Source organism: Eutrigla gurnardus, assembly GCF_963514095.1.
Source record: "Eutrigla gurnardus genome assembly, chromosome: 7".
Lineage (NCBI taxonomy): Eukaryota > Metazoa > Chordata > Actinopteri > Perciformes > Triglidae > Eutrigla > Eutrigla gurnardus.
Window position 1 is genome coordinate 13420289 of NC_139921.1, and position 143848 is coordinate 13564136.

General features: G+C 41.2%; 8 protein-coding genes and 1 long non-coding RNA gene across 18 annotated transcripts; 3 read left to right on the forward strand and 6 right to left on the reverse strand.

Annotated features, from left to right (window-relative positions):
• Positions 1-5054: 5054 nt before the first annotated feature.
• Positions 5055-10003, reverse strand: kop (askopos). The gene is made up of 6 exons (XM_084013451.1): positions 9985-10003; positions 8408-8832; positions 8116-8273; positions 5989-6071; positions 5784-5883; positions 5055-5663 (listed from the first exon to the last, which is right to left on the reverse strand). The coding sequence occupies exons 2-6, from the start codon at positions 8828-8830 to the stop codon at positions 5546-5548; spliced, it is 882 nt and encodes a 293-aa protein (XP_083869577.1). The 5' UTR covers positions 8831-8832; positions 9985-10003; the 3' UTR covers positions 5055-5545.
• A 3994-nt stretch (positions 10004-13997) lies between these two features.
• Positions 13998-69435, reverse strand: ldlrap1b (low density lipoprotein receptor adaptor protein 1b). Of its 2 annotated transcripts, XM_084014056.1 has the most exons (10): positions 69057-69435; positions 39263-39405; positions 38258-38370; positions 35376-35490; positions 33970-34042; positions 20917-21012; positions 19167-19300; positions 18798-18832; positions 17040-17071; positions 13998-15393 (listed from the first exon to the last, which is right to left on the reverse strand). In XM_084014056.1, exons 1-10 carry the CDS (start codon positions 69139-69141, stop codon positions 15347-15349), a joined length of 873 nt encoding a protein of 290 aa, XP_083870182.1. In that variant the 5' UTR covers positions 69142-69435; the 3' UTR covers positions 13998-15346. The 2 variants fall into 2 exon arrangements, with proteins under 2 accessions (XP_083870182.1, XP_083870181.1); XM_084014055.1 differs by lacking the exon at positions 17040-17071 and having other exon boundaries at positions 69057-69432.
• Positions 69436-70270: 835 nt separating this feature from the next.
• LOC311016421 lies at positions 70271-74364 on the forward strand. The gene is made up of 2 exons (XR_014597488.1): positions 70271-72100; positions 72148-74364. It is a non-coding gene; the product is annotated as an uncharacterized lncRNA (long non-coding RNA).
• On the reverse strand, positions 71947-92380 carry maco1b (macoilin 1b). Of its 3 annotated transcripts, none has more exons than XM_084014037.1 (11): positions 91984-92380; positions 90483-90624; positions 89539-89665; positions 83327-83450; positions 82029-82207; positions 81227-81779; positions 78986-79144; positions 77190-77372; positions 76966-77086; positions 74941-75115; positions 71947-74802 (listed from the first exon to the last, which is right to left on the reverse strand). In XM_084014037.1, exons 1-11 carry the CDS (start codon positions 92061-92063, stop codon positions 74600-74602), a joined length of 2046 nt encoding a protein of 681 aa, XP_083870163.1. In that variant the 5' UTR covers positions 92064-92380; the 3' UTR covers positions 71947-74599. The 3 variants fall into 3 exon arrangements, with proteins under 3 accessions (XP_083870163.1, XP_083870161.1, XP_083870162.1); XM_084014035.1 differs by having other exon boundaries at positions 81227-81791; XM_084014036.1 differs by having other exon boundaries at positions 81227-81782; positions 91984-92379.
• A 771-nt stretch (positions 92381-93151) lies between these two features.
• On the forward strand, positions 93152-96854 carry rhd (Rh blood group, D antigen). Of its 2 annotated transcripts, none has more exons than XM_084012941.1 (10): positions 93152-93355; positions 93647-93833; positions 94043-94193; positions 94311-94458; positions 94603-94775; positions 94913-95050; positions 95129-95256; positions 95331-95410; positions 95659-95736; positions 95900-96854. In XM_084012941.1, the coding sequence occupies exons 1-10, from the start codon at positions 93205-93207 to the stop codon at positions 96016-96018; spliced, it is 1353 nt and encodes a 450-aa protein (XP_083869067.1). In that variant the 5' UTR covers positions 93152-93204; the 3' UTR covers positions 96019-96854. The 2 variants fall into 2 exon arrangements, with proteins under 2 accessions (XP_083869067.1, XP_083869068.1); XM_084012942.1 differs by having other exon boundaries at positions 93153-93355; positions 95659-95732.
• tmem50a (transmembrane protein 50A) lies at positions 96085-99182 on the reverse strand. Its single transcript, XM_084012946.1, has 7 exons — positions 99083-99182; positions 98370-98473; positions 98033-98145; positions 97653-97720; positions 97292-97384; positions 96962-97022; positions 96085-96850 (listed from the first exon to the last, which is right to left on the reverse strand). The coding sequence occupies exons 2-7, from the start codon at positions 98469-98471 to the stop codon at positions 96805-96807; spliced, it is 483 nt and encodes a 160-aa protein (XP_083869072.1). The 5' UTR covers positions 98472-98473; positions 99083-99182; the 3' UTR covers positions 96085-96804.
• A 717-nt stretch (positions 99183-99899) lies between these two features.
• Positions 99900-101803, reverse strand: mgst3b (microsomal glutathione S-transferase 3b). Its single transcript, XM_084014082.1, has 4 exons — positions 101577-101803; positions 101371-101493; positions 101013-101085; positions 99900-100481 (listed from the first exon to the last, which is right to left on the reverse strand). The coding sequence occupies exons 1-4, from the start codon at positions 101700-101702 to the stop codon at positions 100381-100383; spliced, it is 423 nt and encodes a 140-aa protein (XP_083870208.1). The 5' UTR covers positions 101703-101803; the 3' UTR covers positions 99900-100380.
• A 2230-nt stretch (positions 101804-104033) lies between these two features.
• On the forward strand, positions 104034-107499 carry rsrp1 (arginine/serine-rich protein 1). Of its 6 annotated transcripts, none has more exons than XR_014597504.1 (5): positions 104034-104264; positions 105060-105591; positions 105682-105839; positions 106176-106294; positions 106513-107019. XR_014597504.1 is itself a non-coding variant. In XM_084014378.1 (5 exons), the coding sequence occupies exons 2-5, from the start codon at positions 105075-105077 to the stop codon at positions 107335-107337; spliced, it is 912 nt and encodes a 303-aa protein (XP_083870504.1). In that variant the 5' UTR covers positions 104034-104264; positions 105060-105074; the 3' UTR covers positions 107338-107499. The 6 variants fall into 6 exon arrangements, 4 of the variants coding, with proteins under 4 accessions (XP_083870504.1, XP_083870507.1, XP_083870506.1 ...); XR_014597505.1 differs by having other exon boundaries at positions 106516-107019; XM_084014378.1 differs by lacking the exon at positions 106176-106294 and adding an exon at positions 107179-107499 and having other exon boundaries at positions 106985-107062.
• A 5887-nt stretch (positions 107500-113386) lies between these two features.
• syf2 (SYF2 pre-mRNA-splicing factor) lies at positions 113387-124340 on the reverse strand. Its single transcript, XM_084014078.1, has 7 exons — positions 124283-124340; positions 123817-123915; positions 123542-123667; positions 121563-121680; positions 117989-118079; positions 117304-117402; positions 113387-113833 (listed from the first exon to the last, which is right to left on the reverse strand). Exons 1-7 carry the CDS (start codon positions 124316-124318, stop codon positions 113668-113670), a joined length of 735 nt encoding a protein of 244 aa, XP_083870204.1. The 5' UTR covers positions 124319-124340; the 3' UTR covers positions 113387-113667.
• Between the last annotated feature and the right edge of the window lie 19508 nt (positions 124341-143848).

Here is a 143848-nt window from a genome sequence, read left to right on the forward strand (position 1 = left end):
CGGTGTCTGCGTGACTGTGGCGAGAGTGCAGAGGCTGCACGGTGTTAATTAGCTCCTATACCATGGGGCAGTGGAGATTAGGGGCCAAAGGGCTCCGATGGTGGAGAAACTGCAGATAAATCAACCCCAGGGACCAATGCAGAGCCAGCAAACTTTTCATCCCCCCCCTCTCACCATCTTTCAGCGCATTATCAACAACCACAGACATTTCCCATTACGGGATGGCTGAGATGCATCCACTCTTTCGAGGACAGAGAACATGTACGTGACATGTACTTTAATCTAATCATCTATTACTTAGTTTTCCTCCTAAAATTCTGATTCCCACGCATTCTGAATTAAAGATATACACTGTAGATCATTCATGTGTATTATGTAGTTTTACTTTTAACAACGTACCACCAGAGCACATTTTTTGTTTTTTTTGTAGATCCCTCCTCAGGCAAAACTCCTGTGGGAAATGTTTTCTTTCTAGCGAGCTCATTTTCCCCCCTGAGGGAATCCAGACTCCACCTGGCTAATTTAGAAGACATTTCTGAGATGTGCTGCAATGACGCCAGAGCAGTTTTAGAGGTATAACTTGGCTCACCGCCAGAGCTGAATCACCCTGTCAGAAAAGACAAAACTCATTAACTGGTATTAAAAATCATCTATGATCTTATCACACAGTAAAGTGTATAACAGGCCAGGTGTGCTGTCATCTTGGTCACATTTGCTTTTGTCCTCTAACTTCTTTCATGCTTTTATTATAGATTAACTGAAATGTTACATTCCATGTCTTGGATGAGCCCTTTAGTATTCCCTTGTGTCTTTCTCTTTGAGGTTGATGAATATCAACGCTTAATGTCATAACGGAGGGCATTAATCTGATGGATGGACTATTAAGGGGCTGGACTCTATGGATGTCTATGGAGAAGTGGCCTCTGTGGAGACACTGAAGAGATCCCTTATTTCAGCAATAACAGCCTTTATTGAAATACAGAAGGATTCAAAATCTGTAGCCTGTTCATCCAAAACTCAACCTCCCAGCATGCAATGTTCAGAGAGATGAACAAACTGCACATTGAATATGAGGGAATTAATCCTGAACCTCATTTGCAGGTGATCCCTTTCCTGGACTTTCAGAGCCAAGTATTTCAGCGCTGTTGTAAAAACCTGTGTTTCTGTGAGAATGAAACAAAAAAAATATTTTTATGGGCCCAAAATTTAACGCGGACACTTCCTTATGACATCCTGAATAGATGTCACCTAGACAGAAGGGCTTCTATCAAGACTTTTTCACAAATCCAATTCAACATGTGAGTTGAATCTCCATGTTGAGAAGAATAACAATAACGGTTGCCATACTGTACTGTTCACTGGAAACCATAAAGGAACTAGTTTTCAGAAAGCAAATGGTGTATTTGAGGGCTGATTCAAACTCAGTAGTATTGCCTTAAAAATAATTGTATCTTATGATTCATCCAATAAGAGTGATTCATGACATTCATGTCATTTAAATATGTGTGCAAAGTAAAAGGAAACATTAAAGATGACATGTAGACCAAGCCGAGGTAAGTTTGAAAATCTGTTAGAGGTGGTTGACATTGAATGTGTAAATACTTTTGATAATTCATTCTTGATCGGCTCCAGCCCCCCCACCCCCCACCCCGCGACCCTGAATACAGGATAAGCAGTAGACAATGGATGGATGGATGGAATTAATTCTTGTTTGATGGTATCAGCTTAGAGAGCCTTTAATAAAATTTGACTGATGAGAAAATGTATAAAATCCTAATGTAATGTACCGCTACTGGTGAAAATGTAGGTGATTCTTTTTGTTAATACACTGCTATTAAGTCTTTTTCATAGCACTCCTCTCCTGATATATTTCTATTACATTATGTTTCTTTATGTATACTCTTTTTATGTGGAAAATTATGATACTTGGATAATTGGCTGGATCCTTTAAATAATCATCCAAATATAATGGTTGAGACTTTCAGCGACTGGAAACGATAAACACATCATCTACTCATGTGCAGTACGGTCTCAATGTGGTTGGTCACTTATTGAAAACTCAGAGAAATACATGTGCACACACAAACCAGTGTTAAATAGCATTTAGTGTGGTGGAAAAGAATAATCAATAAAGGTTACAGTTCAGTAGAGTGGGTTGAATGACGACCAATGCAATGGCAGGCTTCAATCACTCCCACACTGTTAATAAGAGTGAAAGAGCTCAAGATTGCGCTCCTCCAATGAGCACTGATTCATGTCGGAGGCAGGAGTGGGTTTAGGGGAAATGAATGTGGCCGCTCTGACAAATGCTTAGCTGTTGCCAGGACACACTTCGTGAAACCTTGTGCTGCTGCATTACCCAGTGATCAGCACTTCAACAAAAACTTCTGCAGCTGAAGGTTGAATCCATTTCCTCCAGGAACAGTGCACCAGTAGCTGGCGTTCCAATCGATACGCAGCCATCCACACAGTAATGGATAAGGATGATCGTCTCCTAGATGGTTTCTTTGAACTAGGGCCATGTTTTAAGTGTGCCAACAATATATTTATCAATGACAATCCCTGTAGGCTTAATTTTATTTATCTTCTTTTTTTTAATTTATCTTCTGTAGCTGTTGACTTGTATGGGCATCACAGGGGTTCAGCTAGGAATACGTTCTTCATTATGTGAATTAAGGGTCTAAAGTCCACGAGGAAAAAATGTGATGTTGGTCTATATTAATACAATTAACTAAATTGAATAAAACCTGAGTCATCACCTCCAAATGATGGTACATGTCCTATATTGCTGTATTATATACTGTATTCTTTTTTACTGATATAAATGTAGGGCCATTGTTCAAACTCCACTTTTTTGGCAGGTGGTTGTCCAACTTTACTGTTTGACATTTTGGGAAACATATCTATTCTAACTCCTGACACAAACGCAAATGCCTATACCTTGAAGGGTTGGAGCTTTTGCATACAAGTTAATTTGTGTAAGTGAGCTCTCCTAAGCATAGACCGTAATCTAGCATCCTTAGTTTGATGGTAAACAGCTATGGAATAGAATTTGACAATGTAAAGCAACTACACAGGGGTGAATTAGCAGAAGAAATATGTGAATCTAAGAGATTTCATACCTGGTCATTGAATGCAGTGCAGTTTTCCCAATCAGTCACACATGGACTTAACTGTTCCTATTATTAAAAAGAATCAAACTGTATTCATGTTATTTAGAGCTGATAAGGACATCATTTTTCTGGTTAGAATACACTACACTGGTTCAACCACAGATGAAAAATAGTTTTCCTTAACCAACTTCGAAGAATGATGAAGACTATAAGAATGCTGAAACAGTCCACTTGAGCACTGTGATGGCAAACCACTCTTTAACACACTGGTGACTTTCTTTCAGTGTGATAAGTCATGCTTCTGTATTTATGATACAATGCCTGAAAATTCTGTATGCTTGGTAGCAGTAATTGATTACTTTGAGACAAAACGACAGGACAGTTAAGACACTGGATTTTTAAAAACTTACACAATGTGCATTTAGTAATGTAATACAGACATGGCTGGAAACTGAACATATCATTGTGATATTGCAGAAGAATGAACATTTCATTATGGGTTCTTGAAACATAGGAATGAAGCATGGTTTAGAAAAATGAACTGCTTTATTAGTGCCATCATGTTTATATTCATTGTATGAAATGTACAGGAGTCATTGCTTGATGAGGGCTAGCATGGTTTAACTATTATGCACAAGGTTACACAACTTCAATTATGAAGAATATGGTGTATGCTTACTTGTGTATGCTTCAATAAAATAAAAATCTAATGTTTTCCACAAACATCTGCGATTGATCTTAATTGTGAACAATGTGCCTTATTCACCAAACTTAACCCCACTTACAGTTTTCACCAAGATTCTGGCATTCACCAATGTTTGCTTATGTAGGGAACAAATCCTACGCATGTTCAAAAGCATACTTACACATTTGAGTGCAAACATGTTTCTGCAAAATAAGTGGTGGTTGCATTTTCTTCAATTCTACAGTTTAATACTATTTGTATAATTTATCATCTTGTTATTATTATTTTTATTATATTACAAGACAACAGACCTTCGTTCCAAGTCTAAAAGAAGAAAAAGATATTGATGAATGAAGCCCAGTGATATTGAGTGGTGACATTCAAAACTAAACATGAGATTGTCTAACCTGTCTGGAAAAAATAAATACAGGGTGGCGAAATGGCATCCTGAAGGAAATCTTCTACAGAATTCAAGATGGACAGGCTTTAGTGAATAATGCATGTGAACCCCAGGCTTCAACATTCAAGAGCTTTCTCCATCAGAAAAAAGCACAAAGACCTAAAAGCAGCCAACTTACTGTTACTGGAGAGGAATGGACTTTTGCCTGGGAAAGATTATCCTTGTGAACAATTGACCAAGCAACATGGTTTCAGGCAACTACATTTACTGTGGGGTCAGCAGCTTGGTTAAGAAAGTGTGCCTGAATTGTTAACGACTTTGAAATCAATGAGCCTTAAATAGCAAAAGACAACACAGTGCTTGGATCTTACTATAGACCCACATTAGATTATGTGCATCTAATTGCATCAACAGATTGGCTTGGCTGAGCAGTTGAAAAGAGGCAATGGGATTTTGTAAACGACATGCAGGACTTCCAACTTGTTGTTGGCACTATGTTTTAACAAAACCCAACACAGCCTTCAAGAACTGAGAGGCATGACAGATGAACACAAACAGCTTCTTCACTTCTGAGATGCTGCTTGATCGTGGAGGGGTAAAAAAAAAATGTAGGAAAGTGTAGAGATGTGCTGCGGCTGCTCTGCTGCACACGTGCCCTGCAGTCTGCACAGCATGTGTCACGAGGCCTTTACTGACACCCACACATGTCTGCCTTCTGGATGGCTGGTGAGGGACAAGCTGCCCCACTATCTGTACAGACAGGAGTACTTTAACAACCTGCATTATTCAACAAATGGGACCTATGCTGATAAATTCCTTGTATTTGGGCTCCCAGGGGTAACTTCTGTCAGCCTGAACCTGTGCATAGCACTCAAAAGCTGCAAAGTAAACTGAGGGGATGACAAGTGTAGTGTTGAACAAGCTAGGCTTTATTGTGAGTGTTGTGAATGCTACTCGATCAGCAGCGCTGCTGACTGTAAGGGCTGAGTTCTCATAGATTCCAAAAAGCAGTACATAATACAATTAAATACACATTAAAACATGCATAGTTGCAAATATAGTAAAACAAAAAAGGCAAGGCATTAACAAGCTTGAAACCCTTGAGAGCTTGCTCCTTTGCATAATGTCCACTACATCAAAACCCCTTAAAACATGCATTAATTTTCTTTTACATGGACATGCATAGTTGAAAGAGAAAACTGACAAACCAAAAACGCACTCAACAAATACAAGTTCAAATTCACACAAGTAAAAGAGCAGTGCAAACATTAATAAGAGGTCTCATTTGTACCATTATAACATTAGATTTAAGTCCAGCATGTGGAAGACTCTCCAACTCCAATTAGTTTAAGGAACCTTACTCCTTTTAAAATGGACCATAGCGAAACGCTTCTTGGATGGACAATTCCTGGACCACCATTCGTGGAGGGTCATTTTTGGTCGTTCCAATCGTCTTTGGTAGTTCCTAAAAGTAAGCACAGATCCAGAGCCAAAAATTTTACATTGGCTGAAACGGGTCTGGTTTAGGATTATTATAAATCCACACCTTTTCATAACTATGAAGAAACACACGAGAATGATGTACCTGCGTGTCAGATCCGAAGGGTGCTGCCACTGTCTGCCATGATTGCCTGCTGTTTGGTCAGCCACATGGGTCATCAGGTTCAGCAGCTCAGTCATGACATCTTAGGGAAACACAAATATCTTTATTTATGCTGTATCATTTTTTTCATATTCTTGCATTATTGGTACACAAAAGCATTGCATTGCTATGAACAATTCTATTATACCTGGATTTGCTCCTGGATGCTCTTTTATGTGTCTGGTGACCGAATGGACATACAGTCGTTTCCGATGCTCCCAGTCCACTTCCCTGTCAAAGATCAAGAAACCACAATGAGCCTCACGCAAGAACCACATGTACAAACAGATTTGCCCTTAAGTCACTTGAACAAGTTATGAGAACTTGCCACATACACCAATTTTCAATTACCTCTTTGGTATGAACACAATTTAAGAGTGGTCCAGACCTGTCGTAGGAGTCATGCAATTAGTCTGCTGTTATCCAATCCAAAGGTTTTCACTGATTATATTGGTATAATTCATTACTTTGTAGTAGAAAATCCTATATATACACTTCACTTCATAATTATGCTGATATTCTATCTTTACTCTGCAGTTGGCATTATAATTCAAGATGTATTCATAGATCATCACTTATTTAAATTGGCTATTGATGATGCTATTGTATCATATCAATATGCAACATCTCAAGCTGCAAAATGTCTTATGCACTAATTGAAGAATAATTTGTCTCCGTCTATAATAAGGTCAACGACAAGTGTAACTAGGCGCATCATGTCTGACTTACTTCTATTTGGATGCTACATCAGACCCTTGGAAGAGTGTTTTTTTAGACAGCAGAGACAGATGGTTCTTCACATGCAGGTTTGTAAACGTCCCGTTCCGCGGAACAGTCGAAACTAGAAACATCACCTATTATGACATGTTTTCTTTCGTCATGCTTTGTGATGGAGATTTCCCCTTAACCCTCTCACATTTTAACCATCGGTTGCCTTGCTGTGGCAAGAAGGGTCTTTTAAGCACTTTTTATATCAAACCATTTTTTTCCAGTGACAGTACGACCTTCAGGTCAAACTGCAGCACTTGTTATTTTCCCTCCTATTGCTAGGCTTTAGCAAGTCCCTTAATAAAGCTGCTGACGCAGTTCAAAAAGTATTTATTGATCTCCAAAAGCAGGATTTCAATCTCTGAACTTGTAAGGTTCTAGTGCCATGTTAACAAATGACATATGGGGCAGGATGTGTGCCTTATATGGCATCATTGGTGCATTAAATATGCTCATTTGCAGTCCTGATGAACGTACATTTATTTATGTGCAACAATTTCAAAGTTAAAAATTCACTACCTTGAAGCACCTCATCTCTTTTGTACCTACTAAGCTTCCCTAACCCGACTTGCCCTCACAGTTCTGCTTTGCATTACTGGGGGTACGTTGTTTGGAAAAACGCTGCTGCGCTATATTTATTGAGATGAGCCGATTACATAACCCAGCTGTTTTGTGGTTTTTACTGCTAATATACGTTTTGTAGATGTTTTCATCATACTTTTGGGCCGCCATTTTGTAATACAACAAGCTGCCATGTGTCATGTAAACAAAAATAGCACTGCAGAGATATCAACGTTTATTATTTTTTGCCTGTTTAGGAACAGAGGTACAGAAAAGGACCAGAAGGCAAATTATGTTATTGTCTTCTGTATGTTTTCTTCTTTGCTGGATGTTATACTTTTCATTATCTGTTAGTCACCCTTACTCATGCACCGGTTTATTTTGCCCACAGGGCGTCACTGTTTTCCCTCTTGTATATTGATTTTCATGGTTTTGAGGAGATTTGTTGTTAATATTTAGATTAAATGATTTCCTGTCAGTTCAAATAGCTCTAATCAAGACTGTGCATATTGAGCTGAGGCATCTCCTTGAATACACTGCCCACATCCGTTACATATGTACAGGTGGCATTAATCATGTTTACACTGGTCATTTACAGATATCTGAAGTTAGGAGCATTTGCTGAATTTCACATGGCACACTATTTAGTGACCACCGTACGAAAAAAGTGAAAGTTAAGATAAGAATAAGCAAATGTTCTTGCATTAGGCCCAATCTCTCTATGCAAGTATACAGTAGTTAACCAAATTCAGCCATACAAGATATATCGTGCTTCAGACAGCAATCTATGTGAAGTATTGTGAAAACAAAACAATGCTCAATAAATTAGGTGGCTATAATGAGGACCAGTATCTAGTATTAGGTTAGACAGTTGGCCAAAACTTCCACATTGTGTTTTATATGGTCATACTGCTCCCTCTAGATGCGACAGAGGTTACTACAGTACCTTTCACTCTTGGCACTGCTGACACATTTGGCAGGCTTCAAACTTCTGTTCTTATCTGGGCTCGGCGGGGTAGAATTAGCAGTCTGATCTGGCAAAGGAGGGGCTGCTCTTTCACCGCTGGAGGTGTGCTGACTGGGAACCACCACAACCGATTTCACCTTGAAAAAGCAGACAAGCGGTGTGTTTGAACGTACACTATGCACACTATATATTGTACCAACTGTGCTCAGTAAAAAAATAAATAATTGCATGTGTGCAGGACCACATGAGTTGCTGATTAGAAACAGCTTACCTGAACTTGGAGGGGTAATGTAGTCTCATAAGTAGTGTCTAAAGTGGCTTCCTCTCCAAGTGGGGCTTGACACATGGATGATTCAAATATGGGGGACCCAATACACCACTCAACGTCGCCTTCTAAAGGCTCTACATGAGAGTTATGAGACTCCAACACTGGCCCACCTACTGGAGTCAAGTGATTGAGGCAAATGTGTTGCTGAAATAAATCAGGAGGGCTGCAATAGCCATGGTCAAGGGACAAATCCCTTGTGCAGGCCTTTTTTGCAGGCGTCTCATAGCCCTCATCAGGATTCGAATCATCCTTTTTTTTTTCGACACCATTGACCATCCTGGAATATATAGACAGAGGTTTCAAGTGGTAAGGTTCATCAGGCCTATTGAAAATTATGTTTATTGGCGAATGTCGTTTTTTATCCATGTCTGTTGAAAAGAAGGAAAAAACAAATCAAATCATTAGTAAATTACCTACAGACTATAATTTAGAAAAAAGGAAATACAAATATATAATATTCATGATTGGAGCTAAATCCAAGTGATATCATTTACTTGAATTGTTAATTTAAATATTTGTACTTCATTAGTAGCTCATGTTAGTTCCATCATGTACGTAAGTAATAAGACACGACCAAATCCCTAAATCTAATCCCAATTAATTATTTTTTTGTTATCCAATTGTATTTTATTTTATATAAAACAAACAAAATAGTATACAGACCAGTTGGAGTGTAGGATAGAAATAAACAAAACATAAAGACAATGCTATGAAAGGTGAAAACAACATAATAAAAATGACCAGAAATCTAATGAAAATACATGAGGATAGCATACACAAGACCAGATAGCATGCTAGATGCAGTAAATTACCATGAGTCATAATTTAGTAGAAGAAATGCAGGGAGAGAAGGTACATTCTTTCTAACAATTGCTGATGCCTAATCCCAATTAATTGACTCGATAAGACACCTGCTATAATGTTGTGTTTATCTTCACAATTGTGTGCTTCAAGCTTTACTCAAAGACACAGGAATATTACATTTAAAGATAAACAAAGAACAAATAATTTCAAAAGACAACAAACTTGTCACGGTGATGAATGAACACATATGGAAATTTGTACTGCTTTTTCCTTCCATTTATGTGGCAACTTAAATGGCGGACTACTCAAAAAATAGCATTAAGTTAACGTTTAACGTTTCAAAGGTTTAAAAATATTGGCCCACTTTAATGTTAAAACACATCACCAAGCTAGTAGTTAACTCTGTCAACACTGTGCATTTATTTTCTCCCGTCCAAACATTTAACTAAGTAAGTTGGGAATTTTTGCGACGGTACCTACCTTATCTTTACGTCGCCCAGATAATGACTGACAGTTCTCAGTTCAACTTAACAAGCTAGCTAGCTGCGTTACTTTTCCCAAACTTTAGCTAGCTAAAGTTAGCTACTGATGTTAGCCAGTTAGCTAACTTCTTTAACCATAATTCGGCGTACAAACAGTAAACTGTAACCGTAAAACTGATGCAAGCCAACTGCATTCGATATTCTATCGAAATGTGAGAGCACTGAAATACTCACCTCTCACTGAAAATCCGCCAACTAACTGATTACACAGCGTCGGTCTCTCGGAAACGCGCACAGGTTCTTCATACAAGAACGTGCACGCGAGGGTTAAATGTCATGGGGGCGCTGTTCAAGTTCAAATTGTATCTAGCTACACTGTATATGGCTTGCTCTATTGCTGTCATTTCACTTTGTAACCTCTTAATTGATAAACCTCTTATTCTCAAACTCATATTGTTCCCGAATATCTGCCAACGCTGCAGTAATATGACATCTCACTGACATAAACCAAGAAACAAGAAAATATAAAACAAGTTGTTTTGCAAATGCAATCCTTGGTGAGTTTAACAGACTTCCAAATAAGTGATGTTTATGACATCCTTTTATTATCTTAAATTAGAGGCAGATTTACACTCTATCCCATTATGGATGAAAGATAAATATATTTTCTGTTGTATTGTTCTGTTATACATTTTATCTTCTGCATTTTACTGAATCTTTCTCTGTATATCACTTTGGACTCACATCAAAGCCGCAGTTGTAAATTTGGCGTTGAAGTAAGCAAAGTGTTGAAGTTCGAGTTTCAGGTGGTTCAGCTTGAAGGTCAAGGCTTGGGGGACTGTTGACGATTTCTTGAGGACTGATCATATTTTCTTCAAAAAAGTAAAAGAAAAATACCATTACTGAGTTTGATCCTAATATCCATGTATTATGTTAAATATGCCCCAGTCCCAGTGTCAATGTGGACGTTTATATGAGGAACGGCTTATTAAGATCCTGCAGAGATGGAAACCTCTGTAGAACCAAACGTCTCTGCTTTCTTAAATATCATTTGGGCTGAGTGAGAAACTAGTCTTATATTTGTGTTGGTTGAACTGAAATTTGACAATATGATCCATAACATATACCCAGTTTATCAAGGAAAAAATAATGTGCATGACAAGGCAATCAAAACATCTAGTGCAGTCACTCACACTGCAACAAAAAGGTCTCACTCTTCACATATTAATTGATCTTCTGCTGCTCTACTATAACAATTGTACTATTTCAGTTTAATTCATTTTTACATAAGGCTACAGGTAGAGAACTGAAATCTGTACACATGGAAAGTTGCAGATTGCAGTAACCAGGACATTGCTACATTTTGTATGAGGGAAAATGTTTTTCTGATATGATTATAGGTAAACCATCATTGAGACAAAATTGATTACAACTAACACCACACCCAGGTATAGGACATACAATTGAATGTATGTCTTAATAGTGTTTATGAGACTGCCCATTAGTAGGAGCAGGGTCAGCAGAGGAAGGTGCTGGTGGAGCAGAAGAAGCAAGAGCTACTGGGCAGGTGGAGCAGTGGAGGGCCGGAGATGAGGGACCCTGACCTAAACCACTTGTTTCACTCTGTGCAGGTCGTATGATGGGAGGATCGGCTGAACGAGGGTGTGTTGAAGCTGACAGTGGTGTGTTTGTGTGCAGATTACCTGAGAACTGTCAGGTTAAGAAAAAGTCCTGACTCAGTGAACATAGTCTGGCTATAGATATGGGTCGCTACAAAAAGAGCTGGCTTCCAGAGGACACCCAACAGACAGAGACAGAGCTCCACTTCCTCATATTATGCCCCAAATCCCAGACTGTAAGAGGGAAAGCATTTTATATTGTAATTGTGCTTTGGTAAACACATTTCAATAGATAAGTAGCACCAAGGGCATGTAAATCAATCAATATATTCACCGTTCCTAAATTCAGAGCAGAAGAGGAAGTAGGACAGTAAGCAGCACCAGTGGAAACGATTGGAACAGCCGGACAGACAGATGATGAGGGGTCTCTGCTCAATAGCTAAATAATATAAAATAAGGATTCATAACTACTAGCTCACAGTCCCATCACTTCAATGTCATGACAGTCCACCAAATCATTTTTTGAATTAAATCCACAAACTTGATTTATAGGTAACAGCTTTACCTTTTAAAAAACACAATTTCTTCTGTGTGGTGCTGGCCTTTCTGCAGAGTCAAATTTAAGTTGCAGCAAACCTGAAACCTACCATTAGTTATGGACATCCTATAGATTCATTGTCACAATTTCACATCATATTATATCACCTGAAGAACGATGTGATATAACATTGAATGTATTTGTGGTCTAGCTGACATCCCAATTCAATGTAGGTAACTGAAACCCACACTGGTCACAGTATAGACAATTTACACTTTAAAAACACAAAAGCAGCAGCATTTCTACGATGAAAAAGGGCTGTCATATAGTATTTTTTGGTTCATACCTTGAGCTGCTAGATTCTCATTCATACACTTTTGCCAAAAGCATTCGCTCACCTGCCTTGACTCACATATGAACTTCCATTCCACTGACATCCTATCTTAATCCATAGGGTTTAATATCAGTCCAGCCGTAGCTTCAAGCTTCTGGGAAGACTTTCCACAAGGTTTAGTGTGTTTATGGGAATTTTTGACCATTCCTCCAGAAGCATATTTGTGAGGTCACACAATGATGTTGGATGGGAAGGCCTTGCTCTCAGTCTCCACTCTAATTCATCCCAAAGGTGTTCTATCAGGATGAGGTCAGGACTCTGTGCAGACCAGTCAAGTTCATCCACACCAAACTCTCTCATCCATGTCTTTATGGACCTTGCTTTGTGCACTGGTGCACAGTCATGTGTGAACAGGAAGGGGGCATCCCCAAACTGTTCCCACAAAGTTGGGAGCATGGAATTGTCCAACATATCTTGGTATGCCACTGGAACCAAGGGACCTAGCCCAGCTCCTGAAAAACAACTCCACACCATAATCCCCCTCCACCAAACTTTACACGTGGCACAATGCAGTCAGACAAGTACCGCTCTCCTGGTAACTGCCAAACCCAGACTCATCCATCAGATTGTCAGATGGAGAAGCATGATTCATCCCTCCAGAGAACGCGTCTCCACTGCTCTAGAGTCCAGTGCTTTACACCACTGCATCCGACGCTTTGCATTGCACTTGCTGATGTATGGCTTGGATGCAGCTGCTCGGCCATGGGAACCCATTCCACGAAGCTCTCTATGCTATTCTTGATCTAATCTGAAGGCCACATGACGTTTGGAGGTCTGTAGTGATTGACTCTGCAGAAAGTTGGCGACCTCTGTGCACTATGTGCCTCAGCATCCACTGACCCCGCTCTGTCATTTTGAGTGGCCTACCACTACGTGGATGAGTTGCTATTGTTCCCAATCGCTTCCACTTTGTTACAATCCCACTGACAGTTGACTGTGGAATATTTAGGAAATTGGGAGCGAGGAAATTTCAAGACTGGATTTGCTGTACAGGTGGCATCCTATCACAGTACCACGCTGGAATTCACTGAGCTCCTGAGAGCCACCCATTCTTTCACAAATGTTTGTAGAAACAGTCTGCATGCCTAGCCGCTTGGTTTTATACACCTGTGGCCATGGAAGTGATTGGAACACCTGATTTAAATTATTTGGATGGGTGAGTGAATACTTTTTGCAATATAGTGTATATATGGTGATAGAGGGCACGTCCACTTTGTTTGGGAACACTGGACTGGAACAGAAAACATTTATATACAAATAGACTTACAAGTCATTCTAAGTTAGATTTGGCATCATAGGTCGCCATATTGTAAGATAGTATGGTTTAATATGGTCCAGTCACTGAAGAACCTATGAATAAACAAAAATATCATCATAATCCTTCCACATTATGTCTAATATGGTGATACTGCTCCCTCCAGAGGTGACAGAGGCCACTACAGTTTATTTGACTCCTAAAATATTTCCTATTTCTGTGTGATATTTGCACTTGCAACAACATTATTTGCCATTAAAAAAACATTTGACATTGTATTATGCCACAAGTACGATGCTAGCAGCTTGAGGTTTTTTGACAGACTGACAATTAACATGTTTACCACCAGTACAATGTGAGCTTCCAGAGATCTAAAAATCAAACTGGTATCAGACTCGTATTTCATTGAGACTAAAGATGAATTAATAAACATCACACATACACAATTTTACTTTTATTACATTTTATGCAAATTAATTAATTAAATTAGAACAAATGCCAAAGATAACACTGGGAACTCTCCCCCGAAAAAAATAATAAACCAGTAAATGCAGCATTATTAAAGGTACAATGGTAGAGTGCCGATAAAACACATTCAACTCCTTGGACTCTATGTTTTGTTTTTGCAACTAAGAATCACAGCTGATGAATGCAACTTGCTGACATGATCAAAGAAAAGAAAATGTTGGTGAAGATAAAAACTCTGACTCGCCTCCACTTTCTCATCCAAGCCCTGATCCATGAACAAGAGCAGGAATTATGCATTTTGAAGTTTTGCAGTTCCCTGCAATGTTGGAAAGATACATAATGAAACCACTGTGATTCAAAGTTTAAAAAAGAAGAAGAAAAAAAATGAAATACATGAATAGAGGCACTGCATATAAGCCTGAATGAGTTTGATGCTTATTAACATTAAATTCCCTTACATTAAATGTGTGCTTTTAAAAGTGGATGAATTCTGAGTGCAAAAATAGATTTTGCATTAGAAAGAAATAAGATTGTCATTTTGCTCTCATGCATTTTCAACAACCACTCTTCATACACACACTTTCTTTTTAAAGCTTTTGTTGCCCAACGAAAGGCTGAATCATTGAAGCACATAGGTAGTAACTTTATTTATTTGTGCAATACTGGAACCGGTGCATTGGTGACCTTCAACCAGTGCCTTTCCCTCTAATCCACATTACATTAGATAAATATGTTACTGCTCCCTTGTTGAACTTTACCTCACTAACGACCTGTTCAAAATTCAACACATCATATTTCTGATATCTCTCTTTGTAAATTTATACTGTACATTTACACACACATTCTTTAATGCAATGTACATAAGCACGTCCCATGAACACATTACTAACAGTGAATGGGTAAACAGACACAAAAAAGGAAGTAATACACCGACTGTAACAAACATTGAATGACTGCATTTTTTTTTCTATAGAAAAGGGATAAATTGGTTTGTATTGCTTTGGCCTGTTCTGTGAGCAGCCTTCTCATGTTGTCCTTCTCTAGTCGTGGAGACACAGAAGCATCAGAGAGCCACTAGACTGAACCACTGAGAGGACTTGGCAGCCGGAAGAAGGTGGGAAACTTTACTGTTGTCACAAAATGTTTTCTCACTTCTCCCATTTCCAACCATGTTTTACCACCATTCTCCTCATTTTCCCGTGCTTTCCCCTTCCTGGCAGAGGCTTTACTTTAGAACGCATCTTTTATAGTAGTAAAGTCTGTGTCCTCTTGGTCCCATTTGCCAGGGGACAGGCACTCTTCAGTGTTGAAGTCCTGAGGGTTTACCCCAATGTCCAGGACCTGGGGGTTAGTGCGAGACTCAGCGAGTCTGTAAAAACAGAGGAAAACAGATTTTTTTAGCAACTGCTACTATGAAACCGGAGTGGTGCTCAACATCGTCGTCATTACTCATGGGGCCCTAGTTTTGTAGACTAGGCGTAGTCAGCGCGCAGCGCACCTGCGCCACGCCGACGGGGTGTGTCCGCCTGGACTTTGCAAGTTTCGTGCACCGCGCAGGCTAAGAAGAAGGCGTGAGTGGGAGACGAGGAGGAGACGAGGCGTGGACTGGGATTAATACAGCCGATTCAGCTCTTCACCAATCAAATGAGCTCCTCTCCTCACCTTTAATGCGTTAGGGGAGGTTCAGTGCAAGTTTCGTCACTTGACAACCCGATGACAGAAGCAGCGCCGCCGCTCCCACCACGCGCATCACGCGCTGTGCGTGCGTATCATAATAATAACAATGCCCATATTATAAAAAACAGGAGAGAGAGAGAGAGAGAGAGAGAGAGAGAGAGAGAGAGAGAGAGAGAGAGAGAGAGAGAGAGAGAGAGAGAGAGAGAGAGAGGGAGATGTTTTGGTCCGAGAGGCTGAGTTTCCGTTACGCGTGCCATCCGCCTTTGATCTGACTTCAGATGTGACGGGACAATTTATATAGATATAAATTCACGTGTTGATTCAATTAGTTGCATTAAATAGTGTTTGTTGTGATTATTTATTGCATTTAAATGTGCCTGGAACTGTGGAAACCTGCCTGTGAGGTCTCGGTGACGTGTGCGCACTGCGCGCCGGTCAGCCAAACTTCCACTCCGCCAGCTGTAATTCGCCTTGAATGAATGGACTTTATTTGCGCCTTGCGCCGAGAGTAGACCAGGTTGGAGCTGGCGGGCTTTCGGCGAAGTCTCGGCGAGGCTTTTTGCCACGAAACTTCCGCTACGCCAAGCTGAATCTGTGATGCCTCCCCCTGCTGCGCCGCCACACCCATCTTGGCGCAGGTGATCCACCAAACTGACCATGAGCAAGGCTGCGCGGGTCGAAACTTGCATTACGCCGGCTCCGCCACCCTGCGCTGAGCACGAAACTAGGGCCCTATGATATCAAAAACAGCTTGTGAAGAACTTGTGAACAAATGGTAAGTACAGTGTGAACAGAAGGTATGTCCTATTTGTTATGAAAATAATCCTGAATTAAAAAACAAAGCTAAGCCACATATGGCAATAACATTCCCCTTTAAAAACTATTCATGGCAATGCAAAATGAGACCACCCTAACGTACACACAAAGCACTTATTCAAACACAAATATGTCAGACTGACATGTGAACAAACGCAGTTCCCATTCATCACTCATGTGCAAAGTTGATGGATGCGAGGCGGAGACGCACAAACAAAATGAAGATGTGGATACAGTGGCACATTACATCAGGTTCTGTCGCAGTGAAATGTGTCTTATAAAGCTTGGGGATGGATCAAACTATGAAGTGACAATGAAGAGCTTTCCCCCTTGATGCGTTTCTACCTATAATTATACAAGTCTTGTTATGGGATATGGCTGTAAAAGAAAGTGTGAAAACTACATGAGTCTTAATCAATCTGGATGAACGCCAATATCCAGATGGATGAGCAAGCTTGGATAGTGGGTTGACTAGGGTACAATGAGGTGGAAGTCACTAGATCCAGTGAATAACGTTGTTACCTGAGTAGGATTCAAAGCTATCCAGACTGCGGCTGGGGGTGCAAAGGAAACATCACAAGTCAGGCAACAATTTAGCTATTCTGAACAGCCCCATGATATTGTGAGTGGATACATTTTATGAGGCCACAGTGTCACTATATGTCCAAATGTATATGCTTTAACATAAGGCCATAATAATTAGAAAACAGGCCTATTTTGCCTCAAATCTCTGCCGCACAGAAAACATATATGCACATCAAACTGGCCTTTTCCTCATCATGATCAACATCTATTTAAGATGCGTCGACATGCATAACAGTGACCAACCCTGCTACAGCCAGCAGATGGCAGTGCAGTCTCTCAAATAACCATAACAATTATTTCAATGCATGAATTGTCTGCAGCTCATAGCAAAAAGAACAGTGCCCAAACTGCTCATCTAAGATCATTTAAATGCAAGAATTCAAAGTATGGTGTTGCAGAACAGGAGCAGATGTTTTCTGCGATGCCAACAACTTGCTGCCTATTACATGATCTCTATTTAGTCGGGAGGGAGAGAAAACCCTGGTGCTTGTGATGTTTACATACCAAGTACTTACATCTAATTTATGACTACATGATATGTCACTAGTTAGGAATAAAAATAGTAGTTGTATATGGAGAATGTGTTTCTCAAGCTTAATGTTGCTTAAAATCTCTGTGACCGTGAATCTGTTATTTTTATTTGAAATTATATTCAGCTTACATATTAATGTTGCACAACTATCCATTAATCTGGAGCTTATTTCAATCCTCACGAAAAATGTTTTTTGCCACGTGCCAAATATCATGTATAATAATTCAACTACCATTCTGTAATATTTGCATTCACAGAATTATGAGTCGTCTCTAATTTTCTCTCCTGTTCTGACCCCATCACCCAGTACAATCAGCTTTTCCTGATGGACAGAGACATCAACATGGCCCTCGGGATCCCCTTCAGTTACAGAAATCTACATGTGGATGCATCTGTGCTTATGCTGGGAGCATCCTCATTAATCACAGTGTGAAAGATTAATGGCGTGAGGGTGTAATTACAGTGTGCGTAGACAAATAATCATCTGATAATGGGGCTAAAATAGCCTCTTAGCGCCTGATTAGAGAGACTGTGTAGCCCATTTTTCCTTTCACTAAACAAGAATGAGAGAATAAGAAGCTCACTGTCCAATTTGCAGAGAGAGTGGAAGACAGGGCCAAAGGAAATAAAGTGTTAAATGAGTCAAACAAATGGCTGTACACATTTACACCATTCAACCTGAGAGAAGACCACCGCCACTTATTGTGTGCTGCTGATTTAGACCAAATTGAAACATTTATCACAGTGGACTCCATTTCAGATTAGTTTGTATTGCATAGACAGAGTTTCAGAAATTCCAATAAGCGCAGACAATAGACAATTCTGTCAACCTTGAACCTGCAAATTATGAGAGCACTACACTGCAAAATAAGTGACATAAATACCAAGCAAAGTGTCTCTCAGCAGCATTTGTAGCAGTTCAGTTGTAATCGCAGGCTTTCTGAGCTCATATGGAATCCGTGTGTGGGTCTAAGATGATGGCAACACCTACAAAAGCAGCATGAACCAAGGTGGGCATCGGCCACATCAGGGCCTGTAAACTGAGCCCGTCTCCTGCCCTTGGGAGCGCACCAGGGTGAACTGAGCATAGGGAGGCAGTATTTATTGCTAAAGCAGCCAAGCAGCAGTCTTTAGGGAAAACCCTAATGCACACTAGTTCTCACCTTGAGAAAGCCTCGTCCAGACCATCCTCCAACTCCTGCCACACAGAACATACACATATGAAAGTTAAACAGAAAATGAATTGCGTGATAAGTAAACAGCTTTTAATAGATTCACTCACACATACACAGTCAGTCCCCTCTTTTCTCTCACCTCACATGGGTTAGGAGGTTAATCTAGGCTACTTTTAGCCCACAGCCAGCAATGTGACCATTTGATAACGCCAGCTCTGTTCAATGGGTTATTGCCTGACCTTTGTGGCAGCTGAACTGCAGAATCAACTCCTTTGTATACAACAGGTACAGTACATCACCAGGCACGGTGGCTGATTCCTTCCTATTTTATCAAGCTGAAACTCACTGATGTCTTACCCATACAGTATTGTTGTTTTCTGTTGCGTGATTATGCACCATAAAGGGATCTGATTCAGCCTGCTTTGTTCCTGAGTTGCCCAGCGCTATGTTGGCTCCCTCTGCCAAATCCAGAAGTTCTCCCGTGGCTACCTCTGTAATACAGAACAAACACATTTCATCAATTAAAAAGGCAGGATGAATAGGATTTTCTGAAAAGGTAATCCCTCTCAATCAATCAATCAATTATGAACCACTAGAAGTGTGTGGCAGTGTCTATCTGCAGAGAATCTGTTGGTAGTTACCATTTCATGTGTTTGTTATGTGGGTAGTGAGGTTCTGTGAGCAAAAACCCAGCTGGCACATTTAATAACTAAATCTTCAACGATTGGTTGATTCATCAATTGAAAATATAAATTAATCGGCTAAACAATTTTTCATTTTTCAAGCACAAACGCCAAATATTCGGTGGTTCAAACTTCTCAAGTGTCAATATTTTCTTCTTTGTTTATGACAGGAAATTAATTGTCTTTCAATTTTGAAATATTGTTTGCAAAAAAAAAAAAAAAAAACCTGATGTCACTTTGGGCTCTGGGAAACCGTGAGGTACATTTTTCAAAATGCGTTGACATTATATAGACTAAATTATTACTCAAGAAAATAATCTGCTGATAATGCAAATAAGTAGCTTATTGCAGTCCTAGCTTTCACCCTGTAAAGAGGAGAACACTGAGAAAGGACGATCACTATCAAGCAGGCTAAACATATGTTGGCACAGGAGGGAGTGGCATTTGTATTTTGTAGCCACTGTATGAGGCCTGGCGCCGGAAGAAAACTGAGGGTATCTTGTTTCATGAATGACCGTGTACCACTCTGCAGTACAATTACGCCAATTTGGTTTACAGAAATACAGTGTGCTGTAGGATAATGTTGGTCCAAAAACGCACAGGAAGCCTCTTTGTTTCCAAGTCCTACTTTGTTGAGTTTTCTCAATTGGAATCATCCTTAAAACATGTATCGGTCATAAATGATGGGGCTGCAGTCCCAAATAAAGTGTTGGGTTAGATTAAGAGAGATCTCTCTCTGGCTGGAGGCCACCTTGCTGGCACAGGGGGAAGCTCAGTACAAAGCTGAAATGCCTGCTAAAAAACTGCCTCAATCTGAAACATCCAGTACCAAAGGGATCAGAGAAAATTATCCGCTTACAAAGTGTGACGGGAAAAAAACATGCACAAAACAGACTAACAAAGAGAAAGAATTATGAGGAATGTGTCCAGCCATTGTGCCACTGGCAATAGGATGCTCCTCATCTCATTGTATCTTTGCTTGTATCTTGACAATGGAACTAATAATGTCTTAAGGTTGCCTGGCTTGCGCGATGCCAACAGCATGTTTAGAAACCATGCCCCGTGTCTCAAGCCTTGGAATCTTAGAAGATTTGATCGAACAATGGGGCTCACAGAGAATGTAGGCCTCTTTCATGGTCTTTATACAAATAGGACAGTAATTGTTTTTCCAGAATGCAAGAGAATTGATACATTTTTCCATGAACAGTTCTCCATTGTGATCAAATGTGTTGTTTTAATGGATAACGATGCTAGTAAGAAAGAATAACCACGGAAAAAGGTTGTCAGCTGACCCGCAGCCTCAATGTAAGCCACCCTTTAACAAGAGGCGGAATACTCTTCATTCCCCTTGAAGCTATGATTACTGTGACAGAGAGGGCAAGGTGGAGAGAGAGAAAGATGCGACGATGGGTGACGTGACTCACCTTCTCCCTTCAGGCTGCCCAGGCTGGCTGAGCTGTCGGACTGTGAGTTGCTGGCTCCTTCTCCATCTGAACCTGACTTCACTCGCTTCTCTTTCTCTGTGTGAGAAACGAAAAAGGTACATACAGTACAAGACAAGCAAACTATGATTCAGGAGCTTATAACCACAGGGTGAGTTACTAAAGGAACGGTTTACTTTTTTAGCTACTCAACATGCTTCCAAGCATATAATGTGTGTAAACAAATCAGCGGTAGTAAATTAAAGTCATTAGTCAAGCCATCTGCCAGCTGAAACCTAGAGGGCCTGGGCTTCAAAGATTGTAACAAACATACTTCATACAGCAGTTAATACAGTCACTGCAGCATTGAAATAGAGTGGGCATGACACATGGGTCAAATAGATAATAGGCTCTGCTCTCTCTAAACAAATAAGGATTTCTACAAAGTGTCGATCACCAAGGGCAACTGATAACAGCTCTAACTGTATTTCCTGACAGTTAAACTCAGTTTACAGTAGTTACAGGCATGGTATTTCTCAAGCATTTCAGAGCCACTATTTGGAATTGCACTGAAAGTTTACCTAAACACACTTATCAATTTACTAATGTAGACAACCTCTCCATGAAAAAAACCTGAAATATTGTCTTCTGCTGTCCAATTTGCCTTTCAAATAGATCCCTTGTTAACTTATTTATTTCTGTAATGTCACACAGTCTTGGGAAATGCACCATAATATTATGAACATTGTATAGTGTATCCTCTTCTTTAAAATATTATAGTCCCACTATTATTTTAAATAGCCTTTCTAAAATATGATAAGGCCCTCTAAAAATATTTTACCTGTTTTAATTTAGTTAAATCTACTTTTACCACTGTGCGCATAATGAGGTGCATAACTGCCATCAAAGTTATATACTCATACTATACTTGGCTCTGACAGGATCATCACTGTTGTGTTGTACTGCTGCATTACCCTGTTACAATGAAGTGCAACATTGTGAGGACAGCATGTTCTGTTTCCTGTGCATCCCACACAACGTCAGTCTCACATATTATTACATTTTCACCCCCAAAAAATATATTTCAATAAGCTTATTGTCATCAGGCACTCCCAAATCTTCTTTCAAATAATCTCTCTGCATGAATGCCATCTCCTGCAAATTTCTAATGGGTTAGGACTCCTCTATGGAGAAGAGAAAAGAGTGATTTCCTAAGTTTAGAAAGTGGATTTACTCTTAATCTTAAAAGTAGGACCCAAAAGGCATCACCCTAGGTTTTTGGCCAGTTAGGAGCGATCTCCTGCCCCGAGATGGCTGATATATACGGGCTCAGCCTCTAGTCAGAAATGCATACATAAACAACCATCTATACTAAGTGAAGTATCACCATTTCCCATTATGTGAGGGTTAAGTGAAAAATCAAAGAACTGACACAAGACTTTCTGAACAAGTGTAAACACCCAGAGGGGCCAAGACCCTGACCAATACTTGCGCAACGTTTCAACACTGTGGCTACAGATTAAATATCAATTTCTGAATTAAACCTGCAGACACCAAGGAGGTGTTTATCATTTCATCATCATAGACATAAAAAAACATCCCATTCCCCATGAGCCCAGGTGGCTTAGTGATGGTGTTACAAAAGCTTTTCCAAGGCACCCATTTTACCCCTATTGTCTTTCAAGTGCATATTTTACAGCCTGCAAAACATGGAAGCAATTTCAAGATAGGCAAGTTCAAAGCTATAGTGTTTACAGTGACTATTCTATGAACACAGATTTATGAACAGAGATGGGAGCAGTAATATACAGACGGATGTGGGTTGGGAATGTGTGGTGGGCTGTGGAGCACCACTGCGATTGGTGGAGGAGAGTTTGTAAGAAATAGAAGCCACAAACTAGACAGACATACAGTGGATACCCCTTCTTCCTGCCCTGATCCTCCAGGGTCTTGTAACTTTAATGAAACAGATTAGAACGGATATCCCCACCCTCCCTTTCTTCTCTACTACAAAAGAACACCACTACTGCTTAATGGATAGCTATTCTTCCTTTTCCCTCCATGACCTCCAACCAGCTAGTTATCAGTCCTTCCTTCATCAGTGACGATGAGAGACGGAAAGAGCAAGCTAGACATACTGAAAAAAAGAAATGTGGGAGACAAAGTGTATGAGGTGAAAGAGTGAATAGGCAGCAGATTTAATATCCAGCTCAAAGTTACAAACAACTGAATGAAGAGGTGTGAGGCAAGGAGCCTGTGGCCTTCAGTTTGGGAAAAAATAATCCCTTAGCCAAAATAGAAATGTGCCCACATTTAAACATTCCCACACACACCACAGTAGAAGACGAAATGTGGAAGAAATAAAAGAGGCTGCTAGGATTTTCATACAGTGCAAGTGTGTCTCTCTAAAGGACTGAATAAATAAGCTTGCCTTCGCGTGAGACAGGATCAATGGCACTGACACTGAATCTGTCAAGAGGTTGAGCTCCCACTGGCACATCCACACAATCATTTTCCTTTTTCTCTAACATACTCTCCACCCCAACAGCCCTCTCTGCCCCGCCTTTCATGCTCTCTTGCCCTCTCTCCTCATCCCCCATCCCCTTCCAACGTTCTCCTCTTCTTCACCCATCTGCCTCCTTATAATAAGCAGAAGTGAGTGCTATGATGGTTGGGGAAGGAGAGGGAGAAGATAAAATAAACTGATGGGGATGGGTCATGGTGCCAAGTGAAAAGTTATGATGCAGAAACCAATATTATGTTGCAAAAGCCACTCATTTACACTGGAGTCATACATGCAGTAAATTACATGCATGTTCTGCTGAGCAGTACAGAAGAATGAGTGTGGCATCCTCTTTACACAGCACTTTGATTGCCTGCTGTATACATGATTGTGCCTGAGCATGCACTGTATACTCATCTCCTCAGAGTAGTCCATTTAAGAGGTGCCAATTTATAGAGGTTGGAATGCCTTCCAAGTTTGACATAAAATAGAAAAATATAAATCAGGAGAAAAGGAAAATGTTTTCTAAAGATAAGATATATCCAGGAAAAATCCCAGCTAGCACAGTCTTATTTTCACTGTAAAGGACAATGAGAACATTTACTTCCAGTCAGCACTCCTCCGCCCCAAGCTAACCTCAACTCTTCTCCACCCCTCCCCATGTCAATACCTAGATGCGTTTTTAACTATGACTGAGTTGTAATAAAGAGGCGTCACTAAACTAAAACGGGTGTCTTCGCTCTCGTTGATGATTTCCCCCCTGTAGGGGTTGTTGGGACCTAACCGTTAGGACTACAGAATGCGGCCTACAAAGCCTACACAATGCGGCCAGACAATGGGACAAAGGAGATAAAAAACTACAACCACCATTTTAGTGTCACCTCCACCTGGTCACGAGATCTGACGTCACACAGCTGGCGCTCCATTGGCTGCGAACTGCATGGGACTCCAGGGGGTCCCCCGGACCAGCCGTAAGCTATAAATCCCGCGGCCACCAGAAAAACTTTCTCTCTCCAAAGTAACTCGCGTTACGCCAGGAGGTGAAGATTACGTCTGCAGCGTTTCCCTTTGTCCTAGGCCGCAGTCTTTCCCCAAAACTCGCTGGACGAGCAACAGACTGTTTTCCTATCTTTTTCTCTACTCGTTTTATTTTTCTTTTGTTTATCATTTTGGATCCCGAGGAGACCACCGCGACAGCGCGACTCTCCTGTTCCCCGCGGTAAGAAGAAAAACTTTCTTCGTCCCAGCTGCCAGCAGAACGGATAACTCGACCCGTCTTTGTCTGAAATCAGCTGACTAAATCGCAGAGCCACGCGATTGTTCCTGCAGAAGGAAGAATAACTAACGGTTTTCTTCAACCAATTGGATCCGGCGCTGAAAGAGCGCCCCACGAACTACTGTCCGTTGCCGGCGTCAAGGAACGCCATCGCCGCACGGGACGGAAACCCTCACATCGACGCATCTCACATCGACAAAGTAAGAGGCTATTTGTCTGGGCAGAAGCAGAGATTCGATAGTGTAGGACATGCTTGTAATTCTTGTTAATGTGTTTTAAGTTCTGATCGCGGATCGCCGAGTCCGTTTGTTCATGTGCTGCTGTATGTGAATGCTGATCGTGTACCCACGCAGCTGGGTTGATTTCTGTAACAGTGTTTTCGACTAACCTCTGCCATATTCGTGAGCTCAGAAAGCCTCTACTATCAGTTAAAAGACCGGTCTCGCGGAATAAACGCCAGTTCATTCACGCGAGCCCGTGTGACAGTGGCACGGCTTCTGGGCCTCGGAATATCGCTCGCGCATTTTCTCTCTCTTTGTTCGTGTCCCGCTAACACACACACACACATACACGCCGCACACACGTGTCCTAAGCCAGCTGTTCCCGGCGGACGCTAGGGACATAGCTACATCTCTCTCTCTCTCTCTCTCTCTCTCTCGCTACTCCATCGGACGCCAGTGGCTCCGCCCCTGAACGCTGCGAGGAATAGTTCCATCTGGTGGCCGCCCATAGCCATCTCTCCCTCTCTCTCTCTCTCTCGACACGCACGCACACACATGCACACGCACACGCACACGTACGCACACGTACGCACATGCACGCACACTATGAAGGTAAATCGATGTCAAAACACTTAGAAAGATGCGCAGCAGCGTGTGTGTGTGAACGCATGGTTATTTGTTATGCGTGCATGCGTGCGTGCGTTGTCGTGCGCAGGTTGTATGTCACGCGTAACAAGAAGCTGCGTACATATGAAGCAGCGTGCGCACGTCTGTCTGTCACTGTTTGACAAATGTTGTTACGCGTTCACACGCACGTGCGGTCGCAGATTCTGATGCTGCGCGGCCGGAATTGATCTGCTGTGCGCACCTACTCCGCGTAACTTGAACGCGTAATGTAGTTGGCCTGTTCATTTCAGTCAACCAGGGGAGGCAACTACATTACACATTGACGCGTTCAGTTGATAGTTGCGCAAGTAATATGAAACGATTCTGACGCCATACGCACACACACGCACACGCACGCACACACATACGCACACACACTCCACGTGTGTCTCTCCCTTTGTTTAAGCTTAGCTTTGTGTGTTAGGTAGTTAGGTAATAAGGCTTTGTTAATTGCAGTGTTATTGATTGTGATCATTATTACTGATTTTAATAAATCTTATTACCGTATGTTATAACTAGCGGTCTCTTGTGCTTGTTGTGTATATGTCACTGGATAACAGCAGGTTGTGAAGGCTAGTGCTTGAATTTCACGCCTTTTTAATTGTTAGATTGTTTTTATGCTTCCATGCCAATGATCACGATGATTGGCATGTGAGTATAAGACCTTTATATTGAGACTGAATACAGTTTTAGGTTATCTTTTCCCTGATCCCAGGGTGGTGCCCCGTTTATTCATGATTATATCATGATAATATATTAAATATAATTATTAATACCGATAATCATATTGATATTAATAATTAACTGTTGATAACCAAATCTGCTCCTGCTACAACCCCAACATAATTGCCGCCCCGTGTGAGGCCTTCTTAAACCAGCTTTGTCCAGAGATTTATGCACAATAACCTGAGAGGTATAGTAATAATAATAATAGTAAATATTATTATTATGAATATGATTGTTTAGAAATCGATTTTCAAGGATCGATTTGTTTGTTCCCCATTACTATTTGCCAAGCAAGTACAGTTGAGGGTTGCATATGCATGTTGTGATTAGCCATTTATTGTTTAACAACAATACTAACAAACACAGGGTTAGGGATACTCAGACGCGTTATAACACTGTTATCACTCACCAGAGGTGCTAGAGACACCTCACTACCAGTCCACAGACTGTAGAAGTGTATTAACATTCCCATTGTAAGTCACAGGTCGACGCCGCTCACCTGTGCACCCACATCAGCATAACAACATACATTCTTTTTCGCTGTTAAAACCAAACAAGTGAAGCCACCGGGTTCTGCCTTTTACTAGAGGTAAAATGAGCAACTACGGCCCGAAAGAACAAGGAGCTGAGGCTCCCCAGGTATCAGTCGACGCAGACCTGCAGGATGCGGTCGCTGGTCTCCTCCACCTGTCCCTTGAGGACAGGGAAAACCTTGAGCACTACGATGTAGTGACATGCAATGATCAACTGCAGGAGCTTGTTGATTATGTTAATGACCCGTCAGGGAAACCACAACGCACAATCACTGACGTGGTGGGTCGAATCTTCCTCCTGTCTCAGCGCAGAGCACAACTGCAGAAAGCTGAGGATGAGGAGCGAATCAATCGACTGGGTCATGCAGCCACCTCCCTGCGACAGGAAGTGGCCGAACTGAAGGTGGAGAGGGAGGAAGCCCTCCGCAGGCCGTGCAGGGAGGAGGAGAGAGAACTCCAGCGTGAGGAAACTCAGGCTGCCCAGGTAGGTACACCCCCAGACACGGATGTGCCTGACCTGTCGGACCTTGAAACCGCGCCCCCCCCCCCCGGACGCACACCGTCCCATGCGCAGGGAGAGACTTGTACAGTCGGAAGAGCCCGAACGTCGGCGCTACCAGGCTCCACCGTCCACCCACCCACTGGAACGAGAAGCCCCACCTCACAAGTGGAGCTACTCCCAGCGGGACGAGTCCCCACGCCGAAGCGTGAGCTACCTCCCAGTGGCTCGGAGCTCAACGGGGGATTCCAGATTCCCACGAATGCACCACCGACATTCGTTAGGAGAGTCACGCATGCCTCGGACTCCATCCCCACCTCCAAGGGGGAGGGGTCACTCTGTCCGAGACAATTACCGTGGTGATAACGGGTCGTCAAGTGAATCAGATGGCCCATATCCAGCCGCAAACCATGGCCTGCGCACCCGACAGTTAGAGTCCCTCGCCAGAGACATCGAACGGTTTGATCCGACTCACAAAGAGTCGGATATTGATGGCTATCTCAAAGAGATAGACCACTGTCTGCGTGACCTACCCCATGCCTCCTCACGCGAGAAGCTCAAGCTAATCTGGAAGACCACTACCAGACATGTCCACAGTTTCATAGAAACGCTCGCACCCAGAAACCGGGACCGATACTCCAGACTTTGTGAAGCACTCAAGGAGGAGTATAGCCGGTACAGGGACCCCGCCTCCGCCATGCTCGGCGCCCTCGCTGTTCTACACAGGAAGCAGGAACCACCCAGGGAGTACTATAGGCGCTTCAGGGCCACCTATGCTCAGGGCCGTAACTCCCCAGGAGTGGAGGAAGAGCCTGCCTTCAAGGCCCTCTTCCTGCATAACCTACACGAAAGTGTGCGCTACGATGTCACCATGCACTGCAGGACATACCGACTTTCCATGCAAGAGGTTCGTAATTTCGCACAGATGTCATGGGAGACCCGGGTGCGACCCGCAAGGTCACCCGGGGAGGACGCCAGAGTCCTGGGGATCCAAACCGCGGAACACACAGGCCTAGGGCTGGAGGGAGATGAAGTGCCTCAGCCAAGGGTAAGTACCAGACCAGTACAACAGGCACACCGGGAACCTAACCAGCAACAATGGCGACAGAACCAAGGGGGTGAGCGGAACGCACGCCCCTGGAATCACACAGAACCCAGGAACGAAAATAACCCCAGGAATAAGGTCCAGTTTGAACGCAAACAAGAGGGTAAGTATAATTCCTGGACGACAAACTCCCGAATGAGAGAAAAGGATATGGACGACCTGGTCGACAAGCTGACAAAAGCAATAGGGTTGACAAATCGATCCTTGAAAATCGATTTCTAAACAATCATATTCATAATAATAATATTTACTATTATTATTATTACTATACCTCTCAGGTTATTGTGCATAAATCTCTGGACACGCTAGACGCATTTACACCTCGGTGGTGGTAGACATCCTCGCCCTACTCGACTCGGGCTCTGAGATCAGTCTAATGTGCCAACGCACCTTTGCGGAGGTGACCCGAACCATGCTCTCCCTAGGTAAACCACTTCAAATTGAGCCCTGCCACGTTAGCATCACCAGCTACACGCAGAACAGGTCACCCATCACAGAACGTGCGTGGGTGGACCTCACGTTTCAGGGAGTCACTCTTGTGCACCCCATCCACATTTGTGCCATTGACACCGAACCACTTCTCATTGGTCAGGATCTCCTGGACCGGCTGGCACCGCTTATCGACTGCCATCAGGGGCGCATCTGGGCTCAGGTCGAGACGCCAATACCGCTCCACCCCTCAGGTGGCCTGATGGCCTCCGACGAACGAGTCGCCGTCATCCAAGAGTCCAGAGACCCTCTACCAATGCGGATGCCTTTTCCAGAGCCTAATCCTGGCTCTGCTCGAACCGCACCGCTTGCGAGCCCACAACTCCAAGCCGGCGACTTGAGTGCTTTCCGACACCACGGATCCTTCCTGTGTCCGCTGGAGAACCGAAACCCAGCACTTTACAGCCCTCATCTGGTTGGCGGTGTGCATCTCAATGACACCCATGTCCCAGAAGCGATCCTGGGGCTTTGGTCAGAGAAGACAGCCGTCAGTCAAGATCTGTACCACCATCTGCAGCATCAACCTCTCCCAGTTTTCGCGCCTCTCAACCACCACCTCCTTTCTGCAGAATCACCGCAGATTCACCTTAAGGCGGTAGGAGTGTGCGCCCTCTCGATCCGTATTGGGAAGAAACAGGTTGACCATTTCATAAGCGTAGTGCCCAAACTACATCCACCATTCCTTTTAGGTGCTGATATTCTGGTCAGACTTGGCACCAAACTGGACACGGTCAATCAGATTCTTTGGTCCCAGGCTAATGCTAAGAACGAGCCCCTGCCCATTGAACTTGAACACCTGACATCAGGCCAAACCATCCCAGAGGCATGTCAGGTTGCCAGTGAAGTTGACATGATGGTCCCTGCCAGGACCGCAGGTGTCCCCATCCGGCTCGCCATCCTTAAGGGACAGAAGATGCCTGGCTCCCAAGCATTCTTCCAGCCCTTACCCCATTTCTGGGAACTTAACCTTACCGTCTGCGGCACACCCCTGCTTGAGTTGAACAATCGTTCGACCTACATCCTGGTCCAAAACTTAGACGATGTCCTTTTCACATTCCCAACCGCAATGATCACCATGGCCCGTCGTGAAACCCTTCACGGTGAAGCCATTTGTGGCACAGCATTGGGGAAAGGGGGTGATCTGGTCGTCTACGCATTAACGACTCAATCGACCGAAGCGACCTCAGGTGAGACACACCAACCACCTGAGGAACCCTATTCGGGCTTTGAGTCTGAGATAACCCAACAGCTTGCCAAAGCAGATGCCCTCACTACCGAGGACCAGAGAGACGCGCTACGGAAGTTGTTCCACGACTTCCAGCCGATCTTCTCCCGAGACTCGCAGGACTGTGGGGAGACCCAACTTCACAAGGTCCGCATCCCCACTGATCCGAATGCGCCACCGACCTTCGTACGCCAGTACAGGATCCCGTTAGCCGCATACGAGTCTATCCGAGACATCCTGGACAAATTGCTGGAGAAGCAAATCATCCGGGAATGCAACTCAACATATAATTCTCCAATCTGGCCGGTCTTGAAACCCACTGGGAGATGGCGTCTCACCATCGACTACCGGCCACTGAACAAACAGGTTCCTCTCTCCCGCTGGCCCATGATTCACCTGGATCAGGAGCTAGCTAAAGTCAAGGGAGCCCGCTTCTTCTCAACGGTAGACATCGCTAATGGTTTCTGGACAATGAAAGTTGATCCAACCGACCAGTATAAGCTTGCCTTCTCCTTTGGGAACCGCCAGTATACCTGGAATCGCTTCCCTCTTGGGTATTCGAACTCCCCCGCCGAGTTCAACATTTTTCTCCACAAGGCGATGAGTGACGCGGCTGCAAGCGGTAACCTCATCTATGTGGACGACATCCTCATGAGGAGTCGAACCTTCGAGATCGTCGGTAAGCTATCACCAGTGGCTTACCGCATCAGGGTCCCACAACCAAGGCACCCAGCCACACACAAGTGGGTTCATGCGAATCAGATCAAGCCCTACAAACCTGTCACACCTCTTAGAGATCGCAGTTGCCGCACCCGAAAGGGGAAGGCAGTCTCCCTCTCACCCAGGAGAAGACTCACCATGGCCACAGCAGGGTAACCGCAGGCACTAACACCTAAACATCAAACCCTTCTCACAGTGACAACAACTGCAGAACTTAGGCAACACCCCCTCAGGGAATCGTAGCCACTGTCAATTTACACTCCAGCCTGTTTAATAACACCTTACATGCCTTAGATGCCTGGTCACGAAAATCCTCCAATCCGCTATTACAACTGTGGTGCAACCTTCATAAATGCGTTTGGTTTATAGTCTTGGCAATGCAATCCCGATCTCAGTAGACCCCAGGAACCTGGGCATAAGATTCATCCTCAATCTATCTATCATAGGGAAACAGGATACGCATAGGCTAAAGCCATACTAAATGTTAGGTTCCGGAGAGATACCACACACATCCCACAGGCTAACTCCAACCTCCACCCAGAGAAAGCCTAGCGACCACTAACCCCTTTTCTTTTTCCTCGCTTTCCTTCCGTCTTCGTTCTGTTTTTCATAATAGGAATGGGTCCTGTTTGAAATTTCCCGAATGAAATGATAATGCTGATGTTTGTATAAATTGTGCCTTAGTGATGTTTAATATAGGTTAGATAGTTAGAAATCTCTGCCCAAATTTTGCCTCAATCTCTGCCCATACTTTGCCTCAATCTCTGTCCAGACAATGCCTCCATCAAGTTATGGACTTTAACCTGAATGACTGTTTAACCTCTTTTCCATGGAATATACAGACTGTTTGGACTTCCACGTGTTTCAAGGAATACATGGACGGTTCGGCCCTTATGTTGCTCCGAAGGTTGCGTCCCACACCTCAACCTTCAGACCAAAATGGGGACTGTTGGGACCTAACCGTTAGGACTACAGAATGCGGCCTACAAAGCCTACACAATGCGGCCAGACAATGGGACAAAGGAGATAAAAAACTACAACCACCATTTTAGTGTCACCTCCACCTGGTCATGAGATCTGACGTCACACAGCTGGCGCTCCATTGGCTGCGAACTGCATGGGACTCCAGGGGGTCCCCCGGACCAGCCGTAAGCTATAAATCCCGCGGCCACCAGAAAAACTCTCTCTCCAAAGTAACTCGCGTTACGCCAGGAGGTGAAGATTACGTCTGCAGCGTTTCCCTTTGTCCTAGGCCGCAGTCTTTCCCCCAAACTCGCTGGACGAGCAACAGACTGTTTTCCCCTCTTTTTCTCTACTCGTTTTATTTTTCTTTTGTTTATCATTTTGGATCCCGAGGAGACCACCGCGACAGCGCGACTCTCCCGTTTCCCGCGGTAAGAAGAAAAACTTTCTTCGTCCCAGCTGCCAGCAGAACGGATAACTCGACCCGTCTTTGTCTGAAATCAGCTGACTAAATCGCTGAGCCACGCGATTGTTCCTGCAGAAGGAAGAATAACTAACGGTTTTCTTCAACCAATTGGATCCGGCGCTGAAAGAGCGCCCCACGAACTACTGTCCGTTGCCGGCGTCAAGGAACGCCATCGCCGCACGGGACGGAAACCCTCACATCGACGCATCTCACATCGACAAAGTAAGAGGCTATTTGTCTGGGCAGAAGCAGAGATTCGATAGTGTAGGACATGCTTGTAATTCTTGTTAATGTGTTTTAAGTTCTGATCGCGGATCGCCGAGTCCGTTTGTTCATGTGCTGCTGTATGTGAATGCTGATCGTGTACCCACGCAGCTGGGTTGATTTCTGTAACAGTGTTTTCGACTAACCTCCGCCATATTCGTGAGCTCAGAAAGCCTCTACTATCAGTTAAAAGACCGGTCTCGCGGAATAAACGCCAGTTCATTCACGCGAGCCCGTGTGACAGTGGCACGGCTTCTGGGCCTCGGAATATCGCTCGCGCATTTTCTCTCTCTTTGTTCGTGTCCCGCTAACACACACACACATACACGCCGCACACACGTGTCCTAAGCCAGCTGTTCCCGGCGGACGCTAGGGACATAGCTACATCTGGTGGCTACATACGGCTCTCTCTCTCTCTCTCTCTCTCTCTCTCTCTCTCTCTCTCTCTCTCTCTCTCTCTCTCTCTACTCCATCGGACGCCAGTGGCTCCGCCCCTGAACGCTGCGAGGAATAGTTCCATCTGGTGGCCGCCCATAGCCATCTCTCCCTCTCTCTCTCTCTCGACACGCACGCACACACACGCACGCACACGCACACGTACGTACGCACACGCACGCACACACATACGCACACACACTCCACGTGTGTCTCTCCCTTTGTTTAAGCTTAGCTTTGTGTGTTAGGTAGTTAGGTAATAAGGCTTTGTTAATTGCAGTGTTATTGATTGTGATCATTATTACTGATTTTAATAAATCTTATTATGTTATAACTAGCGGTCTCTTGTGCTTGTTGTGTATATGTCACTGGATAACAGCAGGTTGTGAAGGCTAGTGCTTGAATTTCACGCCTTTTTAATTGTTAGATTGTTTTTATGCTTCCATGCCAATGATCACGATGATTGGCATGTGAGTATAAGACCTTTATATTGAGACTGAATACAGTTTTAGGTTATCTTTTCCCTGATCCCAGGGTGGTGCCCCGTTTATTCATGATTATATCATGATAATATATTAAATATAATTATTAATACGGATAATCATATTGATATTAATAATTAACTGTTGATAACCAAATCTGCTCCTGCTACAACCCCAACAGGGGGAAACTGGTTAAATCGATGAGGACATTCCTCTACTGTATGTGTGTGTATATGTGTGTGTGACATCAGTGACTGGCAGGAATAACTGAACAGTTCTCCACTATTTCACATGACCCCTGTCGGTGTCAAGGCCAAGACTAGGAAGGTTAAAATACAAGATAATTGTTTGGCCACCAAGAAGGAAGATAGAGGGTGTATACAGTAAATGGGAAGAATAACAGTGGGGGAGGAGAGGGAAGAAGAGCGGAACGTTTTCACTCATCCGTCACACTCCTTTGGTCGTCGGGGCGACCATGCGTACCTTCCTTGGCAGCCTGCCAGAATTCAAATGCCACTCTGAAAGCCTGAGCCACTGTTAGGGTAACCGCTTGGGCCTGTTGGAGGGAAGCAGAGAGACCAAGTGTGAGGGCAAGTGTGAAAGACTGAGAAATACTCTGCAGCCCATCCACATGAGGGAAACTCAAGGAAGACAGGAAGCTGTGACCTATTAAAAAGAGGAAATGCCCACCAACAGAAGAGGTTCCTTCACAGACACTTGAACAGGAGGAAGAGAAACCCGTGTGCTCCATGACAAATTGTTTATGTAACTGGGAGGATATGTGGCCTTTTGGCCAGATCAAGATTAGTGGGGGGAAGGAAAAGGAGGGAGTGGCTCACTCGTTCTGCAAACCTCCAGGGATGGAGAGAACTCCAGAAAAGGCCTCCCTGCCCTGCATGTTCTTACTCCTCGTCTTTCTCCTTAACTGAATACTTTGACATTTGCAAACATGCAAGTGGCAATGCAGTTCCATGGTTTCTTCGCAATTTACTACATCTGCATTAAGTGCTTTCCACAGATTACCAGGAGCAAAAGCTGAATCATATACCTGAATGCAGAATCTTGCCCCATAAAGAATTGCTTGATTTTGTAGCTATAGCCAGCAGTCTTATTTCATTAAATAATACTGTAACCAATGGCATAAAAAGGAACAGTTCAAAATGTTGTACAATTTGCTTTTTTTCCTGAGAATTAGTTGAACATGTCAATATTAGTTTCATGTCTATATGCTAAATAAGAAGCCAGCCAGTTGCTGAATATTCAAGTAATGCATTAAGAATCAAAACAGCAGGAAACGGACAGCATGGCTATTTCCTACGATGAGAAAACCAGCCACCAGAAACACTTAAGGTCACAAATTGACATGCTATTATTCTGCAATCTAACAACAAACAGGATGTGTTTTTATTCAGGGGTTACATGTGTGAATATTTTGTGGCCAAGCGCAATGACTTGAATAATTAGTGAGATTTAAAGGTGACGATAGGTGGATTTTGTAGAGCCAGACTACCCGTTTCCCCTTGTTTCCTGCCTGCATGCTAAGCTAAGCTGCTGCTGCTGGCTATAACTTCATATCAGACATGACATGAGTGGTAGCGAATAAGAGTAATTTCTAAAATGATCAATTCTGTATTTAGAAATAAGAAACTGAAAGAGTAGTAAACATTATATCCAATATTTCAATTCAGTTGCAAACTCTTTTTTGTGTCCACTTACAGAACTTACACTTACAGACACGTATCTCGCTATACAATGACAAATGAACTATCTAGAAGGTGGGTGCTTAAAACTTTGTCTTTCCCATGAATAGGTATTGGATTACTTTGGGTAAACAGCCCACAGTGGCACATAGTTGTACAAGACGTAGTGGCACAAACTGGTTTACGTACCATTTTTCTCTTAGTGCAGAGGAAGGCATGACACTCCAGACTGTCATTGTGTTGGCTCTGGACGATGTAGGCAAACACTTTGTCATGCATCTTGTCCGCCGTGCAATATGATATTCTGAGAAAACACACACACACACACACACACACACACACACACACACACACACACACACACACACACACACACACACACACACACACACACACACACACACACACACACACACACACGAGAGAAATCCAGATGCAAAAGCTTTAAAAGACTTTATAAAAATCATCACAGATCAAGTGGGGACATGTAACTTCATCTGCACTAAGCCCTTGAGCTAGTTCACCAATCTGATTAAAACTATTCAATCTAGCATTTTTCTAAACTATTATAAGAAAAACATCCCTGCCATTCTTATAGTAAACTGCGCTCACAATCTCACCGCCCCGCAGATTATCAAATACACACTCCAGCTATGTGCATGTACAGAGCTGAACAATGTCATGTATTTGAACTGAACATGTGCGAAGTGGACATCTGTGCAGTTTTGCCAAAGGGATGGTGTTTCTCTTTTTTCAAAACAAGTTGCTACATCAACCGCGTCCACCTGTTTAACAACCATGTAATACAGTTTAAATTGTAGCTTTTAAATTGGGCCTGGCACATGAAAAGACTCATACAGACAAGAGGTGACTGTTCTTGTCAGATTCTAGTGTAGGTGGTCATCTGCTCCTGCTGTCTGTGTTGCATGTGAGAGACGTATGAGTCTTGCTTGTCAGTCTCAGTGCAGAGAAGGGATTTGAATTAAGGTGTAATGCTCCACAAATAGCCATTCCCCCATTATTTGATCATCTTGTTATTACCCTAATACCAAAGTGATGGGCACACTGGCTAGTTGGGGAGCGAAACACAAATCGATAGAGGAAAGCAATGATGAATATCTGCCATCTGTCTTTCATTTCCCCTTTGAGCATCAGCACCGTGCTCAAACTTGACTGTGGGAGAGTTAACTAATTACCAAGGTGTGGCTATAATAAATAAATAAAAGCAAGGAAGGAAAGGAGAGGTGGAGAGGTTTCAGAATGACAGTAGCTGTCTGTACAACACAAGATTTACAGGCAAATGTTGTGGCGGGAGGGCGTCAGGGAAATTGGGAGTCTAGACAAATCAAATTTATTGGTTGTCCAACGTTTTAGCAGATGTTCAGAGAGGAGAGCTTCAATGGGGTGCAAGAGACAACCAGCTGCTGGATGTCTTCGTACCATCTTGAAGTCACAGCTGGACTCACCTCATGCACTAAGCCTTTTAATTTTCTGTAGTATTTACTTTATATTCGTCAATGACAGACAAGATATATTATTTCTTCTTTTTGAGAATAGTTTAATTCCTCCAAATTTCAGTACAATGATGACAAGAGAAAGGCAGTAGGTGTGGACAACTTTAGAAAAACGCCAACAATTGAAACTCGTCCTCAATCTACCACCTTTTAAGCAAAACAAAATTATTCAACATAAGCCTATTCATGCTTGAAAATGTTGGGGAAAGTACCCTCTCTGCTTGATATGTAGACTCATAAATGTGGAATTTTAGAAAAGTGATTCAGCTTGGATCATAAGCGTGAGGCCAGTGGAGGTTAGGCATCGTTAAAGATCCCATATTATACTGTTTTTCATCAATTTAACACAGCTGTCAGTGGTACAACAACACTGTTTTCGAAATGCATTGCCCCAAACCGTGGTCCTGAATTTCAGCTGTCTAAAAGTTGCTCAAATGAGCTCTGCTGAGCTCTCCTGAGAACAGGCTGGTTCTGTGTCTGCACCTTTAAATGCTAATGAGCTCCATCTGTCATCACCTACTTGGAGAGCCACGGAGATGATGCTGCTTACGCTAGCGGCAGAATGCGCCAATGTTTACGTGGCTGTATCTCTATGGCTCACCCATGTGGCTCAGGTGAAGTTGTTGGGTCAGATCCTTTTACGAGGGTCAGTGTTGAGGCAAAGCCAGCTTTGTACTGACCCTCGTTACTGAAGCAGTCCGATGTGAAGGGGTTAGCACACACATACAAGCTAACACGGACCGTAGCCGGCACATTGTCATTAAAAATGAAACGCAAGAGACCAGACCCGGACGGTCGTGCACGGCGATCTGTTGGACACGTGCCCCCAGGCTCCCTCCGGCCGGAGGCAGCAGTGAAGACACACCAGAGCGTGTGAGACAGAGGGAGGATTGTCTCCAGCTTCACGCGCACCGGGATTTATTCACGGAGCACAAGCCGGATCACCCAGCGCCACAACTGGTAAGTCGAGCTGCGCTCTCCCCACTGTGTTGCGAAACGCCCTGTCCACATACACCAGAGGAGTTCGGCCTATGCAAATGACTCCTTTTTATTACGTAACAACAGGAGCTGAATCTGAACAGCCTGTAGGAGCGTTGTTTTACCAGTGGGTGGGCTGCAGAGACCATGCAGGAGTCGCTAGTTTTCCTCATCCTGGGAGTTGACAGGTTCAGGGAGGACCAGTTCATAGGTGTAGAGACCAGAGAAAACCTGTTTTTCATAATATGGGACCTTAAAGTGTGCAGGCTGTGGCAGGCTATGGCAGGCAAGTTAGATCTGTCTGCATTTAACAGAGGAACCATGTTTGTGTGTGTGTGTGTGTGTGCGTGTGTGTGTGTGTGTAGCAAGATCAGACATACAGCTGTTGCAATGCTCCCAAGAGAGCTGAGATTGATGCGACAAATTGCTGATAGACTGATTACGGTCTTCTCACACATACATGCCGCCTTGGAGAACCACATTCTTACAAATAACAACTTTTGTTTTATTGTGGATGATAAGGACAAGCTTAGGGTAAAAGTATTTCATAACTGGGGCTGTCAGGGGCACAGGACTGACCTGTATATGGAGATGTTTTCAATCAGCTGGTTGGAGGCACTGTCGTAAAGGATGATTCCTCGTGGAGAGACCGTCAATGTGACTTTCTGGAGTTTTTTTCCACTGGCTTTAGCCTAGAAGGAAGAGAAGAAGGAAAAAGAAACGGTGAAGGGCACAAAGAGAAAAGAAGAAGGTGTTAAGAGTTAAGAAAGGAAAATCAATCTAGTGTCAAACTAGTTTTCATAGAATCCAGACTGTATGTCAAAAGATGCCAATCAAAAGATATGTGGAATCACATGACAAACTATAAATTGCAAAGCTGCTTGCTTGTTTAACATAATGAAATTATATATGCAGTAAGGCAATTAAAAAAAACATTGTCAAAACAAACTCACAAGTAAACTTGAATCAAGACTAATCAAGTATAAAAATATGCGTGAGAAAGAGACATCCAATTCAGAGTAAGTGACATCATGGCCTGATAAAACATTGTTTACAACAAGTGCACGTGTTGCACAATATGACAATATCCCATTCCACAGAGCCTAACATTCTTTTCAGAGGGAGCCAACAGATTATGCCCAATCGGAGCCTCTGCCTTCATCTCCATACATCAAGGACCCAAGTCTCACCATTCTGCCACCTCTAACTTAATTATCCACTGAGCTGTCAGATCTCACATTAAGCCCTAACTACCATGATAAACATGGCTGAGCCCTATACTGAGCAACAGTGTCTAAACTAATTGCATCCTCTTCTAAATATCGGCCTGGTCCTCAGGGGAATGAGTAGATAGACAACCAGTCACTTTTCACCAAAGAGACAACTGATGGATACCAATGATTTCCAAGTGGTGGAGGTGATGATGGGGGCAAGACATTATACATGCTTGAGAGAAACCTATTTTCTGGGAATAGTTTTCTTAATAGGAATGTGTTGATAAGAGATTTTGGGTACACTTTAAGCTATTCCTGTTATATGTGTGTCTTCCCTGCTGCAATAATGTAGGTGGGTGTTGTCTCTCACCGTGGCAACTATCCTCTTGACAGCAGTCGCGGACAGCTCCTCTCCTTTGGGCTGCTCAACCATTGTGACCCCCAGGTACTTGAGCTGGAACACCATGCCCTCCAGAAGGGTCTCCCTCGTGTCTGACCAGTTCTCTGGAAGCTCTGCAGATGAGAGAAATGTATTAGTGAGACTTCTGTTCTGCACATCAACAACCCCACTACTGGTACTGTAAGACATGTGTCAGTAGAGCACAGAGTTGTCTCAGCTGTATTGGCAGGAACACACCGGCCCAACCGTTGGACGTCTGAAGCGTTTGGAGAGGCTCGGACGAGGTCGGGAACACATATGTTTGGTGTGTACAGCTGCGTCGGAAGCTTTCGGAGCCGCGCGGACGTTGTCTGATCAGACTGAGCATGCGAAGGCTGAGGAGGTGGGCTGTTGGACGTCTGAGCCATTGGATACTCTGATTGGCGGTGTGCTAGCGAATCAGAGTATCCAATGGCGGTGTGTGGGCGGGGCGGAAGTGACGATGGTAAACTCCGTATTACTCGTTCCCTACTGAGACGACGTCTTCGTAAAATAATGAGCCCGAGAGCACACAACGCGAGTGTCACCCTAGCCAGAGTCATCTTTCCAGAAATGCCAAGTATTTTGTCCACAAAGGTCTTCTCGAGTCGAACGAATACTGAACCAAGACGTGTGTGCATTGTTTTTATCTGCACTCCGTTCCGTCATTTCCTGTTTTCCTGTTTTGGAGTACTGGCACGAGACTAGCGCCACCCACTGTTAAGGAGGCTTATTGCATCTCGCGCAAGTGCAGAACGTACACGCTGCTGTGGTGTCGGAAGCACGTCCAAGTGGTGTGTACAACGCAACTTTTCTGCCGAACGGGTCAGACGAGAGGCAACAGAGTGGGCGGAGAGTGGTCGGATAAGGCAGTTGGACGTCTGGGCGGTGTGTGGGGGCCTTAAGAAGCCAAACCACCTCATAATTTTTGGGTGTGTGTATGAGCACATACTTTTGCTATTCCTCTTTGCAGAAATACAAAAGCAAAAGGCTCTAATATAATGTATAAAGTACTCGCTAAAATACATTTTAAATATGTTAGCATACTGTACATATTGTGCTGTAGTTTTGTAATAATAATCTGGACTACTGGGCTGGTAAAATGAGGGAGAACCAGCATGCGAGGGCTGTGTATATTATTAGCTCCAGAAATGACTATCTCTGTGTTTTGTATAAAACAAGAAAGGTGTTGTTACAAAAAATAACATTAATAAAGAAAAATATAACTGAAAAGAAATCCTTTCAATTTTACTTTTTGATGTAAAATGTGAGCAAGGGTATCAGAAAATGCTGGTAAAATATCAAAGTGGCCGCTTCACTTACCGCAGCAAAATAAATTGAGTGGCTGTAGATTTTGAAACCCTTACACCATAGCTAACCCTGATATTATTTCCTTACTCCAGCTTTGTTTGGATTTGGAAAATAAGTCACAGCTTGGTAAAAAAAAAAAGAAAAGAAAAAAAAAGACAGTGTAAATATTTTTTTAATCACCCAGCAAACTAAATATATAGGGTCATTCCATGTCATTTCATCAAATTTCTGAAAATCTTCCCACCTGACCATCTCAGAATGTCCTGAAAAAATTCATGTACAAAGACACACTTGTTAATAGGACAAATCCAAAATATTAGGTAATATCACAGATATTAAGGCTCAAAAATGGAAGTAAACACATCTTTGCCCAACTTCAGAGCCATATTCCAAAAAACTGACAACAAGTATCAGGTCCAAACTTCAGCCTCAATTTGTCGCAGTGATTTTTTAAAATCCTGATATTGGTGGGGTTTTTGTGGACGTTTTTGGTACTGCATGTCCTAACAGCCTACTAGTAAACATCACAGGAGGGCAATTCAATTGTGTTTTTTACCATTTACCAAAGACTTACATGTGACTAAATGCTTCTGATAAATTAAGCCTTACTAAAACATTAAAATGTAGCACAGTTGTAGTTACAGAGGCAATAATCCTTGAATGTGAGTTAAACATGCTGAAAGCAGCTTTTAATGTCTTAAACCATGAACAAACATTTTGTCATACTTTAAGTACATACATTACACAACCAAATCAAATAATCTTAATTTGACCATAAAGATTTTACATTACAGTATAAAAGTCTCCAAAGTTTGATATTGAATAACAGTTTGTCTCTATGCTCACTATGAGACAATATGTGAGTTGTGTGTATGATCAGAAATGGTGGATAGGAAGTATCAGAGATGCTTCAGATGAAGATGTACTGGTTCAGTTCATGAACCCACATGGCCCTGCCAAGAGTTTCTACTGGCCAAGAAGAGAAGACATATGCAATGTCCCACTGCAGCATAGAATTGCAAGATTTGACGTTCCCTCTATAGAAACTGGGCGCATGTATGCCATCAAAAAAGATGAGCACAACAGAGCAGAGATGTACATTAGACAAATTGTAAAGTGACTGCCAAATTAATGAATGTGACTAAGGAATTGGATCTAAGATGAAAAATGTGTGATCCCTCATAGTGAGCATAGAGACAAACTGTTATTCAATATCAAACTTTGGAGACTTTTCTAATGTAATGTAAAATCTTTATGCTCAAATTAAGATTATTATTGTTTGTTGATTATTATTATTATTATTAATGTAACTCTCATCCAAGGACTTATTGCCTCTACAACTGTGCTACATTTTAATGTTTTCGTAAGGCTAAATTTATCAGTAGCATTTAGTCACATAAGTCTTTGGTAAATGGTAAAAAACACAATTGAATTGCCATGCTGTGATGTTTACTAGTAGGCTATTATGACATGCAGTACCAAAAATGGCCACAAAACCCCCACCAATATCAGGATTTTAAAAAATCACTGCGACAATGAGGCAAAACACCCTCCCGATTTTTTTATATGATTTTAACAAGAATATGATATATGACTCTGAAGTTGGGCAAAGATAACACATCTTTGCCCAACTTCAGAGTCATATTCCAAAAAACTTCCATTTTTAAGCCTCAATATCTGTGAAACTAATCATCTAAGAGAGACCATATTTTGTAGAATGTTTAAGCTTACACCAGAGATAGAGGCAGAAGTGATAGAAGTCTTTTATCTGCAAAACTGGGAGCTCAGCCACTCTTCAAATGTACTACTTTATTTCAACAAGCCACATTTTAAGTACCTACCATACTAGGTTATCATTGAGCTACACCCCTGATATTCCATGTCTGGAGGCTATTAGTAACAGATATACACTGTAGAAATTTTTAAGGCCACAGGTGAGATAGTTTTCCAGATATTGCTGTTAAAAATGGCTTTTCAGAGCATGGTGCCAAAAACCGTCTAAACTACCCTTCATTCAATGATGTTTCATGAGAAAACTGTTGACAGTAGAGACCTAATATTTTGGATTTGTCCTATTAACAAGTGTGTCTTTGTACTTTAATTTTTTCAGGACATTCTGAGATGGTCAGGTGGGAGGCATTTGATGAAATGACACGGAATTACCCTATACACTTGCAGCAGCTGCTTCACAGATAAAGTATTCAAGAGAAGACACTGTTACTGTGAAGCAGGGAGTCTTTCGAGGAAGGTTTAGGTTAGTTTTAGGTTTATGTGGTGAGCAGTTTTAACAGCTTTTTTGACCGCAGTTTTACAGCTTATCATAAGTGACCTGGGCCCTCATTTATAAAGCTTGCGTACGCACAAAACGGGGCTGGAAACGTGCGTACGCCACTTTCCACGCAAATGTTGTGATCTATAAAAACCAAACTTGACGGGAAAGTGTGCGTACCCGTAAGCAAACTCTGAGGCATGCGTACCAGTACGCACATTCTGGAGACTGGAAGGGAATCAGCAGTAAACGTGAGAAGAACTAAATATTTTTGATGACTCGCACACATTTAATTACACTATCATACGTTTGATCTGCGTTATCATGAGGAACTCCAGCAATGTTTTTGACGCTATTAATGAGTGATATTATTTTTCATATTAACACCTTCTTTTAAAATCTGACTTGTATCTTAAATCAAAATCATTTTGAATTAAAACTGCGAGCAGTGATAACGGGCCCTCGCATGGCACGTAACTCGGTTAGTGCTACGGCCGCCTGACGTGTCGGACCGCCTGGCCTTGCCACCGCCACGGGGCGGGTCGTCCCCGGCCACCGCCATGTTGCCAGTCGTCCCCGGGCGTCCCCGGCCACCGCCACGGCGCGGGTCGTCACCGGCCACCGCCACGGCTGGCGCCTGTCGTCCCCAGCCATCGCCACGGCGAGGGTCGTCCCCAGCCACCGCCACGGCGCTGGTTGTGGCTAGCCTGAATCGTCGCATCCATCACTGTGTCGTCACGCTCGACTGGGGTGCAAAGTTCCACGACACTGGGACCTTATACCGGTGTAAAAACATGACATTTTATGTCGCCACTAGGTGGCGCTCTGATTGTGAGTCAATATTGCAGTGCAGACGTGTTCAGGGTGGGACTCTCATCAAATTTGAGAAGTTTGAACATGATCAGACAATGCACATTGAAGTTATAACAGTTTAGAGTATTGTGGCGAAGCATGAAATTTGTCCATGTTCAGGGCGCCGTAATTGCGCTCCCGTAGGACTTTTGGAAGACCTTTCGATGATTTTTAATTGTCGAGGCCTCTAGAACAGGCTCACAAAGTTTGGTAGGAATCGGATCAACGGTGTAGGAGGAGTTCGTTAAAATACGAACCCTACAATTCGCTAAAATGGCGTAAAATGGCCCAAAATGGCTGATTTACTGTAGCGCCCCCGAGTGGTCAATTTTAATAAAACTTTCAGGATATGTTCCACGGACATAAGTCAATATATCCTGCAAGTTTCGTGATGATTGGGTTATATATTGTGGAGTTATGTCTATTGATTGCTAGAGCCCCGCCCCTCTGATGTTCATTGGCTAATAACTTCTGAAGGCAACAACCTTTTTCAACTCTTTTCATGCCACTTGCCCAGCTTGGTCTAATGATGAGGCACAGCAAATTTGGTGAGAATCGGATCTACGGTTTAGGAGAAATTAGCAAAAACGTGTTTTTCACAAAATTCAAAATGGCGGAAAAATTCGGTAGGCGGACTTTGGTGTCATAATGTAATTTTTTGTAGAGCATACTTGCCCGCACATGTCTACAAAATTTTATGTCAATCGGAGTTACGGTGTGAGAGGCTTGGCCTAAAAGGCTTGCGCGGCACGTTAGGTGGCGCTAGAGAGCAAGTTTTATGTGGCCAACTATGAAACCTTTAAAATATCAAATTTTTCGCCAGTCCCCATGGGCATGCAAATTTTTTTCAACTTCTGAATATGATAAGGCCCCCAAAAAGGCCGTCGAACTTGCGAAATAATAAAAAGAAGAATAATCCGTAAGGTTTCAATAGGGCTTCGCAGCCCGACGTTGTCGGCGCTCGGGCCCTAAATATTGAATCAGCGCTGTCACCGCAGGAGGAGACGGCCCAAATGCATGTAATACATACAATAAATATCCTCCATTAGATCACTGCAGAACACAGCGGGAATAACTAAATATTCTCCTTATTTATGTGCATATATCATCAACGCACATACATACAGCCATTAAGCCATCGTATACTTGTTACACTTTATCCTCGTTTTTAAACCACCAGAGCGCAGAGGAAATGCGCTATAATAAGTGCCACGCTCGTGCGCGCTCAGTCGTGGAGCGTGGAGAGCGCAACTTTACCGAACTTCAGGAGGCAGACTCCACCCAGCAAAGGTGGTAGAGTCCCCAGCATGATGAGCCTCGGCCCCCTGCCCGACTGGAGGGGTATCAACAGGGCGCAAGAATCCGTGAGGATGTTATGCGTTTGTAATATAAGGAAGACAACGATCAATGTTCATTGTAAACTTATTATTTTATTAATCACAGTGCGCGTTTGCCGTAGCTCATCTGCAACGTTGTTGATGGCGGTGATTGTGTCTCGCTGAAGTTGCAGGACGGCATCAGTGTGCACCCGACCGCTTGATGTGCCATGCGCCCGGGGTGCGCTGCTGCTTTGCGCCGGACCCGGACGCTGTGCCGAGGGCCCGTCACCCTCCTCACCATCACCCTCCTCACCGTCACCCTCCTCACGTCACCCTCCTCTGAGCCCAACGCTGCAGACTCTGGAAGGACAAAAACTATTTAACGTTTTGTTTTATATACAATAAAAGTTTAAAATCTGTTCACCCTTATACCTCTGGTCTGTGTCTCCCTCCTTTTCGGACACAATCCCCGTCAAAGTCACATCAAAATCAAACCTCCTCAAATACTCTAGCAATACATTAAATCCATGTTAGGAGCGGAAATAATTCATTTACCTTCAGATCACCGTCCGCTCCGTCCCACTGACGCCGTTGACTGCAGCAGGAATGTGTTGCCACTCGCACTGCGTCTTTTTCTTCATGATCCCGCTGCTGTGGCCACTAAATTAAATTATTTTCCGGGCATCCACCTCCCAAACAAGTGTCTCTTTCACCGTTTCTGAAAAGTTACGTTTCTTCGCTTTTTTCCTGACCTGTCGCCGTGATTCACCACACGGAAACGATTGCATGCCGGCTCATTAACATAGTAAAATGTGGGCGTGTACAGGGCGGGACTCAGGTAGCACACTTGTAGATGATCCTGTGATTTATAAAGGGAACATTGCGTACAGCTTGCGTGCGCACAGTTTTATAAATCTGATTTTTTTTATTGGCGCACGCAAACTTTGGCTTTTTGGCGTACGTACACTTTTAGTAAGGATCCTACGCACAGTTTTATAAATGAGGGCCCAGGTCAGGAAGTGATGTAGGTACTTATTTGCAATTTGAAATAAACATGTTTTCAAGGTTTTAAATTATGTGGGAAATATAGGTTAAGAGGAAAAACATGGCTACTTGACTATTTGCCAAAACTCATTTACAATCCTTCCAACTGCTGCCACTGTAGTTATTCAAAAAAAGATTATCTCCTTCAGCACGTACGAGACGATGATACTAATTCAGGTCTCAATATTGTAAATTCCGTCTGTACAATGAAACTTGAGGCCGGGCTTTTGATTTTTTCTTCAGAGGAATCGCAAGGTGAGCAGCTCAAGGCGATTTACTTCTCTTCACATTATATAAACAACATTTCAGTGTGAAAGTTCATACTGGTAGATGACAACTTTTTGTTTACCGTCTCTGGGCAGATTACACATGCTTCCTGTAGAACAATGGCATATAAACCAGATGTAACGTCAATATTGCGCTCTTGTCCTGTGGAGACCATTGATCTCTGTATGGAATTGAGCCCATTTGCAATCAGATTTCCACAACAAAAGTATGCATTGTCATGGAGATTTTTGGCTATTTTCTGAAAATGTATCTTAACAATCAGAAGAATAAGTCATAATAAACCCTGCTAGTGTTATACAGCTTTAGCTTTTATGATGAAATAGTTATTGATTAGCATTTCCAGGATAAATTGTATCATTTAAAAACTGACCAAAAAGACATCATGCAATAAAAGACATTTAGGGCTGTTCATTATTCATTTTAAAGGCGAGTCCACACCGGAAGAACTGCCCGACTCGCGTCGGTAAATGAAGTCGGGCTACTTAATATGGCCGACTCGAACAACGACATGGGCGGTTCACACCTACGGAATTACAGCCGACGCCATATGTTCCGCGCTTGCGCGATATGTATAGTCTCCAAAACAACAGGCGGCGCTAATCTGTATTGTGGGCCAAAAAACACGAAAACCGGAAGTAGCCGGTCCTCTCTAGACCATAACACAGAGCACGCTGTCCTCACCAGTCACTGTTGTCAGCAGAGTGAGGTTGTAGACTGTAGTTGTGATTACTCTCTGAACGGAAAAATCTAAAATGTTGGATGATGTCGATACGGAGACACTGGCCTTGTCAGCTCTCGCACTTATTCTTATGGAAGTGGAATTCGTATTCGATTCCACTGTTTATCTGGTATGTTTACCATCGTCACTTCCGGGCTTCACTGATTCGCTAGTCAAGCTGCTAGCCTCCACCAATCAGAATGGTAAAAGAATGACCTACTCGAATGGCGGATTATACATTTGAGTCGGCTGAAATGAACGCCGACGTGGGCCGATTCGAGCGACCACACCAAGTAGACTCATGTCACGGACGCGGACTCTCTCAAAGACGCCGATTTTCGATCCGGTGTGAACTCGGCTTAAGACACACTGGAGGGATTTTCAGACCTTTGATCAAGTTATTAATATGACCCCCCAAGGACAATTTATCAACTGAATATGTCACATCACAAATATTGAGTGACAAATGGTCAGGTATTAATATTTCACATCAAGAACATCGTGTGACTGTGCAAATGCATAAGTTAATAGTCATATAATATGAATGCCCCATCATAAGAGCACTACTAGATCCGATTAATTAAATTAATGTCAAAAGTGCGCTGATAGCTCTGTGGTAGAGTTATCGCCCCATGTACCGAGGCTCCCTGAAGCGGTCCTGGGTTTGAATCCGCCCTGCAGCCCTCTTTGAATGCATGTCGTCGCTCTGTCTCACCCCTTTTACTCTCACGCTGTCCTCCCGCAATAAAAGGCCAAAAATATAACTTTAAAAAATGAATATGTTGCTGAGATGTATTTTTATACTATATTTGAAATGTTGCTGTTTTCATGAGAAGAGGACCAACCCCCCCCCCCCCAGACTAAAAATTGTTGGGTGACCCATCCCTCAATCAGGTGTATTAAGACATAACCCCTCCGGTGGTCCATTCCATGAATACTGAGTGGTCCCTTAGTTCAACATGTTACAACTACACAATGCTATTCATCTGCTAAATAGCCAGGAGTCAGCCTAACCAAACCCATACTTAAGTAATGGGTGAATCTGGAGTGAAGACCCACTCTAAGGTCAAGGTCTTTGAGCTCCTAAGTGTGGGGAACACATCGGGCTTACATCCTCTACTGATCCTGTGGTTACATCAGTGTCTGGTGTGGAAGAAAACTCTTCAGGTCCAATTCTGTAGCTGGTTCAAATGAGGTTTAATCACTGACAGTGGAGAAAAGAAATTCACAGTGTGTCTATGAAGATCCAGTCTCTTGAATGGCTTGGCCGAGTTGGATTTATACAGAACATGCCAGACAACAAAAGGGAAGGCGTCATGAGTGGATTTGCATTGAATCAACACATGTCTCTCTGCAGAGGAAGAGACATCTGTTGATATCTACAAGGTGTGACTGTTCTCGAGAGAGCTAGACGATGTCACTACAGGGGTCACTCATCGGGCCTTGATCAATGTATTTGAGACAGAGACCATTCAGGAAGAGGGAAAGATCAAGGAGTCTTTTCATCAAGACGGCAAGGGTTAACACAATGGAAAACAGCTCAGCAGGACATTTGATGTTTAGAGAGAAAGGAACATTATACCAAAACCAAATAAGAAATGTAAGGTAACACAATTTCTTCTACACTGGATAAGTAACACCCTTGCTGTAATATAATCTGCGGCGAGGAATCATTAGCTCCTTTCACAACCTAAATCAAGTTATCAAGTGGTCCAAGTGGACTAAGAGTGTCAATTACGAGGTGCAGCCACTTAGGACATTTGCAGACAGTTACACAAATATGATAGGGATAGTGCTGGCTCAACCTCAGCCTGCATTTCTAACCTTTAGTACTAGCTCATGTATGTAAAAGCAACAGTAAACTGGAGTTGAGATTTTCAGTGTTTACAAAAACTAAAATTGCTGACAGATTGGCATCACTGAATTTCAACCATCTGTAAAAAGTGCTTTGAAAAATGCTCTGAGCGATTCAAGGCTTAGGAGAGATGTCATTAACATGACGCACTCAGTTGCAGCTGCAGGCTTGTGCTGGTCGAGCTGAAATATCAGAAGCAAGTCCCTGTACCTCAATTGCCCATACTAATGTTTGCAGGAGGAAAGTCTCTAGGGATGACCAGCAGTTCACCCTGACAGCAGAGTCTTAGGAATCCCTCATCCCCAGAGATCCTGAGGAAGCTAATGTGAGACTAGACAATGCAGATGTTGGGATATCTTCAGTCTGCCTGAAAAACGTGAGTAGATTAATATTATGCAAAGGAAAAACAATGAAATTTGAATGAGCAATGAAACAACAGCTTTCTTCACAAATGGATACAGTGACAGTTAAAATGAGCAACTCATGAGCCAAAGCTATTTTAAGACTGGTGCATATATCCACTGCTGCTTTGCATGGAATAATAATAAGGCATTTTCATGTTGGTCACATTTGCATTCACACAACCAAACCCTAACCAACACCATCAGCACCAGCCCCCTCTACGGAAGCTCTCTGCAGCTGCGCTGCTGATGAGAGCAAACTTCAAAAGGCTTCTCGGCTACGCTGGAGTTGTGGCTGGTCAGTGAGCGCTGCGGTGCTCGCCGGGGTGACACTGCCTGTAAATAAGCTGGAGAGAGCAGGCAATGGAGCGCGGATGTTTGCTGACAGGAATGAGATAGGATTGGGGGAACCAGGCAGAGGGCAGCAACTACTTCAGTGAGTGTAAGACGTGGAGTAGTCAGTTATCTTCATTCAAGGTATCATGTTGATAACGAACTGGTGGGGTTCAATCGGTCTTGTTCTGGTTCCTACTGTGCACGTCTTCACAGCGCCAGGTGCTTGCACCCAGATCCTTTGGAAAACTTTACATCTGACCAGCTCACCACCTCTAAAACACACAAACCACTACATAAATATTAACCACATTACAACAGACACGCTCATGCCTGACGAAAAAAATATAGAACAGTGAACAGGAAAAATAATAAATATCTACTGGTAGATGATGGGGGGTGAAAAAATGAGAATTTATCACTCCCAGCATCTGTCAACCTTGGATTAAGTCCCAGATGAGACTCTAATCTCATAAGGGAAAAACCTAGTTTAAATAAAGAACTTGTTACATAAGTAGTGACAGTCGTGGCTCTGTTGTTGGGCTTTAGTGTGTGTGAAAAAAAACAACAAAAAACATTGACCTAAAAGAAAACCCTAAAACACACTACATATACAAGTTGTTCAGGTAAGCTTGGACACATAGGATGCCAATATTCATGAACACACAGAGATGTAGAATCTGGTTCATTCCGTGTCATTTCATCAAATGCCTCCCACCTGACCATCTCAGAATGTCCTGAGAAAATTAAAGTACAAAGACACACTTGTTAATAGGACAAATCCAAAATATTAGGTCTCTACTGTCAACAGTTTTCTCATGAAACATCATTGAATGAAGGGTAGTTTAGACGGTTTTTGGCATCATACTCTGAAAAGCCATTTTTAAACAGCAATATCTGGAAAACTATCTCACCTGTGGCCTTCAAAATTTCTACAGTGTATATCTGTTGCTAATAGCCTCCAGACATGGAATATCAGGGGTGTAGCTCAATGATAACCTAGTATGGTAGGTAAAAAAGTACCTACCATATCTTACCTAGATTTGTTGAAATAAAGTAGTACATTTGAAGAGTGGCTGAGCTCCCATTTTTGCAGATAAAAGACTTCTATCACTTCTGCCTCTATCTCTGGTGTTAGCTTAAACATTCTACAAAATATAGTCTCTCTTAGATGATTAGTTTCACAGATATTGAGGCTTAATATGAGTCATATTCCAAAAAACTGACAACAAGTATCAGGTCCAAACTTACTTTTTTTGAAAGATCATATTCTTGTTAAAATCATTAAAAAATCGGGAGGGTGTTTTGCCTCATTTTGTCGCAGTGATTTTTTAAAATCCTGATATTGGTTGGGTTTTTGTGGCCGGTTTTGGTACTGCATGTCCTAACAGCCTACTAGTAAACATCACAGGAGGGCAATTCAATTGTGTTTTTTACCATTTACCAAAGACTTACATGTGACTAAATGCTACTGATAAATTTAGCCTTACGAAAACATTAAAATGTAGCACAGTTGTAGAGGCAATAAGTCCTTGGATGAGAGTTACATTAATAATAATAATAATAATAATCAACAAACAATAATAATCTTAATTTGAGCATAAAGATTTTACATTACATTAGAAAAGTCTCCAAAGTTTGATATTGAATAACAGCGTATATCTGTTACTAAAAGCCTCCAGACATGGAATATCAGGGGTGTAGCTCAATGATAACCTAGTATGGTAGGTACTTAAAATGAGGCTTGTCGAAATGAAGTAGCACATTTGAAGAGTGGCTGAGCCCCCATTTTTGCAGATAAAAGACTTCTATCACTTCTGCCTCTATCTCTGGTGTTAGCTTAAACATTCTACAAAACATGGTCTCTCTTAGATGATTAGTTTCACAGATATTAAGGCTCAAAAATGGAAGTAAACACATCTTTGCCCAACTTCAGAGCCATATTCCAAAAAACAAGTATCAGGTCCAAACTTACTTTTTTTGAAAGATCATATTCTTGTTAAAATCATATTAAAAAATCGGGAGGGTGTTTTGCCTAATTTTGTCGCAGTGATTTTTTTAAATCCTGATATTGGTGGGGTTTTGTGGCCGTTTTGGGTACTGCATGTCCTAATATCCTACTAATAAACATCACAGCAGGGCAATTCTGTTCAAAACTGTTATTCAATATCAAACTTTGGAGACTTTTCTACTGTAATGTAAAATCTTTATGCTCAAATTAAGATTATTATTTAATTTGGTTGTGTAATTTATATACTTAAAGTATGACAAAATGTACATTCTTCAATATTATACTGTTTGTTCATGGTTTAAGACATTAAAAGCTGCTTTCAGCATGTTTAACTCACATTCAAGGACGTATTGCCTCTGTAACTACAACTGTGCTACATTTTAATGTTTTCGTAAGGCTAAATTTATCAGTAGCATTTAGTCACATGTAAGTCTTTGGTAAATGGTAAAAAACACAATTGAATTGCCCTCCTGTGATGTTTACTAGTAGGCTGTTAGGAAATGCAGTACCAAAACCGGCCACAAAAACCCAACCAATATCAGGATTTTAAAAAATCACTGCGACAAAATGAGGCAAAACACCCTCCCGATTTTTTAATGATTTTAACAAGAATATGATCTTTCAAAAAAAGTAAGTTTGGACCTGATACTTGTTGTCAGTTTTTTGGAATATGACTCATATTAAGCCTCAATATCTGTGAAACTAATCATCTAAGAGAGACTATATTTTGTAGAATGTTTAAGCTAACACCAGAGATAGAGGCAGAAGTGATAGAAGTCTTTTATCTGCAAAAATGGGAGCTCAGCCACTCTTCAAATGTACTACTTTATTTCAACAAATCTAGGTAAGATATGGTAGGTACTTTTTTACCTACCATACTAGGTTATCATTGAGCTACACCCCTGATATTCCATGTCTGGAGGCTATTAGTAACAGCTATACACTGTAGAAATTTTGAAGGCCACAGGTGAGATAGTTTTCCAGATATTGCTGTTTAAAAATGGCTTTTCAGAGTATGATGCCAAAAACTGTCTAAACTACCCTTCATTCAATGATGTTTCATGAGAAAACTCTTGACAGTAGAGACCTAATATTTGGGATTTGTCCTATTAACAAGTGTGTCTTTGTACTTGAATTTTTTCAGGACATTCTGAGATGGTCAGGTGGGAAGATTTTCAGAAATTTGATGAAATGACACGGAATGACCCATCTGCACTTGTGTTTTCATAGACTTGTGATAAATGTTATCAGTCATGGAACAGATACCATTACAATTCAGTCAAAATGTACAGAAGTCTGTGTACTATAGTACAATTGGACGATAATCTATATGCTTGCCTTCAAAGCAAGATGATGGGAGTTGTAAAACAGTGTTCTTGGTGGACAGCAGGCCACTTCCAAATTGATAAGCCTGTTCATGTCCATCATCATCCCCAGGAGACGGGTCTTGTCTCGGCATTGTCTTGGTATTTTACTGGTTGGACCAATGTCTCAGTAGTGTTTTGTGTAGAAGATAAAATAACCTTTGTAAGATAAATGTTGGTCTCAGAGGCAAACTATTATATTTTTTTGCTGCAAAATTAGTTTGTCTGATGGGCAATTTAAGGTTTATATTTTTTTATGGCTCCACCAAACACAATATATAATATAATAAGAGAAATATCAGATGGGAAAATGGTAACTAATTGTATTGTATATTTTGCACTGCTTTGTAATTTGCATTATCCTCTTTGCTGCTGTAACCCTGTAAATGTCCCCATTGTGGGACTAATAAAGGATTATCTTATCTTATGTTTATGTTTCATTCCACTCTAAACATAAGACATTATATCTCTGTCCAAGAAGTCACAAACTTTCAGGAAGTCTCTTAAAGTAAATTTTCCTCTATGTTTATGAAATGGTTGCCTTTTGGCTAACTAATTTTAAATGTCCACAGTTTTGTTATGTTATGTTAGCACTGTGCCATACTCATAACCCTTGACAATAAAACTCATTAGCAGTCACTCACTGAAGCGTAACCAGCTTGAAATCACACAGCCAGTGTGAAATTCACACTACCAATCAAATAAAAACATGTTCCTATCGCCTTCTGTCTCCTACTACTTCAGACAAGTCTCAACAGTCCAACAGCAAGGTTCGGCCAGGAGACGAGAGGAACAACAAAAATACATGCAGCTACTTCCTCGCTCTGCAGTTCACCTCATCTGAACTGTCGTCTGTAGACATGTCTACAAAACTTTAAAATATCTACAGTGCTCAGCGTAAATGAGTACACCCCCTTCGAAAAGTAATATTTTAAACAATATCTCAATGCACACAAAAACAATTTCCAAAATGTTGATAAGACTAAGTTTTATATAACATCTGTTTAACTTATAACATGAAAGTAAGGTTAATAATATAATTTATAGAACAAATTGGACAGGTCTGTCCACACAATCAAACAGACTCCAACCTCTCCACAATGGCCAAGACCAGAGAGCTGTGTTGGCATCAGGGACAAAATTGTAGACCTGCACAAGGCTGGGATGGGCTACAGGACAATAGGCAAGCAGCTTGGTGAGAAAGCAACAACTGTTGGTGCAATTATTAGAAAATGGAAGAAGTTCAAGATGACGGTCAGTCTCCCTCAGTCTGGGGCTCCTTGCAAGATCTCACGTCTTGGGGCATCAATGATCATGAGGAAGGTGAGGGATCAGGCCAGAACTACAGGGCAGGACATGGTCATAGTAACACACTACGGCATCATGGATTAAAATCATGCAATCATGTCGAGGCAAGGTACGGATCAAATGGTGTGAGTGGGCCCAAAAAGAACTTGAAAGGTCTTGGGAGAGCGCAGACCTCCGCAAAAGACACTTGCTATCTTGCAATGTTACTGAAAGTGAAAAAAAAATCCAAACCGACCATTTGTCTGTTGTCGTGAGAGCTCAGAGTGTCCAGCCATCAGACTCCTCTGGTGGTTACCCAAGACTGCTGTGGAAGAAAGTGCTCTAGAAAAGGTCTTATCCTATTCTTTAAGATCCGATCATTTTAGTCTATGCATAAGCCAGGACTTTTCATGAAGTTTTAATGAAGCTAAAGCTACAGAGGCAGTTGGGGCCTTTTGATGCAACAAGAGATCTGGAGAGGCAAGACAGCACATAGGTCTTGGGAATTATAATCAAAGGGATTTCAAGGCTCAGCCTGTGCAGCATGAGAAGGGGTGGTGGATGTGGTGATGGTGGGTATTTTGGTCAAAGCCAACACAAAGGAGGCAATTGGATAAGGGAGGGTCAGAGAGGATGACTATCACTCTCCCTGTCAACAGCCAGCAACAATGACAGTAATGAGGAAAGAAGATCTGCTCTTCCTGGCCTTGCCTCTGCTTTAAGAGGGGAAGATGACAGACGGACAGTCAGAGGGGGAGGGGGAGAGAGAGACAAGACAGGCGCAGGCAGCAAGATAAAAGAGAAAAAGCAAGTGAGGTAAATATGAAATAAATTCAAATACCTGGGATATGCAAATGAAGGCTGCAAGGAAACAGTCCTACCATAAATTCACATTACTTACACACAACAAATGTAATGGACAATTAGGGAGAAGCAACAGTTCAATCACCGTGGAAACAGTAGGAGAGCTCTGGGCTGGCAGAGAGGGAGATGCGCATGCAGTGATACTGGCATGAAAACACAAATCAGCACAATGCCATCCTGACAACTTGGTCAATTTTATCACTGCGATCTAGCTTGCTTCCAGCCGACATTAATAGTTTTTTCTCTGCTTGAAAATGGATGAAAATGATTTTCTTAATACAAGCCCCAACATATTAAAAATGAAAAATGCCCACTCTTCCTCAAAGTCAGTTACACAATTTTCTTAACCAAAACCATTTTTTTCCTACAAGTAATACCAGATTATCTCATTGAAACTGTGAGTAGCTACATGAGTAAGCCACTGCAGTTATATATTCAACAGTGCGTCATGAATTATTACTTCCTGATTCCAGGGAAGGGGAACCAACAGTAGTATGGCCCAGCTTGGCGCAACATACAAACACAAATAAAGACTTTCAGGGCAGCAGTGAAAGCCCCACCATCACTCCACAGCTCCAGCAGGTTCCACAAGTCAAGCAGGCTGCAGCAACAATTTGCCCTTTGTTTGAAATGAGCTTCTGAGCATCGACAGCCCTCTATGTGTTGTGAAAGAGTGAGAGGAGAGAATGCTAGCACATTCATCTCAGTCCTTTGGATCCCAAACTATGAATTGTCTGGCTGGACACATACGCAAAATAGTAGTTGCAAAACTATATCATAACAATGGGATAACTGTCCACCATCTTACCTGGGTATTGTTTACAATCACCACTCTTTACCATTAACTACCAAGTAGCGCACAAGCTAAGTTCAAAGTTATTGATTGCTAGCTATCTGTTAGCTAAACAGATATGTTATAACCAGCAAACATTGTTTTAATGTTAGCTATGCTAACGTGACTCAAAAGTAAAGTTAATTCATGTTTATGACAAAGTTATTGTAAACATACAACATCTTAATAAGGGGAAGTGCTCGTCTTCACTTAATTACTTCACAATTTTATATTATCCCAAGACCCTCATGCTTATTACCTACTTAAAAACAATGTAAAGTGTATTGTAGAAAGGATTATAAAGACAACGTAGGTTCCAATTGCAGCACATGGACCCGGGTAAAGCTGGGCTCACGCTACAGGATTTTAAAATCCTTGGAAATCAGGTTGCATCACACACATTAGGAGAATCTCCATTGATGATTGTCTAATCGCAAACACGACAAGCTTTGAGAACAATGGGACATCACAAACTACATTTAGAATAACACAATCCGGTACAGGCCGGTTTTTAACCAACGACCGGTTCTTAAAGCTACGACCGACCGGACCATGCTAGGGGTATTGGGTACTGACTTACACTCTCTCTTCACAATGCTTTCTCTCAGCCTTTGTCCTGTAATGGTTCACTGACATCAACAGCCTAAACAGAACATTATGTTACATATGCATACAGTACTCAACATGGTGAAATGAGACTCAACCATGGAAGTCTGCAGTAAAAATGTAGGACTACACTTTTCTCATAGGGTACTAAGGTTGTTTAAGGCTTTTTCTCAACAAACTTTGTGCTGGGTCTATGTGTATCCCTGAAGGCATCTTTCCTCATCTGAGTCGGCAGTTTCTAAATTAGCCTAAAGTGTCCTGATTGAAATAATAATCCTTAAATAGGTTTTTTTTTCGCACGTGTCTTGTTTCTGGGAGATAAGAGGTCACAGAACCTATTGCAGCATCTACGCTTACCTCTTCAGGAGCCACCATTGTTGTTTTGGATGAACGCCTTTCTGTGTTGTCTTGGACACACCTAAACCACGGCCACAGCTGCCACTAGCTCCTCACAGGACGCTGATTGGTCAGTGCTCTGGCTTACCGGACACAAACGCATTACTTGAAGCCTGACAAGATGGATTTTTGTCTGATCACGTAATCTTGCGATCATTGCATGCTCTCTGCAGCTGCTGTGCAAGGTAAACAGTGCCCAGCTGTTTGTGGAAATTCAGAATAAGATAAAATAATCCTTTATTAAGGCAGGAACACACCGGCCCAACCGTTGGACGTCTGAAGCGTTTGGAGAGGCTCGGACGAGGTCGGGAACACATATGTTTGGTGTGTACAGCTGCGTCGGAAGCTTTCGGAGCCGCGCGGACGTTGTCTGATCAGACTGAGCATGCGAAGTCTGAGGAGGTGGGCTGTTGGACGTCTGAGCCATTGGATACTCTGATTGGCGGTGTGCTAGCGAATCAGAGTATCCAATGGCGGTGTGTGGGCGGGGCGGAAGTGACGATGGTAAACTCCGTATTACTCGTTCCCTACTGAGACGACGTCTTCGTAAAAAATAATGAGCCAGAGAGCACACAACGCGAGTGTCACCCTAGCCAGAGTCATCTTTCCAGAAATGCCAAGTATTTAGTCCACAAAGGTCTTCTCGAGTCGAACGAATACTGAACCAAGACGTGTGTGCATTGTTTTTATCTGCACGGGTCAGACGAGAGGCGGAGAGTGGTCGGATAAGGCAGTTGGACGTCTGGGCGGTGTGTGGGGGCCTTTAGTCCCACAGCAGTATTACAGCAGCAAAGAGGATTGTGCAACAGCAAGAACAATAACTAGGTAATAGCAATGCTATTATAAATAAGTAAGCTAAATATAACAAACATAATCACAGAGTGGTCGAGATCACATTATTGCATAGAATATTGATATTGCACAGAATTTAATATTGACTAATCTAACGATTATTTTTCGATTAATCTAAAAATGTATTTTTCACTTATCGATTATTTGACATTACTTGATCAATGTTATTCACACAATATGGATATCAAAACATTTCTTGTTAACATTTTCAACTTTTCTTTAACATGGCACTTGGCACAAACTAATGAGACCAACATGTACTGTTATGAACCTCAAATAAAACAAGTACATATTAAAAAGGGAGACATCACAACAGTTTCTTCTTCTGATATTTCTTATTTTTTATATTAGCCTATTATTATTATTATTATTAATCAAAGGTATTGCATACGACTATGAAGGATTGGGTCTAACACAAATAAACTCATTCATTTCCTATAAATTATTCACAATAAGAGTACCCCCTTGCTTTGTTATTTTAAAGCCGTCATTGTGAAGCGTCAGAAACCGGAAATGTCAGGTTTCCATGAGCGGTAACTTAACACGAGTCCTATTCAGTTAAAGGAACACGAAATGGTAAAAAAGTGTGTTAATGCTGTTTACAAACTAAAGTGACTACTGACTAAACTGAAACTTAACTGAGCAATATATATTTGTTTTAGTTTTTACTGAATATTTCAAGGGAAACTGTTACATTTACCCTGACAAATAAAAGGATTATACTTTTTTGTTGCAATTGTATGTTCTTGAAATGAATAATAGGGGTGGGGGTTAGATGCATCGCGATGCGGAGGTGGACGATTCTGAATCGATTCACAAATGTCAAAAAATGATTTTTATTCCGTATTGTTTACGGAACACAAAAGGCGGAACTCGGATTTATTTGCAGCGCCCGGACAGTCTGTGGCGTTGCACATAACAGAAACATGGCTGAGAGAGAAACCCGACCGGCCCCCACTGTATTTACACGGATAAATGTTTCATCATTCATGGGCGAAATAAACACTATTACTGCTTTGTATGTTGTGGAAGTCCCAGACACACCGGGAAACTAAGCGGCGTCCTGTCAGAGTTTATAGCTTTACCTAGAGGTGGCTCGGTGAATCTCATAGAGCTGCATTCACAGCAGCGGTCACTATCAAAAACCATGTTGTGATTTAATTACAATTTACGAAAAAAGAGTATGCCGAAGTAACGACGATTAGTAAAAAGTCCTAAGTCATGGTTTGTTAAGTCTGTCTGTTAAGATGATACGAAAATAACTTTGAAAATGCTGGTTTTGGTGTTCGGCTAACACGGTAGCGGCTACGTAAACACTGAACATAACATCGTCTCGGCATGAATACGGCAGCGACCTTGTTGTTTGTTCCACGGACAGTCTCTGGTTTTTCTCCCAGTTTGTTCGGTCTCTGTATAAAACGTAAGATACTATCCCACGGCGCCGGGAGACCACAGACCGCTACGCTGTGATGTGTTGAAATGCAAGCTGCATTGATTATTGCACTGTTCATAGAAAGTCATAATTGTGACAAGGAAAAGCTTTTTCTCTAATAAAAAATTAGAGAAGGAAATTCATGCGTTTTTCTTTAATGATCAACACAAAAGTTGGAAGTGATTTGCAAACTCTGACTAGCAAACTCAGATGTGAGACTCTGAGCAAACTCAAATGTATATATATTTTTTAAATCACACATGGAAATGTACATCAATAACCGAGATGAATCGATAATCTGTTTAGAATCGAATCGTTGACCTCTAAAACGGAATCGAATAGTGAGGTGCCAAGAGATTCCCACCCCTAATGAATAACAACCTATTTCTCAGTATTCTGTCCAGGGCTCCAGACTAACTTTTTGCATTGGGTGCACTGGTGCGCCTAACTTTTTTTTTTTAGGTGAACCAGCACAAAATTTAGGTGCACCCACATTTTTCATCGCGTAGCCTTTAACGCCATAATACATGGTTTCTGAGACTATTTGGGTCAAGAAATTCATAAATGATGTAGATGTATTGATTTTACCTATTTTTGACCTTCAAATCCAAGATGGCTGCCACTTTTGGCTCTTTAAATGTACATTTTTCAAAATCTTCATAGAGCCTTAATATTAGGCTCAAATGAAAGGTCTGCTCATACTGAGTTCATTTCTGGACAGTAAAATTACAACATACACTTATGTCATCATATGTCTGGGGTGGAACCAGTGAAAGCGGGGAGAAGATTCTTTAGCTCGGAGTTGTTTATTAACATAACATTAAAAAAATGTTTTATTATTTATTTATTGAATTAACTAAAAAGACTCATCTGAATCTGTTGAATCTCCACACTGACTCCTCTCATCATCACTGCTACTCTCATCTGAGCAGTCATGAGGTGTGAGCTGCTGGGGCAAGGGGGGCAGGGTTTAACGGCTAGTTCCCAGCCGTGACCAATGGGAGAAGGATGCTCTTGTAGGTTGAAATGGAGCTGGCAATATGTAAGGTAGTTTGACCTTTCCATATGAAGATTCAAAGAGTCATCATCAGGTGGGGGACGGATTGTACTCTTATTCTTCAGTTTGTGCCATTTGGAAACTCTGGCATGCCCGCAACTCACATCTGCACTCTCAGCATAAATGATGGAGAGGACAAATGCCTTCATATCCGCTCTGACTCCATGTTTTAATTCCAGACTCAATTCCAGACTAATCCCAGGAGCTCTCTTGCCTCAGAATTGATCGTCACCTTCTCCATCCCCATATGATGTCCCCATGTTGAGTAACAGTTTGTCTCTATGCTCACTATGAGGGATCACACATTTTTCATCTTTTAGATCCAATTCCTTCGTCACATTCATTAATTTGGCAGTCACTGTCACAAATTGTGTAATGTACATCTCTGCTCTGTTGTGCTCATCTTTTTTGACGGCATACATACGCCCAGTTTCTGTAGAGGGAACGCCAATCCTTGCAATTCTAGCCTGCAGTGCACATTGCCTGTCTTCTCTTCTTGGCCAGTAGAAACTCTTGGCAGGGCCATGTGGGTGCATGAACTGAACCAGTACATCTTCATCTGAAACATCTCTGATACTTCCTATCCATTATTTCTGATCATACACACAACTCACATATTGTCTCATAGTGAGCATAGAGACAAACTGTTATTAAATATCAAACTTTGAAGACTTTTCTACTGTAATGTAAAATCTTTATGCTCAAATTAAGATTATATTTTGATTTGGTTGTGTAATTTATATTCTTAAAGTATGACAAAATGTACAGTCTTCAATATTATGCTATGTTTGTTCATGGTTTAAGACATTAAAAGCTGCTTTCAGCATGTTCAACTCACATTCAAGGACTTATTGCCTCTGTAACTGCAACTGTGCTACATTTTAATATTTTCGTAAGGCTAAATTTATCAGTAGCATTTAGTCACATGTAAGTCTTTGGTATATGTTAAAAAACACAATTGAATTGCCCTGCTGTGATGTTTACTAGTAGGCTGTTAGGACATGCAGTGACCCTGAATACAGGATAAGCGGTAGAAAATGGATGGATGGATGGACTGCGACAAATTGAGGCAAAACACCCTCCCGATTTTTTAATATGATTCTAACAAGAATATGATCTTTCAAAAAAAAAGTATGTTTGGACCTGATACTTGTCAGTTTTTTGGAATATGGCTCTGAAGTTGGGCAAAGATGTGTTTACTTCCATTTTTGAGCCTTAATATCTGTGAAAATAATAATCTAAGACAGACCATGTTTTGTAGAATGTTTAAGCTAACACCAGAGATAGAGGCAGAAGTGATAGAAGTCTTTTATCTGCAAAAATGGGGGCTCAGCCACTCTTCAAATGTACTACTTTATTTCAGCAAGACACATTTTAAGTACCTACCATACTAGGTTATCATTGAGCTACACTCCCGATAGTCCATGTCTGGAGGCTATTAGTAACAGATAAACACTGTAGAGTTTTTGAAGGCCACAGGTGAGATAGTTTTCCAGATATTGCTGTTTAAAAATGGCTTTTCAGAGTATGATGCCAAAAACTGTCTAAACTACCCTTCATTCAATGATGTTTCATGAGAAAACTGTTGACAGTAGAGACCTAATATTTGGGATTTGTCCTATTAACAAGTGTGTCTTTGTACTTGAATTTTTTCAGGACATTCTGAGATGGTCAGGTGGGAAGATTTTCAGAAATTTGATGAAATGACACGGAATGACCCATCTGGAGGTGAAGTTCGCCCAGGGCGTCATGAAACCTAGGACCGCCACTGGCTACACTTAATGGCAAAAATTGCACTGGTCTGTTGGACTTGGTTGAACAAAAATAAATATTTTGTTGCTTAAGCTTATGTAATCAGTATTCTCACTGTTCTCAGGTCAAGTATTTATATGTGATTAAAATGCGATTAATTTCGATTAATTAATTACAAAGCCTACTTAAGACTTAACTACAGGCCAGTTTACTAAAGGAGCAATCAATGCAAAGTAAGTAAGATGAACAGTCAGTGGGGATCCTTTATGTCCAGCAGCCTGTGACCTATTTTCTCTCTGTCTTTGGGCAAGAGGGTGACCCTCTTATTTCATCTCTTACACAAGCAGGTATGTTATTCTTAAATATCTATGCTGGAGCATTACCACTGATACAAATGAGGTGTTGCACGACTGTCTAGCCATCAGTGTTGAATTTGTTGATGGCCATCCTAAATAAGTCCAGTCCAGTTGGGTGAAGGAAAGGATTCACAGAGGATAAGAGTGTTATAGTCATATGTAGTTTAAGTCATAACATTGAGACACATGGCTTTCAGTATTGGCTAAATACACTCAGATAATGGAAGAGTGGTGATGCCAGTCAGGGATTACAGCTGACAGCCAGCTGAGACCAGGAGGTACTCTTAACAAGAGACAGAGTTGTGAAACTGATCCTTAAAGTTGTGCTGAAACAGCATTTCAAGAGAACCTAGTTTCAAGATTGTGACATATTTCTGAGTGAAACAGGATAGGCAGGATGAACAACCATGGAGGAATTTGATTTGATCGTTTAAAAGATTAACTAACGACCTTCTCTAGCTCTGTTCCATTAAAACTTGCAGACTGGATAGTTCAGTCAGTAGAGTGGCGCCCCATATACAGAGGCTAAGTTCTAACTGCAGCGGTCCCAGGTTCAAATCCTACTGGCAGCCTTTTCTGCGTGTCATCCCCCTCTCTCTCCCTCCTCAGTGTTTCCCCTACCATTGTACAGGCCTGGCGGCTCGCCAGGCCAAGGAGACCTGCCGCCAGGCCAAAAAAAAAATCAATATACCAAAAATAAGCCACCTATCAATTCATTCATAAATCAATAATCATTTACATTAGGAGCGCCTCCGCGCAGCACAGCAGACTTGCTCCGCAAGACGCGCGGCCGCAACAATCCTCGCCGCGCGCTCCCGCTACATTCTTCTTCCGTGTAGGCTACTTTACGCGCTTGATGTTGTTCTGATGCCGTTCCGCCTCGTTAAACCGCCACGATGTCGCTTTCTACTTTGAAAACACGGAACGTTGACACTGTATTTTGATAAGCTGTTGCACTCTTCAGACTCGTGGTGTGAGCGGAACCGGTCCATAGGGTCCATAATATTTATTTTATTACATTACATTATTATTTATTTTTACATAATAAAAATGCCGCTGTGTGTCTCCGTCCAAAACCCGCTGCGCTCGCGCTGTCTGCTCGCACAGATCCGCTCGTGCGCACATGCGCTGATGCAGGTCGAGTGTTGTCGAGAAATATAAGCAGAGACGGCGCTCCTTAAAAACAACATCACGCCATGTGTGTGTAGTATTAGGACGTGATGACGTATGTACAACCGGCCAAAGCCCGTTTTCCCCCCCTCCCCGGGGGGGAGGATTGTTTTTGATAAGATGTGGAACTTTGAGTTAACTGCTGTTGAGTAAACCTATAACTTATATTTTACTTGATAAAATAAGACAATATATGCACTCATATGTCGTTGTAGTGTTTTACAGTATCTGTAGCTATTAATGTGATGCTCATCATTTTCCAGCCATATTTTTCTGGACCCTGATCATTTCCATCAACCAGCACCTTAATAAGTCACTCTCTCCTTGTGGGAGAGAGTGACTTGAATTGAGTGAGAGTGAATTCTAGGGGAAACACTGCTCCTTTCACTCTCATGCTGGCATAAGGCTCAAATAATAACATAAAAAAAGTTGCAGACCAATTGATACAGTATATGGAAGTCATGATATTATTGGCAGAAATGTGCACTAGCTGACTAAGCAGGCAGAAACGAATATTAGATTTTGGATCAATCCAGAAAACTGACACTGAGGAGAAGCAGTTAACCCATCGTGATACTCCCATACTCGCAGACACTGAAATCACACTGATTTATATGGTATTTCAAGGCGGAAGCCATTGATCATGGAGAAGATCCACTTGCCTGGTGGCATGATAACCAAACGCGATTTATAATTCTATCTAAATTAGCCAGAAAATAATGGAATAAATACTGCATTCAAATAAATGTGAATGACCTGTAACATGTTAGTGGCCATTTCGCTAGTGTAATGGGAATTTTGGATGTTTGTACTTTATAATCAGAATATTTGTCAGGCCAGACGTCGATCCGCATCTCCTCATCTGACTGTTATGCTATGACGAAAATGAATGCCTGTTTGTAGATGATATGAACATGAGTGCCACATTGACATAAGATAATTTCAGGACTATGACGCCTGTGTTCTGTAAATCTTGACCTTGCCTGTACATCTTGTCTTTGTAAGATAGGACATGATCCGTCCTTTGTCCATGGTTCCTCCTCCTTAAAAGGGAGATTGTTGTTGGACTCAGGGTCGTTCCTGCTGATTCTGAACCTTTGCATCAGAAGGCAGGGGTGAACCTCCTCTGCAGATGAGAATACTTAGTGGAATAAACCTCGGAGAAAAAGCTGATCCTGGTTGTTGATCTTTATTGGGCAGATTCATTTTTCCACAACAATAGTGATCGCAATGAATCCTGATGATAAATTCACGTTTTACATTTTATTTAAAATGTACTGGGGAATATTGGATATTTGAATATTGTCGCCGGTGCCACTAATTTCACGTTTCTCAAAATGGAGCTGTCGACAATCAGAGTTGGCTTCTCCCCAAGTGTGTCACTGAGTGGGGAATATCTGTTGGTGCTGTTGCACTGTGCCCGAGGAAGTAGCTAAACATTAGATACACCGAGAAGGAGAGAACATAAGGAGAAGAAAGAGAGAAGTCAATGCAACTGCTAAGCTAACTATAAAGCTAAAGTTGCTAACCGAGATACAACTAGAATTTAGAGAGAAGGCAACTAAGAAAAAAAAGAGATGTGATTGCTGGAGCAGAAATAGTGTGGGTTTAAACGTTGCGGCAATTAGCCTCCGAAAAGATGAACCAAGTTAAATTATCACAGTTAAGCTTGTGACCAACACAGAGAAACAGGAAATTACACAATTTGTTGTACAGACAGACAGACAGACAGACAAACAAACTGCACAGAAAACAACCTCATGTAGGTAAAAATGAAACAAAAAGAGGCGTTGGTTGTGGCATTACAGAAAAGTGGCACTGCTTTAACACTGCAGTGAGGACATTTCTATACCACTGCAGCCCTAGTCGCCAAGAACCGAAAGGACCCATGAGGACCACTACGCTAAATCAGTATAATAGAAATTGCATGACATTAAAATTAAATAAACCATTCCCTTTATTCCTTGTTTAGTGACATACTGTCCCAAGGGCTGAAGAGTATTATTTGTTAAACCAGTTTCACACGCAGAACAAAAGAGTTGCGTTATGTGCTCCTGAGATATTAGAGATGAGCATGTCCGTGCCTCTGTAAATCTCTTCTCGTCAACCTTACTCCAATATTTTCATGTGCTTCTTTTCTTAGACATGGGTGGAGGTAAGAAATACAGGTCAATCCGCAGTAAAGTAATAAGATAAGATAAGCTTAATTAGGCTCACAACGGGGAAATTGCAAATATTCCATTCATAAAAATAATTATTCTCCACTACATTCCAATGAATTTAATATACAAAATTAGTTTAGGGTAAGGTGTGTCATGTGAGGTTTCAAAAGATGTCACTACCTCTGGCAGAAATTCTGTTGCTAAAAAAAAAAAGAGCAGGTTTACCTGAATTACATGCTCACCAGTGCGGGGGAAGGGAAAGCTTCACCAACCATTTTGAGTTTCATTCACTGACCAAACACCCATAAGACACCCATAAACTTAATTGTAATGGGGACTTGGTTTTCTATTTTTGTATGTGCCATAAATCTGTGCTTTTAATTATAGTAAGTTTTTTTGAGCGATTTCTGCAGTTAACACAGAAAGGGAAGGGACATAGTGTTTACTCTGAAATAATAGCACATGGGAATAGATGTAAATGTCCCTAATCAGTGAATAACAGATGAAAATAGATTGCCTCACAAAGTCATCTTACTGCAATTTACCGCTCAACATAGACTGTGCAAGTTACTGGTGTGATAATAACAATTCTGATTTTGAAATCACCCTATTTTTCCTGCTGTGTATACTGAAACAAGAGAAAGTCAAACATCCTTTTCCTTACAGGATCAAAGATGGTCCTCTAGGAGAAACAGTGACAAAGCATGATTATGTAGTCCTACTCACATGTGACTCCATACACTGACTCTACACACTAAGCTTACAGATACAGAAGAAGATCAAAACAGGGCTATAAATCAGTAAACTCCATGAAGTAATCCCGCAGGGAGCAATTTCCATTACAGCATTACTGGCTGGCAGCCCCCTTAAGGTGACTTTTGGCAAGGGCCAGAGCACTGACTGGACCGAGGTGTAAGGGGTACTGGTCAGTGCAGACTTCACACACACCATCTGTCCTAGAAAAAAGGGAGGCTATTTAAAGTGATTAAACATTATGCAATTTACATTATAGTTACAGATATACAGGTATAATTTATCATCAACTACAAATACTGTCACTGCAGTGACCCTATCTGAATAATGTACAAAATGTAAATTATTCTAGAGCTCCACCAGCTACCAACTCCTGTGGCAGTATATCAACAAAATTGGCTCACACATCTGGGCGTTATAATGGCTAAGATCATACACTGCATCTGCATGGGTCGACTAACATCCTCGGTGCTTCAATATTGACAACCCCTCAGAAGAAAGCTTCTTGACTAGGGAGGTGGGAGGGAAGTGTCTCTCTTCAATGCAGACAGGGATTTTCTGCCTCCCACACTTTTCAGATTCTTGCCACCTGTTACAATGGGAACTATTCAGGTGTAATGAGGGGGCAGCCTTGACGAACATTTTGTTTGCTCAGCACACTGTCAAAAAGCCACAAGCGGTTTAAAACAATGCAGGGAATGACACAATGGACACAATTCTTCTCTATCAGACTTGGGCACAAGACTACAAAAGCCAGGAAAACTGGATAAAGCAGGCACCAATGTTAGTCTACTTTAAATGTTGACATGCTGTAATCATTAAAGAGGCATGTGCACGTTTTATGAAAACACTGCTCAAACCCGTTATGATCCAACAGTGACTGGAATTAGGGATGTCTATTACAGTCTGTGGTCTAAATTACAATGGTATGTGGATGCATTGCATGCAGCAAACAGGATCTACCAATTAATGCAGAAGCTGACTGAAACTAAAATATATAACAAGTTGCCTTCTTATTCATGACTAGTCGGTTCACTGGTACTGAAAAGTTAGGCCCATAATTATCTCAAGATTGAAAAAAGAAAAAGAGAAAAGGGAGATGAACAATCACTTGATCACAGGCAAATCAGGAAGCCCCAATGAATAAGGAGTATGGGTGAAGAAATAATATGACGATTATTAAATGGTTGACAGTCACAGGACTAGCTTCTCTCTGTTGTCTGTCTGTGGCAGCAGCAGAGCGAGGCGATTGTCTATCGAGCCATGGCAAAGCTCACCATCAGCCTGAGCTACCAGTAGTAGGGATTTATTGGTCGTTAGCCCGAACCACTGCCTGGTCAGATGTGGAAGGACTGATTGTACATCACTCCCCCAGGGAGGGGAGGACCAAAACAAAGCATTGATTGCACTGTCTGGCACGTGTGTCATCCTGCTTTGCTCTATTGTCTGTGAATGTGAAAAAGTGGCGGTGGGGGCATGGGAGTAGGGGACATTCCCCCTTTGTGTAAGCAAACATGAAAGGGTCTAGGCAGCTCAGCCTGCATGTGACAGCTACGCTAGCATAGCCAGTGTGATCACTCCCTGGGTGTTGATTGTACACATTGGCGGGTACCAAGGAGCAGCAGCTGAAGCCAGGCATCATATGGAAATGCCAAGTAAAACCAAATGTGGCTTTCCTGATCATTTAACACATAATTCGAGCTTGGCACTGCGATGAACTAGGCTCCCCTACAACATTTAGTCTCTGCAACCACTCCTTATACAGCCTCTCTTTTTTGTTTCACATACTATATCGCCTAGCAACAGTGCGTTGCTAGGATTGTACAGCCTTGCCAGGAAGACGACCACTCATCTTTTCATGCGTTTTCACTTCCGTGACTCCTCCACTTGTTTCTCCAGTCTCAACAGTCCAAATCACAGCATTTTAGCTCCTCGCTGAGCCTCTGTTGTCAATTTCCACAGCAGTGTTAGTCGGCGGAGTGACGTGGCAGACAAGATTACACAAACTTTTGTTATGACACTGACCGCTTTCGGTTCGAGTTCATAAAAACGAGACACTCGACTTGTTATGTATGAAGAGAACCGCCTTGGGAGCTGGACTTCTTTATCTGTGCGTAAAAGCCTCAACAGGAGTCAGTTTACAAGCTGCGTCTATTGTCGCGTCCATCAGGCAGCAGCTACTGTTAGATAGCGTGAAAGTGTCAAGTTCAAAAGCATAACATTTCAGACTGTATATACTGGCTCTAATGTTTAACTATTAGTGTTTCGAATGGCTAGCGTTAGGTCTACCAAACACCGCCCACTCTGACAGCTATCTTGTCGTAGCTGAGGTCCACAGCCGAGTTGTAAAGTAATGCTAAGTAAACGCCGGTTGTTAGCTCCTTGACGAGGCTAGCTTGGATTAGCCAAATTAGCACCAGCTAACGCCTTCGTGGTAATGTAGTGAACAACTGAACACTTACTTTTATGTCTGCCCGCAGCCCACGACTGTTTGGCGATACTGGGGCTCCGTATAATTGCCCTTCCAGCGGATTTCAAAGCGTCCATATCGTAATCCAAAAGTGGGGCAAAGAGCCCGACAAGCGCCTGGTCGTTTGCGTCGGAACACTTCGCTCGGTTTAAAACAGCCCTCTCTCGTACAAACTTTTTTTCTGCTGCTTTTTTCTCCCCGACGCGCGGCGGATGTCTTTCAGTCGATGGTAGATTATCATGCTCGTCCTCCTGGGCGGTGTTTTGTATGTAAATTACCCGGATAATATGCGTGACGCTCGTTTGTGGAATCACGCGAGTGAGGCTGTTGCGACAGTGGCGCTCATATCCTGAGCGGGCGGCGTTTGTTCCTGTTAATACACGGTGCCGTGTTACTCCCACCAGTGTCTTTTGTGCCAAATGATTACGTAGTAGCATCACGGGCTGTGGTCAGACTTAGCATGTTTAATTCAGTCATATTGCTTCTTCTTCCTCTTCCTCTTCCTCTTCCTCTTCCTCTTCTTCTTCTTCTTTTTCTTCTTCTTCTTCTACCAAGCTCTTAAATCTGTCGTCTATTCAGGGTTATGTCAGTCAAACTAATCCCATGACCACAAATAGGTTGGAGGAGGGTGGAACTCCTCTACAATTGACTCACCTTTTCAGATTGGCATTAGCAGCACAATTCCTGTTATGCATCATAATAAGAGCTAACTTTTATTATTATGGTCATTCGTCGCCAACTCCACAATCCTATGTATTGTCTTAAATGTCTCTGATTTTGTTAGATGCTCACTTAATATAATATTAATTATGATCAATTGCATCCTATTTCCTCTCATGTGTAAGTGAACAGCTGCAGGGGAGTGAGGCTGTGTGGGTGCTTTCTGGAAAACACTCACTGTCAGTCAGTCGTTTTTCAAAAATGCCAGCCAAGGAGTCCCTGCTGGACATCTGGATGAGAGGGGTTTCCTGCTGAAAAAAATAGTAAGTTAGGGAGAAAAAAATGTCTTAAGTGACCCTCATCATCAATCTATCTATCTATCTATCTATCTATCTATATATATATATATATATATATATATATATATATATATATATATATATTGCGTTCCGTTGAGCTTACATCATCACCCACTAAATTAAACACTCAGGGGAATGGCTTTTAAAAAATCCTGCACTACCAGATTTTATAGATGACAAGAGATGACAAGCTCCGACACATGAGTGCAACAGACTAATATGACCCAAGGACACATTGGTTACACCAACACCATCTCCAATCTGAAACTTATTAGCAGTCACATAGTATTTACTTTATTCTCCACAAAGAAATGCTTCCAAAGGAGAATTATCATCACATCATTGTAGCACCGAACCACCTCTGTACTCAGGCAGCTGTTTTTCTTTTAAAATAATGTTGATTTGTTGGCAGCTACAACCATGCTTCACTGACAGGTTTGAGACAAGAGTGCACTCTCCTGCTAGTAAATCTACCAGTTACTGAAGCATGCGATACATATCTTCACTTGTAATGCAGCAACACGGGTGTTTGTATGTTTGGTAAGAAAAATCTGTTACTTTCAGCTGGAAAAGAAAAGAGGGGTCCATCTACATACAGTATAAAGGGGGTGGGATTATTCGTGAATCTGAAGGTGAGAGTCAAAGACAAATTACACCTGATTTATTTATACATGAGTACAAACAAAAGTAACTACACGTATCGTTTATCCAACACTGTAAATCCCTAAATACTATCTTTAGGGATCTGAGTAAAGCACTTATTGTCACCACTCGAATGCAGCGTTCATCCATATAATTCAATTTCAATTCAATTTTATTTATAGTGTCAAATCACAACAGAAGTCATCTCAGGACACTTAACACATTGAGCAGGACTAGAATACGCTCAAAATTTCAAGAGTCAACACAATTTCAAAGTCCCAACATCACCCAGGGGCAAGCGTTACAGCGACAGTGTCGAGAAAAAACTGCCTTAATAGGCTTTTAGGCAGAAATCACGTGCAGCCCAGGCCCTTGGGTTCCAACTGCATTTGGTGTTGGTAGTATGGTAGTAGTATGGTAGTATAATCTGGCCACATTTAGCTGAGTTGTGACAAAGAGAGCAATAAAACACTGAGGATTGAGTGTAAAATTAATGTATGCCCCACCCAGGCACTGGTTAATGCACAGAATATGAGGAGCTTTATTCACATTTATTTTGCAGCACAGGTTAATTGAGCATATTTGGGAAAGCCCGACATGTGACAGAAAGCTAAAGAAATGCCTTCTTTCATGGATTGAAAGTCACTGTCCTTAGCAAAGGTATTCCTTATCTCCCTTCCATGTGCATTAGATTAATAATCATTCAAATCAAAATGCACAGCAGCCCATAATTTATTCCCTTTTATGTTCCACCACAGACTGAAATCTCCCAGAGGTCAGCAGAGCATGGAGTGATTACGTCTGAATTTGAAAAGTAGACAAAGAGGGGGGTGAAGAAAGATGTGCTTAAATAACACCATTAAACCCTAGCATTATTTACATGGTGAACAACACTGACACTTTAGTTTACCTACCAGATGTTTTTGTGGGAGCACCATTGGTCACTATGTTTTGACCAGATTAGCATGAACAAATTATTCATACGTTTCTTTTGTCAACACTAAATGGGATTTTCTTGTCTTGAAAAGAGGGAATTAGTCGTTCTTGACAGAGTTAATAACCAGTCTGTGTGGACAGAATCTTTTCGAACCCAAATTATGTGGATGAACGCTGCCTCCTAGTGGTAACATGCAAATAGTACATACAGTCTCCAATACCAGAATATACCCAGATTAACAATGTTTTGAAACTTTTTTGGCCAAATTTCACCTCACAAATTATAAAAGAAATATGGTTATTGTTTTACTTGAACTATACCAATATAACAGAGTCTTTCGTTAGAGCTAAACCACTCAAAATTAACTATGAGAAGAAAAAATAAGAATTGCATTTTCCATCAAAACTGATATTGCAAAAAAAAAAAAAAAATGTACGAGTTGACAAGCCAGAGGCTTAGATGTTAAGATTTGTGTGTGGATCAAGCTCCACAAACATTGTATAAACATCTCCCATAATGCAACTCAAAAGCGTCTTTTATTAGATAACCTGCCTCACAAATTTCTACAACTTGTAAACCCCACAATTTTAGTTTGCAAAGCAGGCTTTGTGATATTTAATATTTTAAGTCTCAATGCAAAGCTAAAGTATCCATGATGACAGTTTGTAAGTGAATAAACTGACTGAACTTAATGTAAAAAAAAAAAGCCAATTTGCAAGAAAAAAATGTTTATTTCTTGTAAACCTCACAGAGCGAGAGCACAGCCAAGGTTAGACCTGGGGAGAAATAGAGCAGTGACTGTGGGCATAGATAACAAAAACAAACAAAAAAACACTTCTCTATGCTTTCAACAATCAGTTGAAAAAACAACTGACTAAACTGTAATTTTCACAATATTTTTTCCTGTAGCCAATGACAATCTGAGTGAGAAAAAAAGCATCTCCATGTATAGTAGGTGAAAATCACTCACACACACACACACACAACAATGACCATTTCGGATGATGGTGAAACCACAGACTCGAGCAATTTTCTCCCTGCAGGAAAATAAGAACTCTACCAAAAACAGGAGTAAGGAAAGCTGCATTAAACAGCAATTTCTCCAACAGTCGCAAATACTGTAACATTCATAAAAAGAAATGTGACATATTAGTCCCTTACTTTTAACTTCACAGTCTACTACGAACAGGTGACCACTCTCTCCATCTGCTTAACAGAAACTTTCAATTATATTCAACTGGATAGTTGACAAAAACGTCAGCCAATGTATTTGTTGTTGTTGTACAGTCTTACAGAAAAAAGCATTCCCAGTCTTGGCACACAAACTGAAGGGGAGGATTCATTAAATCAAATTATTATTAAACTGCTATATTAAAGTAGACATTTCCAAAGCTTTGTTTACATTGCACATTCCATCTTTAACAGTTTCCCCTTTGGAACAGCATGGGTTTTCTACAGTGCACCTTTAAACTTGAAGAAAAAGAACAAAGGACTGAGGGATTTGGGGTTTAACAGCAGCAGTGATGAGCTTCAGTGAGTGGACATGTGACAAGCTAGTAGATGCTGTGCTGGCTAACATAATGTCAACATACCGACAATATGCAAACAGAAGTACAATTTATTTGGTGCCATCTAATGTATCAATTAAATGTGACTTACATAAGAGACAAAGTTGCCCTCGACTGCACATGATGGATCAGCTACCAGTTAGGAAATTAGTAGGAAGTAAAACGCCAACTCAGCATCTGAAGGTAACTTTGTCCCAATTCACTAGGCGAGGTCAAATTCTTATCCTTTCCAGCTTAGCCAGATGCTATACAACTAATTCATAAGGGTTGGGCTGTATTTCATCACTCACTTTATGTCCTTAACTGAAGGCACTATGATCTTGACAACTAATGAAAGACTGAGCGCGCGCGCACACACACACACACACACACACACACACACACACACACACACACACACACACACACACACACACACACACACACACACACACACACACACACACACACACACACACACACACACACACACACACACACACACACACACACACACACACACACACACACACACACACACACACACACACACACACACACACACACACACACACACACACACACACCAGGGGAACCCAAAGGGCTGTTTTCTCTGATGATTAGCATTAGGAGATGCTTGGGTTAATTTAATTTGAATGTCTATGTTTAGGCTTATATAACACACATATTGTTTCCAATTTGTTGTAATCCACACTTCCAGCCTGTTGAAATCAACACTTGAGCGAACAAATACAACCTCACAGTACAATTTTAAAACGATTTACCACCAAACCCCAAAGCAGCCGAGAGCAGGGTTTATTTGGAGTCTTAAAAAAATAACTTAAACATAACATGTGGGAGAGTCTGCACCAACTTCGCCACTACATTCCTCTGGTTGTATAGATGTTGCCATACTATCTTGGGAGAAAACAATCCGTCAAAAGAAATTGAACATACAAGTCAGACTATGTGACTGTATAATAAAGGAGAACTCTGTATTCAAAGTTTTAGGAAGCAAAAATCAACCTAAAAGAATAATGCAGCTATTCCCCAGGACCAAAGAGCAGGTTGCAGTGGTGGTGGGAAAGGGAGAGCAACACCCTTGAGTGGAAGATACATACCCGATTCTGTGAGGTTTCACTAGACACTTGAGAAGAAAACTGGTACTAGTTGACGTGTGATGTCCGTTTAAAGTTTTTTTGTCTTTTGTTTTAACTACAACAAATACAGTCACACAATACAACATCCTTCTGACTTGGTGGGGAGAAAAATAAAAATCCAAGAAAAACAACTCTCTCAGCCGCAGACATGCCGAGCAGATTGGTAGGTGGTGGGTCTGCAGGAAAGACTATGATGAGGATGGAGGCAGGTGAGGGGCGGGACAAAGCATTCACTTTTTGAGTGGCTGGTAAACGGAGGCGTTGGGGTCTAGGCCGGAGGGATTGGTGTCCATGAACTTGGAGGAGTAGTGGGGTGTCACCGGGGTCATGCTGCTGGTGTCGGCTGTGTAGGAGATGCTAGGCATGACGGCCATCACTTCGGCTATTTTCTGCTTCAGATCTTTTATCTCCTGGTCCTTTTGCAGGATCTGACCTGAAAACAGACATCAAAAGGTCATTAAAAAAACAAGATACATCTGTGTATGAGCACACCTACATATCTATTTGGATTTGAGCATATTCTCTAAATATGTGTGTGAATAAATATGTTCTGTATGGAAATCAGACTGACCTTGTGCAATCTCTAGTTGTCTCTTGGCATCTCCCAGCGCAGAGAAGAGATCCAGTTTGATCCTGGTCTCTGCACTTAGACTGTTCTCCAGGTGCTGGGTCTTGTCCTGCATGGCTGACAGTGCCGACATCAGCACCTCTGTGTCTTTTTCATTCTCTTTATATTTATGAAGCTCCTGAGATGTGGAGGAGAAAAGATACAGTTAGTAACCTCCTGACATGACCCTGTTTGTGACTGGATACTTTAACATGCTGGTGACAGCAATAATACAGTGCAAATTTGATACATTTTCATAACATCCACAACTGATATGAACATCCATCCATTCAAAGCTGCATTATGAAAAAGTGGAGAGCCATACCTTCAGCTAGAATGAAATTAAAATGTAATTAACACATTCTTGGTGTAAGTGTGCATCACTGAAGTGAGTCAGACAACAGAGTTTAAAAAAGGCCCACCTAAAAAGGCACTTAAGTGCTATGATAGAAAGACATAATACATATTTTCTGTTGCCATGAACAATATTAATAGTTAGCTTTTTATAAGCTGCATTCACTTGACTTGTGCATTTTGGCATTAGCTTGTTCAGGGGCACTATAACGGGGACATAGCTCCAAGTAATGCCACATTGTGATATACATATACACCTTTGAGCACTCGCTCTGGTCCACCATATGGCAAAAGCTGAGTGTGCTGACAAAAGCAAAACTGGCAAAGTACATAAGACTGCAACTGAACTTCTGACTAAATTGCAACTTTGAAACTGTAACTCCTTTACTGCACCTGACAAAAAGCATTACACATGACCAAATGAACAAACTGACAACCGCATTAAAAAACATTATGGAAAAACTTTACTGTACTCGATTGTGACTAGGGATGGCCAAAACTAAAAATATTTTTGACCGACCACCGAGCCTCATTAACCGGTTGAAACCGGTTAACCGATTATAAAATGCGCTATTAAAATGCCCCCCCCCCCCCCCGATTTCGATTTGTGCTTGCTGCTTATCTCTCTCCCGTTCTGTCCATCCGACTCACTCACACACACTCTGCCCCGGCGCCGCTCTTCCCCTACAGCTCTCCGAGACGCTGCTTGTTTAGTTTGAGGAGATGGTAGTGCTAATAATAATAATAATTATATATATATATAATAATAATAATAATAATAATAATAATAATAATAATAATAATAATAATAAAGCAAGATGATTATCATCATGACCTTATCTGTTACCATTGAAAATCCTGAAATGTAGTAATGTCCGAATCCAAGCCTATCCAAGATAAAACAGGCACCTTCGGAATGCGTAAAAGACGCACCGGCGCGAAATGTTTTTATTTGGGCTATTAAGTATAAACACAAGATTTATGAAACATCAAGTGTGAGGAGATAATTTGTTCCCTTCACACAAACAATCCTCTGATCTTGTAATGAGATGGCAAAATGTAGTCTTTTAGTCTACTCCTAGTCGCGTAGCGTGTAGTCTACTACTGTGTATAATAATTGAGATCGCATTCTCTGCACCTCGCATGCGGGAATAATTAAGACTTGAGGAGAAATTATACAGTGGGAGACGCTGTGTCCGTCATGCATGTATATCACAAAACAGAGCAGTAGACATAATGGTGGCGAGACCCCGGGGCCATTCATCATCATCATCATCATCACCACCACCGTCTTCATCATCCGCGCTCCACAGCTGCACCGGATTCCCCGTCCAACACCAGAACGGCGGGACACCGGGGCCCGCGTGGCTCTCGCGCGCAGCTCAGACCAGCTGCAGCCCCAACTCCAGCTCCAGCTCGCTGCAAATGTGCGCGTTTCTCCACGGACAACAGGCTGCCGAGACCAGGCATGAGCCGCGCATAAGCAGAACACGATTGTGATTTTTTTTTTTTTTTTTTTAACCGACAAGTTTAATCGGTTAACGTTAATACGGTCAACCACCGGTCACCGGTGAACATCCCTAATTGTGACAGTTCATATCAATGCTTAAATTAATAATAAAAAAAAAACCTTACCTGAACTTTCAATTCAAGCTCTCTGATCTGGTCCTCCTTTAGCTTGATGTCCAATGTTAGTTTCTTACACTCTGTTTCTAATTCAGTGATCCGCCTCCGCAGCGTATCTGTGCACTCCCCTCTGAAAAAAATGGAAAAAAGTGGTTACATAAGAACAACAGATCATAGCATGAAAGAATCAAGAGACAAACTAAATTCAAAATTCATGTCAGATGTGCACCTACCTGGATGCTGCTGCTAGTGCTACTGCTCTGGCTGCTGTGGCCTCCTCTAACTTCTTCCGCTTCTTTTCATCTGCAAGCTGTTTCTCGGCTGTGGCTCGAGCCTCCTGCTCTGCTTTGAGCCTCTTCTCCAGCTGGCCAACTGCCTGTTTGTCCTTTTGCTTTGCCTGGACAGCATTATGGAGCCTACAAGTGCATGGACACACATATCGTAGAACAGCACATTGGCAAGCGGGAAATACAGAACTTGTTTGGTATTTGTGAGTTATTTTGAACAGCCTACACTCATCTAAATGACCCCTGTGGCATTTTCAAGTTAGAAATTAACTTGTCAATGCAAAGCTATTTTGATGCAATAACTTTTCTGATGACAACTGTTTCTTTTCCGACAGAAACTTCAACATTAGCTCAGGAGGTAGAGCGGGTTGGCTGGTAACCACAAGATTGCGGGTTGGCTGGTAACCACAAGATTGCCGGTTCGATCCCCGGCTCCTCCTAGCTGAGTGTCTGGTGTCCCTGAGCAAGACGCATCACCCTAATTGCTCCTGACGAGCTGGCTGTCGCCCTGCGTGGTTGACTCCGCCGTCGGTGTGTGACTGTGTGCATGAATGGGTGAATGTCAGCCATTACTGTAAAGCGCTTTGGATAAAAGAGCTATATAAATGAGGGGCAACCACGCATGGCAACACCCTGCTCGTCAGGAGCAATTAGGGTGAGGTGTCTTGCTCAGGGACACCAGGCACTCATTATATGTGTAATATCTGGAGTGCCAAACAGGTGTTCATTCACAAGGAAAGTAAGGGGTCGATTGGGTCATGGAAAATGTCCAGCCCACGGTGCCATAGCTTTCTGAAAATGTGGCCCCCTAAACAATATTGTTGAAAAGCCTTGTTCTAAAGTGTTTATTAGGGCCCGAGCGCCGACAACGTCGGGCTGCGAAGCCCTATTGAAACCTTACGGATTATTATTATTATTAGGGCCTGAGCGCCGACAACGTCGGGCAGCGAAGCCCTATTGAAACTGAACAGATTTTTTTTCTTATTATTCTTTTTCTTATTTCGCAAGTTCGACGGCCTTTTTGGGGGCCTTATCATAATAATCAGGCGAAAAAAATTGGCGTGCGGGTGGCGACTGGCGAAAAATTTGATATTTTAAAGGTTTCATAGTTGGCCACAAAAAAGTGGCTCTCTAGCGCCACCTAACGTCTTTTAACGTCTACAGTTGTGCTCTACAAAAAAGCCTCTTGGAGTACTAAAGTCCGCCTACCGAAATTTTCCGCCATTTTGAATTTTGTGAAAAACACGTTTTTGCTAATTCCTCCTAAACCGTAGATCGGATTCTCACCAAATTTGCTGTGCGTCATCACTAGACCAAGCTGGTAAAGCTTGGTCTAAATGTCGTTGCGTTCAGAAGTTATTAGCCAATGAAAGTCAGAGGGGCGGGGCTCTAGAAATCAATACACATAACTCCACAATATTTAACCCAATCATCATGAAACTTGCAGGATATGTTGAGATATCTGGCAACGTGACTGGCAACGTGGCGGTGGCCGGGGGACGACCCGCCCCGTGGCGGTGGACAGGCCAGGCGGTCGGACACATCAGGCGGCCGTAGCACTAACCGAGTTACGTGCCATGCGAGGGCCCGTTATCACTGCTCGCAGTTTTAATTTATATTTATATTGATTTATATTGATGCATGACAATGAACACCCCAATGCCACAGTTAGTAATTAGTCTAATTCAAAAGTATCAATAGTGTGACTTATCTTTGATCAGACAAATAGTAGCCCAACTCACTTGTTCTGCAGCAGCTCGTTCTCCTGGCGCAGTTGGCCCAGCTCAGTGCGTATGGAGCGCTCAGCGCTGCCCAGCGAGCCAATCTGACTGCGTAGGTCCTGCTCAATCTGCCGGCTGGCCTGCAGGTCTGCCTTCAACTTCTTAACATCCTGCTCCAATCTGTCCCAGGTGGAAGAGTGAAAAGAGAAGAGACTCATTGACATGCTGCTTATCCGACAGTCAACATGATTTATATAACGATGTACTGATGTTTCATGTACAGTACATCAATACATGTCCCAACAAGTCCCGACTCTTCTCTGTTGTGGCGCTTCAGTGGTGGAACGAACTACCGACCAATATCAGGACAGCAGAGTCGCTTGCCATTTTCTGAAAAAGGCTTAAGATGCACCTGTTCAGACTTCACCTCGACTCTGCATAGCATGACCCACTAACAACCCCCCCCCCCCCCCCCCCAAAAAAAAGAGCACTTCTATGTTCTTACCTATAGCACTTTGATCACAGCACTGTTGTTCTTAAGGTATACTTGCTGAACAGCTACTACTTTACTCAGACAAGGACCTAACACTTGTTTCTATCTTACTTTATCGGCAATGATATGTTGTGGTCTCTTTCTTTCGATAAATGTACTTATTGTAAGTCGCTTTGGACAAAAGCGTCTGCTAAATGCCCTAAATGTAAATGTACATCTATGCTGTTATGGATACAAAAATCCAAATTCTGTGGATACAGTAGCAAAACAGCTGGTCCAGAAAGGCGGTGCCTAAATTATTACTGCAGCCAAAGCATTTTCATATACAATTTAAACAGACTTGTACAATAAATAAAAGTCTTTCATGAGTCAAATACAGCATAGACCACAGAAAGTACAGTTTACTTTATGCTTCTGTTGCATAAATGTTGATGGTCTTCATTTGGAATTAAAAGTGGGTGAAAGCTTCATAATCATTTCTATGTTCTACTTGCAGGGCAGAATATCACCCCCCTAATGTCAAACTTTCATTTTCATTTCTAAAAGCCTGTGATTTGCGATCAAATCCAGTTGAGACCTCAAAGTAGTATTTGATATTGATCTGAATTTATGCTGGTTCATCTGCTGTCATCTGAGATAGACACCTAGACAAAATCTGGATGGGAAAGGATGTGACTTTTATCGTTCATTGCGATAAAAACAAAAAAGGTTGATTGGTGGTGAATTTCCATAATCAGAAATTCGTCACAAGTGACTTGAAAAAGCTGTCTAGCTGCTATAAATGGTAGAGAAGTAAAAAATAGACCCTGATTTTAAAAATACATGATTAAAAAAAAAAAGTGTTTTCAAATTGATTTCCGTTATTTATGCAGGGCGGCTTTATGATTTATGATAATCTAATTTAATATTATTGCACTGTCACCGGTGTAGTAGGTAGCACTTTTGCCTCACAGCAAGAGGGTGCCGTGTTTGATTCCCGGGTCGGGTTCGGGTTCCTTCTGTGTGGAGTTTGCATGTTCTCCCTGTGTAAGCGTGGGTTCTCTCTGGGTTCTCCGGCTTCCTCCCCCAGTCCAAAGACATGCGGGATGGGGATAGGTTAATTGATGACTCTAAATTGCCGTAGCTCTGAATGTGAGCGTTAATGGTTGTCTGTCTCTATATGTTGGCCCTGCGATGGACTGGCAACCTGTCCAGGGTGTTCCCTGCCTTCGCCCAATGTCAGCTGGGATCGGCTCCAGGCCTCCCGCGACCCTGAATACAGGATAAAGTGGTAGACCATGGATCCATGGATGGATGGATGGATGGATGGATGGATGGATGGATGGATGGATGGCTTCATTGTCATAGACACATGAGAGGTGGTCTCGTGTCAATTTAATCACAAATAAGCAAGAAAAACAAAACCTTGAAATGTGCATAATTCAGGAAATAGGTAATTGATAACCAAAACTTGCTTAGTTTTTTTTTTTTTTTACAAATTCAGGTGGGAAATACTAAAAGGCTATCACTCTGTATAATGACAGTGGTTTGAGATTCCTATGTTGAAAAACAAAAGTTATTAAAGATTGACATCTTTCGTATTGCACTTTTACGATGGTCCCTAACAAGGCCTATAGTGACAGGCCGTTAATACACCTGTGTGGCAAGCCCAAGTAAAGCCTATGCGTGGGAAACACTGGCATAGTTTGTGTGTTGAGGATAACACAGTAGAGTCACAATGAGCATGTGTATAGCATGAATACATCGGTGTCTCAGCATGTACTTCTTACCTAACAAGTGCTTCTGGTTTGCTCAGCTGGTTGTTGGGGATACAGTTGTCTATGGGATCCCTGTGGGAGCCACCCGATGTCCCCTTTCCCAATGCTAACTTGTGCTTCTTCTCGTTCTTCCCCATGGAAGAGGAGGATGATGGTGCAGAGGAGGGCACACTGCCATTGGTAGCACTATGGCCACGGGGCGAGGAGTTGAGTGTTGCGACATTGCTGCTAGCATTTTTGTAGTTTTTGGAGGAGGAGGAGGATGAAGAGGAGGAGCAGGAGGAATTATTGTCCTCTTTAAGCAACAGGTTCTCTGTGCTGCCCAGCTCTGTGGTCAGTCTCTTGTTGTTCATATGGTTCTCCATATACTCCATCTCTTGGAGTTTAGATTCCACTGATGATGGAAGGATGCTGTTGTGCTGCTTTTTAGTCTCCCCGCCGCCCCTTCCCTCTTTCCCCTTTTCTCTATACTCTAACTCCGGCAGTGATGCTGATGTCTTTTTATTGGCTGGGGCGCCATTTTGTGACACTGGCGGTGTGTCCACTTCAGATATTATTTTAGCTGCTGCTGCTGCTGCTGCATGAATGAAAAAGGGAAGTGAAGAGGATACATATGAATGATTCACACATGTTGTTTAAGTGTTACTTTTGTGAAATGGCAAGATTTTGCATATAACTGCATATCAACCATGTGTTGGATTTCAAGTCATCTTTTTGGTTGTTTAATAAAAATCCTTTGCTGGCCGCATCTCAGATTTCCTGACCTACATACATATTATGCATATGTGCATATGTATGTGTGTTTGAATTTTACCTTCTTCTGCTTCTCTCTCTTGTCTCTGAAGCATCTGTTGCTCTGGAGGTAGAGCCTGCTGCAGAAGCTGCATGTAAAACTCATTCTCCTTCTGTACTTCCTTCTGCTTCCGAAGGCGCATCTTGTAGCTTACATAGCTCTTGAAACCAAAGCCCAGGGTGACAACTGGGTAGCCAATGCTACGGAGATGGACACAAGACGTATGCTCATAAGTCTACTCTTGGGTCATAGATTTTAAAAAGTACTGATTTAATCAAGGAAACACTACAAAAATGCACTTCAGTTATCAATCATTTAGGATTTTTATTACCAGTCCCGACAGCAAACCTGGTATTGTTTTCTCCTTGTGAGTCAGTGTGTGTGTCACCATGGCAAAATGTAGTCCTGGAGACAATTACTGTGCAGGAATACCCACAGAAGTACTTTTGAGTAATTCGGCAGATCTGCCTGTTGACAGATTTGTCAACAGGCAGATCTGCCGTGCAAGAGGCAGTCATGAAGCTTTACAGTTGTACAGTTGAGATCAAAATGAAGGCTGACTTCAAAGATGGGTGTGGTCCAAGCAAGGGCATGGGAAGGCGGTAGGAGGAAACTTAGGAAATGGGGAAAGGGCTTTACGCCCCAGGCCCAGTTTGGCATCATTGCTGGTGTGATCAAATTGCAAGAAGGTCTCTAGTTACAGTGTGGTAATACCTCAACTTCACCGTATGATATAGTTTCACACAGCCAAATCCAGTTTGAAGCTCTTAGAGGATTGATTCATTAAAATTGCAGATCACTTTTAACCTTATGACCCTACACTAAAGAGGTGCTACTTTAAACATCTTGAGGATTTTTGATTAAAAAAGGCAATCCAGAACCATCAGACCTGTTCGTTGTGTGTTGTCTTGAAAAAAAAAATACAGTTTTCTGTGGCAAAAAAACTGTGCTTGACCATTGCACAGCAAATGTCTCTATACTTCCTACTGGTACAATAAGGCCTATATACACCTTAATTTACTCTTTATAACATTCACAGAATCCAACTGTAAACTGATTTTTCAGGAAAATAAGTCAAGTGAAGAAAAAGACAGCCATGAGTTCCATCACATAACCAATCATGTGACATTATTGACTTGATGTAGTGTGCAGCAATAAATGAAGCTGTGTGAAAATTTAGATTAGTTCACATAATGCTGGCTTCACATGATTCCTCTCCACCATGCCACATAGTCGGCAATAAACCTTTATATGCCTTTCGATGTAACACATCTGTCAAGGACTGCGTTCCACCTAGTTAAAACAGAACAGTCGCTCACCAGTGTGCAGCAAAAGGACGACACAAGTCCACGTGGAAATTCTTCAGGTCTTTGAATCGGATGGCTGCCTCTATGTACACAAAGAGTATCCATAGAGATACGGTGGGCAGACAGACACCTCTCTCTGAAAAAAGAAAGCAGAACAAATAAGATATAAATGGGCATTGAAAATCAGCACGGAGTACTGCTTAAATCACGTCCGTAGCAATGAGTACCAAAAACTGAAAAGATGGCACAAAATGCTTGGTCATCAGATACTGTGATAATCATTATTTTATGCTGTATTCAGGTAATGTTATTTTAAGTCCATCTGTGTGTGCTGTTGCTCACATGAATTATGCACTGTATATAATTTGTGTCTTATACTACAGTTTTAATTTTCTAAACGAATATGTTTTTTCTCCATTTCCTGCCCAGGGATTACAGATGTAAATCACTTATACCTAACTATAGCACAGGTAAGAAGCTGTGCACTGTCCCTGTCAAATGCATTAAAAAAAGAACTAGGTAAGCTTATCTAAGCCGGACCTGGACACATACCATATGTGTTGACGAATTATGATTAATGTACACAACTATCTGTGTATTTCATGTCTAACACAGCAGTACTGTTCACATGCACTTTATGGGCCCTAGTTTCGTAGACTAGGCGTAGTCAGCGCGCAGCGCACGTGCGCCACGCCGACGGGGTGTGTCCGCCTGGACTTTGCAAGTTTCGTGCACCGCGCAGGCTAGCGCAGGCACGCCTCCCATCTTGCCCACCCGTGCAAGTGGGAAAGAGGGAGGAGAAGAAGGCGTGAGTGGGAGACGAGGAGGAGACAAGGCGTGGACTGGGATTAATACAGCCGATTCAGATCTTCACCAATCAAATGAGCTCCTCTCCTCACCTTTAATGCGTTAGGGGAGGTGCAGTGCAAGATCCGTCACTTGACAACCCGATGACAGAAGCAGCGCCGCCACTCCCACCACGCGCATCACGCGCTGTGCGTGCATATCATAATAATAACAATGCCGATTTTATAAAAGAGAGAGAGAGGGAGATGTTTTGGTCCGAGAGGCTGAGTTTTTCCGTTACGCGTGATCTGACGTCGGATGTGACGGGACAATCCATATAGATATAAATTCACGTGTTGATTCAATTAGTTGCATTAAATAGTGTTTGTTGTGATTATTTATTGCATTTAAATGTGCCTGGAACTGTGGAAACCTGCCTGTGAGGTCTCGGTGACGTGTGCGCACTGCGCGCCGGTCAGCCAAACTTCCACTCCGCCAGCTGTGATTCGCCTTGAATGAATGGACTTTATTTGCGCCTTGCGCCTTACGCCAAGCGTAGACCAGGTTGGAGCTGGCGGGCTTTCGGCGAAGTCTCTGCGAGGCTTTTTGCCACGAAACTTCCGCTACGCCAAGCTGAATCTGTGACGCCTCCCCCTGCTGCGCCGCCACACCCATCTTGGCGCAGGCGATCCACCAAACTGCCAAACTGACTGTGCGCAAGGCTGCGTGGGTCGAAACTTGCACTACGCCGGCTCCGCCACACTGCGCTGCGCCACGAAACTAGGGCCCTATGACTTCACACATTTGATCGTTTTGACTCTGCCAATAAATAGGAAGAAAAACTGTCCAGTGTTTAACCTGGAATTTATTCATTCATTAATTCATATTTTTCCATATGTGATTCCCTGTAGCGAATGGACCTGCATAGTCCAGCTGTAATTAACCGTTTCATATTTTAGACTATAAGTAGAAACAAGATCATGAAGACCTAAATATTGAAGAAAGAAAGCTGCAGAAAATTTAGTGGAAAATATGAAATTAAATTGAAAATAGTTCATGATCTGATTTTTACAGTAATGGTTTGACAGTGTCAACATTAAGAGATGAGCCTAATAAATATTTGGCCCAGGCATGTGTCCTTGATATGAGTAACTTGCGGAGTGTTTATTGCAGCATGATGCTTGTTTTATTGTGTTGTTTTATTTGCATTATTTTATATAACATATATTATGTTTGGCATGGTGTCTTGAATTACTTTCTTAGTAACTGCATTAACTGACCAACATGCACAAGTCTTGCTTGCCCATCTCCGACCAACTCCCTCCTGCTTAAAAATGCAGAGCCAGCAGCTGGATTTCGGATTTTTGGGTTAATGTCACGTTGGTCTTGAAAGAGCTTGGCCAATATTTTCTGCCAACCCTGCCATTGGACATTCTCTCCCTAGAGCAGATATTAAGGAGGCTACGGTGCCCTGATGGCACAAATTGTAGTGCGCTAAAGCACAAGGCAACCTTCATGCAGACATCACAAAAATGCCAAACTAATACAAAATAGAATAAAATAATAATAAATAAAAAAACGTTTTGGCAGCTGCATCAAGTTACCCAACGTTAAAATTAGGGTGAAAAGAGTGATTACATGTAGGCTACACCCTGTTTAAAGAAAGTATCACAAGTCCCTGAGACACCAAACGCGCTATTCCTAATGACAAAAAACATTTTGTGGAAAAGCTCTGTCATGATTTAAGATTTGATGAACCTATCCTTCTCCCTGACACACAGTCAGAACAGGTAGACCATCATTCTATACAAACCTTTACCTTCTCTTCACAGGTCTTTATTGACACACCAATATCACTAAACACATGGGGTGGTCAAGATACAGCAGGGCTCCAGAGTGCGACCAAAATTTTTATGAGTGCGACTGAAAAAAATTGTAGGTCGCACTGGTGCACCTAACGCTGCTCGGGTGAAAAAAAAAATCATAAGCGCAGCATCTCTTTATGTTCTCCTGACGGTATCGTGGTCTAAACCAATAAGAGACAGAGCTCGGGCGGGTCCTTGCCTCTGATTGGCTGTGGTCCTTTTCACTGCTGTAAATTGTGTCAGTTCGAAAATGCGAGCGAGCAGAGCAGGTACTCTGAGCGCTTCGACGCTGAGCGCTTCGATTTTCTTTGAAAATGAAGAGAGGCAGAAAGCCTCGCCCCGAGACTAATTAAAAAGCCCAAAAATATGCCTTCAGACAGGACTGGTTGAAGCAATTTCCCTGGCTGATGTACGATGAAGAAAGGGACTCAATGCACTGCATTTATTGTCGGGAGTGCGGTCAGCATTTGGCCGGTAATAGTGCGTTTGTGGAAGAGTCAACAACATTTCGCATCGAGACATTGAAAAAGCGCAATATGTCCAAAAAGCATACTACATGCCGTGATAAGTGTGTTAATAAAGTGGCCCCTCATCCAGCTGCATTTCAGCGTCAGGCTGTATCAATCACGTCCGCTGAGGAATCTGAAATAATTATAAAATTCAACGTCGCATACAATATTGCAAAGGAGGAGTTGCCGTTCACTAAATTTAAGTCCGAAATTATTCTGATGAAAAAAATCCCGACACAAAAGAACAAGACAGCTGCGGAGGTTGGAAACGCCACGTACACGTCATTCATGATTAACCGCGTCACAGACGTCTCTACGAAGGAGTGCGTTATTGTCTACTGCTGCATTTTGCATAAAGGGAGGCCAGTCAACATGTTAATTGGACATGTCGTGTGGAGCATGGACACGCACAGTGTTTGAAGGCCCACATTACAGCATGAGAGATCATGAATAGGAAATTGTATAGTAGCCTATTCCTAATATTATTATTAAAAATGAATAGCCTAAGTAAAAATATAATTAGGCTAGGCTAAGATCACATAAACAGTTTTCCATTTGCAATCTATAGACTAGTGACCTGTATGATCTTTTTATTGTGCCACAAAGCAAGCATTTACTGTGCTTGGGCATCAGTGTGCAGATTGGCTGGAGAAAACGGTTCCTCTGGGTGCTGATGGTGCTGCAGTTAACCTAGGCCATAAGGGGGTGTCATTATGTAAAAGGAGAGCGATAAAAAGGTGACTTTTTGGCGTTAAAGGCGACCCGATGAAAAATGTGGGTGCACCTAAATTTTGTGCTGGTGCACCTAAAAAAAAAAGTTAGGCGCACCAGTGCAACCAATGCAAAAAGTTAGTCTGGAGCCCTGTACAGACACTACTCGACTGTGCAGTGGTAAGTTTATAAATACTCTTAGAGTGAATGTCACTGGTGAGTTTAGTTGGAGAGCTCATAAAGCAACAGGGGACCACACTGTGGGTCTCCCTCCCCCAACTGGCACTCAGATTTCCATCTGACACCTGGCCTTTGGTCGCGCTTGGGGAATACCACTAAATCGGACTGACAACTAATCTGAGTTCAGCTCACTAACACACCATGCAGAAATCTAAGAAGCAAGCCTATCTGTAAATCACATAATACAATGTACATGGACATTACACAACACTTTTCACGCCTGCTTTTCCCCCAAAGCACTAAGGGAAAGCAAAACATTGAATAGTGCAAGTTCTAAAAATGTGTGTGGTTTGTGTGCATTAAAATAATTATTTATCTTAATAGTCCATCATGTTAATACAAAGAAAGTTTCTTCCTTTCTTCCACTAAACTAATATAGAAAAAAGCTTATGGGTCATTCCGTGCCAACTCAGCCACCCATGTACGTGACACCTCTCAGATTTTGCTGAAAAGCGGTGAAAATATGCGTTTTGTTACCAAACAAAGGAATCTGAAGTTTCAGGTCAATATGTCAAATGGTTTGCCCGTGGCCCTGGTTCACTGGAAACATTGCTGAACGTTCAGAGGAACATGGTGATGTTTTTGTGAAATCCATCTATGGACGCAGTGCTTGCCAATACAAATGTGACCAAAAGGACCACAACAAAATTATGTTACTGCTTCCACAATTTCTTGGATAATAGTTATCCATAGATGAATTTCACAAAAACATCACCATGTTCATCTGAACCTTCAACAATGGTTCCAACCAGTCATCATCATAGATACAGGCAATGTGTTTTCCTGGCTGGAAAATGTAGTTTTGTGGCTGATCTGACTGCGAGTGTTCTGCCTCCAGGTATTCTGTATCCAAGTGTTCTGAATCCGATTGTTGTCCTGTATCGACATCTGTGAATATTTTATCCTGTGATATTATTTTCATCTGTATCTTATTTTTGTAAATTGGTATAAAGCAATGATGCGATCGTGTTCCACTGATCGTTTTGGCCTAGGCGTAACGTCTCTACAATTTGTACGTTTCCTCGTGTTTTTTAATTTCTTCTGCACTAACAAACAAGAATGTAATGTTCTTAATGTTTTCTTTTGCCCATTGAAACATCTCCCTTGGTGTCAGAATATGGTTTGCATCAGTGGCCTGCAGACTGAAGCAGGCGGGTCTCTTTCATCGGGGATAAGGGGTTAATTTGTGATTTTCAGGAAATTAATGGCCAGCAGTCTAAATATTTAATTGTTTGCCATCACTGAGCATAATACTAAGTTATTTCCACGATTTTCATGCTTCTTCACTAAATTCTCCCTGATCTACATTCCAGACTTCTGGAAAAAAAAGTCCAAAATGGTGCATTTTGACGAATAAAATTCATATTGAGGAGCTTCATAGTCAAAGGTTTTATTTCATTAAAAGTAAATAACAAATATGTATCTTTATCTGGTATAAATCCCATTAGGATCATCAAGTGCCCACGCAGTCATTTGTGGGTCCAAATATGGGGTTCCAAAAGAGTCACCTCTGCCCTGGAGGGTTTTTGGACCCCCATAAAACCCCCACCAGTGGTACCACACCATTCAAATTCATTTTGGCAAGAGCAAAGGTCCCAAATATAACAAATAATCCTGTTTAGAATAAATATGATCATTAATCGTGGTGCTAGGAGCACCCAAAAAGTGAAAAATAATGTTGGCCGTCGAAAAAAAATTGGACTTTGGTGACCCACTTCTCACCCAAACAGTAAGGAATGTTGATTCTGCCCGCAGTGTAGTACACATTACAATGAGCTAACAGAGAAATGTTCAACCTTCTATCACTATTAGAACAGAAGTTATGGGCCTCCAAAAATGCCAACAAATGTAATGCGAAATTCCAATGTGTCAAAAAGGGGTGTGGCACTTGAAATTCAAATGGACGCTACGGGCAAACCGTTTGAGATATTGACCTGACACTTCAGATTCCCTTGTTTGGTAACATAAGGCATATTTTCACCGCTTTTCAGCAAAATCTGAGAGGTGTCATATACATGAGCTTATATCCCAGCAAAAGCAAAGTTAATCACTGGCATTTCTGATATGCAGTATTCATATTAACAAATATCATCTATACACTGGAGGGCCTTACCTGTGTGCCAAACATACTGCACCCACACATAAGTACTGGCGGCGAAGAATAGCCATTGCACTGGGATGAATAGGAGGCAAATGATGTCCGAGGTAAACGCCACACACACAAAGAATACTGAGAAGGCCTGTTGGGGAGATGAGGAAGTTTTAACAAACCTGCCACATATGCAGCACGGAAAGATGTAGGTTGTTTGTAATCATTTACATTTCATGCTCAAAACCTAAAACATTGCCTTAAGAAGAAAAAGGAAATGTTTTCAGGTTAACAACCAATCTTTCTGATTAAATACGTAGTTTGTACATTAAGTCAAGACAAGAAGAAACACATATTTCAACCCAAGCTGGCATGTTTTAAGATTATAACTGATAAATAATGCTAAGGCATTAAGTTATTTATATTTAGGTTGGAGTATTTGGAGCGATGATACAGTGAAAATGCTGGTTCTGTAGTGTCGGGGACACTTTTGTCCTACTGTGTGCATGTGTCATTTGTTTTACAAATACACATTGACAGTTAATTTGTGGAGAATGACAGTATTTAGACTTCATTTTTCAGGTTTAGTCTGATTTTGGAATTCATTATTTGGATACAAAGATGCACCACTTTGTCTATTAATATTTCCTTTCAATGCACCCCACTGCTATCTAGTGAATGTTAACTGCTTCTTGTTTACATGACATTAAAAAAACAATCTACAGCAGAAAGACAATAACACATTTGTTACCTAATTTCACATGTTAATGCAGTGGCTACCACAGCAGCACTGTAGTGAAATTCAGCAACTCACTGGGAAAATCATAACAGGATGATAATCTCAGTCCATAATTACAGCATGTCTGTACTTGTTTATTTTAGTGCAACATTTAATGTGTTGAGTGCCAGGCTATACTCGTTCTTCACCTTTATGAAATTATAGTAAATATTAGGACATAGCCACTCACCAGCCCCTGGTATCTAAACGAGTCGTACACACTCCGGATGAAGAGCCAGAACGGCCAGAGGTACTCAAACCTGAACTCCAGTACAAAGTCTGCCAGTAGCACCAGTGCCCACACCACAAGAAACTTCAGGTACAGGAAGGTACTAAAAATAACCAGAAAAAAAGGGACACAATTTATTTTCTAACACAAAGTCACATCATCATTGTCACACTATTTTTTTATATCGGCAAAGTGATTTGTGTTACCAAAAATGACACTACTCCCAATAGTCAATATGTGAAAAAATCCTAATTAAGTCAACATATTAAAAGAGATATTGCTTTATTGTAAGTGTATGCGTGGGTGTTTGAATCAAGTGTGAAATGCCTGTCTGGCACCTGTCGCTGCTGTTTGACAGATGAAATGTTTGTATGCATTATACTTATTCTAAGAGGCTGATGTTATAAAATCCAACCCTGCATATATAGATAACAACTACATAAGAAGAGGTCCCTGTCTACAATTTGACATGTACTTCTGTGATGCTTTGAACATTTGGTCATGGCAGTGGCACCAAACTGCAGAAAATATTTTTCTCAAGAGTTGTAAGATAAATACACATAGAATGTTGCGCTTTGTTGCTAGTTATTTCCTAGTGCTACTCTTTATATAAATAAAATAAAATATATACATTTGATCGCAGATTTTATTAGCACTGACACATAGAAAGTGACACAGTAGGGAAGTAATTTGATCTCAAAGCATGACTGTTTTGTGAGGGGTCAGTTGCTCAATAATTGAAGCACTGCCCAACATATCTAGATCTGAACAACACGTGTGAAACGAGTGGCCTTTAACGTTCGGTATGTGATACATAGGAATTCACAGAGGAAGGACCTGTCAAGTGTGGCTGGGAAGGTACAACTAATCAACTTTATGTTTCTGAATAGTGCAACACAAGGTCTTCAAAGTCAAACAAACAGACTGCAGTTTTATCAACTCATGTTTACCGCTAATGCTAACACATGTTACGCCATTATATTCCATATGGCGCATGTGGTGAAGTTGGAAATAAGCAGACAAAGCTGCTGTTATGCTAGTTAGCACAAGTTACCTAACATAACAGGGAAGCGGCTAATTTTGACGCGGCTAGCAGATTGCAACTGATGGGGGGAAATGTATGTAGTATGGTCATTTAACTAGTATCCAACATCCACTAAAACGTATTTCAAACTGTAATTTTGTCATGATTCAAAACAGGCTGTTTTGGGGCCTAACCCTACGGCTAGCTTAACAGCTAACGTTACCTGCTAATGTACAACGATAACACACCGCTAGCATACACGACGCTATCACGATAAGCTAGCTAGGTTAATAGGCTAGCGAGCAGTGGCAGTTAATTGAAACCGAAACATTAGGACGTTTCGCATTCTGCATCTATGAAGCCGCAAACACCCCCATACAGTGCCCCCTGCAGTATTGTCGTAAGGGGGACCCCCTCGCCAGGCTCCATATAAGTTACCTGCCGTATATACCCTCAGTGATTCGGTTCCGTTTTAACGGCCGTCGGAGTTTGCTGCAGTCCGCATTGCGCCGCTTCATCCTCCTCCCCTTGCCTTTGGCCTTCGAGTAACCACTGTAATCTTATCCAGTTTTCTTGTTTTATACAGACAAAAATAATAAATAAAGAGGCTGCGGTGTATGTCGCTGTTATTATTTCCCCCCACTGGAAACAAAGAAATAAATAAAGGACTCTATTCGGGAACCTCCTCCTTTTCTGTTTGCGCAGACTCAATAAGCCCAAACCGCACCGTAGTCTACGTACGTCGACTTGTCAGACGGCTGGTATAGCCAATCAATTTTATCCGCCGAGGTCTCTCTCTTTGACTGATACAGAGATGAGCCATTTACGTTGCACCGTGACCGGTCGCTCAGTTCTCCTCGTCCAAACACAACAGGGTAGAGCGAGAGTCTGCGTGTGTGGAAGTGGCCGTTTAACCAGTTTTGTGGACAAATCCGTCATCGCTGATTGACCAATGAACTGATCATGGAGGCGGGTTTTCACTAAGGGTGTTTAGTCTAAATATGCAGTCTTTGGCAAAAAAAAAATCCCTTTGTGCGAGACACAAAATACAAATTCTAACATGCGAAGGTTATTTATATCAGTTCCTTTGTGTGTGTTCCTTTGGCAGAAGTGCCCCTAGGGCCTTGTATGTTATGTATGTTTTGCTACCAGCTTAAAATGTATGGATAGTGGTTGTTTGAATAAAACGTGTGGGGTGCAGTTGTTGATTTTTTGTTGTTAACATTGCCTTTAAGGGCCATAACAAAGTGGCATGATTCAAATATAAGATCAGGAAGAAGATGTATTGCCAAAACTGAATGGCATGATACGAATATAAGATAAGGAAGAAGATGTATTACCAAAACGGAAGTGACCATAATAGTTGTCTTAACAACAAAAAACAAATACTTTTATTTTATGACATCCAAAATGTAAGATGTCAATTAGACGTTTGTCATTTGTAAGTGTTTTTATTTCACAATCAAATTAAATTTCACTCTTAGTCGTTGCCAGGTTAGGGACTGGAACCACCCGTAACAAGATCCTGTCTGATATCAGGCAAGGCTAGTCAGTCAAAACAGACTGGGCAGCAGCTGATAAATGAAAAAACGTTTGCTTGGGGTTGCGCCCCACTTCACATGTGTCAGTTGGAGGAGAAGTGCACGGAGAACATCTCCAATGGCTCCTCAGTATGCTCCAAGTCTGCGATCCCGGCTGGCACCTTTGCTACTTTTTCTACAGACGGGGTTCATTGTCATATATGCCTTTTACGTTGAGGTCGAAAGCAATGTAAAAAACAATGGGATTACCTTCAGCAACATTTACTCAGGTATGCTTAAGTAGTGAGTTTGGAAGAGTGAAAGGTGAATAACTCATCGAAAATATATTGTAAGATACTTTATATAGGTTATTTGAAAATTACAATCAACATCCAGGAGGAGGGGTTGTAGTTTTTGGGGCAAAGACAAGATACAACTATTGCTGGTTCTTTAGGAACAGATGAGTCCAAAGGTCTCTTGACAACTGGCTTGTAAGCTGAAACACAGCAGAAGTGACTATTGTATATTGTGAAACAGGGACCTGCCAGTGTTTGAAGCCTACTATTACTTTTCTTTTGCAGAGTTCCAGGATGTGAATGTGATGGTGATTCTAGGTTTTGGCTTCTTATGCACTTTTCTGGTGAGGTATGGTTTCAGCAGCTCTGGGTTCAACCTTCTTGTAGCTGTCGTGGCCACCCAATGGGCTATCATACTCAATGGAATTGAGTCCTGGTATTACAGTGGAAAGATTAGGGCTGATGTGAGCAGGTACGTCAATTTTCTCGCTTGTTTAATTTGATGTCAAACATCTGTTTGAACAAATGATCTCTTCTGAATCAATTTGTCCTAGTATCTACAGCCTATATACAGAAGAAAATGGCACTTAATTGAACAAAGACATATCAAACAACACAATTCTGAAAATATTAACAAACCTAACACATTTCTAAATGAATGGTTATAATATTTGAATATAGTTTAGTGGTTGCTGAGATGTGCGCAGCTTCTGCTCTCATTTCAATCGGGGCCGTGCTGGGGAAGACCAACCCTGTCCAACTAATCCTCATCGCCCTGCTGGAGGTGTCAGGGTTTGTCCTGAATGGCTGGCTCCTGCAGACTCTGCTGAAGGTAAGCAACTTTTAATCCTGTGTTTCAACCTTATATCAGTTCTTCAGGCCAAGTATATTAACATCGCACGTATGCAATACATAGCACTTTGCTTATAATGAGGCTTTCCAAGTCTAGGTCCAGCCGCTGAACAACATCATGCTGCTTCACATCTTTGGGGCCTTCTTTGGACTTGTGCTGGCCTGGATCCTGTATCGGAAAAGATCCCAGCAGCAATTTGAAAAAGAAAAATTTGACCGCAGAACAGGATTATTCTCCATGTTAGGTAAGGTCTAGGCTATGTTTCTCTGATGTTACTGCTCAATAGAGTATTGTATGATAGCTATTGTTCAACTGGAGATTTAAGTTCTAACTCTCCATTAGCGAGCATCCACGTTGTTAAGCAGAATCTGAATCCTCTGTTCTCCAGGGACTGGGTTTCTCTGGATATTTTGGCCCAGTTTTAATTCTGTCCTCGAGGACAATCAGACTCCTGGGAGGAAGCTGGGGGCCGTGTGCAGCACCTACCTGGCCCTGGCCGTCAGTGCTGTAACAGCAGCTGCTGTGTCTGTGCTCTCCAGCCCGAAGGGAAGACTCAACCCGGTATTCTTGATATGTTAACACAATAATATGCGTATTATTAGCTGGAATTAAACGTTAAAAAAATTAATATCAATATCAATCAGTGAGTTTAATACCAGTGAGATCTAATTTATGATGGGGTGTGTATCTTCACTCAGCTCCATATGCAGTCATGCATCCTTGCTGCTGGTGTCGCTGTTGGAGTTTCCATGTCGGCGGTTAATCAGCCATGGGAAGCCATGACAATCGGATTCACTGCCGCTGTTGTATCAACCATTGGATTCCGACATCTCAAGGTTTTGCTCACCACATGGACAAGTAACCTTTGATTACAAATCTATACATCACAGCTCATCATAGCTCTTATTTTCCAGACCCACATGCTGCTTGCATTTGAGTGCCATGACACCTGCGCTGTCCTGAGCACGCATGGACTCCCCGGTCTACTTGGATGGCTGGCACATCTCCTCCTACAGATTAAAGACTGCGATAATCTCACAATGTAAGAACGCAACTATATTGGCATTACAACACACAGGGTGTGATACCCTGTGTAATTGGTTATTTATCTTGTAGGGCAATCCGGTTTGCTGCATTTCACATTTGTACTCTCCTCCTCACCATCACTCTAAGTTTGTTCATGGGAGCCATAACAGGTCAGTCTTCTTTCTCGTAAGGTTTCCATTATTAACAGTCTAGCACAATCAAACTAGGAGACAGAAGGTCCACTTTTAATTATTCAGTCAGAACAGAATGCCACAAACACTGAAATTTGAGCAAACACATATCTTATTTTAGTGAAATCCAGAGGTCACCTCTTTTTATAGTGCATCAGCACTGTATTATTCAGTATGTTTGCCATTTGTTAACATTCCTTATTCACTTTATATGTAATTGCTTAAAGGGCTCATACTTAAATGGGACTTGTGGAGACCGGCCCAAGACAAGAAATGTTTTGATGATCAGGCTTTCTGGGAGGTAGGTAATGAAGACTTTATCTTCTTACAACAAATATCTAGCTGAAGGTAATTATATCTGCACAGAAAATACCAATTATAATGATTGATTATGATACTAAACAAATGAACTTGGTCGGTTGGTGTAAATGCTTGAATTAACACTGGACCAAATATCATGTTTTGCAGTTTCCCCATCTTGCAGTGCGCAAGTAAGAAGACAGAGAAAGAAGTTCCATTTCCAGTTTTCAATCATAATTTCATACAACTATCTTACATTGGTGCAAAGTAGTTATTTGATGTTTTAATGCATCTAAGACTGGGATATTTACAAAACAATAGCTTGAACCATGGACACATGAATGCAAGACTCATTTACTGCTCAGTATGTTTCTGTTTAATGCTGCCATGATCGTCAGTAACTAACCTCATGGTTTACACAAGCAAATGGGTAAGTATTGTAGTCAATTATGAATCTCCAGTACACATATAAACACCAAACATTTGTCAAACCTTTGTTAACTTCATGTCAGCAGTGTAAGCTACTTAAACTTTAACAATAAATCTGGATGACTGCAAACTTCAGAGCTGACTTTCTCTTATTTCAGAAAAAATGCAAACAACCCCATATGGTTACATTCTGTTAATGTTTACAGTATTATGAAATGTCGCCCTCAATGATAATTTGTTCCATAATAACTTATGATGTTTCCACTTAAAAGAATGTTCAAATTAAAAGATGTCATAAAAGTAAATAAACCAACAGGAAATGTGGACAATTCAGAGAATGAAAGCTCCCAAAATACACATTTTACTACACAAGTCGTAAACCACTAGAACAACATGGCTACACAGTGCAAATAAACACCTTTAAAATGTGCCACATTTGAAAATATTCAAAGCTTTAAAGGAATCTATGAAAAATTGTGCTTAGTTATGATTTAACCATTATACAGCAAACAATATAAATTAAACATGTTTGGAAAGCTAAAAAAAAAGTGTATATTTATTTATAAGTGAATAACCACTTATGCATATTGTCTCATACAATACAGAAAGCAGAGAGTATAGACAGGACATGAAGACACAGTCTATTACTGCCACAGATCCTCTGTACGTCCAAACTTGAAGACCAAACCCCTAATCAGAAAAGAGGAAGATAGTATAAGAAAACTACCTCCATTAAAAATTCCTTTATTAAAGTGTAAGCATGGCTTTGAAGTAAGATGCTGCTGAGGACTGTTGACTTACCCAAAGAAAATGAACGCATTTTGGAAGAAAATGGCAATACCAGGGTACACGACAGGTTTTTCTGCAAGAGACAGCAGAGTTACAGCTTACAAAATGAGGCTGCATTCATAATTTTGACAATAGCACATACATTTAGTATATGAAGGGCTGTTCATGATTGGACTGGACAACATTTTGCTCATACAGCATATGTATATTCATTTGCTGCATCATACTGGCCTCATTCATCTCTGCAACTTAAAAATAAATGCTTAACACTGTAAAATGCTTCTCAATGTCACACCCCAAAAGTAATTACTGAACAGTCAGTGAGAGAAAAACAGAACTTACGGGGCACTACAAATCCTCCAAACAGAATCCACATCGAGGCAATGAGGGAGCCAAAAGCCAGCATGAAGCCAATGAAGAGCCACACTCTAGCGCCTGCAAACAGAGATAAGAAAGGGTAAGTTACTGGTTGACACGACATAGAGCTTTTAAATGGGTTTGTATTTTGCTGCATACCGGTATACATCGTTATAGTAACACAAGAAAACAGTCTGAAATTAGTCATGTATAAACCAGATGAGACAGCATTAAAACATCCAGTAAAGGAATTATAATCATAGGGGGAAATGGGTCAAATTAAGTGTTTGTGGAGAAATATCTGTACAGTAGTATATAGAAGTTCTCTATATCCCATCATACACACCTGTCTGTCCAATGCAGCCTTCACTGTAGCTGTCTCCTCTCACTTGGCCATTTGAAACAGCATTTATCCTAGATGCGTCAAATGAGATAAAAAAAAAAAAATTACAAACATATCAGAAGCTACTTATTAAGTTACCTTGAACAGAGACATGGGGAAACCACCCCCAACCTCCTCAATATACAACCACCAGTTCTGACGTCACATGAGAACAACTAAAGCATCTCTATGACAAATGAGCCAACCCATACGACGAGAAAGGCCTGGAGATGGCGCTTAAAGCTAAAGAAACACCAAATAAATACATCCTTGTAATGAGACACGTTATGTCAAACTGAACAAACATTTACTGTGACGGGAACGGTTTAGAGAGTCTGTCTTACATGAGAAAGGCCACTGTAGCGATGACTCCACAAGTGTGATAGGCATGATGAAACTGTCCCTCATCAGGATATTTCACTGCTGCATCGATGATGATCCACCAACCAGTGAAGAACTGCAACAAGATCCACAATTATTAGCCCAAGGACTTCAATGACAAGTATTAACATTTATCTCAGCAATTGTGCAATAGATCCTAATCCTAGTCATTTAAATCAGGAATCCACAGCTCTACATACAATAATAATTAGTAACTAGAGGCAAGCCCAGACCACAAAGACAAATCAATGTAGTCTGGCTACATACATCTGCCTTGAACTGAGACAATCTGTTAAATACCAGAACTCCAGCAGCAATAGATGCAATTGTATTTCTTCTTTCTCCCCAGTCCACATTGCACTCGCAGTCTCCGCACCGGATTCCGTCCAGAAAACCTGACATGGCTGAGTAAGGGCGTTATGTACATGAACATGAACACAATGATAGAAATACTCAGTGATCTTGATATCATACGTGTGTGTGTCTGAAACAGTATAACAATGTGCTGATCTGTTTTATCCTGTTGGATCATTCAACATATTTGATTCTTAATGAAACCTGACTCGTTATGCGGAATCAAATAAAGTACATAAAATGTTAACTTAATTCAACTCCCCTAAAAGTTATATAAACACGATGCTAATGTTATATGTTGGTGCGCAAATCTCTGTACTGTAGATGCTCAACTCCATGGCTTACAGACTAAGCAGCAACAACCACCAACTATTTTTACACTAAAGCTGGTTAACATCTATTCGACAGTAAGACTGTCGACCCATCTACTTTATAGTTGGAAAAACACAAAATATACTAGATAAAAAACAGGGCTGTGTCGTCTCGTCGGATTCTTTTGTTCATAGCGTTGGCACTAGCAAACATTTCCTTGAAGGTTTCGTTTTGCTACGAAGTTGCTAAAAAACAGTCATAATTCAAACGACAACGGTAGTGCGGGGCTAAAACACGCACCCCAACAGCATTACTGGGTTATAATACAATTTCAAATGAATTCTTACCTTTTATTTTCTGTTTTTGATGTTAACCCCCTGGATAAACCCAACTGCTTCCGATAGAGCTGTCATGCACATGCGCAGTTTATACACACCCATTTGAAGAAGGAACCTCTGAGACGCCAATTCAAGTGTTGTGGACAAAACAGGATTTTTTTGGAACATTATCAGTTCCGCATTCAAAAGCTAGTAGGTCTATTAGATATATAGGGATATCAATACGTTAATTTACTTAGATGTGAAAAAAGATGTAACGTATGAATGAGAGCATGGGAGTGGGTAGTACCACACGTAGTTCAGACTAAAAGTGGGGAAACAGAAAAAAACCATAGCCTACAATGCGCATTGTGTAATACATTTTAAATCAAGTACTGAATATGTGTGCGAATTATGTAAAAAATATTTTAATCTTAATCTTTAAATCGTCTATTTTCTTTATTATTTTGAGAGATAATTTCCCACATACGTTACTTACCGGTCAAGGATTTAGAAGTACGAGCTTTGCACTTGTCAGTGAAGGAAGCATGGTCGACAAACATGTTGTAGAGCGTAGGCTAAATACTTGCACAGGAATCGATCCTGAAATATAATACTGGAGTAGGCTATATTTGTAACTAAATTAACCCATATTTAAGCGCAAAAAAAACGACAAATATTTATATACAATTCAAATACAAGTTGAATAATGAAAAGATAGGCTACATAAATATGGGAGAGAGGATGTTCAACAATGTTTTTTGCGCATGTTTTTTTCACGCATAGCTATTTTCATTTTACTGCTAAATGTATGCTTGAGTGGTATGGATGCAGATCAGCTCAATACTAGTTTAAAACATGCTGTTTATTGAAACAAAGGTAGAATAGTTTACACCTTGGTTATCTCGGAGGAATCAACTTAAAAGTCACAATCAATTGAACCTTTTCTTACATATTTTATTGCTTGTTAAGATGACCTCTTGATGTTCTTGATCCAAGACTTGTGCCAGAGACATCATGTGTGAGTCACATGGGGGCTTCACACAAGCCCAAAGCTTTTATTATTCACAAACTGTAATGCCTGCAACTGTTAAGAGGGTACTGAAGGACAAATCTGGGGCTGTAGCATCAATCAGCATTGGCTTTACTTCATTAATCACTTTGGAAACATTCACAACAAATATTGGAATAAAAAAATATCAAGTCAGTGGTCCATAAAAATATGTTTAGCATAATTACTTGAAATTAGCATTCAAAGAATTGTACAGTAGTTGATATATTTGGAAATTCTGTGCAAGCGTTTATGAGTTAAGAAGATGGTTATCGTATTAAAATACTCCAAGCAGTTGCAGGGCTACAGATATGGACAGAAAGATGGCGCCAAAGTATCCAATGTAGCCATAGGCACCATTCATCCTTTTGGCTGGATCTGGAATAAAACATAAAACAGGGCAATGCAAACTATCACCATGTTTAAATTCTGAACCCTTAACATTTTAATTAAATTTTGTCAATATGTGCATTGTTTGTTCTAAAACCACTTAACTTAAACAATTACCACAATTTAGACCTCATCAGTACATGTCTTAGTTTTGTTTAAATTATCTTTTGCTCAATGCTATCTTCTGTAAATGATTAACAAAAACTAGGTGAGGAGCAACAAATAATCTCTGGCAATCACTTCAACCTTTGTGACACCTGGAGTTCAACATTTACACCTCTAATATGACATAAGTATTATTTTGTGGATATTAGAAAAGAGTGAAATCTCTTCCAAGAATGACAAAATAAAAGGATACCGGTCAGAAGTTATCACGTGTCTAATTACTGGCAATCCAGAGGTAGAATGTGATTTATTCCTTAAGGGTCCCTTAAAACTATGATCAATGCGGGGTGTGCTTTGACCCATAGGCTACAAGTAAAGTATATTAGTTATCTTACATCACAATGATAGTCTTACCTCCTGTGTAGTAGCCCCAAGCATAGGAAAGCCTGCTGGTCACCCAAATAGCCCCGAGCACAGATGCTGATAACTAGGATTATGAACAAAGAAAAAGAGAATTACAAACAGTTGGTAAAACTCAAATGTGACGCATTGTGATGAAAATATGCTGAATCACTCTGAGTCTTTTCGTTTGAATTTATGCCAAAGATCATGAAGTTTGCTTGCCCCTCCCACAAGTCTGCCATTTTGTGTTGTAACACTTGTAGTATCCCTTAATAGTTCACTCGCAAGCTCTAATAATACGGCGAAAGATGTAAGAGTCAGACAAAAAAACGTACATTCGTATGATTGAGTGTGTAAAAAGCATACATACCGGGTAGACGAGAGCTGCAATGGTCTGGAAAACGAGCCACTGAGGGTAGACCTCTAGTGTGTTCTGGTGTGCTCTCTGGATACAGTTGAAGACCTGCTCCTTGTCACTGTACATAGCGGGATACTGCAAAATATACAGACAGTAACTGCTGAAAAACGACTTTCACTCATTATTGTCCACTAAAAGTCTAATTTAGCTAACGTTACCTTAACATCGTATTTTTTCCTGGCAGCCCCAACTTTGACTGCTAAATACCCCAGCATAATCCAGCTGTAGAGGTAGGTGAATATGACATATCCAAAATTGGACGGTAATACAGTCAGAATGTCCATCTGTGATCGATATGTTTGCCTGTGTTTCAAGTAAGACAACAGCCTGCAAACCACACGATGTGCGACCTTGTTGCCAAGTGTAGCGGCAGGAGTGACAGATCTGACGCTTGAGACAGGAAGCAACGAAGTAAACAGTCGTACTTTTAAAGACTGCGAGATCTTGTGCCTGCCGAGATTATAGCCTATTTAAAGGGCAACACCACCATCATAATAATCAGCACTGCTTGAAAAAACAAACAAAAAAAAGAAGAATGAGTTTACAAAAAATAAGCATGCGGGCTATGTGTTATGTGTACTTACTCAAACTCTAGAATTAAAACCATTTTTAACATGGAGCCTTAATGCATTTCCCTGAATAATTAATCATGGCAATGTGTTCCTGAACTTGTTTGCTAGAGCTACCAAGGTATATACTTAAAATACATCATGATGAGCCTCTGCATACTACTTTTCTCCCCAAAGTATGAACTGTAGGCTATACATAGGTGTACTGAAAGCTCTAAGTAATTAACATTTTACATTAACAGCACACATACTAAATTTACAAGGCAACATATTTGCTTGAGCATATACTTTACTAGTTAGTTGTTATTCCAATCATCAAGGAGAGAGAAATGTTAATGGTATTTTATTTCCTTGCAAACCCTGAGAGGAATATTGCTCAAGTGAAACATGGGAAAATCTATTTTCCCCCCGCTCTACTTCTGACTATCACCAAAACAACGCACTTCTTGATATTACTTTTTCTTTGTCATACTGTGTGCACACCTTGAGTAATTGTTGATTGATTACAGTTTACAACAAGACAGCCTGGTACACCCATTCAATTGATTCGATAGGTCATGCATATACACCTATTGATCGGAATAAGAAGAACAATTCCTGTGAAATCGCCTGTTCCACACTCCAGTCCAGTTGGTGGTAATGAACATTTAAGTTGGTTTACCAACCGCCAATAAACAGAACAAGAACAAGAACAAGAACAAGAACAAGAACAAGAACAAGAAGAACAAGAACAGGACCGAATACAGCAAATAGAAGTCAGCCCAACAGTTCTGTGGACGCAAATACCAGAATGGATGCTACAAGAGACAAGCGTAGACCTAGAAATATGGAACATCAAGAGAAGAAATAAAACAGCGGACCTAGTACAGGAATTTTATAACACAGAGGGAAAGTATGGGGAATATGTGCACATATACAGATGGATCAAAAGAGCCGGAAACCGGAGCAACAGGCGCAGCAGTGGTGGTTCCCAGTCATCATATCAAGATATCAAAAAGAACATCAGACCACCTAAGCATATTTGTAGTGGAGCTATGCGCAATATTAATGGCAATAGACTGGGTGGAGGACAGGGTGGACAGGAAGACGGTGATTCAGTTTCATCACTCTTAAGCATAAAAAACAGGTCAGCGAAAACACATCAGGAATGATTATATGAAATACTGTTAAAAACATCCAGATTAACACAACAGGGGAGGGAAATAACGTTCATGTGGGTGCCAGCTCACTTAGGGATACAAGGAAACGAAAAAGCAGACAAAACTGCTAAGGAGGCCGTAAAGAAAAAGGAGGTGGAAGTGAAAGTAAAATTATCAAAAGCAGAAGGGAAAAGTTTAATATGGAAGGAAATAATCAACCAATGGAATCAGTATTGGAAGAGCCAGGAAAAAGGGAGACATTTATATAAATTACAAGGAGTAGTAGGAGAGATGGGATGTTATGGAGACAATAGAACAGAACAGGTAATAATGAGCAGATTAAGAATAGGACATACTAAACTGAACAGCACACTTAATATAACAGGGAAGCAAATGGTCTGTGTAACTGTGGGGAGAGGGAAACAGTAGAACATGTGGTGATAGCATTTCCTAGATATGAAAGGGAGAGGGAGATGATGACTAGAGGGTTGCGGAAGGTAAGAGTGAGGGATATTAATTTTAACAGTATTATAGAATGTGGAAAATCGAGGGAAGGGAGGAGAATCATCTTGAGATACCTAGTATCAACTGGATTAATTAAAAGAATGTAGAAGAGGAGGAACGGGAGAAGTAAAGTCCAACAGATGGCGGTAAATGCAACACTAAGGATGCCGACTGCCATTAAACACCAAAGAAGAAGAAGAAGAAGAAGAAGAAGAAGAAGAAGAAGAAGAAGAAGAAGAAGAATGAAGAAGAAGAACGAGAACGAGAACGAGAACGAGAACGAGAACGAGAACGAGAACGAGAACGAGAACGAGAACGAGAACGAGAACGAGAACGAGAACGAGAACGAGAACGAGAACGAGAACGAGAACACGAGACTGGAATTTCCCAGCCTACCATTGCTCCTCCCACCATCAATCTTCGTTTAGTGACTACAACGGACGGTTCAGTTTCGAGGAAGAAAGTTGAACTTTCACCGGTATTTCGTTACAAACTAACATATTGTTGGCATTTTTACTTATATTCGTGAGTTATCGCCTCATTGTTCTTTTCTGATAGTAACTCACTTGAAATAACGTTGGCGCTTTAACGTTTACATCGACGATATCAGAACAAAGGTTCCAAGCGGCAACTGGTAAGCCTTACAACGTAAGCTAGCAAAGCTAACTATGTTATGCCAAGCTAGAGTTAACGTTACGTGTGTCTTCATTTGTGAATATAATTGAAGTTTCTGGTAATGTTTAGTCAGTGTCAATCGTTTTTATCTTAAGCAAATTAATTTTAAGTGGCGGAGAGTGTTGGCATGTTAGCTCAGGCTAGTCAAGTTATCTTTAGCTTGCGTCACTCCGGAAATTTCCAGTAGGCCTCTCCAGTCAGCCGTCGCAGTTACGTTGCTTTGCTGTTATGCAACACTAGGCCTAGACGTACGCATAGATGTAGTTTGATAATATAAGAGCTAGGGATGCGACGATATAGGATTGTATCGTGAATCAGGATACAAAAACACAATGAGGTGAACTTACATTATCGGGAAAAATATTACCACGAGTGATTTGAAAAATCCGCGTAGCTCACTACCACGGTAGACAAGTGGATAAAATAGAGCACAGAAAGAAAGAGAAAAAAAAACACAGGACACAAATATGCATTTAAAAAGTACTTATCCTTTATTCATGCATGGAGCCGTAATGATTTATGATATGCTTCTTTCAGATTGTTTGTTTTTCACAAAAAAGAACCCTGTAGAAAATATGTCTCATGGGTGACGCAATAAAACGTAGTGTTTCTCCACAAAATGCAAAGTGATTCCAGGATGTTTTAGTGCATATTGTAATTATCAGGATATGGTGAATTGCGATTTGGTCAAGATAATTGTGACATTACATTTTCTTACAGTCCCATGTCTAATCAGTGCAATTTCACCTTGCAGCAGAAAAACAAAACGATGACCAAAGGAGGTGACTCTCATTTGGAAATGGCCCCTGTTTGTCAGAGTGATGGCATCGATGTAATTTTTGACCAGAACAGCCCTGCCTCATCCTGTGCCCGCTCACGATCGAGAAGCAGTGGTGGTAGCAGACACTCCGTTGGATCTGACCGTCACAGGGGACGTGACAGCCACAGAGGACATTGTAGGTCTTCGTCATCTTCATCCAGCAGCAAGTCGTCCTCTCATTCCAGGTCCCGCTCTCACCCTCGTTGCCACAGACCTTCCTCCCGCTGTCGCTGTGACAACCATCGCAGATATGGCCTCAAATCCCAAAGGCAGCGCCAAGGTGCCCACTCTCGCTCAACCTCGCCCAACAAGCACTCCCATGACCAACACAACAGGTCCAGATCTTCCAGACGTTTGAACAGGCACAGAAGGGATGTGAGCAGGATTTCGCGGTCCCCACCCAGAACTCATAGCAGCAGATCAAGATCCAGATCATCAGGGCATTCTGTCAATTTGAGTTTGAATGGTAAGTTGATTTGATAAAGTGAGCAAATAGTCTGGCTAAAATTTTAGGTTGCACAAGTGATTCAATCTTTAAACGTTTTGTGTTCCACAGATAAAGCAAACCTTGAAGCTCCAAAGGCCAGTGCTACCATGATCCTAGGAGGGGAGAAACTGGAACTTTCTCAGAGTGTAAAACCAATCCTGTCAGAGTCCAGACAGGTGTCAACACAGACATGGGTGAGACTAGACCTGGAAAAGAGTCCAACACAGGTGGGTGTCTAAAAGTGATTGTCAACTTCCCATTGAAAACATTACACACTAAAGATAAGACTTTGTCACAGATTCTTTTTAAAGGTATAGAAGGTTTGGATCACATTTAAATACAAGGTAAGAGGTATTGAGAGTTTTTGTTTTTAAAAATAAAATTTCATCCTATTTTTTTTATCAAACTTACTCTGCTTGCTATACTGTATCTTTGTTGCAATGCCTAGAGTCGACTGTTGATTAGTTTGAGGTATATGTTATGTTGAATTTCCTGTGTCTTGTGTTTACCTTTGGACCCTGAGGGAATATACATACTCTCTGTATTTATTCCTGTCTTCATAGATAACAGTGGTCTCCTTCACTCATCGGCACCTGGGATTAAAGGGCTGTCATGTGACTTAGGTGACAACAATACGTGTTTGCGTGACAGTTTATCTGATCTCTTGTAAAGTTCACAAAGTGTAAGTTTATCAGCTAGAGGTTTACAATTAAACACATGCAGATTATCAGACATGATGCACACAGTCAATACCAATGCTAATTCTACACATAGATACATTGATTTACAAACTTTTATACTAAGATATTTTATTGCACTGACTCCATATAGAAAGGTAAACTAATTTTGACATTTTAAATGTATTGATGCTTGCAGTTGAAATGGGTCGTTGTTATTTAGCAGAATCCTTCACTCGCTGATGGAGCACAGGCGTGTGGACTGCATTATAGTGACTATCCCTGTCGAGAGCTAAAAACAGACGAAGAACTCCTCTCCGTATTCCCAAGATAAGTTGGTTCACCAGCTGTATGCTGAGGGCTGGGGAACCTACGTCACCATCATTCTGCCACTGTAGACAGAGAAGACATCCTTTTTAGTCAGATACTTTTCTTTCTTTTTTTGCATTTTATTGTATTCTGTTTTCAATGTCTGTCCTTGTAGGATTCATTTAATGGTCGAGCCAAGCCTTCCATGGGATAGGGGGTGTTAAGTGTTGAAACTAACACTTAAGTATATCACTATGCAATAATAGTGTTTTACAATATTAGCAGTAGTAACAATAATCCATCTATATGAACTATATGAAAGCTCAATTTACTATCGGTTTTACACACATCTAACTAGGTCTGTTTTTCTTGTCTTTTTGAAACAGAGCGATGAAGTGGAGCCTGATGATATGTTCAGCCAAAAGATGTCCCCAAAAAGGAAAATAATCTGTTTCAGCCTAAATGTAAGTCTTTTAAACTGTAACTTAATTTTCCTAAACTGCTCATGTTAAAAGCCAAACACTGCTTTACATTATCCTGAGCATCTAATTTATTTTACTCTCCTAATCTTGTTTCTTAGAACTCTGTGGTCAAACCAATTGTGGCAGCTCCATCTGGTGCTAAGGTAACTTCCAGAGTGGACAGCTATGAAAGCAGGAAGCCTTATGGCCACTGGGTTCCAGTCAAATCACGACAAACCTCCAAACCACGAAAACACACACTCGCCATGTCACACTAGTGTGGCAGAGTACATAGACACGGTTAATATTGTTAACATATATTTTACCATTTTGTGGCCGACATTTTCTTTCAGATTTTAAGTAAGAAGAAGTGAAGAAGAAGGTCAGATTAATTTTTCCCTTTGTTGTGTATATTGTTTCAATAAAGATTTATTTGACAACTGGTCTGTTTGTTACTATTCACATAAATCAATGAACTTGAGTTACTCCATCTTGAGCTTTGAAAAACTGTTGATTGGAAGTTAATCAGGCTTCCAGCACTACACATATTGCATGTAGAAAAGTGAGGTTTTCAACTCTGTCAAATAGTGACACGACTTAATCCATCCAGGAATATTCGGTAATGCTTACCATTATCAGTTACTAGAGTAAAGTTAATGGTGTCTTTAGATTATTCAGTGAGGTAAATAAGTTCATTAAATCATTATGTACAATGGAATGTATATAAAATACTTAAATGGAGAGAGAAAAATACACTACTCACGAAAAGTTAGGGATATTGTTATTTACATGAGTGCTTTTCCTATTTGGTCTGAATTTTAATGACATAAGTAAAAGTTCCCTTTGATATTACTAATAATGTATGAGAAGAAACACTATTTTCATTAGTTTAATGTTTACCCCAAAGATTTAGACAATAACAAGGATAGCCCCAAATAACAAAACTTGACTATCAGTAGCGGGTGTTTCCACCATCTGCCGCAATGACAGCTTGACAGCAACGTCTCATGCTCCTCACTAGCCTCATGATTTTCTGAGGCAATGCGTTCCACTCTTCCACAAGTGCTACACGCAGTTCTGCCAGGTCACGTGGGGGTGGGGTACGATCATCCAGTCTCTGCTTCAGCTGGTCCCAGACGTGCTCTATGGGGTTCAGGTCAGGGGACATTGCTGGCCATACCATATGAGGCACTCTATGGTATCACTTCCTGAAGTCGAGCTGTGACAATTCTGGCACGATGTGGTGGAGCATTATCGTCATTAATGAACAGAAAGTTGGGGGTGTGCTGGCGGAATTGGGGGATGATGATGGGTTCTATGATGTCTCTGAGGTAAGAAAGTGCCATCTACAATAACCAAATCTGTTTTGCGCTGACTGGTGATGCCTGCCCAGACTATTGCACCTCCTCCACCAAAGCGAACCCTGGGGACCATGTTGACCTCGGCGTATCGCTCACCTCGCCTTCTCCAGCAACGCTGACGACCATCATTTCTGTGCAAGGTGACCCGACACTCATCAGTGAACAGGACGGTAGACCACTGCTGCATTGTCCAGGTCACATGGTCTTGTGCCCACTGCAAACGTTCACGGCGGTGTCTTGGTGTCAGTCGAGTCACCTGCAACGGTCGTATCAATCTCGTAAACGGGCCTGCAGCTGTCTGGCAGTTGCATAAAGATGTCTGAGTGCATAGGTCCTTAGGTACTGGTCATCGTTGCGGTCTGTCACTCGTGGGGCTCCACTCCTGGGTCTGTCACAAACTCTGCCAGTAGTTCTGTGTCTTGATGCAAGTCTGCTGATGACACTTTGAGACACACCAAGTTCACGAGCAACATCTGACTGCCTGCCACCGACCCGAAGGCGTGCTATGGCCAGGTGGCGCTGCTCGTCCGTTAAGTGACGTCGTGTGTTCATGGCTGTTTGATGAACTTGGAATGACTTACTGACAATACCAGCTTTTTATACTCACAGAATGTTGAAATTAATGCCACATTGAAAAGGGTTGTCTTTTGGTATTGGCCCCAATATGTAAGGCACAATGTACACAGTGAGACCATTACGTGGAAACACAAAATGAGGTGTGTCTATCACCCCAATACAATTGCCTCCTCCCTATCCCAAAAATCTCTTAAGTGAAACAAACACCGTATGTAAGAAATCCACTGAGTCTCTCACAATATCCCTAACTTATTGTGAGTAGTGTATATAGTGCAATATCACCCCAAAGAGTATTTGATTAAATATCTTTAAAATAAAAAAAAGACTCAATAGGCCAATTTCCAATAACATGCCGGTGTAAATAACAAAGAAGGTGCTGTACACACCGTTACTACTAGGCCTAACGTGAGTACATGTATAAACAAACATGGAGAGAATCGTCAGTTAAGATAACTAAATGGCACGATTGCCTCATTGCAAAAATATCTAGATGATTGTCCTTTTCCCAAAGGTTGTGAATCATCCTGTCCAGCCTGAGCCTGTTATAGATTGAAAGTCGGCTGCATTTTTTTTTTAATGATGAACACACAATGTCAGTATTATCACACATTATCAGACTATTGTCGCGTGTCACTGTTATAAGGCATGGGTAATGTTTTAGACTGAGGTTGAGGCACTAGCCTGGTTCCAGACCTCTGAATCACTGCCAACATTTGTTTTGTTATATGATACAAAATCTGTTGTATTAAAACATAATGCACATTATGCTTCAAACTGACCTGTAAAAACATCCAAATTCAAAACCCAGTGAGATACTAGCGCAATAGGAAGGCGCTTAATAAATGTGTGTGTGTGTGTGGGGGGGGGGACTAGAGTTTTAATAAATACATTTCCCCAAAATAGCATCAACACTTCACTTTGTTTAGTCCAGAAGCTCAAATGTGTACCTTCAATAGTCTTTGTGCTTCAGGCTCAAAAGTGTGGTCCAGTCTTCTAGCGATCTTCTGTACATGTGATGGAGGCATGCACAGTGCCAGTAGGGGGCGTGGCCTCAATAGCCATGCACTAAGCAGTGTGCTCTGTGCATGTGGTTGAGAAATGGCATGAATATTCAAGTGTATTTGAATGGCATCCGTTTGTTTTAGTCAAGATTATGCTACAAAATAACTTTCCTCAGCTATATTTAAGTCCCCCCTTTGAAGAGCCAACCATCAATTTTAAAAATCCCAGTTTATTCCTGTTTATTTCAATTAATTCCCATAAATTCCCATGGAAACTTTCCACTTTTGAAAATTCCCGGAATTTTGCAACCCTAGATGTGAGACACAAAAGAATTTACGCAGTGTTGTTACTTGATGATTCCCAGCCAATTTCCTAAGGCTAATCAGATAAGACTACAGAAATATCAAAATCATAAATCTGTACATTTAATCCACTTCCTAACAGCTCTAGAGTAGTCAGATATCAAAGACGCTCTACGATCTACTAGATTCGATAAGGAGATTGGCGGTAGCAAACTCGGTAAGAGAGTAAATATGAACTCCAACCCACACAACACACAGGATTTATGAACAAGATAATTATTTTTATATTAAGTATTCTGCTCAGTTTCATTTACCCTTTCTTCATGTACAGTATCTCTCCCAAAAGTAGGAATGTTTCCGTGTCATATGAACAACTCAAATATACCACAAAATGACTTCAATACTTGAATTGATAAAGGAAAACACAAAACGTTTCTATACCCTCAAAAATTAGGAAATGTGCATTTTGCTGTAGGAAAAAAATAATAATATGTGGTATTTCAGTTCCTTTATGATCAATCTCAGTCTAGTTCAGTTATTGGTTTATCCTGGATGCAAGAACAAAAAACAACCCGAGTCTCAGGCGGAAAAAAGTTATCAAAGAAAATGAATAAAGTCGTTTCTCTGATGTGTTTCCTTTGGTTTGGGTTCCTACCACCCTCCTGGAATAGCAAACATCCACGATAGTCCTTATCGTACAGGAAAATACTCCGGCGGAGCCTCTCCTATGACCGACCCAATGTCGTCTTTGAGGTTGGCACTAGTAACTGGGTCACTGCTCACAGCAGCTTCTAACAAAACATTCAGAAAAACTTCCCAATCATGTGCGGACCAGAGAACAAGGTGCTTCGCAATAGCATGGAGGTTTTTTTCTGTCCCGTCCCTCACAAGTTGCAAAGGTGGTGCCTTCAGGTAAGCTCCGAATTTTAATTAACAGACGGAACTCAAACATTCAAGGAATCCTGTATTTCCAAGCCTGGAAATCTTATCGGGGTTACATATACATACACACACACTATATTGCCAAAAGTATTCACTCATCCATCCAAATAATTGAAACCTAGACATGCAGACTGTTTCTACAAACATTTGTGAAAGACTGGGTCGCTCTCAGGAGCTCAGTGAATTCCAGCGTGGTACTGTGATAGGATGCCACCTGTGCAACAAGTCCAGTCGTGAAATTTCCTCACTCTGAAATATTCCACAGTCAACTGTTAGTGGGATTCTAACAAAGTGGAAGCGATTGGGAACGAAAGCAACTCAGCCATGCTTCTCCATCTGGCAATCAACGAGTCTGGGTTTGGCAATTACCAGGAAAACAGTACTTGTCTGACTGCATTGTGCCAGGTGTAAAGTTTGCTGGAGGGGGATTATGGTGTGGGATTGATTTTCAGGAGCTGGGCTTGGCCCCTTGGTTCCAGTGAAAGGAACTCTGAATGCTTCAGCATACCAAGAGATGTTCGACAATTTCATGCTCCCAACTTTGTGGGAACAGTTTGGGGATGGCCCCTTCCTGTTCCAACATGACTGTGCACCAGTGCACAAAGCAATGTCCATAAAGACATGGAGGAGAGAGTTTGGTGTGGATGAACTTGACTGGTCTGCACAGAGTCCTGACCTCATCCCGATAGAACACCTTTGGGATGAAGTAGAGTGGAGACTGAGAGCAAGGCCTTCCCATCCAACATCAGTGCATGACCAAATACTCTTCCGGAAGAATGGTCAAAAATTCCCATAAACACACTGAACCTTGTGGAAAGCCTTCCCAGAAGAGTTGAAGCTGTTATAGCTGCAAAGGGTGGATCGACATCATATTAAACCCTATGGATTAAGAACGGGATGTCACTTAAATTCATATGTGAGTCATGGCAGGTGAGCGAATACTTTTGGCAATATAGTACACTGGTATGACTACACAAAGTAAGGACAGTCTATCCTGTAGATGGTGCGATAGCTCTTCTTTCACACAGACATGTGTTGAGGACTTCCATGGGAATCTGTTGTCCTTTATCTCTCCCTCAGTCACAAGGCTTTCCTGCTTAAGTCGCATGCAGCTTGGGGCATGTTTGTGAGACTGAGATGTAGATAATGAATAAATTCAATTGCTCAATTGTTGCTCTTTATCTCTATGTGCACCAGTCTTAAAACAGTCTTTTGTCTGGCTTCTTCAGCTAAATGTACCCTGAGGTAGTGATGGCAGTGCAACACTGAAGCTTCGATACTTGTTTCCAACCCTAAACTACAATTCCATAGAACCACTGCTTCAAAGCTCGTTTTGGTGCGAAGAAATTCACGTGACATATGACGCTCGAAACAGCAAACGTTAATTTCCCGAAAGAATCACATGACTTGTTTGCGGTCCAATCAGGTGATTCACTGGCATTCTGACAGGTGACAGTTTGAGACCGTTTTGAATGCGAGTGCCTCAACACTTTATAAACCGTCTAAACAGAAGATGTCGTGGAATCGGGGTAGGTTTAGGTCGACGTGTGGGGGGGGGCGATCGTCTGAGACACCGGAGTGTCGATATTTACTTGACCGCTAGAGGGCGCGCTATTTTGAAACGTAACATATGGTCGTAATTCGGTGCTTGACACACGACCTATGTGGTCGTTTTCTCGAGGAGGACAGTCTGTAAAATCTATATTAAGGATAATTTCAGTACCTTAATAAAAAAAATCTGTTCCCCATCCCACATAATCACCACTCCCGTAGTTACACAAGAACACCCAACCTATGCCATATATTCCCAGGACTCAATAACACAAAACACACATTCATAAATCTGTATTTGTAAACAGAACATGCTTTGTGTCTGTGTGCATGTGCTTCAAAGCAAAGATACTTTAAATCCAGTGCAGCCTTGCACTTCGCCAGTAGAGGTCACTGTAACTGAAGATCCGACTAATGAACCCATTTTCGAAACAAATGGCTAAAGTGGTTCAATGCTTCACAAAAGCTTCATTTGCCCATCACTACCCTGAGGTTTGACACTTGTGAATGGTAGTTCATTCTCACGCTCAAAATGTCTCCCATCATGAGACCACATCCAGTAAACCCACAGAAAAACAAACAAGTGTGCAAGATCACTGTAAGTGGTTTATTTAAAAATAAAAAGGACAAGAATCAGAAGTTGTTTTAACTTCTAATACTGTACAAAGGAAAACCACATCGCATATCTTACCGATAACTGAATTAGTTGGAAAATAAACTTAGCGTGACAGAAAACAATACAGAGTCCACTTTAGAATTTTAATACATGTATTCTAGTTATGCAAACAGCAAGGAGAAGAAAAAGATGCATCCAAAACTCCTAAATAAAGACAAAACTGAAGCAGTGAAGATGCCACTCAGGAGACTGAACCCACTAGACAGCTGTGCCTCTCTCCAGGTTTTGTTTGATCTCTGCTGTGTATTTGCCGTAGAAACGCTCCGCCTTCTTGTTAAACTTGGCATTCCTCTCGTTAATGTAGTCGATGTCGGCGTCGTCGTTGTAGGCCCTGCGTCGGCTGTACTTGGCCCGCTTCTCTATCCTGACAATCACAAATAAAAGCAGCTTAGGGAGGATTACATAAACTAGTATCCACGGCATATCCAATATCAATAATTGGCAACAGGCAATAATTTAGGGGGTGTGCATTTAAATTTGGCAAGGAGAGTGGCAATGGAAAACCGAAAACACATACACAGTCAGAGGAAAATACTGTCAATTTTAGAGCTTAATTCACCGCGTCTTCAAAGCATTGTTGTGCGTCATACCCTGGCAACTGAATCCTTGCCTAATGCCCCACAGTCGCATCTCTAACACAAGCCGTAGACGGTCTCAAAAAAAAAGAACGGCTCAGGAAAAGACCAGAGTAAGCAAAAGGTGAAAGGGTATTCTGTAGCAAGGACAAAGGCTTAAACAATAACAGTGGAAGAACTCTTTTTTATAGTGGCTTTCATTTTTCCAATTTTTAATTTACCAAAGCTTGATTACATTAATATATTGGCCATTTGTTTTACATAGGTCATGGTCTCAACAGGAGCTGTGCCCCGACTAGGACCCTGAGAACTAGTCTGTTTATGGGGCTGATTTCTTCAGATCAGATAAGCCCTGGTTCACACAAAACATCCCCCTCTTCCAAATTGGCAGAGGTCACAAAGTCACTCCTTCCACACATAATTTATTATGACAGAGATAATCTCGTATTTCCAGACTCTCACACTGAGTTTGTGGTGTACCAGTGCTGGAAAATGTGTGAATGTAACCACTGTCTATCTGAAATACATGGGGGGGGAAAAATGGCGTTGTCAGAATTGTTAAAAGGAATACTTCACCCACAAAGTGAAGATCTGTATATCAATTTCTCCATGTTACCTTGAATTCTTGAAGACTTACATGTTTCCGAACAAAGAATTCAAAAGAGAAAAGTCGTGATGAACTGAAGTGAGTGAAGGTCGCATAAACAGTCTCACACTTGCACAGATGCGCTACTTGACAGTGTGACCCTGGCCGAATCTCAAGTGTTTTAAATATGAGGGTTCTAGCAAAGATGCATGTCTTTCGAAAGGAGTGAGCATACGACTAGATACATGAGACAGGGATTATACTTGCAAGAGTTCAGATTTTGTAAACAGATATTTTGGCACAGTTATACTGCTTTTAAACTTTTGTCCGTTCACTGTGGATGTGTTTGTGAAAAATAGTTTAAAAAGTTTTATGTATTTAAGGTAACATGGTGAGTAATTGATATACAAATGACCAAAACAATCAGAATTAGCTAGGTTGAGCCTAAACCTTAAGAAATACAGTCATGGGAGGGATGAAATGACGGCTTATGTAGATCTTATTAATTTGATAAATTACATTTATAATAAAAATGCTACTCTGTGCTCTGTTGAAAATCCGCTCACATGCTCTGATGCAGAGACAGAGTGTCTACTAGAAATATGTGCAGACGTGACTTGTCAGTAAAGTTAATCCTGTTCTCTGTGTTGTTCTCCATTGTGCCGACTCTGAGACGCTGCTTCTTGGAAATGACGTAAAGCCAGGCGTGTGTGGGATTACAACATTATCATGCTCAGGACCTGATCTTGGTGCAATACGATGTAAGACAGGTGAGACAATCGTGCTTGGGCGTGGTATGGGTCAACTGACCCTAGTGTGAGTGCACCCGGCCCCTAAAGAGGTCTGTCCAGTGAGTCACGCTGATAATTAAAAGAGGTGCAATATATAACATTCAGAACACTAAAACAAACAAATATTATCTCTGTAAAGATATAATAAAGGAATGTCTACCTGAGCAGAGCATTATGTCACTCTCACTATGTGTGTTGTTATCCCAGCTTCTCCATTCTTTGTTGACATAGCCGGGTCGGCGTTGTGTGCTTTTAGTCAGGGCTCCAGAGTGCAACCATTTTTTTTTGCGACTGAAAAAAATTGTAGGTTGCACTGGTGCACCTAACGCTGCTCGGGTGGAAAAAAAAAAATCATAAGCGCAGCATCTCTTTGTGTTCTCCTGATGGTATCGTGGTCTAAACCAATAAGAGACGGAGCTCGGGCGGGTCCTTGCCTCTGATTGGCTGTGGTCCTTTCACTGCTGTAAATTGTGTCAGTTCGAAAAATGCGAGCGAGCTGAGCAGGTACTCCTGAGCGCTTCGACAATGAGTGCTGAGCGCTTCGATTTTCTTCGAAAATTAAGAGAGGCAGAAAGCCTCCCCCCGAGACTAATTAAAAAGCCCAAAAATATGCCTTCAGACAGGACTGGTTGAAGCAATTTCCCTGGCTGATGTACGATAAAGAAAGGGACTCAATGCACTGCATTTATTGTCGGGAGTGCGGTCAGAATTTGGCCGGTAATAGTGCGTTTGTGGAAGAGTCAACAACATTTCGCATCGAGACGTTGAAAAAGCGCAATATGTCCAAAAACCATACTACATGCCGTGATAAGTGTTTTAATAAAGTGGCCCCTCATCCAGCTGCATTTCAGCGTCAGGCTGTATCAACCAGGTCCGCTGAGGAATCTGAAATTATTATAAAATTCAATGTTGCATACAATATTGCAAAGGAGGAGTTGCCGTTCACTAAATTTAAGTCCGAAGTTATTCTGATGAATAAAAAATGCCGACACACTAAAGAACAAGACAGCTGCGGAGGTTGGAAATGCCCCGTACACGTCATTCATGATTGACGGCGTCACAGACGTCTCTACGAAGGAGTGCTTTATTGTCTACTGCCGCATTTTGCGGACAGGGAGGCCGGTCAACATGTTAATTGGACATGTCGAGGTGGAGCATGGACACGCACAGTGTTTGAAGGCCCACATTACAGCATGAGAGATCATGAATAGGAAATTGTATAGTAGCCTATTCCTAATATTATTAAAAGGAATAGCTTAAGTAAAAATATAAGTAGGCTAGGCTAAGATCACATAAACAGTTTCCCATTTGCAATCTAGTGACCTGTATGATCTTTTTATTCTTTAGGAATTTATGCTGCCACAAAGCAAGCATTTACTGCGCTTGGGCATCAGTGTGCAGATTGGCTGGAGAAAAGGGTTGCTCTGGGTGCTGATGGTGCTGCAGTTAACCTAGGCCATAAGGGGGTGTCATTATGTAAAAGGAGAGCGATAAAAAGGTGACTTTTTGGCGTTAAAGGCGACGCGATGAAAAATGTGGGTGCACCTAAATTTTGTGCTGGTGCACCTAAAAAAAAAAAAAGTTAGGCGCACCAGTGCAACCAATGCAAAAAGTTAGTCTGGAGCCCTGTTAGTGCATGTGAGTGTGCCCTACTGACTGCCCAGCGTCTGCCACTTTGTACTGTTCTCATACACCGGTTACAGTTGATAACGTTGTCCCAACCGACATGTTTTCTTTAATCCATACAGTTAGTGCCGTTACCACTGAAATGCTCCCAATATATAGCATCTTTAACGAGCAGACAGAGTGAAGTATATTGATTGGAGGATCAGGAGAGGATATAGTCTCTCTCCTTTACCATCTGTTTCTAAGTGTGACTTACTGTTTCTCAACATCATCCACCATGCGGTCAATACCATCCTTTGTGGGGACATGGGTGCCGTGGATCAAGCTATTGGACGTGGGGTGGAAGTCCTCACCACTGTGGAGCACCAGCAAAGGAATTAGAAATGCATAACCACAGATAATTACAATTTGAACATGACTTTTCTATTCCATCATTGTGATTATGGTCACCCCAATGAGAGAACATAATATGGCTCCGGGGGAAAATGTTTATGTGCTTCTTCACGGTTCTGCATAATCGTCAGTCTTTAAGAGTGAAAAACCTGCAGGCACCAAACTCTTCTTAGCGTGCATGCACTGTACTTTAAAATCCTAAAATTACTTGAGAGTGCGTCAACACCAACCTCAGGGCAAATGAGGGGGTACATAACTAAATGTATAGAACGTGCTTTGTGCACATGTGATTGGTGAATTCTAAGATGACTACACCAAGTAAAATGTTACAATTCATTTTACTTGACAAGAAATTTCACAGTTACAGTCTTAATAGCGGATATGCTTAATGTCGTCATTTTCACGGACCCGTTAGTTTGGACGGCACAAAAATGAAGTACACCCAGATTTCCTCCAATATTCCAATAGCCTTTCTGGATAACGCATTAAAAAAAAGGCACAAGTTACAGTCCTGTCACAGTAAAAGATGGGAAAGAGGCATAACTCACCATTCCTCTCTCTGCCTCTCATAACTTTCCATGTCAGGTCTGATTTGCTTGGTAAGCCTCTGGTACTGTCGGAATTGGGCCTCAGCATAACCTGCAGTCCATTGTGTGAGACGGAGAGAAATAAAAATTGACTGTGTTATAATTACTGGGACAAACACCAAGCAGGCTCAAGGCTCAGCAACACAACCTGTGGCTAGTTAGGGAAGGATGAAGAGGCAACTCTCCTCACCAGTGTTGGTTATAACGGCGTTATATTTATTTCAGTAACGAGTAATCGAATTAATTACTTTTCCCATCATTGCAACGCCGTTGCCGTTACTGAGAATGTAAAGTTGTGCGTTACTACAATTTGGTTGAATGAAGCAGAAGGTGTCTGCTTTGGCCAGTGCCACACATGTAACATGCACGCTATGCCCAGGAAAAAAGACTTTATCCACATCTGCCTCAAGCAACTCGAATCTTAGGAAGCACCACACAACACATGCTAAGTATGCTTGAATGCAATGAATATTATTTTTTATTTTCAATATTTAATATAATTACTTTCCGGAATATTTAAGAGTAGGATAGCGTTCGGTTTGTGCAGTAGGCCTAATATACAATTACAGAGATTTGCTTTGTTTCTTTTTGCCAAAGTTTACATTTTTGTGTCTTAAATTTGCACTTGAATTTTATTTTCAATATTTATTTTCTATATATTTTTATTTCTATGCATATCATATGGCAGGCTGCAATCTATTGAGTACAAATAAAATACCAAATGTTCTAAAATACTGTATATAGTGTTTTTATTCTTCAATCAGTTAATATAAACAGATTTGACGTTAAAGTGATGGTTCGGAGTGAAATGCACCCTAGGTAATTTCCACCATGACATCCAGCCAAATACCCCCTCGGAAGCATTTTTAGCGATGATCAGCATTGGTCAAGATAGCCGCTATCAGCCGAATGGCTTAGTACTAGCGCTACGGTACAGAGGGTATATCTCGTAAATTACCCCACTAATAATGCATGGAATGTTACCGAACTTCTGCAGTAGTACACATAGGGTCTGTACTCACAAAACGAGGCATTTGAAAGTTTGTAAGTACACCAGGAGTTTATTTAAATAAACACTTGCCTGATAGCTTCTATCCTCGGCTACTAAAGCTAACTAACGCTACCGCAGCATAGACGCCACTTCCGTGTTTACCCAGCCGATGCCGTGACGCGAGTTTCACGCAAGAGTATGAAAAAGTTTAGCTAAATGTTTATAAATGCTTGTATAATCAGGTCAACACTTGTCAACACTTGTTGACCTGATAATACAAGCATTTATAAAAACTCAGCTTCACGGCATCGGCTGGGTAAACACGGAAGTGGCGTCTACGCTGTGGTAGCGTTAGTTAGTAGCCGAGGATAGAAGCTATCAGGCAAGTGTTCTTTTAAATAAACTCCTGGTGTACTTACAAACTTTCAAATGCCCCGTTTTGTGAGTACAGACACTATGTGTACTACTGCAGAAGTTTGGTTACATTCCATGCATTATTAGTAGGGTTGGGCATCGAGATCCGGTTCCAAATAGGAACCGGTTCCTAACCTCCGGTTCCGGAACCGTTAAGAAGCTGTTGGAATTGCGATCCTTTTTTTTCGATTCTTAAACGTCCGCACTAGTTTGTTTTACTCGCTCGCACTAGTTTGTTTGTATTACTCCGCCCGGCGTGCGGAGACTCAGCGATCGAACGATCAGTAACGAGTAGTCTAACGCGCTACTATTGCCAAACCAGTAGTCAGATTAAAGTTACTTATCCAAATTTGTCAGTAAAAAAAAAGATCTGCTTTCTTTGTGCGTCTCGGGGGTGACGTATGTTAGCCGACACCTTCACGGTCGCGTGTAGTCGGCTTTACCGGCAGAAACGTAAACAATGGAGGGGGAGATATACGCATTTTCCAGCTGGAAATACAAGCATTATTTCGACTTCATCTCAGCAAAAGATGGCAACATAAAGGTTTGTTGTACACTCTGTGTTAACAACAAAGTGTTGTCTACTTTCAAGAATACAACGTCAAACTTGAAAAAACATTTAGAGTCACAGCATGGCACAACCACTTTAAAAGAGCAGGTCCCGTCCGGTGACGGTGAAAAGGTGCAGCGTGTGAATAAACAAGACGAGTTCTCGATTTCACGGAGCTCCTGCTATCAGTCCGTGCTGAAATGCGAGCGGAGTCTCTCCTGAGAGTGTTTAGTGGAGAAATGTCTCGCTGCTTGCTGGCCCCGCCCCCTCCCTTCGTCATCACGCCGCTCATACTTGAGGACTGTGCTCATTTGTTTCATAAAACCAATCCTTGCTGCTCTATTCATAAAATGTTCATTCATGATGTTACTGCCATTACAATAGGCAAACAATTATTCAAGTTAAGTGAAGTCAAGAGTACTACTTTTCAAAGTAACTGTGGCAACACTGGACCTGTTGACCTGCACCTCAAAGAATCGTAATCGAGAATCGCTTAGAACAGGAATCGAAACAGAGGATCGGAATCGGGATCGGAATCTGTAAAATCCAAACGATGCCCAACCCTAATTATTAGTGGGGTAATTTACGAGATATACTCTATGTACTATAGTGCTAGTACTAAGCCATTCGGCTGATAGCGCTATCTTGACCAATGCTGACCATCGCTATAAATGCTTCTGAGGGGGTGTTTGGCTGGATGTCTTGGTGGAAATTACCTCGGGTGCATTTCACTCCGTCACTTTAAAGATATTATAGAACATAATATTATTATACGTAGTATTGAACATAAAAAGTAATGTCAGTTACTTTGCCGAGTAACTAATTACTTTAACAATGTGCTAACTGAGTTACTAACAATTAATTTTTAGGATTAGTAATTTGTAACTGTAACTAATTACTTTTTTAAAAGTAACATGACCAACACTGCACCTCACCTCCTTTCTTGAAGCCCCTCTGGTGCTAATTTTCACCCCAGAGATTTTAATTCAGACGTTTTGATGCAACAGATGGCAGCCATATTTAGGAGACACAACAAGACTTTTCAGTAGAATACATTTTTTAGATGATTCATATCACAAGGGATCTCAACACGCAATTAGTATTTCTCTATACACTATAAGCAACATTTCACTGTTTGGTAAAGAAGTGGAAAAAACTGGTTAATATACCAGAAGAAAATAGCAAACCAAAATGAATGGTGTACCACTTGCTACAGAGTGAATTGTATTAATTTACAATTTACTATAGAAAGGATACTGAGTTCTAAGACGACACGATTAAAACAAAGCCAAGAGAGGGGGGAAATATTCTGTGAAAAAAGTCACAGATTTGCTACTTTACGTTGCTAACAAACAACCGTTAGCTAACTTCCCATGAATGTCGAATTTATTTTTCTAATTAATCCAATTAATTGTGGGTTGCATCCTTTTGATCACTTAATACAGCAGTGGTTGTTGCAGACACACCTGGCTGAGAGCTGCACTCTACAGAATTAATGAATTCAACAGTCATTTAACCAATGAGCACACTGCAAACAATCTATGCTATACTCCTCATTTACTGGAGACCCTGCCACCAACCTGCAAATCCTGTGTCTGGATTCTTCTTCTTTTTTTTCCTCTCCCAACGCTCTGCATCTTCAGCAGTGATTTCAAGCAGTTTCACTCTGTGATAGTCCTCTCCATTGGTAGCACATTCCTGAAAGCCAAAATTATTTGTCTCAAATTTTCATCAAATGACGTACTGCTCAGTGTATGTGTCAAATGGATGACTATTAGTAGCCTCTTTTACACTGCTTTTTAGTTGCAGGAGTATCACTCTTTTTTTCTGTACCGTTGTTATTGTAAAAGGTACTGAGGCGGATATAACAAGCTCAGAACGTTGATCTGAAGAAGATAGAAAGCTGGTAGTTGTGCACGAGGCCGCCATTGTATGCATCAACATGTTGAACATGATGCTGAACTTCGCTTGAGCTTGAAGAGTCGTGTTCATGTGCACAACAAGCAAAAATGCATTCCATTGTTTTTTTAGTTAATTTACATTAATTTAACCAATGAGCACACTGCAAACAATCTATGCTTTACTCCTCATTTACTGGAGACCCTAAAGCGCTCACACTACAGTCAGCGCGGACCTGTTAAGGCCCTAACACATCAAGACAATTGTCAGCCATCGGACAGGCTGCCAACATCGGTGATACGAGTCGGTTCTGTGCGCTCTGTCTTTTTTGGGGCGACAATACAGATTAGCACGGCCTGCTGTAATGGAGACATTATGTCTCGTGCAAGTGTAGAATATATGCTCAAGTCGGTAGTCATTCAGGTGCGAGGCACTTTTTTGTCTGTGTTGGGGAGACGAGAGCCGACTGATCAATCGGACTGCCTTTTCTGACGACGATCTGCCATTGGATTGGTGTGTCAGGGCCTTTACACGTCACAACCTCTCTGGTTCTGCAAAGCCGGGATGCTTTTGTAAAAGGATAAACCTAGGGATGCACCGAATATTCGGCCGCCGAAATACTTTTATCACTGAAACAACATGGCCGAAACAGAAAGTTGTGACACGCAAACAAAAACCGCGGCCAGCGCACGCTTGTCTGGATAAGCGCCAACATGTCTGCGGTGTGGACGTTTCGCTGAGATCTATTCGGATCCTATGCCCTTCCTCGGGACTGTGCTTGATCCGTGTCATAAAGACCATTACTTGGATGTGGGATTAATGCAGTGCGCACGAGAAATGATCCAGGCCGTGATGGATATGGAGTCCCCACTTGGAGACGGAGAAGCGCACAGAGCAGGAGAAGGAGAGCAGAGCGCGAATTTAACAAGCTGTGATGGGAATTTTTCATTTGGTAGTTCATTATAATATAATTAGTAGTTTGAGTAGTTTTAACTCATACTATTCCAAGTGTGTCATGAGGTAACCTGTATTCTGCACTTGTCATGTGTTACATGAGTTGTTAAATGCATCTTGTGACACCAGCACAGCTGGCAAGTCAATATGGATCTATGGACACTGACGAGTGGTTCAAACACCACATTCTGGACTGAACTGTATAAAAAGCCCTTCTCAAGACTGAAGACTTGTTCAGACTCTTAAGGAGTCTGCCCCTATCTGGCCAGATAGTTTGCTCTGAAGCTGTATGTCGGTGACGCGGTCCGCTTGGACACCCTGTTTGCGAGGGCTTTGACTTATTAGACTTTGTCTGTTTACAGTCTGTCTGTAGCGACTGCTAGCCTGTTTTGGACTCTTTATAGAATAAATTACTAAAAGCTCTGTTAGGAGTTGTATTCTTATTTCTCATCATGTGATCATAAACTGATTTCCACCACACAAGTATTGGTATACTAGCTGACTATTGAATTCAAGAAGGTGTCAACAAAACATTTTGAAAAGTGATTAATGTGCTACCACAGGACTGTACCTTAGTCAGTGCAGTTTTACGTACACAAAACATTTTCATCCCCAAAGAACCCTACTCTTGATCAAACTACATCGACTTTTAGAAATAATTGTATGGCATCATAAGTATGTCAATGTGGGGTGAGAAAATCAATACCTTTTTCTTTTCATCAACAGCTAGCTCCCACTCCAGTCTGGCTTTCTTAGCCTCCCAGTTAGCAGGGAGTTTCAGTCTCTTGTCCTCCTCCACAACCTCTTGGTGATTGAGCTTACGGGCTTCATTCTGCAGTGGAAAATAACACACGATGACATGTTGCTTAACCAGCTGTGCAAGCTGGATCTATCAGAAATTACCTCACAGGTATCTAAGGACTTAATATACTGCTTCTATAACGTACATGTGCTTTAGTGACATACAGGTTAACAACTCACTCTTTTAAAATGTAACTCTCGAAATTTCCGTAGTCTCGCTTCCCTCTTCTGAGAGGAACAAGTGTGAGTCTGCTCCTCTTCAGTGGCTGTGGCAGACTCCTGGAAATAACAACAATTCACGTTACAATTCATCTATGGATACTACAATACAGAACGAGACGATTTAATTACCAAGTGCAGTCTATCACAGACAAGATAGCGAAAATATAACGGCAGAAATAGACAGGGAATAGAACAGCAAATATGTCCCGTGGTGACGAGCTAGCGTCAACAATAATCAGTACCCGCTAACATTGGTTAGCTTAGCAAAACAACACGTACATCGTAAACAACTGTGGAACAGAAATACAGTCTCCACCGGTAAAATGGAACATTGCTGTCAAATAGTTATAGTAATCGACTATAATATCAATAGAATATCAAATAAACTGGGTAATTTTTACAACAAAATGGATAAAGTACTAACCCCACTACACGACGCCATTGTTGCGCAGCGCTTCATGGATGCGGAAGCAGGATGTGACGTTTATACCGGATATTACGAACACTGTAAGCATTTAGGCTCGTTCGAGACGAGCCAGGGAAGAAAAGAAAAAAAAAGAAAAAGAGACGAGCCAGGGCTGCGGTCGAATAGTCTATTTTGCTTAGGAAGGTAGTAAAAGTAGTTCGAATTCTCTAATTGCAAAGGAAAGGAGCTCCAATGCTTCCTTTCAGAGCTCCTTTAGCATAGGATGCAACCTTCCTTTTTTTTTTTTTTTAGAAACTTTATTAAGTCATTATGGTGCAATACAATTCAATACACCAACAGAACATCGCCAGGGGGTTTCAATACAGACAATGCAGAGACAAGCTTTCATACAAAAACATTATAAAGTGTACATAAATTCAAAGTCTTTATAGCTTTCATGTTGATGGATTTTTTAATAGACTTGATGTATTGTTTGGCTTCATTTTCAAAAATAAGAAAAAGTGGTTTTTGATTAGTGTAACGACATTTATGAATGTGCCATTTGGCTAATTGTATAATAAGATTGATGATATAGTATTGTTTTTCTTTAGAAGATGGATTGTCAGTGAAGCCAAACAATACATGTTCAAAGCACAGGGAAAAAAGAGGTTCAATCGAAAAACAAATCAGGTTACAAATATCTTCCCATAATTTAGTTGAGAGAGGGCAAGACCAAAATAAATGAAAAATATCTTCAGGGTGTCCTACACAGAAAGAGCAGTTTAAATCTATATCTTTTTTAAATCGTTGTAAAAAAACTTTTGATGGGTAAATTCTGTGAATTATTTTAAAAGATACTTCTTTTACCTTATTATTAACTATATATCTAGCAGGTAAATTCCAGATTTTTTTCCAATTAAGGTTATTAACAAAGTTATTCCAATAAGCTATTACATATGGAGTTGATACGACTTCTTTCTGAAATAAAGAGCGTATATTACGGTTACTATTGCGTGTCGAGGAGAAACAAATTTGGCCTATATCTAATTCGGTTGGATCAAAGGGCAAAAGTGTTGGGTTTTGTACTAATGTACTTCTTAATAACATAATTGCTCCAGAAGGGATCGCATTTATGACAATATTAAATTCACTAATAGGAACAGGGATTCTGTATTTTAGGATAAATTCTTGATATGAAAATAATGATCCGTTTGAGTTAAACAACTGATGAACCAAAAGTATGTTGTGCATAAACCAATGGGGGTAAAATAAAGATTTGTTTCTATATATAATGTCTCTATTATTCCATATGTAGTATCTATGTGGGGGAAAATTATGTTTATAGATTAATGACCAGGAGAGAAGCATCTGTTTGTGGAAGTTGGATAGTTTTAAGGGGATTTTTACAATATTGTAATTACAAAATAAAAGGAAATTTTTTTGAGATCATTTTATTAACATCAAGAGATAAAGCAACATATGTAAGACGGGATAATCCCTCAGCTTTGGTCAGCAAAATTCTGCCTCTCAATGACAAATCTCTCTGCAGCCATTGATTTAATTTTTTCTGGGTTTTATCAATAATTAAATTAAAATTTAGATTGCATCTGGCTTCCTTATCCTTAGTAATGACAATACCTAAGTAAGTAATAGAGTCTTTTACAGGTATATTACTTATGGAAGGGATATTACAGGATTTAAGAGCAAGCAATTCACATTTCTTTACATTCAAGCAAAGTCCGGAAGCAATAGAGAAAGTACTTATCAAATCAATGGCTAAAGGTATCTGAGAGCTATCTTTTAAGAATAAGGTTGTATCATCAGCCAGTTGGCTGATGATAACTTCGTTCCCCGCCATAGAGATACCTTTTAATGGACTAAGCTTTATAGAGTCGGTGAGTAACTGCGTACATAGGAGAAAAAGGTAAGGAGATATAGGGCATCCCTGCCTGACCCCGCGTTTCAGGAAGAAACGGGGAGAAGTACCAGCATGCAATTTGATTGAGCAGTTTCCATTGGTATACATTGTTTTAATGGCACTGCTAAAGTACGAACCAAAACCAAATTTTTTAAGGGCATGAAATATAAATTTATGTTCGATTGTATCGAAAGCCTTGTAGAAATCTAAAAAAAGAATGAAACTTTCATCAAGGCATAAGTCTGAATAATCAATTAAATCAAGCACTAATCTGACATTGTTAGAAATATGTCTATTTCTCATGAAGCCGGATTGGGTTTCATCAATTATATAGTCTAAAACAAATTTTTAGCAAAAATCAATGCAAATAATTTATAGTCATTGTTTAGTAAACAAATTGGGCGCCAATTGTCAATAAAAAGTTTGTCTTTCTTTGGTTTTGGTATTAGTGATATAAGGCCTTGGGTTAAGGTAGGAGGAAGCGATTAATTTCTTATACATTCTGAGAACCTAAGAGGAAAGGTGCAAGTTGTTTAGAAAATGCTTTATAAAATTCAGAAGTAATACCATCTGTGCCTGGAGATTTATTAAGTTTGAGGTGTTCAATGGCGAATAAAACTTCCAGTAGTGTTAGTGGTTTGTCGCAAGATTCCTTTAAGTCAATATCAATAGATTTTGTTTCTGTAAGAGACCCTAAACATTGACAGGTAGATTCTTCACAGTATTTGGATTCGTATAATTTGGTATAAAATTCTGAGAAATATTTAGCTATTTTACGGGGGTCATCTATAATGTCTCCATCAATATTTAATTTTTGTATAGTGTTATTTTTAGCATAACATTTTTCAAGCCTGAAAAAGTAAGCAGTATTCTGCTCCCCTTCCTCTAGCCATCTTCTTCTACTTCTCACAAAGGCCCCTTCAGCTTTCAATTTATAAACGTCATCTAATTTGTTTTGTAAACTAATTAAACGTTGAGAATCACTTTCAGTTAAATTTACATTAATTTTTTGTGTTATTAATGTAATTTCTGAGATTAGAGTTTCTTCTTCAGCTTTTTTGGCCTTAGCAATCGAACTTCCATATGCTCTCAAGAATTTTGATAATTCAAATTTTAAAAGTTCCCAATTACTACAAAAATTATTTTCTAATAAAGATTTTTGCCAAAAGCGTTCAATTAATGATTGGACAGTTTTAGACACAGTGTCATGTTTTAGAATAGAGCTGTTCAGTTTCCAATATGAACTTCTATGGTGGATATTAGGATTAAGAGAGATTTGTATTGAAATTGCTTTGTGGTCTGTTAAAGGAGTAGTGAGGATATTGACATTGATAATATTACTATCAAAACAGTTCGAAATCAACCAAAAGTCTATGCGGGATAAGCTAGAACATGTTTTATTGCTCCAAGTATATGAACTCACACCAGGATTTTTTTCTCTCCATATATCAATTAAATTGAATTTATGCATAAATTGTATTAAATTGGAGGCCATATAATAATTGGATCGCGGAGGCCACCTATCTTGAAGACCATCCAGAGCAATATTAAAGTCCCCCCCCATCACTATCATTCCGTTTGGATATTTAGAAAGCCAATGTAAGAGGCGAGATTCTAACACATCAAGTAATATATCGTTTTCACCCTTCGAATTGTACCCATACAAGTTAACTAGCAAAATTACAGTATCATTGATATTAATAATCAAAATAAAGAAATGTCCTTTAGGATCACCTTCAGAATGTAAAATGTCCCCGTTAAAGGAGTTCTTCAAAATAGCAGCGCCTGCTGCTCTTTCTGAACCATGTGATAACCAAATATCATTACCCCACTGTGCTTTCCATAATTGTGCATCATTCTTAACCGAATGCGTCTCTTGAAAAAAAGAAAAATCAGTTTTTTGCTGTTTTGCAAATAGAAATAAAGCTTTTCGTTTGATATTCTGTCTTAGCCCCCTGGCGTTAAGAGAAAAAACAGAAAAAGACAATGTAACAAAAAGTATAGGAACAAGTACTATAAAAGGTAAAGGTCTTAAGTACTGGGAAAATATAGGGAACAGTCTCTATCCCTTAATAAAATAGAACAGCAATACTGTACAACCCAGTGTTAAACAATCTCCACATGAGGTAGATAATATCAGTAGTAAGAGGCTTAATTTTTCCAGTTTTTTAATGATAGAAAAAGGTAAATATTAAGGGGGAGAAACTGAAAAGAAAAAAACCTTTCAATTACAAAAAGTACGTTTTACATTCCTAATTTCTTTCCTTGTCCCCCATCATTGTAATAATGAGCCATTGTCTATGTCATATCGTCTTGGATTTAGAGATAGATCTTCAGCATCCCCTAGCAGATTTCTTGGGGGAGCACACGAACAGTCACAAGTATAAGCAATAATGCAATAGGGTGATGACCACACAAAAAATAATAAACAACTTGGAGAACATCGTGAACAGTCTTGTGTGTGAGATGTAAAAGTAGGGGATGATGTATGCTTGTTTCGTACCGTTTTTTTTTGTTTTTTGATTTTTTGGGTGTGGGGAGCCGCACCAGTGGGTGAAGTGGTCAACTGGGTTCGATCAAGTTGCTCTGGACGTACCTCTTTTCCATCAATGATGACACGGGTACCTGCAAAATGAGCCTTCTTTCCTTCTTTCTTTGCAGCTTCAATTATGGGCCACAACTTGTTTCGCAATGCTTTGTCATCAGCAGTTAAATCTTCAGCGAACCTCAGCTTATTGTTTTTGAGGTATTCACTTTTTTTTGCTGTTCTCCACAGAAGGTCTCTTGTAGATCTATTTGTGAAGCGGATGATGGTGGTCCTGGGTCTGTTTGGCATCCCTTGGTGTTTCCCTAGGCGGTGGACAATGTCAATATCATCTGCAATTTTTTGCTGAGAGCCAGGTATCACAGCACAGCAGATGTTGATAACCTTGGTCTTGATATCTTCTGGATTGCCTTCAGGGATACCATGGAGTCTGAGGTTCCATCTCCGACCATATCTTTCAGCCTCGTTGACCTTGAGTTGCAGGTCTGCTATTTGCTGTTCATGGCTTTCATTGGCAGTTTTGACTTTTTTCATATCAGTCTTTAGTGACTCAACTTCTGCAAAGGCGAAATCAACTGACTTTTTCAGGGCCTCAATGCTCACTGCGTTCCTGGTGATCATGCCTTCCAAGTTATCTGCACGCACATTAATTGCGGCGACAATGTTCCCCTGCAAGTCTGCTAGAGACATCTCAGCCTTTTGTTTTTTTTCTTTTGGCTTAACTGGTGTGTCAGGGGCAGATACAGGCAAAGGAATGAGGTCAGTGTCTTGGTTGCAAGCGTGAGTTTCAGAAATGTCATAGTCGTGGTCCATGTTGACTGAGGTAGCGGCAGTAATAGCCGAAGAGCTTGCTGGTGTCTTGTGAATATTTAATGGTACTCCGAAAACCATACCTTCGTTGTGGACTGGAGGTTCTTTGTCTTTGCGTTTCTTTCCTTGTTTGTTTTGCGTCATGTTGACGGAGGTAACGTTAGCTCCACACACAGTAGCAATGTAGCTTCTTTTCTTTTTAGCTTAGCAGTTTGTGGGTTCCGGTTGGCAAAAAGGGGAATAAACTTCTGAAGAAGCTGCTGGAACTGAAGCCGGTCTGTGAACGAGCTGCTTATAAAACCAACATGTGGAGAAGTGGAAGACGCGTTTTTTGTAGCTAGTCCATTATTGTAGTTTCTCCAGCAGAGGGTGCCAATCATCAGCTGTCAATCATCAGGCCTTGTTATAATTACGTAGTTTAGTGAAAGTCCGGTCGGATTCTCTGAGCACCGCAGCCGTCTTTTCCTAAATCATTTTGAGTCTCCTATCGCCAGACCCGTTTCTCAATACCCAGTACGCCAAGTTCGAACTCGTGAACTCCGGGAGTCTAGACTTGCGGAGTTCAGTTGGAAGAACGAACTCCCGGGGTACGGGAGGACGGGAGAACGGGAGGACGGTGTTTTTCTGCATTTGGAACAGGAACGTACTTGATGACGTCATCGTTTTTGCCGGTTGACGGCGTTCAACTTCCGGTTATTTTCACTGGTTAAAATAAAATAAACACTATAAAAAACAACTCCGTTTCATTTGTATATTTTATTATATATTATATGAGGATATAATATGATGTTTTCTTTTTATACAAATATGAATATAAATGTTTGGGAACAACCGGGAATACGGGCGGATTACGTAAACGCGACAAAACGCTTTAGTATAACGTTATAGTTGTATAAAAATATAAAAACCCTCCCTTAAAACGGACCGATTAGTCCGATATCACAGCCTAAAGTGTTTCGTTCAGAGACCAAAGTCTGCCTTTTAGACGCACAGAAAACAGCATTGCTTTACCACACTACAATCATACAAGACCAGCGTCAGATTTCAGAGGGTCACGCCGGGACAAGGCAGTCATCAGCGGGGTAGCAGTAATGCTAAGTGCCCGGGCCAACTTGCTAGCGGCTAGCGAGGTAGCTAGCCGTGATAGCCGTTAGCGGCGAAAACGTCGGAATAAAAACGACGTGCTACAGTAATAAATCACCCACAGCACCGATTTGAAGTTGTAAAAATGACATTCCCGCAAAAATACATAAAAACATTTATTCACCCCAAAACAGTAGAATTTCAAAACTTCTAACGTTAACAATTGTGCGTCTTCTCCTCCGCCATTGCTTTATTGAAATGCATTCTGGGATACGTAACTGCCCAAAGTCCACACAAGTCTCCTCCGATGCATCCCCGGTGAAATGGGCGGGGCAAGAACACATCCGGGGTATTTGACCGTACTTGGCCAGATGCGAACTTTGAATTGGAACAGTACTCGGTCCGACGCTGATGACGTTTCTCAAGTCCACAAGAACAGAAGTACAGAGAAGAACGCATATTGAGAAACGTGACGTTTCCCCCAGAGGTCAAGGAATAGGAGTTAGGACCTTATTTTTTGACTATTCCACTGCACCCCAGGCCTGCGCAGAATCGATCGCCGGAGATCACCGCACAATGCATGCCGGTTAGTTTTGTGTGTGTATTTTTTTTTTTTATAGAATCTTTATTAAATCTTTACGATACAACCAGTAAAAACATGCAAACAGAATCATGAATACAGAAAATACATTGGTCAATAACAGAGCCAGGGGAAGTATCAAATAAATACATTAAAAATAGAGCATAACTGAATGGTTTCAGCAGCTTTCTTATTTTTTAAATCAGATGGTCCGACTTGATCCGGGGTGCAGTCAAATTGTCAAAAAATAAGGTCCTAACTCCTATTCCTATCTCCTATTCCTTGACCTCTGGGGAAAACGTCACGGGGTTAAGGAAAGGCGATAGGAGAACGCAAAAGGACTACCTGGTTCACACTGGACGCGGAAGCGCCGCGAATAGACGCGTAGCGGAGCCCGCTTCCATTCGGCGCCCCTGTGAGCTATGGTGTCGTTCACACTGGACGCGGAGCGCCGCGAATACGCGCGGCCCTCCCGTCGACCGCCGCGGAGAAATACGCGTCTGGTCTGAACGGGGGGTGCGCGGATCGCTCGCGATTTTCGGTGGCGCGCCGCGCCGCGGCGCTTCCGCGTCCAGTGTGAACCAGGCGTTAAAATAGTCGACCGCGGTGCTCAGAGAATCCGACCGGACTTTCACTAAGATACGTCATTATAACGCGGCCGCTGATGGTTGACAGCTGATGATCGACAACGGCGATTGACGTGCGTCTGCGCTGGAGAAACTACAATAATGGACTACAAAAAGCGCATCGTCCACTTCTCCACATGTTGGTTTTATAAACAGCTGGTTCACTGACCGGCTTCAGGTCCAGCAGCTCCTCCTTCCTGTTTGACCGGTTGCTTCATTTACGTTTCGTTTGTGGTTTTAGTTTCGTTTTTGTCAAACATTTGTAACATGATTGAAATAAAATAAAAAAAAACATTCAATTATTATCACTGTCCACACACATTTATTACCACTATTCCAATTACTATATGTCTGCATGAAAGTCATTGTTAAATATGTAAATGCACATATCGTTTGTTTTCATGAACGGCCAAGGTGTGCGGCACTTTAAATGTTGCTCTCGCAAAGAATTGTGGGTCGGCGTAATCTCCTTTCCTATTGCATAGGAAGGTCCGTTGCATCCTATGCTAAAGGAGCTCTGAAAGGAAGCATTGGAGCTCCTTTCCTATGCATTTAGAGAATTCGAACAGCTCTTATCATGGCGGCCACTTGTTTACTTCCGGGTCACTTCTTCAGTTAGGAACCTTCCTAAGCAAAAAAGACTATTCGGGTGCAGTCGAATAGTCTTTTTTGCTTAGGAAGGTTCCTCCTAAGTATATCTTTACTTATGTACAATAATACTTAAGTGCACTAGATTCTATGATACTGCTACCTCAACAGCAGATACACTACTATACTGTTTATTTTTTTAATATATTATGTTCATACATTACATATATTCAATGCCGTTATTTTATAGGCCTACTTACTATTTTTATATTTATTTGAATCTTTATTTCATGATTCTTATAAAGCAACTGCAGCTGTATAACTGCTGGATGGATTACTTAATTCTGATTCCGATTTCCACAAATATTTATGTACAAATATAAATAAATGCAAACGTGGTCGCGAACTACAGATAGCCTACAGATCACATCTAACAGGATGTAGTTTTTTCTATGACTTCCTGTCAAATCTTCAAAGGCTGCTGGAACTGTCTGACTCCTCCGCCTCCTGCTGCTGCCGCCTGCTCTCGTCTACTTTCCAGGCGAGGCGCAGTTCATCTCGAACGAGCCTATTATTTTGTTATAAAAAGCGTTTTAAACAGAGTATGTAAAATGAAAAAATGGAGGGCTCAATTTCCTCTTCCATGAGTGAACATAAAGTGTGAAGCCGTTTAAAAATAAAAGGATTGAAATTACACAACAAATCCTTCTGTCTACTTGCTTTAAATCAGACACAATTGTCAATTCGTTACAATGTTTCCCTTTAGTCAACTTGAACTCGGTGGAGTGGATGAATTCAAAGGTCTATCACAAAAATGAAATCTACTGGTATAACTAAGCCCATGGTCTCCCCAGTCACGATGGACCTTTTTCGAAAATTCTGTCATGTGAAGGAGCTTTTGACATCATTCCTCTCTAAAAGAGCTAGAGGATTTTCCTTGTTGAACAGATGGTATTTTGTTATTTATCACAAATCCTGTAGACAGTTTTTTTTCAACCTTATCTTAATCAGATTTCCCAGGGGTTGAAATAATAAAATAAATAAATGAAATAATACAAATATAAATAACCATTATTTTATAGTACATTATTTTAACATACATGCTGATGCTGATGTTTAGAAAGGCTTGTCTGGAGAGAGAAAGTGGCAAACCTGTACATGTTTAGTGTCGTGAGCGTTCAGGAATATAAAACCAAGAAATTCTAACTTTAATTATTTGCCTTAATATAACGATCTATTTTATCATGACACCATGGAAAAAGGAATTGGCAGGCATCTTGAATTCTACAGTAATGTCTTTGTGTATCATTTTAAACCAGGCCATCTTGCTCTCCTTTGAAGTTTAGATTAATAGAAAAATACTGCTAGACTAATGGAAACTTGCACGACGCATACAGACAGCAATTATGAATATGACTGGAGGTTATACCGTGAGAGGCATGAAAGGTCAAGCATAAAGTCATCAGTGTGCCACACAGAGAATCTGTTCAGACTCCCCTAAACTCAATTGTTATGGTTGTTTTGCCACAGATAAATGGAATCTCATATGTATCAGCATGGATGTTATTTTTACCCACAAAAAACACAAGTATCAATCAGGGCCTGGAACATAACCTGGGACCTCCAAATATGATTCTATGATCAGATGAGAATACAAAAGTAAACACTTTCAAGAGCCATTTGAGCATGTTTGACTTGCCAAAATGGATGTGCTCCCTGTTTGATTGCATTATACTAATAGAGCTCTTTCCGAGGATGTAATTAAGTGGAGTTTATAGTCTTAGATTAAAGCATCCTCTAGATCAGAGGCAATGTTAATGGAGTGATGCATTTTCACTGGAAACCAGATGGGAGCACATCACAACAGAACAAAACATCATTGGCTTCAATAAGGGCTGTACGATTGCCATGCAAAAGAGAAAACATCTTCATAATAAATGACTTTCAGATGAAGAGGGAGAGAGAGAGAGAGAGTAACAATAAAGTAACAGGAAAGGAGAGGGGGAAAGTATAAAAGGTAAATATACCTATCTATACTCTGATAGCAGTGTGCGTAACAGTTGCAAAGCAACAGGAATTGTTGTGTGAGAGTTACAGTACGTGTTATGAGTGGGTTCTTTATCTCCAGTAGCTGTTCATCTATTTATTACTATCCTACACTCATCCTTTACAGTTCTCAAGTATACTCATATATTAACTAAACTCCCCTCTGTGTGCATTCACTCACTTGTTCGCAAGAACCTATGAAGTAACAATTGTAACTTCATGTTTTATTGTTCATGTCATGCATAAACCCAAGGAACGGTATAGGAGCTTATGTGTTGGTTATAGGTATTTAAATAATTAAACAATTTTACACAAACCATACACATATAGTCAACATAAAATATAAAATATATGCACAATACAGGAACATCAGTATTTACTTGAGTTAGTTTAAGTTTAGATAATGTGTGACGACATCAACAGTCCCAACACTAAAATAGTAAGAGGAGTCTTTCTGTTCATTCCTGTGCCAGTACTTGTCTTGGGCTGACAGCAGCTTGACATGTCACAGTGGAGATTGGTTTGATCTGAATTTGAAATCCAAACTGGCTTTGTGACGAGCAATGTCAGAATCTGAGCAATGCTGTCATTGTCATTTAAGGGATACTAAACTTTAGTGCAGTATGGCATGGCTCTCACATGTGTTGGGGCCACCCAAAAATGCTGAACAGTCACTCCTCAATATTAACTTTTCCAGTCAGGCAAATCAGGCCTGAAATAGAGTAACATTATATCTGCAAATAAATTGCACTTTCGGGGCACATTTCTAAATAAATAGCGGACCACATGGTTCTTCATAACCATTCATCAAACTGGACATGATATTCGTTCATTTCGCTACATCCTGTGAATGAGATACTATGTATTTTTTGTACACATTCAACTGGAGCTGTTATCTTGCTCTTAATAAGAGTTCCTCTAGATAGCACATATGGGGGCAGGGCCTCTTGCTGCGCATACAGCTGCTTCACATCTGGAACTTAATATAAACATCATGGCCAATAAAATCATTCCATTTCCTTAATTACTATTCCTGTCATTTCCGCACGAAATGAAAAGTTATTAATTCAGGGCCAACACAAACATGCTTCTCCAACACGGGGAGCTACTCCTGAAACGTCGCCACCCTGACTGTCACTGGACTGGAACCACAAGCTCCTGCCTCGCTCACTCAGTGTGCGTTTGTGTGAACGTGTAAACGTGAGTGCGCGTATGTATAGGAACAGAGGCCAAGGCGCTACAGACATTTATGGAACACAAGATGGCGTCTTGTTTTCCATCTCATCCGAATGTTCCCAACTGGTGCCAGTATAATCACGACAGGCACAAGTCGGCGTGTTTGATCTCTCTTGCTCCTCCTCCCCTCCGCACTCATGTTCTTGAACTTTTGCTGCTTCTCTGTGTCCAACACATGGCCTGCCACCTTTTCTCCACCCCATTTATACTACTCTTCTCCTTTCTATCCTTTGCTTTTTTTCCTGACATGCCTCCAAATGCTATCTTGTCCATGATAGCTAGCAGGCTTGTTAACATAAGTTATGGGGTGATGAAAAGACATATTAAGAAAACATCCGTCTGCAATGTTGCCAACATACTGCACATGTTTTAAGTGGTGTATTGCAATCTCTCACAGGGTCATATGCCATCAAGCTAATCTTCAGTTGAAACTTCCCTTCTAGTCAAAATGTGTCCCATTGATTTTCTGCTGCCCCTGCTAGACATATCCAAAGGGCATGAATGAATGGGGTGCACATAGAGCTATTTGGATGGGGTCCTTGTAAAAAATCTGACACCAAAAGCATCTTTGTGTCAACACAAATACCAGTGTATGTGTGTTCTTATAGATCATGCCTGACCAAATACCATCTTTCCCTGTAGGCAAAATAATGCGAAAATCCTATAGATCTCAAAGTATGCGATTTGACACGGTCCTAGCTCATCTGATTCCAACTGAAGCCATTCACAGGCCAAGAGAGGAAGAGGATTTGGTGAGCGACACATATACTTACACAAAAGACGCATGTATGCACTTAAATACCACCAGTTTTGTAGTCAATGCTTTTGCCCCACCACACACAATTAAAGTCCCAATTAAAGGCCATTATGGGTTTTCCACTAGCAGCAACCACAGGGAGAGCAGCTCCACAGCCTGTACATTGCGGGCACACAGATGTCTCCTGTGTTGTCATCCAAAGGAACTCAGACTAATCCACAAACTTTATGATCATAATTACTGATAAAATTAAAGTGCAACAACAATATAAACTTGCAATAAAAAAAAGTGAGCGATTCCGGTAAAATGGGCCAAGTGGGCTATCAGAGGGAAGTGTTTGTGCGATGTTTCCGAGGTACAGTATACTGAAGTGATGATGAGCAGTGACTGAAGCCACTTTCTCCTACAGCCCATTAAACTCCCACTTACCACAAGAGGGAGGCATTTCCCTGATATTTTACCAGAAATCACAGGCCCATTCAACCTCACCGGGTATGATAAATAGAAAGGGCACATTTTCATGTTTATACTTACTTGTGCAAATGTGATTCTGCATCCCACAGCCAACATCGACAATAGATGTACGTTCTCACCACAGATGAAAGCACTGGGCTCTGGGCATATCTGTTCTGAAATATCTCTTCACCACCGTACCCACACACAAGTTCAACCCGAGTGTCTTCCCTTGAGCTTGGCCAAAAGCGCTATTGGTTTCCGCTTCTGAGTTCCCATCCTCTTACCCAGTGACCTTAATGAGAGAATCAAGTTCTCACTTCACCAAACAATAAGCTGTTGTGAAGGGCTGTGATAAGAGGTGGCCAGTCAACAGCCTCTGGACATGCAGCTGTGTTGGCGAACAGTCTTCCCTATCTGTCCCCGACCTGACACGCAAAATCAGTTACCAGATCAAATAACCTCACACGTGTCAAAATGCATGTGGGGGTGTGCACACACACACACACACACGCACACACACACTCACACGCACAAAGTGAATCCCATTCCCACCCAATTTAGTGCTGTGAGAACTAACAATCTGTTTAGTCCAAAAACTGCCGTTTTTCCTTTCATCTCAAGTTCAAGGCAATGGATCTAATTCCAGATCTGATGATGAACAAACCAGTGCCAAATATCTAAAACAAGTGTCAACAACAACACCACTGTGAACTGGTGAGTGATAAATGAGCCCTTTCTTCGTGGTCAATGTGGTTTATTCTCTGAACTCTTTAGGGATTAAAGAGGGCTTTATATTCACAAACAAACTCAACTTATTTTTTGAAGCAGAACATTTTAATTTTGTAGTTTTCAAGGTGGAAAGTATTTTCCCCTGGGAATAATATCTAAGTTGAATCTGCACCATAGGAAAAATATTAAATGCATATAATTTGTAATTGACTTTCTTACTTTACATTTTGTGAACACATTTTGTAACATAACACAATCTTAAATCAAGGTTCAAAGTTCATTTTTGACATTAGAAACGACAATTGAGACAAATTCTCGCCATCTGGAGCTTTCACGCATAAAGGTAGTTATTACTGAAATTAGCAGCTAGCTGGAATTTCCTAGCATTGCCTATTAATCGGACAACACAAAGAGCTCATTTTAATTACTACAAAATGCATGGAATTCATAAAGCATAGTCGTCGTGGCAGTATACAATTTTACACTTTATTGAAGTCAAACAGTTCAAGTAACTTTAAGACTTCAGCGCTGGTTAGGGGATGTTAATTCAGGAGCACAGATTCAAATTCAGATTTTTAAGGCAACTTTATTTGCAGGATAACTGTTGCATCAGAAGTCATCAGATATGCTGAAGAAGATACACTTTGCTGTAACTCATTTTCTTGATTGATGACATGTTGTCTTACAACTACTGTTGACTATAGAACCATAACAGCAACGTCTATATTTGATTTGCAAAAAATGTTTTCTTATCAGATCTGTGGGCTTCAGTCTAGCACTTCAGTGGCAATAGAGGAGTGTGGCAGAGTACTTGTTGAACTTTTTAAGACGAAACCCACCAATGCCGGAGTGTGGGAAGTTTTGTCTGCGGGTGAAGACACACTAACTGGTTAGTTAAGAGCATAGGATGCTTTTTTTTATTGAATTATGTTCATTGTCCACATTATGATAGAAGGGAGCAAGGGGCACACACATGCTGATATTGCATGAAAGAAGTGAAAGTTAATTTGGAACTAATCTCTCTCTCTCTCTCTCTCTCTCTCTCTCTCTCTCTCTCTCTCTCTCTCTCCCTCTTTCTTTCATGCAATCAGACTACCAAGGCTGGATCTAGAGAGCTGGTGTCTTGGAGCAGGCCATTATTCACCAACTCACTTCCCCAACATTACCAAATACTGGGACTTCCACACTTTGCCACATGCCTTGCAAGAGCTTACACATGCAGTTCATATTTTCATATCAGATGAGGTAACAGGCTGGCAGTGCTCATTTTATTTTGATACGCTGTTCGATGCTACAGTTTAGTATATTCAGTAGATTCAAATGTTTTCTAATATATGACAAGGAATTAGTTAGAGAATTTGTAAATGTTGGTTTTCCTACCAAGTTAAGTTCTCTAAAAACTGTTATTTTAAATATTTATATTAAAAAGATGATTTACGGAGTTGATCAGCCTTAACTTTCATTGCATCATTTTTAGCAAAAGGAAAAAAAACATTTTGGGACAAAAGTCTCTTGAAATATTATTGTTGCACTTTAACATGAAATTGTTCTGCATGTGACTTCAACTTTTTGTTAAAATAAAAATGAGAATGAGAAGCTGTTGATTTCCCCCTCACATTGTTATGACATGCTGAAAGAATAGTTATTATTATTAGTTATTTTCCACTATTCTACAAGTAATTTGTTTTACAGTCTATTGCGTTTAACCTGCTAACTGTTAATTGAGGTAAATACATAAAAACATTTTTTTATATAAAAACACAAACTAGATTGCCCATTTAAACAAATTAATCAACTCTAAGGTATTGTAGCCTAAAAGGGAAAAAAAGCTATATCATTTTTGACAAGTGTAACATAGTAAAATACTGTTAAAAGTTAACACAAAAAGTTCTCATTGTGTTTTTCATTAATAGCATAAAAACATAAATTTCAGTCACAGTAAAACAATGTAAAATTTACAGTAACATAATGCCAACCTTTCTGCCAGTTGTTTAAAGTTAGTACATCACTCATTGATGATAATAATGGACGCATTATTGGCACATCAAGGATTATCCTTTGTCTCAAGGTTGAATGACTTTATGATTTTGAAACACTGATTACAATGACTAATAATTATCATTGGACCTTCTAAATAATTCATTAATTTATATAAATATTATAAATACGTAAACATTTATACTGTGAAAATGTGCTGCCAGTTTTTTGTATTTTTATTGTATTTTTTAACTTCAAAATCACTTTTGGTGTATGACATGCAACAAAGGTTCCTGAGGACATTTAGTCTATGTTGTAATCATAAGCAGTAGTGGCAGTGGCAGTAGGGTTTAGCGGCATGCAGCAAATGGATCTTGTTATGGTTTCGCCATTATGAGCTAGAAACATGGCGGCATGTGGTCAGATTTATTCTGGTTAGTCTCTTTTCTGTTCTACAGAGATTTATTACAAGCTGATATTTTTTTGTGTTATTGTCTTTGTGTTTTATTTTTTAAAACAATCTTGAAATACAGAGTCCAAAATGGAGGAAGCTATCATATAAGCTGTGTTGCAGAACCTGCAAGCTTCCAGCCCCACCTAATTCACACACACAATACATTTTGTAATGCCACTTTAAGGTGTGACCAATAAATGTGGAGGCATAGGGCGGTAAGAAAACTTAATAGGGATAGCTGGTGGGCAGGTGAGGAACAGTCTGTGACTACGGGAGTGGTTAGTATACGAGAGGCAGAAGAGGAAAGTGAGGAAGACAGCGATGGCATGCAACCAAACCATGACAATCAAATACAATTAGTGACAAAAGTAATTGCTGGTGTTAGAATAGGCTGAAAAAAAGCTTTTTTTTTTAAAGTGTAAAAATTTCCAGTGTGGTATTGGCACTATTTGGTCCATCAAGTCATAACAGCTCTGTGGGTGACCTGGAATCATTAAAACCAGATGCACACGTGGGAGTGCTGAACAGGACAGGGAAAACAAAGATGGATATTCTAGAGTCAATGATCTGTCTCAGCCAGGCAATCTGCAGTGATGTAGGGTTATGTGTGTGAACGAATGAGGTGTTTTCCCTAATGTGGGCTATAATCTGACCCTTTTGGGAGGGAGGAGCATGAGGAGTGCTGTGGAAAAATGTTCAGTGTAAATTTGGTGTGGAGGTCCATTTTTTTTAGATCAAACAAGAACACACAAAAACACGGCAGTGTCGTGAAAGACTCAAAAGGGATATTTGCAGAAATTGAGGGATGGAAAGGAAATAAAAGGAGAGGATTAGGCAGAACAAGCTTGAGCCATGTGTAAACAGAGTATAGAAACCAGATATGGCCAATCCTAAAGGTAATATACAGAGAGAATGCGTTTAGCAGAGTCCATTAAAGCCAAATGCCTCTGAGGGAACGCTTCTAGCCAGACACGGGCCTCTGATGGAGGTAGTCAAGACACTCTAACTCCAGGTTAGCCGCTCACTCTGAGTAATGGACCAGGGTGTTTTCAGACTCCCATGGCCCCTCGCAAGCCCCGCCGAGCCCCTATGATGAAGTTAGAGAGGCAGCAGGCAGTGCTACAGCAGAAAGAGAATGAGCCATGCCCGTCTCCTGTTGCTTTTGAATGTAATTTCGGATCGTATTGCAGCGGAAGCACAACTGACAGAGGAGGAATCTATTGAATTCAGCTCAGACATCACAATAATATTGAGTCTTGTTTATAAACACATTCAGGATGCTTCGGGAGTATCATTCATTTGAAGGCCCCGGTGCTGAGCACGGAGCTTCCGAGTCCTGAGAGCAACACCCTAAAAAGATGTGTTTGAAATGGTGCCATTTTATATAGCTGCTTTTTAATCGTACTTGGGCTAACAAAAACTAGAAATCTTTTATTTGGTTAGATGTTACTTCTGTATAGCATCTCAATGAGATTTGAATTGTTACATATCCAAATAAGTGGTTATTTGTTTGAAAAACTCTTTCATACATATTTTAGGATAGGAATTGTATTTATTTTTAATGTCTGACAGACCATTTTGTTCTCTGACTGTAATACCTATATTTTAATTTGTGTACAGCCAGTGTTGTGGCGCTGTACATAGGCACAGTGGTGCTTTTCGCTAACACGCTTACAATGACAATAGTGACAGGCTGCTTAGCAGGTATGTTGTGTACTATGTACACTTTCTTAGCACAATTAAGCTGAGGCTGATGGTGGTATTGTTTATACATATGAAATGGACAAAAGCACAATTTTGAACTGATGATGGCAATAGATTAAAAGTTTAGGATAACCAAAGATAGTACAATTGATCCAAAGGGAAGCATGAAATGTGTGTACCAGATTTCAGTGCAATCCATTGCCAAAGCCATTAGACTTCAGTTTAATGAATGTCTCCACATTTCATGGCAATCCATGAAAACAGATATTTCAGTCTGTGTCAAAGTGGCGGGCCGGTCGACTGACATTGCCATCCCTCGACCAATGCTGCAAGTGTGGCTAAAAACAAGTTCAATTAACCTTCATCCGATAAACAAGACAAATCCTCCTTTTCCTTTCTTGTCATTCATTGCATCCCCACGTCTTTCCCTCTGCGGTTAACTAATTCCTTGGCTCGTTCCTGCAGTGCGACGCCATCGCTATTATAATGCCATCATCCCTGCCTGCCAAGTCATAGAGAATGATGTCACTTCCACCCTTGGTCATGGTGGTTTGGGTTTGGCCACTGGTGCATGTGACAATTTGTGGCCTACTAGGAAGCACTGCAGCTTCTAACTTGGCAACCAGCCACGACATCCACACCCTCACTCAGTTCCACAGCAAGACAGCTAGATGCAGCTGAATGTTTTAATTTGCTAGGGAGCTTTTGACTATGCCCTTACTTCTACTTGTGCTCACTCTCATACTTCCATGTTAAATATCCTCCCCCCTCTCTTCTTTTCCCGTCACGCTGTATAGGTCTCCACTCCTGTCATTTACCCAGTGGCTTTGTAGTTGCATTGCGAGGCGGAAAGGAGCCAGGCAGGGCATGGAGCAGGCCCAATGGTAGCTGATGTATGGCTTCTAGAGAGGAAACACAGCACAGGCGATGAGAGAATGTGGAAATGTACGCATGGCACAATGCCCGCTGGGCCTGGCCCACTCTGCACTGTGTTTAGAGGCAGCCTTTCTTCGTTTGCCAGGTGGGCGGGGGATGAAAGAGGGCACTGGGAGGCTGGTGGGTGGACACAGGCCTGGGATCAAACAGCAGAGAGGCAGTGGAGGGTGGTGGTGGTGGTGGTTGTATGACAAGTGGTCAATTGACTGGATGGTTTTAATTCAATCATGATCGTGATAAATTATTGCACAAATTGTCCATGTATTTGCTTGAGCTATTTTCCCCTCATCAGTTAGTGTTCATGAGGCTTCCCCCATCTCTGGTTTTGGAATATTAGCAAGGTCATTAATGAGCCATTGAAGGACCATATCAGTGTTACTTTGTCATTACCCATCGACAATATCAGCCACCTAGTTTAAATAAACCTCTACCATGTTTACCAAAATTGCTTCATTGTTTTAGATATTGTGAGACTTTTTTATTGTTTTTGTTTCGTCCATATTCAATAAACATTACGAATGTATCTGAAAAAGTGTGTCAAGGTTAGCTAAAACTCTATCTAGCTCAAATTCCAGTTCGAAATTCAGTTCTTGTAAGAAACATTCATAACATTGGGCTCGACTGCTCTCTTGGCTCTGTCGTGATTAACAGCTCAAAAGGCGGAACCAAAGTATAAAAGAGGCCAACGATTGACTGAAAGTTACATCTCTAGCTTGTGTCGATTTCAGGCTCGTACTGATACGGCTCAACAGTGGTGCCATAAAATGAATGACTTTCAACTTCTCCCAGTAGGTCTTCCTCGTATTCATACAGGGACATGTGAAAAGCCATCCAGAGATCTTTTGGCAAATGGGATGCAGCCAAGGGAACATGTGTTCCTTAAAAAGAGAGTGTGCTTGTTATTGCGGTTGGCGTACACCGAAATAATATTCTCTTAAGATTGATATTACCGGCTAGCTCCACCCAGGCCACTAAACTGTAAACACCAGACATTAATAGCAAGTGCACCCAGAAACTGCTTAGCTTGGGATGCAGTGGTGTTTGATATCAATGCTCAAATTTTTGTGTTTTTAGTGGACTCATACAGTACTTTTAGATCAAATAAACAACACAGTAATTTTGACATGGTTGAATTACCA

What these genes read in the sequence shown, in the direction of transcription:
- kop (XM_084013451.1), bottom strand. Translation starts at nt 8,830, where the DNA reads ATGGATAAAAAACGACATTCGCCAATAAACATAATTTTCAATAGGCCT. An exon ending in CATTACCCCTCCAAGTTCAG is followed by an intron (nt 8,274 to 8,407) that starts GTAAGCTGTTTC and finishes TGCTTTTTCAAG; the next exon opens with GTGAAATCGGTTGTGGTGGT. An exon ending in AGCAGTGCCAAGAGTGAAAG is followed by an intron (nt 6,072 to 8,115) that starts GTACTGTAGTAA and finishes GATCTTTGACAG; the next exon opens with GGAAGTGGACTGGGAGCATC.
- rsrp1 (XM_084014378.1), top strand. Translation starts at nt 105,075, where the DNA reads ATGACCAAAGGAGGTGACTCTCATTTGGAAATGGCCCCTGTTTGTCAG. An exon ending in TGTCAATTTGAGTTTGAATG is followed by an intron (nt 105,592 to 105,681) that starts GTAAGTTGATTT and finishes TGTGTTCCACAG; the next exon opens with ATAAAGCAAACCTTGAAGCT. An exon ending in TGGAAAAGAGTCCAACACAG is followed by an intron (nt 105,840 to 106,984) that starts GTGGGTGTCTAA and finishes TTTTTGAAACAG; the next exon opens with AGCGATGAAGTGGAGCCTGA.
- maco1b (XM_084014035.1), bottom strand. Translation starts at nt 92,063, where the DNA reads ATGAAGCGGCGCAATGCGGACTGCAGCAAACTCCGACGGCCGTTAAAA. An exon ending in ACTGAGGGTATATACGGCAG is followed by an intron (nt 90,625 to 91,983) that starts GTAACTTATATG and finishes GGTTATTTTTAG; the next exon opens with TACCTTCCTGTACCTGAAGT. An exon ending in CGTTTAGATACCAGGGGCTG is followed by an intron (nt 89,666 to 90,482) that starts GTGAGTGGCTAT and finishes TCTCCCCAACAG; the next exon opens with GCCTTCTCAGTATTCTTTGT.
- mgst3b (XM_084014082.1), bottom strand. Translation starts at nt 101,702, where the DNA reads ATGGACATTCTGACTGTATTACCGTCCAATTTTGGATATGTCATATTC. An exon ending in GGAAAAAATACGATGTTAAG is followed by an intron (nt 101,494 to 101,576) that starts GTAACGTTAGCT and finishes TATATTTTGCAG; the next exon opens with TATCCCGCTATGTACAGTGA. An exon ending in TTGCAGCTCTCGTCTACCCG is followed by an intron (nt 101,086 to 101,370) that starts GTATGTATGCTT and finishes TCATAATCCTAG; the next exon opens with TTATCAGCATCTGTGCTCGG.
- tmem50a (XM_084012946.1), bottom strand. Translation starts at nt 98,471, where the DNA reads ATGTCAGGTTTTCTGGACGGAATCCGGTGCGGAGACTGCGAGTGCAAT. An exon ending in GCTACAGTGGCCTTTCTCAT is followed by an intron (nt 97,721 to 98,032) that starts GTAAGACAGACT and finishes TGACGCATCTAG; the next exon opens with GATAAATGCTGTTTCAAATG. An exon ending in AATGCGTTCATTTTCTTTGG is followed by an intron (nt 96,851 to 96,961) that starts GTAAGTCAACAG and finishes TTTTCTGATTAG; the next exon opens with GGGTTTGGTCTTCAAGTTTG.
- rhd (XM_084012941.1), top strand. Translation starts at nt 93,205, where the DNA reads ATGGCTCCTCAGTATGCTCCAAGTCTGCGATCCCGGCTGGCACCTTTG. An exon ending in AGGATTATTCTCCATGTTAG is followed by an intron (nt 94,459 to 94,602) that starts GTAAGGTCTAGG and finishes TCTGTTCTCCAG; the next exon opens with GGACTGGGTTTCTCTGGATA. An exon ending in TTGGATTCCGACATCTCAAG is followed by an intron (nt 95,051 to 95,128) that starts GTTTTGCTCACC and finishes CTTATTTTCCAG; the next exon opens with ACCCACATGCTGCTTGCATT.
- ldlrap1b (XM_084014055.1), bottom strand. Translation starts at nt 69,141, where the DNA reads ATGGACGCTTTGAAATCCGCTGGAAGGGCAATTATACGGAGCCCCAGT. An exon ending in AAAACAACAATACTGTATGG is followed by an intron (nt 18,833 to 19,166) that starts GTAAGACATCAG and finishes TCTGTGTGGCAG; the next exon opens with GAGTTGGAGGATGGTCTGGA. An exon ending in CTGGACGAGGCTTTCTCAAG is followed by an intron (nt 15,394 to 18,797) that starts GTGAGAACTAGT and finishes CTGTTTTTACAG; the next exon opens with ACTCGCTGAGTCTCGCACTA.
- syf2 (XM_084014078.1), bottom strand. Translation starts at nt 124,318, where the DNA reads ATGAAGCGCTGCGCAACAATGGCGTCGTGTAGTGGG. An exon ending in CAATGGCGTCGTGTAGTGGG is followed by an intron (nt 123,916 to 124,282) that starts GTTAGTACTTTA and finishes TGTTATTTCCAG; the next exon opens with GAGTCTGCCACAGCCACTGA. An exon ending in TCCAGACACAGGATTTGCAG is followed by an intron (nt 118,080 to 121,562) that starts GTTGGTGGCAGG and finishes AATGGACTGCAG; the next exon opens with GTTATGCTGAGGCCCAATTC.